Source organism: Haemaphysalis longicornis, unplaced genomic scaffold (genome assembly GCF_048455015.1).
Source record: "Haemaphysalis longicornis isolate Haplotype H1 unplaced genomic scaffold, Haemaphysalis longicornis Haplotype H1 scaffold_3, whole genome shotgun sequence".
NCBI classification, from domain to species: Eukaryota; Metazoa; Arthropoda; class Arachnida; order Ixodida; family Ixodidae; genus Haemaphysalis; species Haemaphysalis longicornis.
Window position 1 is genome coordinate 187,386,684 of NW_027526335.1, and position 144,179 is coordinate 187,530,862.

At 46.5% G+C, this 144,179-nt stretch overlaps 1 protein-coding gene across 1 annotated transcript; it reads left to right on the forward strand.

Moving 5' to 3' along the window:
• Positions 1-41,956: 41,956 nt before the first annotated feature.
• Positions 41,957-109,085, forward strand: LOC144173618 (uncharacterized). The gene is made up of 3 exons (XM_077701963.1): positions 41,957-42,152; positions 80,543-80,699; positions 108,901-109,085. The coding sequence occupies exons 1-3, from the start codon at positions 42,121-42,123 to the stop codon at positions 109,039-109,041; spliced, it is 330 nt and encodes a 109-aa protein (XP_077558089.1). The 5' UTR covers positions 41,957-42,120; the 3' UTR covers positions 109,042-109,085.
• Positions 109,086-144,179: the final 35,094 nt, after the last annotated feature.

Sequence of the window (144,179 nt, forward strand, 5' to 3'; positions counted from 1 at the left end):
ACTAAGACAGGAATATTTAAACATAATAAAGCATCCTATAAACGATACAATATTGAGTGCAGTCAGCCTATATACACACATTGCAGTTGTATAAATGCAATGCGTAGGTGTGCAAAAAAAGATAAAAAAACACTACACTAGGAGACATGTTAAAAGTCTATGTGATGGTTCGTCAAAAAGGATCAGAGGGAACGTCTAAAGGTTGATGGAAGTACTTGTGTTTTAACCGTATAAGGTAGCTGGTTCCATATTTTGATTGAAGTAAAAGGGAATGTCTGTTTACCGTAGTTCGCGCGTACCTTTGGAAGTAAAAAGTTATTTTTCAAGAAAAAACGGGTTTGGTTAGTGTTTTCTAGTTTAGTGCTACCAATAATATAGAGAAGGTCGGGTTCATTGAAAAGGCGAAAGGCAGTTGTGGCAACGTTAAATGCGGTGGTGTCAGTAATCGGAAGAAGTTTAAGATCAAGTAAAAGGGGTGCAACGGGAGCATCAAAACGACTACAGGTGATTATACGTAGTACACGGTTTTGAATTTGCGGTATTGGTGCTATGTGGGAGTTGTAAGTCACACCCCAAGACCCAATACAATAGCTTATGTGACTGTGGAAAAAAGCATAGTATAAGGTGATTAGAATCCGTTTCTCAAAGTAATGGCGCGCTTTTATTAGTACTGGAACACCATATGCAACTTTCTTCCTGATTAGGGTAATGTGTGCATCAAATTTCAGAAAACGGTCAAGTTCAATTCCTAAGAATGTGCAGTCATCAGTCGGTATGATGGCGTGATAATTGATGTACACAGGGTTGAGATAGTCACGAGGCTTTGTGGGCGTTCTAAAAACCACACATTTTGTCTTAGATGGGTTAATTAACAACTGATTATTGTGACACCAGTAAGAAATGTTGGCGAGGTCATGGTTCAGCTGTGAAATAACACTGGAAAGTTTTTCCTGGGATGGGAAAATGGTGGTGTCGTCGGCGTACAAAATGCAGTCGGTTCCGGATGTCAGACAATTCGGCAGGTCGTTAATATAAATCGGAAATAATAAGGGGCCAAGAATGGATCTTTGGGGCGCACCTTTGTTTACAGTTTTTGTGTGGGAGAGGACCCCTGATATGTTATTTATTTGAGTACGGTTATGTAAGTAATTGCGGACGAGATGTAGTGCGGGACCATTTATGCGTAATGATGCCAGTTTAAAAAAAGTATGTCGTGGTTAATATTGTCAAATGCCTTAGTAAAGTCAATAAAAACGGACCCAACATATTTTCCTTTATCTATTTCGGTTTTTAATTTACCTGTTAATGCTGTTAGGGCAAGGTTAGTCGACAGACCACGGTGGAATCCGAATTGTCTTGGTGTCAAGACGCGAAATTTCTGCAGGTAGTTCGAAAGCCGCTGTTCGATTAGCGTTTCTACCACTTTGCTTAGGAATGGAAGGATCAAAATTTGTCGATATTTACTAATAATTGCCTTATTTCTTTTCTTAAATACCGGAGTTATTTTACTATGCTTTAGTTCGTGAGGAAATTTGCGAACATAAGGTTGCTGATGTAAGCAAAGGTATGTGAAATAAAATCGGCAATTCCTTTGATACAAGACGCGTGAATGTTATCGAGTCCTGGAAGTGATTTCGAGATTAGCTATCGTCGTACGAACTTCACTCGGTGTCGTAGGATAAAAAAAGAATGACTGGGATGCATGATGCAAACTATCGTCGGAACTCGTGGCTGGTTAGCTTGGTGAATAGATAAAGTAAGCACCCCAGTGCTTACTGTGGAAGCACCACAGTGAGCTCGTGTGTGCTTGTCCAAAGTAATTTTTACGGCTGCATGATTGTACGTAATGTTAAACATTTGAGCCTGTCATGGCTATCAGTTTGCAACCTCAGGAAGTGCCATGTTTCTTACCTGAGACTGTCGCAGCCGCAAGAACTTTAAATTGCCATGGCGTTCGCACCTTGTGTCAGTCGTAGGAGGAGTTACTCATTATTGTGGTTCATAAACTTGAAACATTTACTTCAGCTGTAATGTTCGGGAGAATAATAAATAATAAAACAACTTCTGGTAACCAGAATAGGTTTATAAAATATGCGAAAAACAAAACAATACAAAAAACTGACACAAACCAAAAGATAAACAGTAGAAGCGTGAAAGAAAACAACACAGTTCGAACAAATGGGAAGGAGCCAAAGTTGGAAAATGAAGGAAAATAATTTCTTTTACTCAATAGAGTACGTGTGTGCTGTTTGCACTGGGAGCCCCATTTCTCGTGTCAGAGGCACAGTCGCGGCCTTGGAGCGTTGAGAAAGCCAGGTGACGCGTCGAGGCCGCGGTGGTAAACGCGCTCTGAGCGGCCGCCGCAGAGTTCCGGACGCTGCTTTCTCTGGGCGTGGCTGTCGTTTACATATATCCGGCTACCCGACTTGCCTTCGGAGGAGAGGTCTTTGAGGACAATTTTGTGCATGAGTATCTGGGGCACATCACGGGTCCCAACGGCGCGTTGGGCTAGTTCGTAAAGTTGCGCTTCAAAGTCTTCAAAAAGCGAAACACTGAAAACCTGACACAAAAGGAACAACAGGACGAGCGCTTAGTCTCAGCTGATGTTTACTCAAGAAAAAGGAAGAACCCATAAAAATAAAGAACCCAGTGGCCAAATAACGCAGGCGTCGTAGAAACAGATGAGCAAAACCTAAAAAAACAGAAAACATAAAAACAAACAAAAAAACAAACAAAAATACAAGCCGAAAACATTACATCAAACGAAAGATGTGCACTCACTAGCTGCAATATGCAATCTCCTTTGCGTCTAAGCAAAGAGAAGCCTGGCTGACAACTGTCGTCTGGCTTATCTTCAACTCTTCAGCTAGCTATCCGGTCAGATGGTGCACATGCTTGAACAGAATTTTTGCATCACAGAAAGTCAGCCTCTAACCAACAGGGTACTGGCACGAGCGGCAATGCTCCGCGAGATGAGACGATAAAGCTCCGTTTAGGGCAATTCATGTTCTCTGTGGCGCGCGTTCACACGTCTCCGGTTTTACTTACGTACTCCCTCCCGCAATAAAATGGAAGCACATACACACATCCCCGTATTGCATTCGACAAGCTTCGTTTCTTGTTTCATGTGGGAGGCATTCCTGTCCCCGTGATGGTCACCGTACTAGTTCCTTTAAACGAAGGAATGCACCCTGCCAGTCTTGTTTCTTGCTGTAGACAGAACTTTCCCATTGTACTTTGTCCCCAATTTTTGCAGCAAAGTTATAAACCACACGCCCTAAGGGTTTTATAGCCGAGGGCAAAAACGACCTACCTGAGAAATCCTCCCCGAGGCTAAAGCTTACGACGCCGAGCGAAAGATGTGCTGGTCAAATCAAGGGTGACCTCGTAGGTTACAATCAAATCTCGATATAGCGAATCACGCTGCACTGCGCAAAATCATTCGTGATTTTGAAACATTGTTGCGTTAAAAACGTTCGGTTATAAGCCAGTGCTCAAATCTGGGAGGTGCAATGACGGATCCCAGGGAGGTATACGCCGGGGCTGACAAGGAAACTGCCAAATCAAAATGTTGTACTCACTTCAACGCAGTTTTATTTTGAAAATCGGGTATTTTCTTCTGGCAAGTACAGTACGCAGGATGGATTCCACTCGCGCAATACCTCATCAGGGAGATCATTGCACCGCGCGATGAATGTGTGGACTTCCTTCATGTGCACCGATACATCAATTTACGACGCTATCTCGTCTCCGGTGTGCTGGGCCCACAGACGTCTTAGTTCGCGCAGGGACAATGACTGCTTTCGTTTCTTGACTGCATCGCTAGCGGAAGTCTTCATTTAATCTTGTACAATCTTTCCAGCAAGATAACACACAGCAAAAAAATCCTGGCCCAGACACGTTAATAGCGCGAACAAAAGCCCACCCACCTGCCAGCCACCGAATCACGCCCAAAGCAACGAGAGAGAAAAGGGGAAAGGCGGCTAGGCTGGCTTGGCTACTGCACAATAAACTGCAGTTTTATGGTTTCGCCAGGTATTGGCCCTAAAAATGGTGATGATGACAGCTTCAGTTTTTTGAGGCAACACACACAGAAACGGCAGTTTGTTTCCCGCCAGAGTTGCGTAGCTGTTAACGTACCCGCATTTCTAATAGTGATCCTGCACTATAAAGTAGACAAGGATTACGTGCGTTATTCGGAAATATGCACTATACTGAAAGTTTTAATTATGAAACATTTTTATCAACATACTGAAGGCCATGCGGGGCCTATGCAGGAGTGGTTACAATGAATTCAAGTTTTCATCTTAAGGGTAACAAAGGTATTCAAAAGCCAAGAAACAAGAAAACATAGAAGACACATGGACAGAACCATGATATACAGTGTAAACGTCTAGTCCACAAAAAGAAATTATATAAACATTATATATACAATTTTTTACTTTTATCATGCGTTAAAATAATAGATAACTAATGGCTCTTAGAAAACAGTCAGAGATGTGCTGTAGACGGCGTCCACCAGTAAATTGTTCCACAGTCGGATGGCTGATGGAAATAAAGAGTACTTGTGTGTTTATGTTGCTATTAGGAGTTCTGATAGTCTTATTATGATTTGTGGGCCAAGAATGCCTCAATAGAGCTTGGAGGTAGTTAGTTGAGGGTATTTTATAAGGTCGTGGAACAAACTAAATAAATAGGCAATGTGGGGGGTATTTTTAACGCGTTCGCAAATTTGAGAACTGTGTTAATGTTGCGTTCGTAGTAACTAGATTGGACTGTACTTGTTGGCCTTTGGCGAAATGCTTTAGCTTCATGTGCATAGATACTCTCTGGGTGCGCTATTGATAAATTCTATTGTTTCCCACATCCGGGAATAGGCGGTGGAATTAGTAAGCCCTTCGGCAGCAGCCGCCACAAACCAGCCACGAACGTCGGCAGGGCGGACTCACGGCATCCGTGATCACAGCAGCAAATCAATTAGGAGAGGGGCACCAAAAGAAAATCTGGCCAAGTTGCCAGACGGGCGAGAAACGTACAGCCAACAGCGAAGGATTCCGTGACGGGCAGGGATCCGATGTACGTACAGCGTGGAGAAACCGTCCCCGGTAACCAGCAGCACCACTCCGCACGGCTAGCCACCCGTGCTTCTGCCAAGTGCGCTCGCATACGCACGAAGGCTTGGCGTGCCCGGAAGTAATACGCGGCGTGTAGAAGCAATGGGTGGATTTTCTTCTCCACCTGTAACCTGCAGCAGTTAGAAGTGCGGGCTTAGAAGGTTAGTTGCACCTTGCGCAGCAGCCCTTGCTGCCAATGTGGCGGGCGAACTTTCGATGATCAGTGTGGTAGCTTGCAGGGAAACTTAGTGACAATGACGCCATCTTAGAGCGATGAATATTTGAAGATAAGCACTCCCATGACCTTGCTGATCAGCGGCTTCAACAAAAAACTTCCAGAGAAAGCTGCGGGCGTCGCCCCATCGTGCTGCCTGCTACAACAAAAGTGTGGGCTAGGAGCGTTGAACATAGGCTGCCGCCGCTGCCGCCGGTCACGAGGATATAGAAAGCTCCTGACGACAGCGAGCGAGCGAAAAGAACTCCCGACAGTGCAATCCAGAGACCGAACTAGGTGGCGAGGGGTGCCGCAGGAATGCTCAATTACATATCATCAGGAGTTCTACTGAAGGGTCCACTAGGCTTTGTACTTTATCCTCTTACATATTGCTCTCTTACAAGCATCTCATAAAGAATCTCACTCTCACAAGCATCCCACAAAACGTTTAAGCATTGGTTTACTTGATACATTGGAAGATACTGCGAATGGAAGGTGTTTACCATTTATGCAATAACTTCTTTTTTAGCTGTGCTACAGTTTTCTTTATAAATAAGCATCCCCCCTTGATGGGGGAAGCACGTAATAAAATTACTGAAAGTTCAAATGTGTAAAAAATATTTTATTAAAACCATCAACGTAGGGTACTTAGATGTGACAAATAGCGAATCATAATCCTGTGACCCGTACAGTGAAACCGGTACCTCCTCCCGCTGTCTTTGTCTTGCAGGCTATGACGAAAACCCGCTCGGCACCAGCGAAATGCAGATGCATTCAAGTGAGTAGCTTGTTACGGTATCGCAAGATCACAAAACGGACTCTCGTAGAGATTACTAGCAACAAATAAAGGTTTGACCTGTACTCTTTGCAGCGTTCAGGTATTTTGATATTTTGTGTTGAACTAAATCCTTTATCCGTCGTCATCTAATCACATACCCCTCTGAAATACCTTAAAACCCAGCATCTATTAACAGCTCTAATTTTATGTCGGTTTTGTGTCCTTTCAAGTTTTTACAAGGTTCAAACAGAAGACAGTGACGACGCCGATAGTTTTTGCGGAGACAAATTACAACTGCCAATGCGGTAGAGAATGGTGCTGGCTGTTATATTGCGATAAATATTTTTAGAACGGAGCTTTTTAAGCTTGTGTTCGGTATAGTGGCGTGAGCAAAAAAATACCAAGAAAGGGACTCCTCTGGAGCGTGGCATGTGGCGCGACATTTAAGCTGCTCCGTAGACAGAGCAAAGCCTTGCTAGCTAATACATCAATGAGCAACTGAAATGTGCGAGAAAAAAAACCTCGCCGAGCGATGACCTCATCTCATCCGCCGGCACCGTTCGACCTCTGAGAACACACTGCCCAGCGTTCTTGGCTGATCACTCAAATGCTCTTCCCCTCGCTAGTCACGTGCGTTCGTGGCGGAAGTGGGAGACATATAAAAGCTTACTCTAGAGACGCCGAAAGAGAGAAAGAATTTTTATTGTTGCCCGGTAAGGTGTTGGGAATAGAAGAGGTGGGACTACCCCCCCATTCCCCCTCAGCCCTCAGCCAGGAGTCATTGGTCCTTGGCGGCGGCTTCGGCCATTCGGACTATTTGTAGCTGTATGTAAGCTTCCGGGCTGAGCAAGGCTGCCTCCCTCTTCTCGGGTGTGTTTATGATGAGCGTCCACTGATCCGGTTTTTGTGTTTTGGAGCAGGACCAGACGATGTGTTCTAAATCGGCTCTCTCCTTGCAGTGTTTGCGGCACTTGTATTGTATTCCTGGGTAGTAATGTCTATGTAAGTCTGGGATTGCGTACATACCAGTTCGAATCCATCTCCAAGCTGTGGCCTGCTCCTTGTTGAGTGTTTTATGTGCTTCCGGGTAATAAAGTCTGCCTTTTCCGTAATATTAAAGTATTGATCTATACGTTATCATGCGATACCTTCCTGCTCTGTGGAGAGTGGGTGGCTAGGTGGTTTCATTGGTGTTAGTCTGGTCAACGAGTCGTCTGGCTAGCTGGTGAGCGTTCCCTTTTCCCGGTTGGCCGGAGGGTGCTGGGGCACAAACTACTTGAATGTTTCTGACATTTGTAGTGCCGTATCTGTTGAGTATTTTTCCAGCAACAATGATGGAGTGAATACTTCAAGCAACAATGATAACGTAAAGGTCATTGAGACAGCGAAGTAGAAAATCAGTTGAATCGTGGAATGAAACCATTGGGAGTGTAGTGAAGGTTGCGTACAGCATCGTTACCTCCAATTCTTACGCGTAAGTGTAAGCTCCCTCCATACTTAGTAAACGTCAACGGACGAAGCTATAAATAAATAAATGCAAGTGAATTATAAGCGCTAGGCAAATGCAATTGGTGGGTAGTTCCTGTGGAATATCTGTAGGTAGATAGGAGAAGCGCGCAGATATTCATCTATGACACTAATACTTTGTCTTAATAAGTGGGGGCGTGTGGGAACTGATCAGCCGCAATATTGCAAATTACCATGCTGGTCACTGCTATATTTCTAAAGCAATCTCTTTATGAGTCTTCAGAATACATGTTTTTCAGATGTCACCTGAAAGGCTTACTAAGACCAAACGGTTATTCCTTGTTCAAAATTTGTGGAATTATCGGAATGAAATGAACCAAAGTTTTCCAAGTATAACGTGGGAATAAGGCCCAGCTTATTGGTAATGTAGAATTCCCAGAATACATCGCTTTTGGTTGGCTTTTTGTACCTCGCTTTTGACTCGCAAAGTCTTTCAAAGTCTTTTTCACTCATGGGCGCAATGTTTTGGACACGGAACTAACGCCCGTCTGCAGGACAGACGTTCCATTATACTCAAGCGCTGTGCGCCTGTTTCAGCTTTTACAGAAGAGCCGTAAGTAGAGCATCTATATTTACGTTGCTCCGAAAAAAGCGTTTACGCAAGCAGTAAAACTTCAGCAGGACATGTAGCGAAGGAGAGCATTTGTATTGACGATGAGAGAAAAAATACAGTACTCCGCGAGTGTTTAGCTCTAATGTGTTTCGCCGCGTATCCGGTGCACAAAACAGGCGTTGTACAATTGCATTTTTAGCTTTGCAAACGACTTGCGCAGCAAGAAACGGGTGAGACTTTTATGAACTGGATGGGTGTCAAGGTGTTGACTGTACCCGTCTGGTCATCCATGTCACAGCCGCTAGATCCCGCTACATTCGGTGCCACCGGCAATGTCTACGCGTTGGGTTGGATCAGTGTCGACGTGTCGACGACCGTTTAATCCCGCACTATCGCTGTCATCCCACTCTTATGCTGGCTAACCAATTGGCTTACTTGACACGCAGGGCAATGTGTAGTATGCAGTCCGTAAAAAAACTCTCTAGCAGGCATAACTGCAAGAAACTTTTAATGACCCATGTGGCAGTGTTCGGTCTCATGGGCAATTCCTCGAGAGGGTATGCACCAGAATCCCTTGAAATGAGAATGAAGAAAATACACTAAAACTGCGTGGCGAAATGATACCAATTCGAGAGTGCCGTGACGAAAACCAGAATGTGCATAAGGAAGTCCCGGAAGGAGAAGGCAGAGGAGAAAAATGGAAGCAGTAGTTCGAAGGAGCACGTCATCATCCAGGAACAAGCCAGAACGGTGTGGCGAAGTCTCAGATATTGCCGACAGTCCTGTGCAGGAGCGGGCCGAAATCACAGCGGCTGCGGCGTCCTAGTCGAAACACCAATTTGCATATTGATGGCACCAGCGGTCAGTTTCAGACACCTGCTGTAAGCGCCCACGCCCCATGAACCTTCGGTTCCACTGCCCCACAAAGCTACGTTCCGAATTCTCTTAGGTACCTCCGGAAGCAGGGGTTACACGAGGGGTAGCCACAGAAGAACCACTTCTCGATGCGCGGTGCCAACGCCGTACTATGCCGGCACCACCACGAGGTGATTATAGCTCCCACCGTGTCGCTGTCGCGACACGCGTACTCCACATCAGCGCTGACGACCGCGATAGCCTAGTGCAATAGACACACATTTCGTAGGAAACAAACTGACCTGTTGGTATAGAAACAGTATCTAGGACGTGATGATTATATAGTTATATATATGTTTAGGTGGTTTTGGATTTTACGGCGTAGAAATTGCATTGAATGACGTATGGTTTGATTCGCGATTGTCTTTAGTGCTTTTTCAGTCGGTGGTTCAGGGACTCTCGTGTGTCTGTAATAAATGTACTTTTGCGTAACCAACAAACGGCTCTCTGACGCCAATCAGTATCAGCTGATCCAGCCGGTTGATAGCCGCCTAGCCACGATGAGGCAGCTTGCCTAATTAGCGCACATTTCAACAGAATCGTACTGTTGCTTAATCAAAAACGTGGTAGCATTTTGATGCACGTTTTTCGATGTGAACGAGCATGACATAGTCGATTGTGGTATGAATGAAATTGCTGCCGAACCACTAAATTTCCTCTTCTGCTAGGACTGTATGGCAGTCAACTCCATTTTGTCATAGTGCCGGCGTGTCAATCAAGTGGAAAGTCGTCAAAATACTCCAGAATTTATGCACCTTCATAAGAGTGCCACGACGCCTTCGTTGAGGCTGCGTGGTTTCTACCGCGCCCACCACGAACTGGGAACACTTCAGAAGCAGTGACCCGATCTGCAATCTACGAGACTGAGGCTACACCTCCCGCCGCGGCCGAACCTCCTTAGCTGATGTCCAGGTCACTCTCGACATAAAAACCGTTATACGTGAAAAAGAATCTATCATGGGCCTCCACCCACCCTGCCAAACGAACCATCTTGTAGGCCGTCATGCTCCTGCTAGGGCATGCTCTTCAAATAATTGCCATTGTTAGCCCACTCCCACTTTCCACACGCAGCAGAGACGATTGTGGCTTCTTTGAGAACGCCTCATCAGCGAATACATCTACCTACAGGTTCATGGACCCTGTTGCAGGGTACTGCCAGGACGGCTGGTTTTCTTCCTCTCGAAACTATTCCAATAACCAAGCCACGGACTGCTTTCCTTCCAGGTGCCTTCAAGACAATGCAGACTACGACACGTTGCCAGCTTTACCGTTTTGCCGCTGCCCTTGTACCCACTGCTGACAGCCTCGCTCCCTAATTTTCTGCTGGGATTTTCTTGCCGGCCAGCTAAGAAATCCCCCGTGGGGAAGCTACAAAGCGTAGCTTCCAAACCCAATATTACACTCCCAACCACGGCCGAAAATCCAATAATTATGCTACCAACTAGAGATAACATTGCTCAACGCGGCAGGTTACTGCGGGCTCGTTAGTGCATTAATTGACAGCGGCACGCATACGTCATTCAACAGTACTAGTTTTAAGACCCAGGTGCGCAAAGTTATGAATCGCTCGCAAGTGCACTTGTCGCATCACAATCAGCGGCCAGAACAGCACGGTTGTCTTGTTTATTTGGGAAAAATACCGTGTTTGATTTATCGCTGGCCACTATTTCATGACGGAGCATGTTGCACCCATTGATTGCTGTACCTTGTTGTTTTGGTGACCGACTTCTACCCCTCATGCAAGCCCGCTGCGGCTGTGCTTCTCCGAAGGCATTTCCTTCCAATGTCAACCGGCCCGTTTTATTACCCTGCATAGCTCTGCCACAATGTCTGACAGCGACAAACGTGAAGCTTCCTTAAAGTAGTGTCTGCTGACGAACAATGTGGCCCAACTAAACACTGTTGTTACCATTAGCCAATCCGCGTTAGCTGTGTCAAAACTTTCTGGTTTTGCATTTCACCCTTACACAATCCAATGATGTGGTTCTACTCGGTCCTCTACCTACCTAATGAGATAAACGGGCACGCTTCATAAGCCCAGACATATCCACAGCTGCAGCAAGCCAACTCCGCCTTTGCGTGTTATCATTTGCGGATTTTTTTGCGAAAGGTTTTTAGAAGAAAAACCTTTAGGAAAATGCCCGACCCAACCAACGGTGGTCGTACCAGGTTTCCCATCCAGACCGAGGTGTCAGAGTATGAGGCTTATACTGTGCTTTCCATGGACTATAATAAAGCCTCGTTTACTCCCCCTTCGCCCATCGTGTTTGCGAAAAAAACGGCAGTTTGTGCTTCTGCAGAGAAGAACCTTAACTTCCGCAACAGGCACCAAAAACCAAAAAATATCACCTCTTCAAAAAATGGGCGATGCCATAACTTGCCGAAGCGTGTCACGTATATCTCTCCAATCACCCTTTGCACAGCATAGTGCCAGACTTTAGTCGGTGAGTATGACCGAGGAAAGGGCGCATTCACCACGACGAACCACTTCGGCCAGTATAAATTTACACTTTTCGGTCTGTGCAATGCGCCTGCTACCCCTGAGTGCAAGATAAACTCACACCTTCGATTATTTATATGGTCATAAATATTCATTGTCTTTTCGCCTCCATTCGAGACTCATCGCCATCAGCTGTTTAAATTCCTTGCTCCTTTCGACAGCCTAGCCTGCACCTTAATTCGATGAGTTGCCATTTCTAAACGCACGACCTAAACATCCTGCGTCACCTCGTCAACGATCATGAAGTGACGGTCGACCCTGATATGGTTAAAGCCATTCCAAGTGCCCCAAACCTTCCAAGCCGTACAAAGCTTTGTGGACCTCCGCTCGTCTTTCAGTCGCTTTTTGAAGAGTTTTTGTGATATCACCCGCGCTTTCACCAAACTTTCAAATCCTACACCGTCTTTTTCTGGCTTCGTTCACTTTAGGCTATTTGATTCTTCCTCCAAAACCAAAGTCCGTACTAATAATAGTGGCCGCAGCATTGGAGCCATCTGGGCTCCACGCCAATCATGCCACAGTGTCCTGAGTACCTATCCCAGTCAGCTCCTTTCCGCGGCTGAAATTACTTATTCCGTGTGAGTCGGGGACTGTCCCTTTCTTGAGTAAAATCAGACGTAAACTCCGCCCATATCTGCATGGCTTACCGTTCTCTATCATGACGGATCATAACTGACGATGCTGGCGTGGATCCCTCAAAAACCTACGCGAAACCTGTGAACTTGAACTGCCCGCCTGCAGAAGAACTCTTATTGCCTGTCTAGATATCCTGACGCCTGCATTGCGACACCAATTGAGTTTCATTCTCCCCAATCAGGCCACCTGAACTTACTTATTCTGAAACAGGTGTTCCATTATTGCCCCTTCATTCTTTTCAGCAACATCGGGAGGAGGAGCGCCAAGATTGTTCCAACTGAATGATGGTCTGCTTTATCTTCAGGTTGTACTCCCAGATCGTACTAACCTGCTCGCCGCCGTATTTAAGCCCCTTCGCCGATACGCACTCAAGCATTGCCTTAATCTGCAAATAGCTGGCTGTCTAGGGATTTTCCGAAAGTAGGACTATCTGACGGCGTTTCTTCTGACGAACATTTTATCACCCCCTTCGGCGGTACGTCTGCGCTAACAGTATGTGCCAAATTAAGAAAGAGCAAAACGCGCTATTTGCGGCCCCTCTGCGCCCTAGATATAGAGTCCGCACAAGCCGGAAGGTGAATTCTTCCTGTTGGCGCGCCCCTAATTGCGCCACATTGGTGCTCTCATTGTCTTACAACTCTCAGTCGAGTTCTGGTGACAGTTTTTTCGCAATGAAGCTGCTCCGGCTCCCTGCGTGTATTACGATACGTACATACTCCAACAACTTTTGCGCTACCACTTAAGTGACAGTGGTTGCAGACATGCTTGTTTGAGACGTGTCTTCTCGAAATTTACATGCGGAGGGGCACCTTTACAAGGAACAGACCAGCAAGCGCCGTATACTGTGTCAACGAAACTCCGCTGATGTTTTAAGACGTCGTACGGTCGTGTGCAGCGGAAACATCTTTGAAAGGCTTGACGTATTTTTTTACTTCCAGAGGAAGGCAAGCCCAGCAATGCTTTGTGAGGTTACCGGAAAAATAAAAAGAATCCAGTGCCCTCTAGGAATATTTGAACGTTATTGCCGTGAGCAAATCTATTACGGCGCGATTTATTCGTAGTTTGATTTAGGTGACGGCAACAAAGGCGTGCCATCTATCGCGGTGACCTTTGTTGATTTGACACTGACTCTTGGATTACCGCGAGGCGCGATGCAATGTTTATAGTGTTCCCGGATTTCATTTTAATGTGTAAAACTTACAGCAATCAAGCCAAACTCGTTCTTTTGTCTTTGTTTCGCTCATTTTCTTGGCTAGAGATCTACGAAGGTTTCTGAACGGGAGACGTAGGATGGTCTACAATTCGTGCACAACGTCATGTATTAACCAGCGCAAGAATATCTGGCACCGCCGGCAGTAGTACCTTTCTTTTTGCACTCGAAGTAATCATAAACCGCGCACGTGAGAGACGAGACCCCGCAGGTCTGATCTAGCTCTAACGTCTGCGAGGTCTATGTTACCCTACATCTTTTAAGAAATGAGTTTAAATCAGGGTGTCGAACCGAAAAAAATACCGGTTCGGTTACGGTTCGGGTTCGGGTGAAATAATTTCGTTCCGGTTCAGTTCCGGTTCGACAAAATCACGTGCCGAACCGGTTCGCGAACCGGTTCGGGAGCTTGAACCGGTTCGCGAACCGGTTCGATGATTTGAATTGTCACTGAAATTAGAAAAAAAAACATTTAGTAGTTTAAAGCGACAGTAAAGTCAAAACACAAACAAAAATTCAAAATGCTGCTGTTCCCCAAGGGCAGTGGCGCAATTGCAAAGCAAACTTTAAAAAATCACGAGATATTAGAAAAACAGATGGAGTGGTGACGATTTACTACCTACTTTCTCGTCCAGACTTTATGTTGTCCTAGCGACTATTCATAAAGCCACCGCCAAGAAATATGACGGTGGGATATATATTCTGCCCTTTCATTTTTTGGTGAAATCGCAATCGTCGCTATGGAATCGCCTATCACGCTTACCTTGAAGCCTTAAATTTAGGTCTGCGTACTGGCGTGTTGAAATATCAGCGCTTAATACCAATGGCGCACATTTTTTTTATATTTGTAACAAAACAGAAAAACCCTACTACAGGCACATAAATACTACCAATGAATTAGATCATTTGGTCACCCTGAATAATTTCTTAGCTGTCACCCTATCGAATGTGTTAGCCACACTTTTGTTAAAAGTAAGCTTTAGTTAACGCTCAGTCACTGCATTATTGCTCTGACCACTGCAATTCCTTTTGCGAAATCTATACTGGATGTGTGCATTACAATCAGTATGTCATCGTACCGCCTGACCCCCGGCCATCATTCCGTGTGCTACATTGCGTAATCTTATAACAGATTATGCTGTTACAAAATGAAAGGGAAATTTTACGCGCGGAGCATGAGAAGAACTTTTTTGGGTAGGCGCTGTTTAATTCGTCCACAGCAGTACTCCCCTCTGACCTGCCTCGGTGGCTCAGTGGCTAAGGCACTGCTGAGCGCGAGGTCGCGGGTTCGATTCCCGGCCGAAGCGGCCGCTTTTCTGATGGAGGCGAAAAGCAAAAACGCCCGTGTGTACAAAATTTCGGCGCATGTTAAAGATCCCCAGGTGGTCAAAATTAATTCGAAGCCCTCCACTACGGCGCGCCTCATCGCCTGTGCTGGGTCGGCGCGTTAAACCCCACAATCAAATCAAATCAGTACTCCCCTCCGGATCGAGTAGCAGTAGAAGTAATGTAGCGAGTTGGGCAGTCAGTACAAGTGCACCTTCGAAAAAAAAACAGATCTGAAAGAGAAAAAACTGCAGAACAAGCAGAAAAGATGATCGCTCGGCGAATGGGACAGTGTGAGGTACCGGCCGTCCTTTCTGCACGTGTCATCTGCTTTATTACTGTTGCTGCTTCCAAGACAAGGTCGAGGACTGCAGTTTCTTGCCAAGAGATTAAGTGCGCACCTTAACAGTTTTCCCTGACATATCTGTTGTTATTTGTACTTGTAAAAAACGGAGCTTGTCCACGGTACTGTCCTCAAAAATGGTCGTGGGTAAGGGACATCGAAGCCACTTTTGGTCAGCATCAAGCGGTTTAGCCACTGAGCAGCTCCTGCGGTCAAATTTGTCAAATATTACAATTTGCAAGTGTCGGACCTTTTAAAGAAATTATGAAATGGAAAAGGTTTGCACACATCGGGCTTTCGCTGCTGCACACTGGAGCACTCCTGCAGCCATTAAAGTTGCAGCTAGGGAAGGGCAAAATCGTTTTATATCCCCTGCAAGCTGCGGAGAATGACATTTCCTTTGGTCAGCTTCCACTACGCTCGCGCTTCCAGCAGCAACAGACCATTGCTACATTGGTGCTCATTCATTTCCCTTGTTGTTACATAGAGCGTGATAGTGTTCAATTGTCTGGAGGGGGAAGTGAGCGAGCAGGTACGAAGTTGATGGTACGTGAAAGAAAAAAAAAGCCTGAATTGCATTGACTGTGCAATGTCAACAACAGAGGGTCGAACCGTTTCGGCATGAACCGGTAACCGTTATTTCTTTTTTCGGTTCAGTTCCGGTTCGGGTTCAGCGTGATCAAAAAATAACGGTTCGGGTTCGGGTTCAGTTCCGGCAAAAATACCGGTTCAGTTCCGGTTTTCGGTTCGGTTCGGTTCCGGTTCGACACCCTGGTTTAAATGTCCCGGAGCGGTGCTGGGGAAAGCATTGAAAGTCGTTGCAGTAGCTACTTGGGTTAGGAAACTCCGCGATTGCCGCATCAACATTCACGGGTAACGCCAAACGCAGATAACTTAACGCGTCGTGGTCGGTCAGACCGTCGATGTTATGACCGAGTTGTTCAAAATGTTTCCAGAGGGAAACCAGTAGAAAAGGGCACATTCAAACTTGATGACCTAGCTAACAAATTGGACCAAGAACGTCATTGGGTGCCTTTCCTACCCTTAGGGTGTTGTCGATGGTGTTTTTGAATGCGGTTCCACTGCAGCGTAAACCACCAAAAGCAGGTAGTTTACTGTGGCCACGTCCATGCCGGCTCGATCATTCGATCTTACGTTGGTCTCGTAGCGCACTAACGGGACATACAAGATACGTCCCGTAAGTCCAAGGCGCAATGAAGGAAGCGAGAAGTCGTTGTTCGTCACACCGACGGAATTCGGCAACACACGAAGAAATACCTGAAGCAGGGCGTGCATGTCGTACCGTGTCTGGAGCCATTTTATCGAACCAACAAAACGTGAAGGTTGGAGTGAGGGCTTATACGCGTCAGCATGGCCGTGCATCATGGAGAGACCGCATGGCTTCATCGGCTTTTGCTACAGGCGTCCGCACGTTTTGCCGTAACCGTAACAAGAGGGGGCCTATTTGCATTTTGCTCTAGTTTCTCTCATAATCTCAATCGTTCTAAGACTGCTATTATTATCTACCTGGGAAAAAATAACCCGTGCTCTAGCATCACGTGCTAAATTTTGACTAGTTTGTCTATTTGTTTTGTGAGAGCAAGTTTGTCTTCGTTTTTATTCTATCCCTTCAAATAACACCAATCAAAGCAAACTCATTGCATGCACATATTTTCGGTTGCTTTTGCACGTCTTTAGTGTCGCTCATTCCAAAAGTGCGTCTGCATGTCCAAAGAAAATTTTGTAGAAGAAAGCTTTCTGATTAGACGAATTTCGTGAATGGATGAAGTTTGATGTCGGTAAAGAATGCAAGACAAAATGTCGTATATCAATGTACCACCCACAAAACGTTAAAATTCATTTGTCTAATGATGATATAAAATATACCGAGACTATAACAAACACGAAGGACGCTCATAGTTTTGAAAGAATGGGAATTCGAAAGCCTAGTTTTACTTTGTTTATATGCGGCTAAACTTTGCGGTTGTGCCAGTCGCCATTTTACCAGAACCCCTCAAACTCGTTCTGCTAGCTCGATCTTGTCAGGAGCTCCTGTTCCCGCCGGTCGGGAGGTACATCCCCCAAAGCGGCTCATAATTTCCGAAGCAGCTGCGGCATAGCCTCCTTCCCCTTTGTTGTTTCCTTTTCCGTGCCCGCCATGGCCGGCTTGGGCTGATATTTTGTGTGCCATGCGAATTTCTGCAACTCACAAGCCGCTTTCTTGAAAAATAGACTGCTCTGTTACCTTAAAACCGCTGAACGCGCAATTACGGAACAACAGTTTTAAAGTTTCACTACTTTCGCCCAGCGGTTTTGCCGCGGATCCACAAGTTCAACTTTTGACTGAAGACCCACCCCTAAACAGACATTTGTTACATAGTCGCGATAAAGTTGTCATATTTAGAAGGAGCCTTGCGCTTATAACTGCCCCAGTGGAACCGATACCTTCGCAAACGATTCTCGATTTTATTAGTGTCCAGGACAGGACAAAGGTACACCAGATTTTCTTGAACAAAAATTCGCCATGTTCACAGATATATCAAACAGCGTCAAACAGTATCAAACTGTAAATTATCCGTGGCACTTCGTTAAAGGAGCAGCAAATAATGCATTAAAAATATGTACCCCTTAAACGAAAAAAAAACAATATAACCCAAGCCCCTTGATGACGCGCGAGATACTACAAACTTTGAATAAAATGCATTTCACGCACCACTTCTCAAACCTAGTCTAAAAGACTACATCACTTCTCCACGAACTAAGCTCGCAAATAAAGACTTCGAGGTTCAAGTTTTAAATGTCAAAATGCGTTATTTTCCTATAAACTACTCCAAAAGATTTGTATACACATCCCACTTAAAGAGTCCTGTCTCTAGAATAAAGAGACGGTACAGAAGTTGCTAATTCCAACAGGATAGTACCAGCTTTCAACGATGTTTTCGTCTGTTTATCTACACAGCAAGGGGAAATCTTGTCGGCCCTAATTAATTTAGGCACCAAGAAGTGTGCGGGACCCGATAAAATCCCATATGATTTTCTTTTTCGGTACGCGGAATGGGGCATCAAATTTGTTTTTTGAACATTTAGTGGTCGTTTTGGCCGAACCGAAATACCGGACGTCCGGAAGACAGGAAAGGCTACACCCATCCATACATCTGGTGACAAACTTTCCCTATCCAATCACAGACATATTTCTTTGCTATAGACTTGTAGCAAACAACTGAAACACTTAATTTCAGCCACGTAAGCTGATTTTTAGAGACTCACCTTTTTTTTTACAGTAAGCATTGGTTCCGGCATTGACTATGAACGACGACTCGACTGATTCGAATAACTAATGAAATCATCACTTCAATCAATACCGTCGGGCAGATTGGCATTATTTTTTTTATTTCCGCGAGGCCTACAATCACGTTTCTCTTGTCTATCTAAAAACTAGTCTGCGTCAAATATTAGCAACACAAAAATAACCCAGTGGTTAGATTGCTATTTTTTTTTAACAGCACCAATGTGTCAGCATAAGCAACTCCTTTTCCCCTTCGACGGCAGGCCTCCCGTGCCGCAGGGTTGTGTCCTTGGGCCGCTTATATTTCTCATTTATTAAAAGACTTATCGTTATATTTCCTGTGCGGTACCGCTTTTTTTCGGACGACTTCTTCATGTACCATAATGTGCAATAACCTTCGGTTCACGAACTGAAAGATAGGTATCGTCTGGCGGATGAACGCTACTGCGATCGTTGTGGAGTGACCCTAAACCGTACAAAATGCACTGGAAGTACCATAACCCTAAAAAAACTGGTTACGGCATGTCTAACAAAAATAAATGACAACCCAATCAAACAAGTTACCTGTGCAAATATCTAGGCCTTGTTATACCATCTAATCTATCTTGGCATGCCTACATCACGAACCGAGTTTCGTTGTCGTAGCGGCGGTTATAGGTCATAAAACAGCTAATAAAGCATAGAACTAGCACGACAAAATGTTTGCCAACACACACCTGAGACCGGCACCCAAAAAGTTCACCGCTTGTATTGAGGGTGTTCATAACAAATCGCTAAGGCTTATATATCACGCATACGGAAGGCACGTTTACATCACTGAATTGCGGAACCGGTTGAAGCTCCCAACACTGGAATCACGCAGAAAAGTTCGTTGCCTCAAAATCCTGTTAAACATTGCCAACGGACACGCTAGACTATCATGACTATATACAATATACCACAGCGTGTAAGACGCGAAGGAAGCCTGACAAGTCAGTCGTCGTTCCCCGAAGTAAAACAAACGTCCACCTTTTGTCTTTTTCGAAGGACAATAACAGGAACATTCTTTCGTACGACACGGTAAATGTAGCATCCTTGGATTCTTTGTTGTCGGCGCTCGGTTTAAATCTTTGAACTCCATCTGCATTTATGGCAATCCCAAGAACTTATGCGCTCCAGATTCGTACATCTGAAGGTCGTTGAACCATTCGCTGGTATGAACTCAGACGTGCTGGCTGTTGCCTCTGCGGTATTGACGGCTCCTGTGTTAGCTGTGTTCGTGTATTTTTTCTGTTGACGCAAATGGGAGCGGGTACGGCCTAGATAAAATTTTATTGTCGTTTTTGTCTTGATGGCTGAAACTTGTGTGATGTGGGTCGTACTTTTTTTGCAGCCTGCATTTTGCGTTTCACCCGCGAAATCATACCATCACGAATTTGGCCCTCACACATTACGGAATTCAGTAATAGTTTTTTTTTTCTTTTTTCGTCGCGGTTCCGTGAACATGATATACATTTCATCCCTTGTTCCCCCTCTGTGCTCGCGGTTTGTAACGTGCTCTATTTCAGTGCTCTGTACACTCCGGCCTTGGCAGCCAAACGGCAGCTGGCAGTATTAGATCAAATAAATAGGAACATATTAGCACTCCAAATTTCTTATTTAGGATGAACATCAGTAAGGCAAAGTGTTTTTTAGCTATTGCGAACATCACACAGCTGCTACTGCAGCCTGATGTATTTAAATAATTTATGAGTCCGGCATTCGGATGTAACTAAATAGGACAGAGTACTCACCTGCCGTGGTTTGTTATTGTAGGTTGGTAATGTTTTGTAGTGTTTCGTGCACTACAGCTGCATTTTTGAAATCACCACTTTGCAGGGGTGCAGGCGACACCTTAATTGTCGCAGGTTACTTCATGATTTGTCTTACCCTGTTGGGGATCATCCTTGGAACTGTGTTTTACCTAAACGTTACAGGTGAGTGCAAGATTTTGCATCTACTTTGGGGCAAAAGTGCACAGTGAAGTTCGTATGATTCCAGTTTGCGGGAACAAGCATGACAGGCAGACACCGACAGTGGCCTTTTATACCTGCGCTTGCTGTTCCAGAGAGAAAGACGTAGAAATTCGAGCTGTTTTATTCCCTGGTTCCAAAGCCGGTGACTTTTTTATTCGTTATAGATGAGCTCTATTTTGGAAGTGTCAGTATTTCTTGTGTAAGCGAGACAAATTCTGGCCTTGACATAGGATCAATTATAACAAAAGAGTTTGAGGGAGCAATATGGATAGTAATAGTTGATGCGGAATACATTAAGCGGTGCTTATTTTTGAAACAACAACGCCGGAAGGTCGTATGCCAGCAATGTCATCAGTTCTCACTAGGCCAGCGTAAAAGCCGTGTGCTCGTGGACATATGTATTTGCGTACAAAGAATGGTTGGAATAGCCAGGTACATTAGAGAATCTTACAAAGTTTGACGTTTGTATAAAGGCTCCTACGCGGCGCAGTGATGCCATTCTGCCGCCGCTCCCGTGCTCTGTATACTTTTGTGCGCGCCTGTACATACGTCACAAGTACGCTTAACTTTCCCAAAAAGATCCTGTCAACTTCAGCTGAATCATGCAATGTGTACCAAAGGTATCACACGTTACGATATAGACATTTGCAATGACTGAATAACGTTGATCTCTATATTATTAGCCTGTGCATTTGTTCTATACATATTATCGCTTGCCATCCACCTTCTGTAAAAGAAAATGCCAGTGTATTGTTCACTTTGCTAACATTGATAGGTCATAGTGCGAACCTGGAGGCATTGTTAGCGGTTTGAAGCCGTCGTTGTGAAATAAAAGTTGTAAAACATATTTTAAAATAAATGGTAGTTGTAAACTTTTAAAAGCCCATTAAGTTTGGGCAGAGGGTATGCGCCAAGATGGTAAACGGAGTTGAGGAGTTGTCGCCGCTGCCTATTTCATTAGGCAGGAACTCGGACCAGACGAAAGAGGGTACTGAACATTAATCACCTAAACGTAGATATGTCCCACTGCCACATGCACGGACTCCCACAGAACTAATCACGTCATATGCACTTCGCGCAATTTTTCTTCAATATACACAACGTGAGCTATAAATCAATGAAACCAAAGAAGAGTTCGGAAGCCCGTACTCCACCACAAAAGTGGTTTCATGCAAAGCTCTTTTCTAATTCTTATACTGTAGATAGGCCCAGACTGAAAGTAAAGGTCTTTAAATTATTTCATGAGTAATTATTTCATTCCGTGCTATCGGGGGCCTCACGAAAAGCAAGAGCACAGGATAGGATTTTTTATCAACAGAAAAATAGCAGGAAACGTGGAAGAACTCTTCTGCGTTAACGAAAGAGTCGGAGTAGTTGGGATCAAGCTTACCAAGCGTACAGGTTAAAGATAATACAAGCGTATGCGCCAACCGCTAGCTACGAGGACGAGGCCGTAGAAAGTTTGTTACGAAGAGGTCGAGTTAGCAATGAATAAGGGAACCACGCAGTTTACAATTGTAATGGGGGACTTTAACACAAAAGTAGGTGCAAGGAGAGTAGGAGAAATATCAGTGGGGAATTTGGGAATAGGCAATCGCAACTCTCGAGGTAACACACTGGTTGGATTTGCAGAGAGAAATAACCTGAAACTACTGAACACATTCTTCCGGAAACACAAGAGTAGGAAATGGATTAGGGAAAGTCCTGACGGGATTACAAAAAAAACGCAATTCAATTCATTCTCAGTGATAACGAGTGATAACCCAGGTATTGTGCAAGACGTTAAGGTACTAAGCAAGATTCGATGCAGTGATCATAGGATGGTCAGGTGCTAAGTAAGCAAGATTCGGTGCAGTGATCATGGGATGGTCAGGTGCAAAGTAAGCCTAAATCTCGAAAAAGAAAGAAGGAAACCCGTAAAAAGTAACAACCCAACGTCAGGTCAGTAAGAGAAAGGAGGCATAATCCTTCAGAACAGGTTCGCACTTCTAGACGGTCAGAACGAGGACAGTGTGTACACTCTAAATGATAACCTAACAAGAGCAATCACGCAGTCAGCACCAGCTACTGGAGAAGCAGCATGTAGGAAGCAAACTAGAAAGCTAACTAGGCAAACAAAGGAAATTATGTCGCGGCGCCAGAAGATGATATTGACGAGTACGGTGGATCAAACTGAACTAGCGGAGCTCTCAAAATTAATAAACAAAAGTAAAACAAATAACATTCGTGCGTACAATACGGCGACCATCGAGAAAATGTTAGAGAGAGGAGGACGCTTGAAGGCAACAAGGAGGAAGCTGGCTATTGGCAGAGACAGAATGTACGCACTTAGAGATGAACAGGGCAACGTTACGCACAATATGGAAGAGATAATAAAAATCGCAGAACGTTTCTACACCAGGCTATACGCCAGCGATGCTGGAGCGAGACAAAGTACCGAGCCTACAAGCGTTCCTTGCGATGTTCCACCAGTAACGAAAGAAGAAGTTGAAAAGGCAATTAAGGGCGTGAAAAAAGGGAAAGCTTCAGGTGATGGTGGCAAAACCATAGAGCTTTTAAAAGAGGGTGGAGGTGTAATTTTCGAAAAGCTTGCTGAACTCTTCTCCGTATGTTTAAGGACTTTAAAAGTACCAAAAGCCTGGCAAAACGCCAACATACTTTTAATTCATAAGGAGGGAAATAACAAAGATCTTAAGAACTACAGACCCATCAGCCTTCTCTAGGGTGTATACAAGCTATTTACTAAGATAATAATTAGCGGCATAACCACGTGCAAAGACTTCCAACAACCCATGGGACAGGCTGGGTTCAGACAAGTATACTCCACAGTCGATCACATTCATGTCATCAACCAAGTTATAGAAAAATGCGCAGAGTATATTAAACCACTTTACATGATATTTATGAACTATGAAAAAGCGTTCCATTCAGTTACCACCACCGCAGTGATGGACGCCTGAAAGGTCCAAGGAATAGAGAAGACCTGCCTACGACTCCTAGACGACATATGTGAGAATGCACCAGCTGAATTACACTTCACAAGCAAAGTGATAAATTCCCGACCCGAAGGGGAGTACGACAAGGAGATACCATCTCACCAAAATTGTTCACAGCATGTCTGGAAAGTCTATTCAGGAGGCGTGACTGAGAAAACTTAGGCTTGTCGATAAAAGGCGGATATTTGAGCCATTTAAGGTTTTCAGATGACATAGTCTTGCTCAGTGAATCTGCAGAGCAACTCCAAAACATGATTGAGGAAATAAATCACAGAGCTTCGATGTGGGGCTTAAGATAAACATGAATAAAACTAAAGTGATGATAAATAAACATGCTGAAAGCGTCTTTTTTAGACTAGGAGGCGAAACGCTGGAACAAGTACAAGAGTATATCTAGCTTGGCCAGAGGGTCAGTGCGGACCCAAACTACAAGAAAGAAATCAGGCGCAGAATAGGACCGGGACGGGGTGCATTCGGCAAGCACTCGCAAATACTGAAAATTAAGATGCATCTATTCCTAAAAAGAAAGGTATTCAACCAATGCGTCTTGCCAGTGAGGATATGCGGAGCGCAATCTTGGCAACTTACTGAACAATTAAAAAGCAAGCTTAGGTCCACTCAACGTGCCATGGAGACAATTATTTTAGGAGTAACTCTTAGGGACAGAAAACGAGGTCCCTGGATTAGGGAGGAAACTCGGATAGATGATATCATAGTCCACATTAATGAAAAAAAATGGACTTGGGCTGGCCATGTGGTACGACGAACGGACAACAGGTGGACTACAAGAACAACAGAATGGGCAACGCGAGGCGGGACTAGAAGAGGAAGGGCATTAACTCGATGGAGAGATGAAATAAGAAAATTCGGAGGCAAGGACTGGACACGGGCAGCACAGGCCAGAAATGCGTGGAGGTCAATGGGGAAGGCCTTCGTCCTGCAGTGGGCCCAAATAGGCTGTTGATGATGATGATGATGAGTAATGCGACATTACTTGTATAATGTGAAGCAAAGTTTCTGCTATATTCCCTATTTTTTACGTCATGACTGTGGGGTACATTTTTTGTATAGATTTTTGGTTTCCAACCCGTGCAAATATGCTGTGGGTGCGTTTTGCCACACCAGAGTAATTTTTCCATTTGTGCAAATCTCAGCGAAGTGGCACTAACACCCTTTAAAACCACCCGCCGACAAATTTCTTGACGGAGGTTAAACAACACAGTGGTTTATCACTTACTGTAGTTTAAACCTACGTATGCCTCTGTTCCTGCGAAATTTATGTCGTTGAGTCTTGCATAAAACGTTTCTACCGTAACCCCTTATCAACTCCTTGTGTTTCTTCGACAGTGGTGAGTCCAGGATACAGCAAAACACCCATTCGAGGTCTCAGAACTTTTTGAAAAAGTAGCGCATTCTTCCCTATGACGACAATGTCCCTATCAAGCGAGCTTCGAAGTCACAACTTTGGAAGAAGAGTGAATGCGCCTGAAAACGCACAAAGCGTAAACGCGAACTTGAATAATGGTAGTATGAAATGCCTGTGCTTATTAAGCAAAAAGGATGTTTTATTCGATATTGGTTGCTGTGTATACACCGAGCACAAAAACGACATGGACGGTGTCGACATAATCAAAGAGAACTGTTTAGCGATTGTGTCCCTCTTGGGTCTTACTGCGGTAGTAGAAGATAGGTCACGTTTCTTAGTTGCTTTTCTGTTGGCTGCTTCGAAAGTTACCTCGACATTTGTTCATTTTTGTACCACGTGCTCTGGGTTCAAGAGCAGAGCAGCGGTTGAGAACCAGGATAGGGAGGCGGCGGAAAAGCCGAAGGAGTACCCCGGTTCGAGTTGGCGCTGAGAAGACCTGAATAGTTACGCACATTGCTCTTGAAAAATTTCTAGTGAAATTAATTAAGAAGTAATCGTCGAGACGCCGATGACAACAGGGGAACAAATATTAAAGCAGAAGCCCCACAAGAATAAAGCAGAAGAATAAAGGGCAACAAGAAGTCGTGTAAATGACGAGGCCAGAGGAAATTACAGAGGGAAGGGGCTTCGAAGTTTGCAATACAACGCAGAAAAGTCAGTGTTTTCCGAAGGTGAAGTCACCTTTATTACACAAAGGTAGTTAGGGCGTAGTGGATAAAATGGTTATCGGCAATGGATACACTTCCTGCAGGAAGGTGGTTACAGTCTCGGGATGTACGGGGCATAAAATCATTGCGAAAAGCTTTTGCTATACCATGTGTCAAAACCTACTTTATTAGCTCTGTAAATGCGATGGGAGCAATATGAGGGTGAGGGAATTAATTAATCGCGGAGTGAATATGATGGAACAGTTTCTAGAATAAGCTAAGGCGACAGATTTCACAACTCTGTAATAAAGCCAAGTCGCCGCCGCACTGCGTTGTAGCGTTGCTTCCTGAGCGCTTTTATTGGGAAAGAATAAAGCGGGCAATGTTGTTCCGAATGATTTCAAGGCGGTGCAGTCTCCATAACTTGGGTCCCATTATTAATCAGGCTTACTCTAATTTAAAGCCCAGTAATGGTTTACACAACAGTAGGTTTAACGAAGAGGACCCGTAATGGAAACTGTGACACCAGCCTTCTGTTACCATTATTGGCGATTTATTCCCGGTAAGGATCCGAAGGTACGTTAGCCGCAAATTTGACAATTAATATTTGGAGGAGTCGACGGGTTGTAAACATACGTAAGGAGGTAGTAAAAACATCTAGTAACGGACATCGTAAAAGCGCATGACCTTACATTTATTTATATTTAGTTCGAAGAGTCGGGTATTACACAATTCGAAATAGCAGCGCAATTCGTTCTCACTGCAGTCATCATCGGAAGGATGCAAATTAGAAGTTACGGTATCATGAAGGTCGTTAGTATAGATAAAAAAGTAATAGGCCAAGAAAGAATCCTGGGGGTACACTAGCTTCAACGTTACTTAGTTGGGAGTGATGGCCTTTAGCTGAAACTAATTAGGTGCGATTACTGAGAAAATACTCAATAAACATGATAAAATTCTCGTTTATGAGTACGGCACCGCTGAGCACGAGGCCGCGGCTTCGATTCCGGGCCGCAGCGGCCGCTTTTCTGTTGGAGCCGAAAAGCAATAACACCTCTGTTTTCGAGATTTCGGCTCACGTGAAAGAACAAGTTGGTCAAAATTAATCCGGAGCCCTTCGCTACGGCGCCCCTCATCGTCTGCGTTGCGTCGGTTGGTTAAACCCCACAATCAATCAAATCAACCGTTTATGAGTATTTTCGAGGTTATAGAATATGGGCTAGTAGTTCATGTGATACCTTAACAGCAGCTTCGAAAAATTCCAGGCAAATACTGTCAGCCTGTGATGAGCGATCTAGGATGCCATTCAGTTTTTGCGGTGGCAGTCCAAGTTGAGTTTCACAGGAATGTTTTTTTGCGAAATCTATGTTGTGCCGACAAAACAAAGTTTGGTTTTACCAAGTTTATTCAACTAGAATAGGTGCCGTGTTCTTGTAGCTCACAATTAACTAAAGAAAAATGGGAGGGCAGGTCGGTGGATTAATTCGTTTTCGACCAGGGAACTGAAACGAAATTTTCATTTTTTCATGGTGGGAGAGTCAGAAAGGATTTAACGATTTTTTCGAATAGAAAATATTTTCTTCTCAATTAGTTCATGAACTTTACCCGCGAAGGTGCCCTGATTCTGGTGGACCAAACGATTACCAAAAGTCAGAAAGAAAACTTCAGTGAACTGTGGCACGGCACCATTTATGGCTGTGAGGTGATCTCTATTCTTGTAGTGTACACTTTTTCCCACTTGTATTGTTTTTAATATGGGCGCGTGAATATAAACAGTGAGACGGCAATGGTCGCTCAACACCAGGAAAAGTATGTGGTAGGATAAGGGAATTCCGGGCGAATGGGAAAGATAAATTCGAAGGCATTTGCACTGTTTTGTGCTATTCTAGCCGGCGCACTAACTAGTTGTCGGAAAGACAACTCTGAACACAGCTAAACGAAGTCGCTGTGGATTCGTGATAAAACAATGTAAAGTGAAGCTGCTCGGCGTACCAATCTATGATAGCGAAAGTATAATCGCCGAAAGAAAAAAACAGGTGATGGAAGTAAACGATTTCGAATTTTGTTAATTGCATCACTAAGGTGGTTAGTTACAATCAGTAGTAAGGAATGAAATCTGTAGAAATTTCCAGTTACAACATTTTAATAATTTATAGTGACTAGAGATCAAACCATCCACATTGTGGTCTTAATGACCGCGCTAAATGTCAGATCTTTAAAGTGGCTAACATTGCGCTACCGCCTCGTTCAATTGTTCCATCTCAGTGATAACTGAAAACATCAGAGGCATTGTAACAGGTTTCGAAGTCCCGGATGCTAATTGAGGCCAAGTGTTGGTTCCGGGGTCCATAATGCCCCTGCAGTTTCCGATGACTCGTAAACAGTGTGCTGTGCGTGTTAGCAGTCTCGAACGTTACCAAACAAACTGGGGCCTTACTTTCATCAGCAAAGCCCAATCTTTGTACGGGACCTCTCGGCCCTCTCCGCTGGAGGACGGCTCGCTGCACCCGCAAGGGCCGAGATTTCTGCCGTAAGCATGCTTACCATTTCTCTTAGCTCTCCGGTTTACAGCTCTAACCTCTTGGATCTCGCCTAATAGTTGCACTTAAAACCGACCATCCAGCCCAAAGCGCCGCTTAGGCGCCGATCTGTTCCAAGACCATCCGCCAGAGCGGCTGCGAGATGGTCTTCGTGGTCCCCGTGATCTTAGTCTGGAACGTTGGTGTCCTTGCTCCTCTCACTGCCCAGCCTTTAGCGTCCTCCCCAGCGCCGGAAACTGGCTTTCGGTGCAACTGAATACACCCTGCTCATCATCCTGAGCCTTCATATTCGCCATATCCCGCTTAGAATCCCGGCGCCGGAACACATATGGAGTACGGAACCGCAACTTGCAATATTTGGCTGGCTTGAAATGGTCACCTCAACACAACTACCAACGACTTCTTCCCGTAATGCGCATACTCCAACTCTCCACACACATTACAAACATCGACCTGCTTGCGACAAAACCTGCGCGCATTCAGTGCGTTACCATACCAGCCATTGTTGGGTGCCTTGCACCCATCGAGCCAAGCCAATGACGACCGCGCCCGTTTGTTAACGAGGACCAGGGGACTACGCGGGTTAAAAATATTACGACGGAGCGCTTGAACTCCCTCAATGAGAGGAACGTCTCTTATTACACTCTTCCATGTTTTATGCGGCTCCGCACGATATGCTGCAGCATTATGCCGGTGCCCGGCGATGTATAAATCCTTGATCCTCTCGCACTTCGTAGATATTTCTTGTTACGGCGTGCTAACATACATATTACACGGCTAAAATTGGCACATGTCGTGTCCGCAGCCGCGATTGCATCAACCACCGTGGCCACAACAACTTCAGCAACGTTCAGACCTCCCATGATCCGGACAACATTGTTAATATCATTCCTGGGTAGTTGAGTTATTTACCTCTTCGGATGATACCCTCCCTGACATCAGCAAAAAAAGATTGTAATCACTTTGCCGTTCATTGGTCTCAGCCCACCCTTAAGGTTTGCGGCGTTGTCGCCGTATGGTAGCCTTGTCTTCCCTGTAGAATTCCTCTGGCTGCTAATTATTCAGCCAGCATCGTAGGAAACGTATTACGGAGCAATATAGTCACCCCAAACTGCATATTTTATAGTGACAAGACGTTTAGGCGGCCGGGAAGCCAGCGCGGCCCACGAGTACGGCTGGCCCGGCGGTTAGTCTGGACACCTTCCGAGGCGTGGTCGAGGCAAAAAAGGCCATAAAATCACGTAAAGTGCACTCACCGAAATACGTCTGGTATCCCGCTGTGGCTTGTAACATTACGGATTCATTTACAAGAAACCTAAGCACCAAAGAGGAAAATATCCAGTCAAAACTGCCCATAAAGGCAGGACCGCCGCGTACACGTCCTGTGTGTCTTGTGCCCCCTGGCGGCCCTTGGGCACGTAGGAAGGCCATCACTTACTATAGACAGAACACACCACTTTCTCCGCGATTAACGATGTTCACAACCTATCATTGTGAGGCTGAGCGTCTTTAAGAAACCACAAAATACGCAGAAAGGAATTTAAAATGTGCGGCGAAAATAGCAAAGAGTTGACAACCACACGTTTCCAGCTATGTCTGTGGCACCAGCGAACCACACTAGGACTAAGGTTACCCATAGTCGGCAAGTGCTCCACATGAAGATTCTCATATTTTCAAAGCGGTCAAAATCTTTTGGTACGCATGTGCTCCGTAGGGCAAAGTGGAGTTTTGTGCGTCTTACTGACATCCCTAAACACTTACACAGGCACGCACAGAGTCTATATGCGAATACGGCAAACAAAATGACCACAACACATTGCCTGGGCCTATTCAGTGCAACGAGGAACACCCTGAACTATCAGGCAAATGCATGTGCACACCCCTTAAAAATGCGTCCAGTTTCCCACACAACGCGAACATATTCGTGCAGCACAAAATGTACCTGGAAATAGTCTCTACGTGACAGGTAAGGGACGTTTTCCAGCGCTCGCTTTTTGGCTCCTAAAGCTGAGGGTTGCTCGGAGCACGTATAAGCCTTCACCTACAGGCGCAGGCAACATTGCATACACTATCATACCCCACTTACATATCACCTCACTTACACTCATACTCCACTTACTCGACAAAGCACGATGCAAACCCTTTCCAGAATTGGGTGAAAACATATTCTACTACTCGAATCCATAGCTTTAGCTTAACCCCACATAATTTCTCTCACCGCACTTCTGAGTTTCTAACCCCTATCAAATTCTTTCACCTGATTTATTAACTCGTACAGTCACAACCTCACCCTCTAAACCAGCCATCTTCTTTGTCTTTTATTAGTTTTACTTTTAGTCATGCTGACCGATTTTAGTATTTACGTGTGCATCTATTTCTATCTTCAGATGTTGGCCTTGCGCAAATAAAAAGCCAACGATATTAATCAGCAACGGTACTAGTGTATCAGAAGTCCCTATACAGAAGCTGGACCGTGCAGCCTTGGTGTGGGTGCAAGGTAACCTAAGTTGCTTCACCAGCAGCTTTGCCGGTGGACAATTGAATCGAAGTTTCTTACGTAAAAAGTGGTATAATTCATCGCCATAGTTGACTTGCTTTTTGAGTACAGCGATTAGGGGGGACAACGGAGTGCATCTCGTAGCAACATTGGATGCAGTGCCCCGCTCGCAGTTGTTGATAGAAGTATTGTGTTTCGTAACGCAGGTATCAAGTGATCAAGCGATGCTTCAAAAATTACCTTGATATGCGGGCTCTAAGAAAAAAGTAAAACATTTTGCTCTCACCAGTGTATTCGGACAGTGTGCTGAAATCGGGCAGGACACAAAGGCAAAAAGGGAAAAATTATGTTGCGACATAGCTCGAACTGTCCAAGACAATAAGAGAGCAAAGCCGCGATAGAGACGCCAGGTGTGTGTACCGGCTCGCGTGGCTCGGAATACGGCAGCGCCCTTACAAGCCACTTCAGATAGGCCTGTATGGCTCCGCAGGGTGGTGTTGAAAGTGCTAATGATGCGCCTTACCAGGCAACAATTGCAGTGGCTTTAAAGGCGGTTGTGCGCCATGTAAATGAAATGGCCACTAGGCAGTGCACGTTGATGTCTCGATGGGTTACAGCCTCTCGCTCCCCGTCCCCATCCGCGGTTTAAAAGGGAAATCTTTGGCAAGAAGGTCGTGGCTTTTTTAAGGCCTAGCATTCTTTGCCCAGTATATCCCGCATCCACGATCGTGTAACGCCCTACATTGCCACAAAAACGCAAATTTTAAAAAAGTACCACCTTACGTAGTTACGACAGCGGAAAGGAAGATAGGTGGTCGGGGAAAATTTAAAGAATACCGAACATTGTCGAAACAAAATTATCACAAATATTATGTGGCAAAATTAAGATATGCATGAATTACATGCCCCCACACCGCCAAAAAGTAAACAACAAACGTCCGCAAAGAACGCTTAAATTAGTAATACAAATACCAAAAATGACCAAATTGAGTAAATCACTCCGTGTCTACAAAAGTGCACATTTAGATAAAGTAACGCATTTAGTCTATATAATAGCATAAACGGGTATCGTTGGTCCGAAGAAAATTTTGAAACAAAAAATTAGGAAACAGCACAAAAGAAATTTTGCAAAAACGTTTCTGACAAAATAAAAGTATCCTTATAGTACATCTCTCTGAAAAAATACAAAAAACATGGAAAATTGGAGAAATAACCAAAAATCCCTGCAGAATTACGTTCAAAATTTTAACGAAAACGAGAGAAAATGCTCGAACCCTTCAATGCCCTGCCACGTAAGTGTGAATTTCGCGGAATTGACACCTTTCATTATTTAAATGTATAGAAAGAAGGAATTCTTAAGACAGAACTCACAAACACGGAAAATTAAGAAAAGTAGAAAAAAAACAAATTTTTGCCAAAAAATAACTGATATAACAAAAATATGCATCTCATGCATCTCCCAAAATACCGAAGACTAAAAAGACGAAGACGACATTTCCTCCTACCGTTGCAAATGTCGTCAGAAGACGATAGTCTTTGTGGACATTTGCCAAGGAAATCCTCCCTTTGCTTTCCCGCTCACCTTTCATGCTTTTCGTGTACCGTAGGGCTCATCCCAAGGTAAACACACCAAAGGTTTGATTAGGCGATTTGAATTTACCGCATTCCACTGCTACAAGCCGGGTTCCTCGATGACAGCGCTGCAGTACGGCGCGTGAATCGAGGCGGGCGACTTTCAAGGTTTATAAAATCGCGTGGCCGTGCTCCACGTGCGTTCCAAGCAGAACGTCAAACCTAGCTAGGAACCTTTCCTTGCTGTTGCGGCGTGATTTTTCATATCCCACCAAGAGGTGGCGCGGGAAACAGCAGGCGACGGTTTTCTGCAGTAGATGTATACATGATTTGCTATCAAAAAATCAATCATCCATGATTTTTTTCATAAAGGAACACTGTAAATATGCATTGTGTACTAATTTCCTTTCTCATATTTGCGTAATGTCTTGTTCTTGTTCAACAGAGTTGACAAGTATGAACATATAAACCGGGCTTAAATGTAACTTTTGATGAGAGTATATAAGACGGTTGTGCAATATCTATTTTACTTTGGCCGGGTGGCTGAATCGAGTCACAGACAGACCGACAGACAGACCAAAGTTTTTCGGTTTAAGTAGCCCAAGAAAGACTATCATCTTTAATAAACAAACTCCCCTAAAGAACGCTAGAAATACGAATAAAAAAGGCCATAAACGGCCATCTGCGATTATCTTGCATCTTTGAAAAAACAATAGCAAAGTAAACATACTTCATCAGTTTATTGCTACAAATTGGCACATCTGGCAAAAAATTTACTCCAATCCACGCTGTGAAGGTGGTGCGAAAGCAAAGGTGTAAACGGCACCCACAACAACTGCCCGTGCGACGTCACTTCATATCACACACGTGGCTCTACAAAGAGTGAAACCAGAGTCTGCCCGCCGTTGCCTAGAATTCGCTGGGGCGGCTTCGGACACGAACAGGCTAGAGCGGCAGACGCCGCCTCCGTAGCCAGGACGTTCGTTGGCCCAAAGGAAACGGCTAGGAGCATTACTCGAAGGGTGAGACAGCGGAATAGAGCACTGCACGGGCCTGATTTTTAAGGCCCTAGCCCCGCCCGGGCCCACCTTGTGCAGCCCGGGCCCGGCCCGGGCCCGAGCATTTATAAGTGAGCCTGGCCCGAGCCCGGCCCGGGCCCATCATGTCAGGCCCAGGCCCAGCCCCTGCCCGGTCATTTATTTTTGAGCCTAGGGAGGGCCCGCGTGTGTGTGACCAGGCAAGTATAGTTTACCGTGGATTTGTTTAATATATTTGGTTGAGTGTCTTCGTAGCGGGCAATCAGACGGAGCATCTAGGCTGTACAAGGACGTCGTGAACTGAAACACAAAAAATAAGGGTTTAAAAGTGCACGAGGTTTAGCTTGCACCGTCGGCAGTTCACGCCGCATCGGCGTAATAATAGCTCGCATTCTTACACGAGAGACACCACCACCTTTGATGACCAGCCTGTCGGAAACTTCACGTGGTTGTCTCGGCCACAAGTTGGTACTGCTGAAATTTTTTGCTCCGCATTTGAATCCACGAGTATGTACGTGCGTTGAACTGTTTTACCTGCGGTGGTTGTTAAGCGGTGGGGTTTCTCTAGAGCACGCGAGTTGATTTCCGGCAACGGCACCCGCATTTCGATTGGTGCGACATCTAAAACACACATGTACATAGACATAGGTGCACAGCTCCAGATTGTCCGAATTAATTCCTTCCCCGTTGGGGCATGCCCTCTAACCGCACCTTTGGTATGTTGTACACCAAAATATAAAATCTTGATGCAGTACAATAACTGTTGTGAAAATTACAGTATAAGCACTATGAGACCCAGGAAAACACGTTTTTAAAACAAAGCGTACAACTAACACCAAGAAGCGCGTAAAAATAAACTCAGAATGTTCATTTTAGTCCTCTTTCCTACACTTCATCTCGGAACTGTTAACGGGCGGGCCCATGAATTCAAGCCCGATATTCTGCTGTTCCCTACACTTAAAAAGGGCGGGCCCATGAATTCAAGCCCGAGGCCAGCCTGGGCCCACGGCGTCGAGCCCGAGACCAGCCCGGGCCCGCGGCATTGAGCCCGGGCCGGCCCGGGCCAGTGGATAATCGTCTTTGGGCGGCCCGGACCGGCCCGGGCTCATGCAGTGCTCTACAGCGGAACCTAGAAATCTTGATGTGCTAGCTCGGGGCTACAATACCATGCGACAGAAGCGCGGACATTGAAACAATTTGCATGTCAGCTTTGTGATTCCCATTTATACCGATTTATACTAGTTAAAGATTTAGAATTGAGAAAAGCTCAGGGAACGTCTATATTCGTAATTATTTATAAGAACCAGTTGCTTCTTTCTCCTTTTGTAGTACCTAGTAAAACCGAACCGCATTGGTATTCACCAATCTAGAAAACGGAGTTCTATTCGTGGCAAGCAGGGCGCAAAAAGTAGCATTAGTTTATGGGCGAGAGTCCCATTTGTGGCAAGCAGTGTGCAAAAGGTAGCATGTGTTTAGGGACAAGATATCTGTATGTGGTCTGTACATTTTATTTTTGAGCCTTGCAAACGAATATTTAACGTATCTTTGCCGTACAACCACTTAATTATGCCGCGTCCAGGTTACCGAGGAGGTGCTGTCCCACAATTTATACAAGCCCTGCGTAGGAAGCGCGTAATGGACGGCGCGCGCCGAATGGACGGCGTGCAATCGGCGCCCGCAGGCGTGAGCGTGCGGGAACGCTGGGTAAATTTGTCGCGCCACCTACACTGTGTTGCGTGACTGAAAACCGCGCTTACCTCCGCAGACGTGTTGGGAGGTTCTTGTCAAACACGCCAGGAAAGAACTGTTGGCTGGCAGAGGTAGAGGGCTTTGCGTTAAAAGAAACAAAAGGAAAGTTGAAAGAAACCAAATTTCCCAAGGTTGTTTGTTGTCGTGGCCATATTAAGGAACTCACAGGATAAACAACAAGCCGCATAATAATGTTGCACATTCTTAGACTGATCTCTGAAATTCTGGAGATTTTATTCCAGGGAGTCAGAACGGGGAACGTCATTATTTTTAAACTCACCGAATCTTTTTTTTTGGCAGTTTGATACAGAGCGCACGTTTTCCCACACAGACTCGGTTAAAAAAACACAATTTTGCGCTCTTGGTGGTGTCTTGTGGAGCGTACCACAATCCTTTCTTCGGAAATATTTTTTCTTTATAATTGGGGTGTCCCGTTCTTCATTTCTGGCGTTTTTCTGGCTTGCACGTATAATCCGTCGGGGAAAGAGTGACGCGGTCTTCACGTAACCAGATTTCTGTGAAATTGTCGGCAATGTTCCCGGACCGATTACACGTTTCATGAAATGTGTGCTTCTTCAGTGAACCCACGAAGAACAAACGCTAGCGATTTCCACTGCAAGTTCTCCTGCTTAAGTGCTTCCCGGACATTTATTCCGAAGAGCCGCGATTAGGGTGCACTAATTTACTCAAATAAGGTTCATGTATTCAGTTCGATTCAGTTAAATTCCCTGAGTAATCGCAACAATAAAATAGGCTCTTTAAGACATGTAGGGTGAAGGGGCCTTGCTGTAAGTGATGCTACTACGTTACGATGACTTCAGTGCATCTCGTAAAGTCCTATTTGAGGGGGTAGCGAAGGTTATGTGCGCGTGAATTCATTTCGAAGGTTACTTTTGCTGTATTAACTAAATATCTGCGGCCATTGTGGCTGTAATTTGAAGCGTTATAGGAAGGGCGCACAGCTTTTGATATGGCTTTAGAAGGCTTAGTAGACTGCAGGCAAACTTTACAGAAAATCTGACTATAGTATTGGTGACGGAAGTTCTCCTAATCAGAGAAACGCTAGCTACCATTACTGTTATTTAGTGATCAATTTGAACGAATAAAATCATTCAGAAATTGCGTGGAGTCCATGACGAATTAACACGCTGTGTTGCTAAAAGGAGGTGTGGGACTGGTCATCAGTTGACAGGCTTCTTTCTGGCTGTGGCTGTTTTTTTCTGTTAGAGGTATAAGCCAAAAGAGGTATCTATACATTTTATCGCATCCGATAGATGCGAACGTGGGTTTTGTGATGCAGCAGGTGGCCCGCGTAGTTGTCAGTGGTACGTCCACCCGCAAAGAAAGTGTTCCCGGGTTAGTGAAAGAATTGTCATGGGGCAAGAACGTTCACTTGCAGTGAATGCTTACTCACATTGAACAAATACAACGGGCTTTCCAAAGTGGACACTCCCTTGTGCTTGGGAGAGTCGGGCAGCTTCTAGATATAGAACATGCCATATCTTCTGTGCTGGAACTTGAGTGGTGATGGTTTAGGGACGTCTCTGAAGTTTTTTACCCCCGTCGTCTAATTTGCAGTCGTTTGTCTTTTGTTCTAATACCAGACGTAGCAATTGTCGTTATGGATAAAGCTTATACGTCTCCAGCAAAAATCTGTCGCAGATAAGAATTCTATAGCAGCATTAGGGGAGTATCATCCCTTCTGTTTGCATTTTTTGTTGAAGGTCATAAACGCGCAATACTCGTTTATTGGCGTTGAAAAGCCAACTTCAAGAAGCAAATATTTTCACTGCGCAGGGAACGGTTTCAGCACCGAGACATCAGAGAATGGTGGAGGACTTGAAGGTTTATCTGGAATTGCAGTACCCACAGGTAAAGCCGGCGGACGAGGACATACAGGAGGAGTGGCAGGAGGATTTCCCACAGGACGAGCCACCGGAGGGGACGGAATAGGAGCTGGAGTGTCATCTAAACCACCCCTGGAGACGACGCGCATGCCTTTCCAGGAGCCAAACACCCCACCGCCCCTCCAAACCGGTCCCACGCTGTCAGTGCACCCCATAGCCCCACCGACAATCAAGCTGCCAGTCCTACCACCAGTAACGCTCACGGCCCCAGCAACAGTTAAGACTCTGGTCCCACCGACGGTCAAGGCCACTGTGCCTGCCACAGTTATGCCTCCGGTCCAACCAACAGTCGAGACCCAGGTCCCACCGACAGTCAAGGCCACGGTCCCTGCGACAGTTATTCCTCCGGGCCAACCAACAGTTAAGACCACGGTACCGCCAGCAGTTAAGACCCAGCCCACACCTCCACCGATCCAGCCCACGCCACCTACAAAGGCCACGCCAAATCCTAAACAAGGTGTCTGCTTTTGCACCATCCTGATGCAACAAGCACACCGCGATTTTCTATGCAAGAAAAATATATTCATAGCGGTTTTTACAATGGCACCTATAGTGAGATAACGCAAAGATGTGGTAGTAAATAGCCGGCAGAGTCACGCTAGCCCGCTTCTCTTGGAGGGAACAAAATATCTACCTAGGAAGTAAACAAGGTCAGACGAACATTTTTAGAAGTTAGCGAAACCCCAAACCAGTTGTCGTGGTGCGCTGATGTTTGAACAAAGAAGATGGGTTATATGAGCGTAACTTTGGTTGTGAGAGAACGTCAGATGAAATTTTAATTTGTTGTGCGTAAGCACCCTTCGGCTAGGTCATAACGGCCGAAACTATGTAATACGCGGTGTATATTAAAAATTAGCAGAACGGGACAAATCTCACATTTAATTGCCATACACGATATCTGGAAATAATTTACTGCACAAGGTTTAATAGTTCAAATACAATAACAAAATTGACAATATCAACTGTGTACACCACCCTCAAAGAAGAGCAAAATCAAAGGCCTATAACCGGAAACCGCAACAGAAATAATAGATTATAAAAACCGAATACCGTGAAGCGACTCCGTCGTCGCATTCTAATGGTGAACGTAATTTAACGCAAAGAATTTTTAAATGCGACAAAATTGCGAAACCAGTTTATAAAATAAGCGGTTTCTACTCTCTTCTTTTGTTCTCCTCTGTATGCACGCTGTTGACACCTTCTGAGATGTTTTATCAACGTTCCCACCAAGTGCCGCTCGTGGTGTGACGAAAGAAGCCTTGACGACGGCGCGAAAATGAAGAACCCTCGTAAGGCACAAAAAAACATGTATAAAAGATCACAAATGCATACACCGCGTATAAGTGACCATTTGCAACTAACATGACCAAATGGCAAGGTGGGGAAATTTAATAGGTCTAATAAAGTAATGTAGATAACTGTCCAAAGCACTTAAAAAAAGAAAGTATTCCGTTCTTCGCCTCGCACGTTTTGGTTTTGCTTTTCTACATGGACTATTGACCCATTTAGGAAGTTTACAAAGTGGCCCAACAAGCGATCTTTGTGGTGTAACGAGGTGAAAAAATGTATACCTTCAATAACACCATCACACTGGGAAGAAGAAAATAAACATTCTGCAAAAGGAAAGGAAACCACGAAACAACAGTTAGAATTCACCAGCCATGTAAAACCCTGCAAAACCCTGCATGTGTACAAAAATGACAATATGCTTTAATCACTGCGAGAATGCAAATCGGGATAGTTATTACAAGAAAATAAAAAAAATGCAATTTAATATTGTCACGTAGCCAAGACGATGAAGCTGTCTTTAAGGAAAAGCGAGTGGATAGAAGCGAACTTGTGTTCCCCTAACAACTAAAAAAATGCACGGGTAGCCAAACAGCAGTAAACTAACTGACTTGCGGAGGCAAGAGTACGCAAATTGAATATCGTGGCGGATGCCGTGGGACTATTTATCTGTCATGGTGATTGCTTCTCAAAACTTCGAATCAGAACGATACACTGGAGAATGAAAGATTATTATTTTAGGCTAGTGACGTCAGGGCCGAACAGTCCCTGTTAAAATAAGAAAGCCCGTACGGTATTCAAAAGAAAGTAAAGGAGGATACATGTCCTTACCTTGAAACCCTGATAACCAAGCTGGGCACCGCCGGATGGTAATTGCATTGATTGATTGATTAATTGTTTGATTAATTGATTGATTGAATGAATGAATGAATGAATGAATGAATGAATGAATGATTGATTGATTGATTGATTGATTGATTGATTGATTGATTGATTAATTGATTGATTGAATGAATGAATGAATGAATGAATGAATGATTGATTGATTGATTGATTGATTGATTGATTGATTGATTGATTGATTGATTGATTGATTGATTGATTGATTGATTAAATATAAGGAAAACCGACGTTTCACAGGCGATGAGGCAGACCGTAGTGGAGAGCTCCCGATTCGTTATGACCGCCTGAGGATCTTTAACGTGCACCGAAATCGAGAACACACTGGCGTGTTTGCTTTTCGCCTCCACCAGCAAAGCTGCCGCCGCGGAAACAAACCGACCCCGGATGGTAAAACACAAGACAGAGGTATACAAACAGAACGCATGGTTTGCAAGAATATGTTAACTTCTTAAAAAATGGAATCGAAACAAAAATGCGTACCATATGTGTTGCCTCTACACAACAAGGACAAAAGTGACGTAGCGCCTAAAAAACAAGCTGCACAGAATACACAAAATAAGAAACATTAACCGTTTAGGTGCTAATGCCTAAAACTGCATTATTGGCATTGGTAACCATTTTAATTATAACAATTTCTATAGGCATAACTCATCATCACCATCATGAACTACTCACGTGGACTCCAACATGAGGGACGCTCCCGTTGACCTCGAGCCACTCCGATCCTGCACTCCTCGAGCCCACAGTTTACCCCAGAATTTTTATTTCATCCTCCCATCGCTTAATTGCCTTTCCCCTTCTTCTAGACGCATCTCTTGGTATCCACTCGGTTACCCTAATTGTCCACCGGTTGCACATTCGTCTCAAAACATGACCAGCTCAAATCCATTTCTTTTTCTTTATTTGAATTATGATATCATCTACTCTAGTTTCCTTTCTGATCCAGGTTGCTCGTCTTTTGTCTCTGAGTGTTACTCCTAGCAATAATCGTTCCATGGCCCGTTGGGCCCACCTGAGTTTGCTTTCTACTTGTTTAGTAGGGCTACAGGTTTAGCTCCGTATTTCATCACCGGCATTATGCACTGGTTGTATATTTTTCTTTGAAGTGATACGTGTAGCTTACTTTTTATTATTTGGAAGTCCTTTACGAGTGCTGCCTTACCATACCTATTCAGCGCCGTATTTCTCTCGTGTGATTGGAGTAACCCCTAACCGTCTATGCGAGCTAAATACAAGGTTTTACTATTTCTAGATTTTCGTTTTCTAAGCTGAACCGGACGCTCTTGGCATGCTCATTCCTGATTACTTTAGATTTATTCATATGTATTTTTTGCCCCATGGTGATGCTATACAAGGACTTCTTGAGCTTCTCCAACAATCTTTGGCACAGCCCAAGCCAATAATTTCTCCCATTTTTTTTCAAAAGCCGAACCCCCTGGTTGGGTCGGCCAGGCCCGCGTCCAATGTGGCCCATCCACATCGCGCCTCGATGAGCGCTGTCACTATTTCGCCTTTCCTTGTTTTTATGTGCCTGCTTCATTCACCGGTAGCTTTTTTTCACCTGTTTTTCAACTGTTAAGACGCCCGACCGGATGAAGTACTTGCGTATTCACCCTTGTTTCACCTGTGGCTTCATCGATTGCAGCTGCGGTGACTGTGGTTTATTTACATTTAACCTTTTGGCTATACTGTTACCACAAATGGCCGCAGTGAGCTGATTTATCTTGCTGAACTATCGAAACAGCCCTGGGATAACCGCAGTGTAGCTTTTAGGGGCCACCCTGTCACGCAAGTTAGCTAGGTTTCTTTTACTGGCCTTCACACCTATCTGGACCTGGTCACCTGGACGCCAAAAAAACAGAACTTTCTATCTTCTCTTTCCTTTTGACATCGCTAGAATTGAAAACGAAAGCATTGAAACCAAAACAGTCCAGAACAAAAGCTAAATATGAATACATGAAATCAAAATTGTCTCTTGTGCGCCTTGCTCAAACAAATACGCTGGAAATCAGAAGCACCGAAATGCAATTTGGCAGGGAGCAAAACGAAAGTTCGTGAGAAACCACCAAGCAGAGTTCAACCGCCGTGAAATGTGGAATTGCTAAAATAGAGCAGTTACTCGTTATTTACGCAAACTCTTACCGCATGTGTGGATTATAAATTACGAAAACTAAAATGATACTAAACACTGCGGGATGACTCAATATTTCTGTGGATTTGGTTCACTGCTTCGCAGAAATAGTTAAGTGTATTTCCTCTTTAGTTCTTGCTGCTTGTAGTTTAGCCTTCTCCATTTTTTATTTCCTTCCATTCTTATGGAGCCACTCGGTAGACAGCGCTTTCTGTGTTGTCCCCACTCGTGGTGCTGCGAATGTCAAAATTACTCCATCAAAGCTTCGCCGTAGTATGATGTGGCCCCACTGTGAAGATACTTGACGCAGGGCTGCATGGTAGCACACGGACATGAAAAGAGAAGAGGTTTGGACGCATAGACTTCGCTCGGTGAATGACGGGAGATAACGTGACCAGCTGCATTACGATTACGGGGACAAAGAGAAGGGTATAATTCGGCCAGAAACACCCTGCTTTGTGCGTTTTGGAGGGTAAAGGCGGTCTCCCTGTTAACGGCAATATGCGAAGCGAGGTTAATCGATTCTCAGCCGGAATGTTAGCAAAACAATCCAAAATAGAAGACTGGGGTGAAGACGACGAAATCGGACGTGAGATCGCTGTGCGGCGTACCCTATGTCATTCAATAAGGGAAGAGTTTTCTCTGCAGTAGGGAGGAGCCAATCAAATTTGTTGTCGGGGCCATTGCCTAAAATGCGGCCGCACACATTCCTGCACGTACACTGAAAATGTCAGGACAGTCTGGGTTTCACGAATTCTTGGTCACGCGGAAAAACACATGGTCAAAAATCTATCGCAATATTGACTGGGGGCGGGCGCCCATTTGCTTGTATGCACGATAACTTTCCTTCCCTCTCCGCTGCTCGCAGAAATCTACCAGCTCGTGTGCACCATTGGCACACCGGCCGTACAAGGGCTCACGTACCCACCGGATGGGCTTTGTCACTATTTATATTACGCACACCTGAACGAGACGGCCAATACAATCAAAGACCCCAGTTTCCTCCTCTTCAAGCAACAAGCCCCTTCTTTCCGAATGACCCGCTTTGGCATTTCCTTTGACATGCGGTGAGTGAGGCCAATATGTTCGATCTCTTAAGCAGTGCGAGAAAAAAATGCTTTTATTTTAGGACGTAAAGCCATATAAAGTGTACGCTTTGCCGAGTGATTAGTCTACGAATTACGTGGGCAAGGTTTGTACTTCAATTTGAATTGTCTGACGAGTGGTGAAAAGAATTGATAAGTCCTAATACATATTGGAGCCGGTTATTCCCCCCGTGAAAGCTGTACGTCACCGAATTAACCCAACCGATCCTCGTCACTGGGAAGTCACTGGCGCATTGCAACAGCCATCGCTAGACACGCTTATTCTTTACGATAGATAAATCAATTCAACGGAATGCCTAGTTCGTAAATGCAAGGTCGGGGTTGCGGCCGGTTCCAAACAGCTACATTAGGTTTAAGGGGGCCTGACTGGTATTACGTATAGGATTGTGGTAGACATTAGTAGCCAAGTCAGAAGGGTCTATTGACATGTTGGAGTGCTTGGAAAAAATCACACTAATAAATATTGTGCACATGCGCGCACAAGAGAAGCTGAACATGGAATTAAAATACGTGTAAAAGGAATAGTGCTACGAAAAGCAAATTGTCTAAGAACGCTCCACCAGCTAGCTCACAGAGTGTAACAATATTATTAATATTATTTCATACGTTGGACGAAATACAGGTAGTGTGTATGACAGCGAAGGCAGTATTCAGTCATTTTGTAGAAGGGAAATACGCCTGTGAAGCGGGCATCTAGTGCGTGTGTCTTTGGGTAACAGAGGAATTGAGCAGGAATACAGCTTGCAGCTGTGTTTATAAAGGTAAAAATATAAACCAAAGAAATTTCGGTGTTCATGTAAAAGTTTACCACTTTATACCAGGAAACGCCTGTCTTGTCGAAGCGCGAAGAAGACATTACAATATTATGCAGAGCTTTCTTTTATAAAATGGAGCTTTATTGCTCATTTTTATATGTAGTGAGTACAAGAACAGTGAAGGGTACTGATAGGCAAAGCAAAGAAGAAACCTATTTTTAGTCGACTATTCAGATAAGGGGAAAATACACAAAGTGGCGTATGCCTCTGCGAACGAGATAGCCGGGCTTTAGTCCCGGACCAGCAAGAATTTTCTTCAGCTGTGAAGTTTCCAAGGGAGATGTACAGTTTTCTATCGTAGCCGTAGTGCTGCATTTACGTGGACATCCTGTTTCTTCAGGCGACCTAACTTTCCTCCCTTGTTTTGGATTGCAAGATAAATAACATTTGTCTATGTTGGAAAAGCAGGTGCTAAAGACCTCACTGGTGCATTACATGACATGTCTGCGCAACATATTCACAAGTACGATGGGAAACTTTGGTTTAAAAATATATAGGGGAGAAGACTATTCTCAACAGCTATTTAAACGGATCTACTTGCTTCTTCGCCGGAATTGAATTGTTTTTGTTCTCATCATAATTCTTGCTAAGAATTCCAATTATGCTACTGAGATATGTATGCAAGGCGGTTTTTCGCGCTGGTAGCCACTATGCAAGTAAAAAAAAAGGAGGCTGGTGGCATGCGAAGGAGGTTGGGTGTTTTCAATCTTTTGATGCTTAATGGTGTCTCTAACATAACTATAGAATGTTCTGAAGCGTTGCTACACAGCTCCATCGCCATCGAAAGCCACTGGCCTGCGGCTTCGAACCATCTTTACAAACTGAGGCCGGTCTCCTTTGACTGGCATGATCACCATCAATGGATCGCGCTTCACGAGCGCACGCATTGCTTTTTCTTCCCTCTTTCCGCGCGACGTTTCATTAAATGCAGGCTTTGACGGTCGCTTCTCTCCTACTTTGACGATCGAGTCTCGTCCTTGAGGGTCGACGGATCCCACAATATCCATTAAAAAAGAATAGTCTTCAAGCACCCCCTCCTGCAATACGAAAGCAGACTTGTTAATTTCAACACATTGCTTCGTGTTGCACACATATAAATAAAAAAAGCCTTGCCACTTGGACGGACAACATTCGCATAGAACATTTTGGCAAGTATGTCCTGAATCATGTGAGAAAGGGCTTTACTGCAGTTGATCAATACAGACAACCTAGCACATCCTGCTCAATCTTCTAAATACTTTTTTATTTTACTCGTGCTGTGTGCGTGGACTTTCGAAGACAAAATCCTTGTTCTCGTTTTGTTTGTTCGTAATGTTTGTCCCAAAAGTTTCTATGGGCCGTTTTAAAAAGAAGAAATTGGCTGACAGATTGACCTACCAACTGACGAGTGAACAACGCCCAGCAGAACTTCCTCAAGTTACGCTTCTGTATTATCAGGCGAAAATGTCTATGATAGCGTGAGCATTCAGTAAGACTGAGTTTTCGGAAAAAGAATGCCAATGCCATGACATATAGGACTGGTGTATGCTATAATATGCTGCACGGTGAATTCTTTAGAAAGTTTGACAGTTAATCTCTAACCAACCGCTGTGGTATGAATCAGCATTTTGTTATCAATGACGTGTTTCTAAAATTTTCCAAAGGATGTATGAGGAACTCCTATCTGTCGAATTAGTTTTCGATGGTAAATGCTGCTAAAACATATCCGCACACACGAGTTTTAGGAAATTGGGCTAAGAAGCCGAGAAATAGTCATAGTTTTATTTGAAACTTCCCGAAAAATGTCTACGACGTTGTTACAGCTAATCAGTTTCATTGATTCCCTTGAAAACCGCTTTTCAGCATTGTTTTTTTGATACTTGGAAAACGCCATCAAATAAAACACCTTTCAACATTCCCGGTTATTCGTCCGAATATTGCCATCGTTCCGGGGATTCTTACGGTGGTTCTGGTCTGTACATGCATGAAAACATTGCTTACAAACACCGACTTGACTTATCGCTCAACGTGCCGAAATATGAATTCGTTTGGGTATAAGTCGATACTTTCCCATACTGTGGCAGCCATTGTAAAACTGTCTGCGGCAGAATTTATCAATACCCCTCTTCCGAACTATGAGCTTTCTTTGGTGCATATTCCCTCGTTCTTCATAAACTATCTCTCCAAAACAAAAACGTTACAATTTTGGCGACATTAAAATTACCAATCTTTATACGTCCAATTCGATTTGTTCAGAGCACCAGTTCTTTATTAGCTACGGTTGTCAATCGCTACTTTCCGTTCCCACAAGATGTAGTAAAACGGGATTTGAGTCGTCACTTCATCACATCTTCTTACAAGCTTCACTTTCCGTACTGTTGGTGTAATTGAGACTTTGGTTACAGACCATTTCCCGGTATTTTTGTGCTTCTGTGCTTGACCCATAAACATCAACAAACCGGTCTTGAGGTCTTTCCTTGACCGCGAAAAACACTTCGACTTAAATTTCGAATCATGACTGGTCCCCTATTATCAAGTGTTCCGACCCTGAACTTGCCTTAAACCGGTTTTTCACTGTCATTAATTGCCCACTACCGTAAATCACTCCAATCAAAAATACCCTAGAGTCCGTGCGCACAAAGGCTTACAATTTCTCTCGTGTTCCCTGGGTCCGAAGAATAACCTATTAGAAGGATAACGTTTTGACAAAAACTTAAAAACCGTCTGAATAATTTTGCTAACATCCTCTGCTTGTAGTCAAAAGAGCTGAAGGTTACAATTACAAAAAATAGCCTTCAGCAGTGTGGCAATGCCGTAATGAAAAAATGAAAAATACCCAATTAATTTTTAAATAAGGTCCAACAACCCGCCCGAGTAATTACTCTACGTAAAGATGTATCCGTAATCACCGACGCCACACAAATTCCAAATGCTTTTTGTGAATATTTTTTCCGTAATGTTCATATCGCCACGGCTAGACATTACGCGCCGATTTGTAATCGATATTTGCCATTTTTTTCTTTAACCCCAACTGTCCACTGCAAGTTGAGTACATTCTTAACACACTTAGCGGAACATGCCCTGGCTCAGAGATTATTCATGGCAATCATGTTGGCATCGTTAGTAAACTTACATAGCACGTACTGAGCGAAATTTTAAACTGTGTATTCAGGGCCGGAATTTTTCCACAGCCTCGAAATGGGGCGAAGTTTCTTGCTGTATTGAAAAAGGTGATCCTACAAACCCGGACACCTATAGGCCAATTTCATTTTTTTTTTCGTCTACATTCTTCAGAAACAAATAGAGGTGAGGTCTTGTGGGATTTCAAAAAGTTTAATATTCCCACTTCCAACCGATCCGGATTCTGAAATCGAAACCCGAATGACACTTTCAATGCTACTTTAAATGGATGGAGTAACCCTCAAAGTAATCCTTGATGACGGCAATCTTTCATCGATGAAGGTAACACCTAGGGAGTGTACTTAATAGATTTCTCTAAAACGTTGGACACCATTGATCACAGCATCTTGCTTAAAAAAATGGAATATTATGGCATAACGCGTCCAGGTTTAACTATTATAAACAGTTTTATTTAAAACGGGTCTCAAATTGTTTCCATCCACAGTCACAATTCCGCAAGGGTAATAACAACCAGGGGTGTTCCACAAGGCTCTATCCTAGGACCCATTTTATTTTTAACATATATTAATGATCTTCCTTTGCGCCTCTTCTATTACACCTTTAAACATTAGGCCCACGACACCACTATTTTATCACACCATCATGATATCGATTCTCTTATCAATAATTTCCAATCGGACCTCTTCTCTCTAGAGCAGTGATGTCATGCAAATAAATTTCCAGCAACGTCTTGAAAAACTGTTTCGTACCCTTCTATGCCACTCACAGCAAATTGCCGGCCACCTCATCCTTGGGCATCAATTCTCAACCGATTGCGTTACATGAAAAAAAAAACTCCTTTCCTGGGTATCATTAGAGACATGCAACTAAAATTCCATTTTCATGTCGTCTCTACCTGCAAAAAAATGCATATGTAGTGCGGGCACTTTTAAGGGCAAGGCATTTCTTTAACGGGCGAACTCTCACTTTTCTGCATTTACGTTATTCCACAGTGACTTGTACTTTTGCACTTCATCGTGGGGAAGTACATGCAATGTTCATATTAGCCCGTTAAATAGATTCAAAAACAAGTCCTGCGCATCGTTACTTTATCGCCACACCTATCACCGCCGTTACCTCTATTTTTTTTTCAATTGAATATTCTTCCCATTCTAAATTTTATCCAAATAGCCTTGCCACGGTGTTATTCCGTGCAATAAAGAATGACCTTGTATTCGACACGTTCCCTTCTAATTTAGTGTCCAACCGTAATAATACAGATTTTGAGTCTCAAAATAACCTGTTATTAACCAAAGTCCAATCAAGTTATGGAAATCAAACAATCGTATTTTCCGTAATAAGCTTTTGGAACACTTTAAGCATTGACTTGAGAAACTATAAACTCCTTTTCTTCTTTAAAAATAATTTACGCATGTATTTTTTGGAATAAAAGGAACTACGCTGTGCCATTATGACTGGTTTTGGCTGGGAAAACACTTGTGTCTTCTTGTTTTTTTTTTTGCTTGCGTGTACACAAGTATAATAATATTTCTAATGAAAATGTATTCTTATTAAATTTTCTCCATTCCTCTCTTTTTGTTGAATGGTTTGCTCTCAGTTGGTCTGCGTAGTATATACATATTTCAGCCATATTCTATGCACACTGTGCTGTTGTTTGCTTTTGTGGTGTTTCTGTATCGCCACTAAATTTTTTTACCGTTACGTGCTAATGGATTGCTAACTTCCAACTATCTTTCTGCATGATCGCTATTTATGGTGTAGAAGCATATTAGGTCCCACTCGCGGTTGGTTACTTTGGGACCTCGTCTTGTACACTTACATTGTTTAAAGAAATACTATTGTATTTTTAAAATAAACTTTGAAATTTTAAAGAGCTATAATTGATTCCCAGCTAAACTACACATTCAAGAGACTTGAAATTTTGGGAGCACAGTCCGATTAAGTTGTTAATGGTGAATTTAACTCAAATATTCATTGTAATGCCGGTTTACTGTGTTGATAGCGTATAGTAGAAAAACAGCTCTGAGGAGTGGAAAATGGATCACTGGTCCAGCAAGCGGAATATATCGCACCCTCCCCGAGCTTCACGCCGACGGCTATGCCGCTGTAGTGGCTCGCCCTGTTGCTTGGCCTCATCTGCACAATCACAGGGGACACTCTCCGTAGGTCGGTTTACGCCACTTCTGTCGGGATCACCGATTCCAATCATAAGGCCAATGCTGATCGCTGTTGTGGCCGTGTAGTTTACCCGTTGTTCAATAGTGCTCGCATGGTTGCTTCGCGCGACTTGCTCGCCTTTCGCACTACAACTACCCCCTCCCTCCCCGCGAAGGGAGCCGACCTGGCGACCAAGGGCCCATGTAAGGGATCCAGGTGCCAGCGACGCGGAATGTGTCGAACGCGGAGGGAGCGGCAGGCCCGGGAAGTGGGAATTAATGAATGGCTTTATGGCAGCCAGCTCGTTAAGAGCAAGCGGTCTCTGGGTCATGCCGTTCGCGGAACGGCACATTGTCTGGGGTCGCAGCTGCGCTGTCGCGCTGTTTTGGCCGAAGTGCGTGGTGTAGCCTTGGGAAAACATTGGTAGCCTGGCGACTCAAATGGCACCCCGGGGGCATGGCGGCCGCTGGCTCGGGGCTCACCGCGGTTTCCATTAGCAGGTTGTAAAACTATTTAGTCCGTCGAGCGGCTGGAGACGGGGAGCGTGGAGATGTCAACTGTGGTTAGACAGTGGCCGATTTACGGCGATAGCTTTCCTTTTGTTGGCCAGTGCGCGCTCGGAGCGGAGGCGGGCGAGGGAGCGCGCGTTGCGGCCCGGGATGGGCGCGGCAGAGGCGACGCCTGAGCCGGCCGCCGCGTCCTTTTGTCCCTACGTTCTGTTTCTGGCCCACGGTCCAATTAACGGGGCATCGCCTGTCAACGGTGGAGAATCTTGGGGATGCGCCGGGTCGTTAAGACGGATGTTTATGGGTTTCAGCTGGCTTGAGTAGCTGTCCGGTCTCGGACGAGATGCGTGGGAACAGGCGATGCAGACCAGCGTTCGTGGAAGCGTGTCCCTGGCGCTTGCACGTGTTTTCGCGGGTGTTTGAGTGTTTATCCTGTTTGTTTGGTTTGCTTTTGATCTTTTCCTTTTTTTCTGGAGAGAGAGAGAGTGACCAGTGTTTGAGGGTTACGGGGGGCGTTGCCCACCGCAATTTAGGCCCGGATTTGGTGATACATCCAATCAGGTGCCCAGGAGATACCGATTGGGCACCTGATTGGATGTATCACCAAATCCGGGCCTAAATTGCGGTGGGCAACGCCCCCCGTAACCCTCAAACACTGGTCACTCTCTCTCTCTCTCCAGAAAAAAAGGAAAAGATCAAAAGCAAACCAAACAAACAGGATAAACACTCAAACACCCGCGGAAACACGTGCAAGCGCCAGGGACACGCTTCCACGAACGCTGGTCTGCATCGCCTGTTCCCACGCATCTCGTCCGAGACCGGACAGCTACTCAAGCCAGCTGAAACCCATAAACATCCGTCTTAACGACCCGGCGCATCCCCAAGATTCTCCACCGTTGACAGGCGATGCCCCGTTAATTGGACCGTGGGCCAGAAACAGAACGTAGGGACAAAAGGACGCGGCGGCCGGCTCAGGCGTCGCCTCTGCCGCGCCCATCCCGGGCCGCAACGCGCGCTCCCTCGCCCGCCTCCGCTCCGAGCGCGCACTGGCCAACAAAAGGAAAGCTATCGCCGTAAATCGGCCACTGTCTAACCACAGTTGACATCTCCACGCTCCCCGTCTCCAGCCGCTCGACGGACTAAATAGTTTTACAACCTGCTAATGGAAACCGCGGTGAGCCCCGAGCCAGCGGCCGCCATGCCCCCGGGGTGCCATTTGAGTCGCCAGGCTACCAATGTTTTCCCAAGGCTACACCACGCACTTCGGCTAAAATAGCGCGACAGCGCAGCTGCGACCCCAGACAATGTGCCCTTCCGCGAACGGCATGACCCAGAGACCGCTTGCTCTTAACGAGCTGGCTGCCATAAAGCCATTCATTAATTCCCACTTCCCGGGCCTGCCGCTCCCTCCGCGTTCGACACATTCCGCGTCGCTGGCACCTGGATCCCTTACAGCCCATCACTAGGGATGGATCGCAGAACGGCTTGACGATATGTACATGTTCCGGTTCGCGGCCGCGGCAGCGCAGGTCCGACGATGGGGTGAGCGGCTCCACAACGTAATTGGGGAGAGTAATGATTGTTGTGGTTCGTTTCCCCGAAGTCCTGGCAGTGATCAGGAACCCAACCGCACGGGCTCCGGTTGATTTGACAGGAGGCTGGCAGGGCGATGATGTTGAAGTTCTTGGAGATGGCGGTCGGATTGACGAACTCAAGGCGTTTGTAGTTGAAGGAAAACGAAGAGTTTATATACAGCTATTTACAGTAGGATAACTGGGTACATAAGTAATAAAATGAAAGACTTCAAACTTCAGCTAGACGCTAGCTCCAAGTACGCACAAATCACTTGAGCTTCTCACCATCGTCTAACTCTCCTATCCTCGGTGCGTACACAAACCGCTCGAGAAACGACGGCCGAGACTCTGTCTCGCCGCAAGATCCGTCTAGCTCCCCGGTATGGCGCTGTAGCCTAAACATCTGACGCGATTTAAACCTCTATCAAGGGGGCTCACAAATCCCAACCTAGCTTTTGCGGCCCCACCGGGGAGTGCCCAGCTCAGCGCTCAGACAAGAGCGATTTGTAACGGCCAAGTTCGGCCTTATAACACCTCGAGCTTACGCTCTCTCGGGAACCCCCCTGTAGCCTTCGTACACGCGGAAGGGAGTGCCCAAATTCACGTAGACAGCTGTCACTCAATGCGCTACGGAATATTCAATGAGGCGCCACCATCTTTGGGTCAACGGGCCCGCTCGCGGACGAGCAAGCGCGCGCGACCCCGCGGGGATGAGGGCGAAAGGCGGCGACAGTGCACTATGCCGAAGGAGCGCGTTGACAATGGAGGCTCGCACGACGCACGCCCCGACGTCGGAAATTACACCTCCCCGGCGCTTCTCGGAACCCGGCAGCGGCATCTGCGTTTTCAATGGGGGTCATCCCCGTGGTAATAGGTCGGCCAGACAATCCGTCTCCCGTGCGCGCCGTGACAAATTGCGACGGCTGCCGCGTAGAGTCCGCAGTGTTGAGCCACCAGGCAGAGTGGCGGGTTCTCACGCGCAGCCTGCGCGCCTGGCCACTGGCCTCATAAGTGGACCTTACAACTCCCCTCTTTAGTTGGTTTACTGGACCTCTTGGTTCAGCCAATCCGAAAAGAATTCAAAAGGGCCACTCGTTTCATCTCTCATTCAGCAATAACAGCGGAACAAAAAAAAAACACGTGGAAGGGGCTAGGTATAACCACAAATGAGCCCCCTTCCGTTTCTGCAGCTGATCCGAACCCTTTCTCACCAAAACTACAAACACAACCTATTCACTAGCCGTTCAACAGGGACGGAATACTCTAGCAAACCGTAAACACACAAAAAAAATAGCGCGTAAACGACACGTAAACGCCGGGCGCGTAAACGCCACGAACAACGAGACAACTCAACCTATAGCACTGATGCGCGCTATAACTGCAAACACGCACACACATTCCGGCACTCGACAACAAGAACAAAAGGAATAAGGACTGGCAAACACAACACGGGCAATTTCGCAGTCAACGAAAATAAAACTTCAAGAAAGTTTGCATTGTCACTATGCGCACGCGCGCAAATGTCCTCCTTGACGGCGTAGACTGATAACGTTCCTTCAAGAAAGTTCGGCTGCTCTTTCGCTCACTTGCGGTGCACACAAAGTTCGGTTCGGTGCGCGGATCGATCAGTTCGGTGCACGGATCGAGCACCCAAGGCATCTCGTCACGCACAACCACGGCACACACACACACACACACCACCAACGAAAAATACGGGTGAACGAGAACGTTCACGTCCGTCGTGGGGTTGTTAAGGCTGGGAGGCAATTCAATAATAGACTTCCCAAGCAACATTCTGAAAACAGGGTTGTGCATTCGAGTATTTCCAACCCCTCTGCAGATGATCCGGACCGTATAGCGTCGCAATGTCAACGCAAGTCTCGACAATTTAGCCCCATGAGGCGAACACAACTTCGGGGTAGACGGAGTGGTATCGCAAAATGCGACTTCGCTTCCTGTCCCACAGGCCAAGTGGCCATGCCTCTCCAATGCCCCAACGTAAGGAAATGCTGCGTGCTGGCAGCGTGGGGAAAGGGCTGATGCTGGAGCGGTATGGCGGCCCGCGAACGCGATGACCTTCTCGGGATCATTCTTTTCCTTACGCACAGAATGCCCCACATCAACAACCTCACAAACATCTGTTATTACCAAACACCGCTCGTGCGCGCTATTGGCATTCTGAGCGGCGGCCTGACCAAGACAGTTTTTCATGCCATCCCAGTACGCACTCATCCTGCCAGAACTCAGAACTCGGGCCTGTGACACACGTCCAGGTCACCTAACTTAGTGCGTCAACCCTTCCAGCGTGCCTCCCGACTAAATCTCGGTAATAGCCGCAACCGATACCAAAGCTACGAAGCTCTCAGACACCAGTTTCGCGAGATCGCCGATTGCGTCTCGTTCCTCTTTTTCAACTGTAGCTGCATCCTCACACGATCTTTCCCTCTCCTTCCAAACCTCCTCAGAAGCTCTCATTCTTGATTTCGCCGTCTCCACGCATGCGATTTGGTTTTCTTCCTCAGCCCAGCCTCCTCGGTTATACTCTCACCATCAAGCGACATCTCCGTATCATTCCTACCCTCGTCAAATGCTCTCAGCTCCTTGGCCTCCGCCTTCTCGCGTTCTCCCACACTTTCTCTTCTCTTTTCTGCATGTTCAACTCAGTCTAGTTTCTCAGCTCCCTTATCCGCCCTTAACTACTGCTTTTCCTCAGCCTGATTGTCAACTCCGTCTCTTTTTCGCTCCATCTCGTCACATGCTTTCTCGTCTTCTCGCTCCCTTCTCTTCTGGGCGAGCGGCTGAACGCCCGACATGGAGTTCACCTTCTCGTGCAACTTTCGAGAGGAATTCGGAGCGCGGTGGGCCCCGAGACTTTCCTGTGCGACGCGAATCTCCTCCGGCCCACCGACTGGAGTTTGGGTACTGCCCGTGCTAGCAAGTTTAGCATGCATTAGCTCAGTGTCTGGTGCAAAGGTAACTGGAGGCCCCACACTCGCGACCACGGGGCTACCCCTTGACTCTGCTCTTACACCGGACGCGCTCGCTAGAACACTCCGCATGCTCGCCTCCCTTTCCATGCAGCTGTTCTCGGCGGAGCCGCTCGCCACCTGTGCGCAGCCATGGACGCTTATCTCGTTCTCGCGCGGCTACAAGTTGAAAAACAGGCTGCCCCCATTAAACTTTTCTGTCAGTGCATAACTGGGCCTGCTCGAAGGGTTGTGCTTTATGCGCTGCAGCTCGATCCAGAAATTTAGCCAGCGAGGCTGCTCGTCATGTTCGAGCATCGCTTCATTATACCGCTCTACGGTATCACTGGACGCGCTTACCTCGTCGCTCCTTATCCCAATGTCCGTCTCCACGCGTTCGACATCGGCGGAAATGCTAGCCTTGTGTAGGGAGTCACGACTGCTTACCTTGTCATCGCAATGTTCAACTACCAAACACTGGCCGGAACCATTCAACTTCGCTGTCGCTATACAACTTGCTGGGTCTGTGCCCCATTGCTTCTGCTCGCTAATGTCCGAGCGTAAGGGCGTCTGCCTTCTCCGCTCCAGCTCACACTCATACCTTCGCAAGCGCTCTTCCGATTCGGGCCGAAGTTTTTGTATACGCTCCTTTCATTCTCGCGCCTCTCTTCTCTCCGTCTCCTCCGCTTCGCGCGCTTCTTTTCTCTCTCGCTCCGCCGCCTCTCGCGCTCTTTCCTCCTGGCGCTCCGCCGCTACGCGCGCTTCTTTTCTCCCTCGCTCATCCGCCCCGAGCTTCGCTTTTTGAAACTCTAACTCCATTCGTTTAAGAATTGTTGTTTCAGACTCCGCTTGCACCACCCCTCCTGCCACCGTTCCTCCTTGAGGTGGCGCCTGATGTGTCTGACCATTTCCGTCTCCTTCCGCCATGTTCGCCTGCATGCTCCGCGTGACTACCATGCAACCCCAAACTCAGCCTACACCGCCATGGCGAAGCGCAAGATATCCCACTCACCCGCACCTCCGGTGGTCGGCAGCCGCGTCGTTGGTCGGCTGCCGCGTCTGCCGCTCCACTCCGCGCGGAGCTCGGCTGCTGCCGATGAGGGCGGGCTTGCGTCCCCTTGCGGCCCCTGGCTGTGGCCTGGTGATTTCTTCTGCCAAATCCTGTCGGCTGCGCCAGTAACGATTGTTGTGGTTCGTTTCCCCGAAGTCCGGTAGCAATCAGGAACCCAACCGCCCGGACTCCGGTTGATTTAGCAGGAGGTTGCCAGGGCGATGCTGTTGATGTTCTTGGAGATGGCGGTCGAATTGACGAACTCAAGGCGTTTGTAGTTGGAGAAGGGAAGCGAAGAGTTTATATACAGCTATTTACAGTAGGATAACTGGGTACATGAGTAATAAAAGGAAAGACTTCAAACTCCAGCTAGACGCTAGCTCCAAGTGCGCACAAATCACTTGAGCTTCTCAACTTCGTCTAACTCTCCTATCCTCGGAGCGCACACAAACCGCTCGAAAAACGATGGCCGAGACTCTGTATCGCCGCAAGATCCGTCTAGGTGCCCGGTACGGTGCTGTACCCTACACTTCCTACGCGATCTTGACCTCTAGCCTAGGGGGCTCACAAATCCCAACCTAGCTTTAACGGTCGAGACTCCTTGTCCCGCCGGAAACTGCCCAGCTCAGCGCTCAGACAATAACGATTTGTAACGGCCAAGTTCGGCCTTATAACACCTCCAGCTAACGCTCTCTCGGGAACGACCCTGTAGCATTCGTACACGCGGAAGGGAGTGCCCAAATTCACGTAGACAGCTGTCACTCAGTGCGCTACGGAATATTCAATGAGGCGCCACCATCTTTGGTTCAACGGGCCCGCTCGCGGACGAGCAAGCGGGCGTGACCCCGCATGGTGAGGGCGAAAGGCGGTGACAGTGCATTAAGCCGAAGGAGCGCGTTAACAATGGAGGCTCGCACGGCGAACGCCCCGACGTCGGCAATTACACCTCCCCGGAGCTTCTCGGAACCCGGCCGCGCCATCTGCGTTTTCAATGGGGGATTATCCCCGTGGTATTCGGTCGGCCAGACAATCAGTCTGCCGTGCGTGCCGCGACGAATTGGCGACGGCTGCCGCATAGAGTCCACAGTGTTGGGCCACCAGATATAGTGGCGGGTTCTCACGCGCAGCCTGCGCGCCTGCCCACTGACCTCATAAGTGGACCTTACAGGGAGGTTCCTTCGAGTCCCTGGTATGGGCCTTAGAACTTAGACAGGACCTTGCTAGAAAGCCCAGGAGTAGTTTCTTGTACACAAGGCCATCCGAGAAAACCTGAAGAAAAAGTCACGTGTGGGCTGTGACCATCACGCCGATGTTTTTGGTTAAATTACTCTTCGGAGGTAAAATTTCGCGAAATCTGAGGACAGTATTCAGCGGAGCTGCAGAGCCGAGAAACAGTCGCGTACTCGGAATCATCGCGCCGTAAGGAAGAATGGTGTCCGTAGAGCAGGATGCTTCACGACCATAAAGGAGGAAGTACGGCAAGAACCCTGGTAGTCTACGTTGCGGTGTTCTAGGTGTATGTCACAAAAGGAAGCATCATTCAATCCAGAGTGGTAAAAAAACACACACTGCTGGAACATGTCGGTAAGGGTGTGGGTAAATATCTCCGTCAACCCATTATTCTGGGGATGATAAGTTGTAGTGCAGCAGTCGATGAAGTTACATTATACGCGGAAAGCCTCGACCACTTCTGGCTAAAATACACGGCCCGTGTCACTTAAAAGTTCCTGAGGCGCTCGGTTACACAGTATGAAATGTTTCAAAATGAAAGTCCCAATCTCGCGCGCTGTTGCACGCGGTAGCGCAGCTTTTTTAGCGTAACGAGCGAGATGATCGACGGCACTGATAATCCAAGGGTTGGCGTCAGCATTCAGTGGCAGTGGGCCGCATCAGTCTACCCCGACCCGGTAGAGACGGAGCGTTGGGCATGGGAAATGCTGCAACGATGCGGTTTGTGGCGGAGGCGGAGAATTGCGACGTTGGCCTTCAGGGTATGACCTTATGAACGTAGTCACAAAGTATTACATCCCTCGCCAGAAGCAGTGCAGCCGAAACCTATGGTAGGTCTTAAAGGGACGGACAACCGATTTTTGTCGCGTATATATTATCTAGCTCATATGAAAGCCAGCATTTATATAGCCCCGTAACCACAAGCAATTTCTAAACAAATTGGTGAAAATAATTTTAATTTGGCAGCAAACTTTCTGAAATTGGAGCGTGGTGGTTCGTAGTGTCAAAACTTTACACTACAATATGTGTCCCTGTCACGTGACCTGCAAATCTAGCAGCTACTGTAACTGCTGAAACGTTTGTTTACACAATGAAAACCTTTTAACACAAGTATTTGTACAAGGTTAAATTGTATATGTATTTCTAAACATTACTTTGAAAATTATAAAGACACGTCGCCCGCCGCCGCTCGGTTGCTCTCAGTGTGGCTAACTGAGCCACCATGCCCAGAAGCAACGGCAGCGTTCAGTAAACAGACCCAGTGAAGGCGCCTTGATGATTCTCCCTGTGTCAGGAGCGTTTGTCCTGCCAAAATATTAATTTCAGTTTTCAAATACGCCAACGGCAGCTCAAAAAAAAGTCGCGACTGGGGAAAATCGAACTACCCACCTCCACAATGAAAAGCCAGGTTCTACCTATCGTCTATCCCAACAGATGGCGCATTCGTGCAAAATAGAGCGTTGCATTAAAATAACCAAAGGAACAGGGAAGCCTGCGATTCAACCTTTTTTAGCTGGGGACACGTTTTTAAATATCGTTTTTAATTCCGTATAGAGACATAAGTATGTTGCCGAGCTACTCTATGTCATTGTTGCCAGCATTATTTTTGGGATGGACACATACGGCTTGTAGATCTAAAAACTTCGATTTAAAAAGTTCCAGGGCGTTATCAACAAAACCGTTTCTCGTCATGGTGCTTTCAGTGATGCCCTTTCATTTGGGAACCAGAATATATACACGACAAAAATCGTTTGTCTCTTTAACGCCTCCTGCATGGGGGAATTGCGCATCTGTGTGGAAACTAGCACAGAGGGTATAACGTAAGTGGCGAGGGATAAACAACCATTTACGGCCTTCGGGCAGCTCATTCCGGCGATACAGATGCTCTTCACGAATGTACAAATGCACGGTCTGACGTCACAGTGCCTGCGAGGTGCTACATTCCGTAGGGTTATAAATAAGGTCAGACATTAAAGATATCCAGTGGCCTTTGCGTTCCTGTCCTGCCGTGTCCATGGTTCAGATGCGTGTCTGCAATCAATGGCTGTAATCTCGGCCGAATGATGAACGAGACAAAGCATGTGCGTCACTGTGCTTGCGTCGAGAGCGGTATAACACTCGTATGTCATATTCTTGAAGGCGGAGGGACAAGCGGGCAAGACGACTGGAGAGATCCTTCAGCGACGAGAGTCAACAAAGGTTTTGATGATCTCTGACCACATCAAAGGTTCAAAGAGTGGGCATGGGAGCTGCCTTCGTGGCAGTATGGCTTATACGCATCTTTTCTACGCTCCTCAGGCCCTGATGATCCTGGCAACGACTTATCTGCTGGCCACTCCACCCCCCTACTTGCACCCGGCTTCCTGTGGCCCATGTGGCATCGGCCTGCCTGACGCCAATGACCCAGCACGCGGAATACTTCCCGTACCGGCTATCTGCAACTACACAGATCTGCTTATCAAGACGACAGCAGCGACATCTTCTCAACCGATGCATATAAAACCCCGGCTGTTCGATGGAATCTTCAGTGGGCATGGGAGCTGCCTTCGTGGCATTATGGCTTATACGCATCTTTTCTACGCTCCTCAGGCCCTGATGACCCTGGCAACGACTTATCTGCTGGCCACTCCACCCCCCTACTTGCACCCGGCTTCCTGTGGCGCACGTGGCTTCGGCCTGCCTGACGCCAATGACCCAGCACGCGGAATACTTCCCGTACCGGCTATCTGCAACTACACAGATCTGCTTATCAAGACGACAGCAGCGACATTTTCTCAACCGATGCATATAAAACCCCGGCTGTTCGATGGAATCTTCGGTGGGCATGGGAGCTGCCTTCGTGGCAGTATAGCTTATACGCATCTTTTCTACGCTCCACAGGTGTCTAGACGCTCCTCCCTTTTCTAAAAAAAAAAAAAAACAATCGATTCCTATTTTTGCTCCCATGCCCACACGCGCTTTTCGTGATTGCTTGCGAGTGCTATGACATGTTTTTTTTTGCTATTTTGTTCGGGGATATTGAATAAAAACCGGGCCCGACACTTCGCTCCCATAATACGCAAACAGAACCAGACAATTCTGGAAAGGTGCTCGAACTATTAGAAGCCATTGACCCGCGCACTACGGAGCTTAGCACTGACATTAAAGCAATAAAATCCAGCCAGATCGCTATGGAAACCAAGCTTGTAGATATATTTGCCCGACTTGAATCACTTGAAACTGCAAATAACGACCTTGGTGCAATGCAACAAGAACTTGAAATTGTAATGGACACTGCCCAGCGCTTGACAACCCAGAACGATGCCGTAATTTCTCGACTACAAGACCTTGAAGACAGGTCTAGACGAAACAACGTTCTCTATGGCATTCCAGATGAGCGAGAAACATGGGATGAGACCAAAAAAAAAGCAGTATCTGTGTTGTCAGCAGCGCTCGGCAGTGAGCTGTCCCCGAATGAAATAGAGCGTGCGCACCATATCGGCTCTTTTTCTCCTTGAAAATGCCGCCCCGTCATCATTAGGTTCCTGTCGTTTCAAGTAAAGAACCAGATGTTCGCTCTGCGTCCAAAACTAAAAGAAAGCGACATTGGCATATCAGAAGGCTACTCACCGGCTACTCGCGAAGTAAGGCGGAAGCTTCTGGATTTCACAAAGAACTTGCCAAATTCTCCGGAGTTTTATTTGCGACATGACAAACTGTTCGTTGGTAAAAATGCTACGTGTACAATCCGCGAAATGAAGCCATAAGAGAATCTGCGCGTGCAGTCTCTGAAGCACGTTCATCTAACATACCTCACGAAACCGAAAGCGCGGCACAAAGCTCGAAATCTCAGGCCACATAGGGAAACGCGAGGGGACGTGGGGCATTAACACCCGTTACCGTACTACTTGCGAATGTTAGAAGTATTCTTAATAAACGAGAGTCATTTAACTCTTTAGTTGACACGTGTAATGCTGATATTATTGCAATAACAAAAACTTGGTTGAACTCAAACGTGCATGACGCTGAACTATATAACAATCCATCTCGGTTTAACACTTACCGCTGTGACCGTACTTTGCGACAAGGCGGTGGTGTTCTTCTAGCCATAAACAAATCCATCATATCTTATCCGATTAACTTACGCACTCAACTAGAAACTGTATGGGCATACTTAGAACTTGGGCACCAAAAAATTGTTGTCGGGGTGTGTTATCGCCCCCCTAACTACCCACCCAATTTCGTTGACGAGCTTCACGACGTGCTAAACATCATTGTCACGCGGCACCCTGCTGCTACAGTTTTTCTGATGGGCGACTTTAATTTTTCAAAAATAAACTGGGTCCCCACTGGACCATCCGTTATGCCATTTTCATCCCAGAGCGCGGAATTTGTTAGCCTCTGCTCGCTTTTTTCGCTTACACAGCTTGTAACTGAACCAACTCGAATAGCGAACGACTCCGCTAATGTTCTCGATTTGATACTACCTTCCCACCCAGATACTGTATCAGTCAGATCTTACTTACCATCCCTGAGCGACCATTTATCACTTAGTTATGACATTCTGATGCCTGTACTAAAAACCGATAAGAGAACAAAACATATTCGAGCTTATAACAAAGCGGATTTTGAAACAATTAACCAAGAACTCTCAATTTTCCTCGACCCTTTCTTCCAGGATTTTGACAGCCGTACAACAGAAACTAACTGGTTTATGTTTAAAGAAAAAGTGAGCGCCTTAATAAACAAATACGTCCCTTTGCGCATTATCTCATCCCATTCCCGAGCCCCGTGGTACACGAGATACTTAAAGCGCCTCTCGAACAAGAAGAAACGCCTGTACCGTGCTGCAAAACAGTCTTCTTGTGCTGCCAAATGGGATACTTACAAGGCGGCTAATCTTGAATACGTTTCAAAAGTAAAAGAAGCGAAAAAACATTTCTTCCAAAACACTTTACCTAACATGCTCTTAAATGATCCTAAAACGTTCTGGCGAGTAATTAACCCCAACACTTGTGATTCAATCAACCTACTTGATGAGGATGGCTTGGTCATTCCTGACAGACTATGCCCAGTGATTTTAAACGCTGTCTTTTGAAGTAATTTTGTTACTTCTGGTCCCAACATTGTTATTCCAAACATACCGACTCATGAATTCCTACAAATGGATCCAATAATTATCGAACCCAAAGGAAATTGAAAAAATATTTCAAGAGCTAAAAGTTTCCTCTAGCCCTGGTCTTGATTTAAATAACCCCAAATTTTTAAAAGGTACTAAATTGTATTGTTCTCTTATTTTGTCAAAGATTTTCCAGCAATCTATTGACACCTGCACTCTTCCTGAGGACTGGAAGGTCGGGAAGGTGGTGGACATTCATAAGTCAGGTAGTAAAAATTCACCTTTCAACTTACGTCCAATCTCTTTAACTAGCATCCCTTGCAAAATACTGGAGCACAATCTTTACTCAAGCATTGTAAAATTTCTCGAAACTAACTAATTTTTTACCAGCGCCCAACATGGCTTTCGCAGAACCTTCTCTTGTGAAACCCAACTTATTTCCTTTACTCATAAACTTAACATCATCCTCGATCGTTGTTCACTGGCAGACTGTATTTTTCTAGATTTTTCGAAAGCGTTTGAAAGGGTATCACACAAGCTATTACTTCTTAAGCTAAGCAAATTAAATCTTGGTCACGATCTTTTAACATGGCTGGAGCACTTTCTTTGCAACAGAACGCAGTTTGTTTCTGCTAACAATTTTAACTCTCCTTTTAGTACTGTTCATTCCGGCGTCCCTCAGGGTTCAGTGTTAGGTCCGCTTTTGTTCTTAATATATATTAACGACCTTCCCTCTTGTGCTTTTTCTAACATTCACTTATTCGCGGACGACTGTGTAATATTTCGATAGATTAATGATATAAATGACGTTCACAATCTGCAGACTGAAATGAACGCAATTTCAAACTGGTGTGACACGTGGCTAATGGACCTTAACACTACCAAATGTAAAGCAATGCGAATTTCTCGCTCCTTATCTAATCGTGTTACGTACTATCTTAACACTTCCCCTCTCGAGTCAGTCACTTCTTACCCCTATCTTGGTGTTCATATTACTTCCTGCCTTACCTGGTCACTTCATATTAACACGATTATCAACAGTGCTAACAGAACGTTAGGGTATCTTCGCCGTAATTTCTCCTCCGCACCTATGTGTTTAAAACTAACGTTATATAAAACATTAGTCCGTAGTAAATTAGAATACGCCTCTTCCATATGGGATCCCAGTGCTGAATACTTAATCAGCTCCTTAGAGCTAGTACAGAATAACTCCGCTCGTTTTATACTGTATAACTACAACCGTGCCGCTAGCATAACGTCATTGAAAAACACATTGCACCTTCCTTCCCTTGCACCCCGTCGTCAATTTTCTCGCCTATGCCAATTTCATAAAATATTCAATCACAGTTCTCATTTGCCACCGAACTCATACTTCCACCAATGTACATATCCCCACGAGTCGATCACGTTCACAAATTTGGAATCCAGCCCTGCCGAACAAGAGCTTGCCTTCAGTCCTTCATACCCCGCACTTCAAAAGAATGGAACCACCTTCCCGGACCAACAGCCACCATTGTCGATCACCAACGTTTTCGTAGCGCACTAGCTAAAATTGTTTACCCAGGAACCTAACAAGCCTGTACTCATCCAATGAATTTTGTATTTGACCTGTATCTTTGTATCCACTCCCCTCTTTAATGCCTCTGGCCTTGAGGGTAAATAGAAATAAATAAATAAATAAACCGTACAGGAACGGAGGTCACAGGTGTACAAGAGCCCACAAGATTGCGAAACATCCTTTCTCGACAGAGTGATTAGATTCAGCCTTTTTAAGAGTGCGGCTGGCGTATGCGCAAAGTACTCGTCGACTCCTGCCTTCTTTTGGGCAAGCACTACTCCCAGCCCAACACCGCTGGCATCGGTATGGGTGTCAGTGGGCGTGGAAGGAATCGAAATGGTGCAAAATGGGAGATGACAGAAGCAAGAGGTGTAGCGCGACAAAGGCTTCATCGCATGCAGGGGACCAGTTAGGCAAGTCGGGACTTCCACCGGGCAGCTCCGTTAGAGGCGCAATGATGGCGCAGTTTGGCACGAAGCGTCTGAGTTAGGGACACATTGTTTATATCTACTACAACTGTATCTGACGCTTGAGGGTGGCAGCCAGCACCACTCTGACTACACGGCGATAAGGGGCCTTCTTTTCAACCCACGGTCGTGAATGGAACGTCAGCAGCCTTATTCTCTTATGCTACCTTGCCATCAAGACTGGCAGAAGCGAGGCCCTCGCTAGGCTTTCGAAGAATAATGTGGTTAGACAATGAGCGGCTCCTTTAGGAAATACAGAAAGAAGCCCACACCTTCTGATTTGATCTCGGATTCCTTACCTTTCTTTCCTTCTTCATTGCTTACGTATATTTAAAAATGTTAACTTGACTAACCGTAGTAAAGAAAAAAAGCTTAACCATTCCTCTATGCCTCCTTTGACCTTGTGGACTGCCGGCATTTCTTTCTGTATGTCCTCTCTCAGCCACTCATTTTCTAAACATATTATTCTACGAAGGCCCAGCGCGGGCCTCGGTTCTGGCAGCCTTGATGCCAAAGTAGCATAAGCGGGCTTCCCGCCATTCGATCAGTCATGACAGGCTGTAGACGTTCGAGCCACGCCCCGGGGGTGGAAACGTTGGTCCCCGCCTTTCCGTGCAGTAAGGGTGGCGCTGGCTAGAACCCTCAAGCATCAGATACAGCTGTAGTAAATATAAATACCTAAGGAAGTGAAGGTGAACACAGTCGCCCAGATGACCGAATTGGTAAGGCATCTGAGATCAAATAGGAAGACGTGGTTTAGGTCCCTACTCTGGACGCCTGTTTTTTCTTTTTTTCTTCCTTATGTAAATTTGAAAATGTTAACTTGACTAAGCGTAGTAAAGAAAAAAACTAACATTCCTCTATGCGTTGTTCGGCGTTGTGTACTGCAAGCATTTCTTTCTGTATTTCCTCAACGAGCCCCTCATTTTTTAGTGCAATAATTGCAAACAGCAGGGAAGTTTTTCGTGTATAACTCGTAATGGTAACAGATTAAAGGACGCTTGTTTCAACTCGCTTTCACTAAAAGAAATTTGCCTGGAGAGAAGAATTGTTTTATAGAGCAAAAGTTGATTAGAGGAACAAACTGAGTCAACACATTGATATGAGATAGCGGGTGTATTTGTAAGAAAATTCAAAGCAGCATTAATAAATCGGACAAGGATTGACGGAACAGTAGCAGGAGAACAACCAAGAAACAAGGACCACAGCGCCCAGTGTGGTCGTTCGTTGGGCTGTCTATTAGAAGTGTTCTCAATTCCATTAGGTTTGACTAGTGGGTGGCCTGCGTCGCAAATTTGGTGGCAACAATAGCGGCCGCGTCAACACGTGAAGCGAGAACTTCCTTCTTAGACCTACCTAGCGCTCGGTTTCCGGGCTGGTCATTGGTGACTGAAGGAAAAGGCAGCCATGTATGGAGTGGGGGACTGTCGCATGAAAACCACAAGGAGGGAGCAACGAACAAGTAGGTGGGGAGAACAGGTTGTGATTAACGGGATAAAGTTCTGGCCGGCGTGGGTTTTAGGAAACTAAGGGTTCGAGTACATCGCTAGTTACATACTTTTGATAAGCTCTGAGTGTGCGCTTGAACTTTTACGGTGTGCGAGGCGGTAATGATCGGTGATGTCGTGGAGCATTGTCAGTCAAATTCCGGCGTATATTATCCTGCATGGGGTTCGGGCGGATTGTGCATCCTCAAACGAAGTCGTAGGCTACACATGCAAACGGATTTTAAATAGCTGTTTTAAAAAATAAACGAGATGTGCTATAAGCGGTAATCACGCCTGTTATGAGCGACAATCAGGCTGTTCAAATGAATATTACGAAGTGCTGCCGGCAATAAGGGCTGTGGCCAGATCTTAAGAAGGCAAACGATAACATAACGAAAATAGTGCATCCTTATAAATATTTCATTAGATTTAACGTCTCTGCTAAGGGACAATTGGTTTCTAGCTCTGAAATTTCTCCAAACAAAACATCTAGACCATCGTTATTGCTGCCTACAATATTTGTGAGTATCTACATTGCGGATTGCAATAAACCATACTTTACAGTGAAAATCAACTGGCTCACCAAACGAAGCCACAAGATATGTGAGTTTGGGCACAGTCAAGATACAAAACAATGCAGAGAAGATAAAAGTTCGTAAGTAGTCTAATCGGCCGTTGAAAAAGCTAAGCGCCAAATTTCTGTGGATTCGAATGTCCAATTCATCAGATAAAAAACAACTTCTGAAGTACATGAAACAGACTAAAATGGCGGTATCTATATGCTTGCCATTAATACCAGCCAAGTGCTTGTTCTGGATGCCACAGTCCAGAGCCTGGAGGAGGCGGTAAACCACATCGACGCGCCGTACTTTACCGAAGGACTAACCGCTGCCTGCGAGGACAAGCCTCTTTACCGTCTAGTCCTCGGCAATATCCCTGGTGTCTGTGCGCCTCGGAATCAAAATCCGTGCCGGGACGTGAGCGACACCGGATTAAACACGGCAGGGAAAGCTAAGGCTACCCAGCAATCCGCGTCTAAGACAACCCCGTCTTAGTTTCGGCCGTCGCCAAAGCGAAGACCTACCTTGCGCATTCAAGATTAACTGAACTATGATGCTCCGACATCTCAAAGGATCAACTCGCAGAGAAACAGTGCAAGCATCGCACCCTGAAATCTTGTATAAGAAATATGAACACACTTTTCCTCGTGGAACGGCAGTCGCCGGACGTTTTTTCAAGACGGCGACATTGTGTACCGGCTATATGCATTCACGTTCTTCAGCGGATGGCAACCGCTGGACTGCCTTTGATGACGCCAACGTTTTGCACCCGCAACAGGACGAACGGTCCAACAACTAGTTGTCCCTAAACCTTACCAGGATGTCATCCTCGTGTGGCTCGCGAGAACATCAGACACGGTCATTAAGGTGTCCGAAAAACAAGATACCATGTTCTGGAAAACCCGGTCTACGAGGCGATGCAAAACGCTTTCTCAGGTCTTGGGAGGGTTGCGCACACATCAGAACCGATGAGAAAAATTTAGAGAGCCCTTTGACAAGTAGGATGCCATGACCCCCTATACGTTTCTCACGCTAGCCCCAGTTTCACCTAGAAGGTGCAGACACTGTACCCATCAGTGAAACTGATTGATTGTAGGGTTTAACGCACCGACGCAAGCAGGCGATGAGGCGCGCCGTAGTGGAGGGCTCGGGATTAATTTTGACCAACTGAAGATCTTTAACGTGCGCCGAAATCTCGTACACATGGGCGTTATTGCTTTTAGTCTCCATCAGAAAAGCGGCCGCCGCAGCCGGGAATCGAACCCGCGACCTCGTGCTCAGCAGCGCAACGCCTTAGCCACTGAGACACCGCGGCGGGTATGAGTGAAACTGTCCAGATTTAGTGAGCTAAAGCGTTTCGATAACTTTGCAGTGAGCTTGAATATATATGTTCCTATGAGTTTCCTGTGGAGCTTAGGAAAATGACAGCGCAGGGTGCTGCCAGTCAAGTTAATCGAGTTTAGGCTGCTAACCTTTCAACACGCCTGTGGAAGAAAACGTTTCTTTTTGTGTGTTGCGCTTTTTCAGCTCTTTAGTGATAGAGTTCACGAGTGTATGCCCCGTGACTTCCTCAATTAAAAGACTTCTGTGGAGGACATTACTGTTGTTGCTATTTTAATGCTCCCTCATCTTCGAAATCATCGACCCGCTTCGGGGATGTGTCGTGGGAGTAAATAGGTCTCCATGTCAAAACTTCCAAAACATGGAAGTCATGGCGATGATGGGGCCCAAAGGTGAAGAGTTGGAAACACCCAAGCAGCAAGAACCCCGGGAAATCCCCACTTGGGTATGTGAAGGAAAGCTGGACGAGAAAGAAGACTGGTTTCGGCCTGGGGTTGGCATTATCAGGGCCGGCTCTTTTATCAATTGGGGCTTCAGAAACTGGATATGGCCGCCGGGATGTTTGTTCTGCCCTTCTGCGCTTCATAGAAAATTCCAAAAGATTCACAAACTAATTCGTATCTTATTCTGGCAACTGACCAGAGCCCCCCAAAAGCATCCATTTCTTAATATTTTTTCTTCTTCTTCTCCCCTCCTCTTTCTTCTTCTTCTTCTTCTTCTTCTTCTTCTTCTTCTTTATTTTGCTATTTATTTATTTATTTGTCTTTTTTTGTTTCAATATTCACTAGTTTCCAAACTCGATTCCTCAAACACAAGAAAAAAAAGCTTCCAAATTTTTCTAATTTTCTTGGAGTCATCCACCCAGGCAGTAATCTCATTCGAATTAACGACTGATGTTTGCCCGATCCTCTGATTGGGTATGCGGCAATAATGTTAAGGAACAACAACAACACCAACAGTCGGATTAGGTGTTCTGGAACGGGTGTGGGCGTAAGCAGTCCCATCAGGGAAGACGGCAGTGCCGGGCGAGATGACCGTTTCGGGTCATGGAACTACAGGCTCGGCATCCCGCTCGACGTCAAGTGTGGGCGTGGGCCTCAGTTAGACGTTGCTGGCGCCTGGGGGTCCTCGCATCTCCGGCGCCGCAGCCGGTGTACGGGCACGCATCACTACCGCCGGCGATGGCGAAAACGAGAAACCGTTCTATTAACGGCGTGGCCACGCCGCCATGGCGATAGTCCCCGGCCGCATCGCAAGTGCCATATACGACGTTTTGTCTTTCCATTTGTATTTAGCCATAGTTTTCGAGGACCCATCCGTACTGTATTATTGTCCTTTTCATGGTTTATCTCTACGTCCAGGTCGGTCCGTTTTGTGTTACAATATAATCGCCTGTGTTGACTCATTCACGACCTCTGGGAAACCTAATGTGGTCCACCCCTTCACAGTCCTTAAAACGAGTTATTTTGGAAGAAGCACCACTAGCAGCAGAATACCAAGGCTGACTTCTATGTACTAAGACAATACACCATGAGAAGCCGTAAAACTATTACACCCATACTCCTCACCAAGAATCTTCATTATTGCCTTTCCCGCATCGCGTTGCCATGGGAGAAAACTCTCTCAAGCAACACTGGCCGAACAGAACAAATGCTACCCACTTAATCATCCACAATAGATTGCGCGAATGAGGAACCTTGACGTAGTCAACTTATGCTAGAAATTACTGAATGTTTATCCAAAAATCAGGCATTATACCCGGCTTTGGGTTCGGAAGCATTGAAACAGCTCGATGCGTACGTGTCAGTGAAAGCGTCTATGACAGAAGGAGCTTTACAGAGCGAGCTTGTAATCGGTAGTAACGATATGTTACCGAGGACACCGGTACAACGCAGGTAAAAATGAAAATCCGAAGAATTCTGCCAAACTACAAACAACTTAGCATGCAGGTAGAGAAATTGACGTTCATTAACTCACCAATTAAACCGCAGCAGCAACATGTAGCGGCAGTACACGTAAGCAATATTTCACCGGAATTTCGAAGCTTTAAAGCGCAATCCGATTGTGAAGAAAAGACTTTCAGATGGCAAGACGACAAATCCATCGGTTAATTCAAGGTGGTAGTAATTCACGTAATGGTATCGTTTTAAGTTTACACTGTTCACATGTACAAAATATAGTGTTTTATTTATTCTCAAATTTTGTGATACGATGGAGTGTTCAAGGGCTTAATTTCAATTTTTCTGGAAGGTGTGCGTTTATCACAACACTGCAGAATCTCCGTTTTCTTAAGATACCATGAAGAACAACCCCGTTTACATATATTGTTCCCTGCAAAGCTGCTCATTTGAGGTGCAGATTTCTTTCTGCGGTCCTTGTCCCTTTTTTTGTTTGACTGCTTAAGAAGCTATTTAGCATCATTTTGCACAAGCCCAAAAAATTTCTCTCATCTCTATTGCAGTGGGGGGTCCGAATACCCGGCCGAGGTTCGTAAAAACCAGACGGAGACCCTGTAAACGCACACTTTCACTAGCAGAGAGGAAGAGAAAAACTGATATATATATATATATATATATATATATATATATATATATAGTCAGGTAAAAGGTAAGGACAACATTGCGGTTAACTTGTTTATTATAAATTAGTCCGACAGTTTCGGAAGTGGAACTTCCTTCCTCAGGGACAATCCCACAATGAACACCGAATCCTTATGCACACTGCATGCGAGGGAGAGTCTCTCCTCCTCTCCCTCATGAGGAGGGGAATACGCCAGAGAACGTAAAAAATCGGGTAACAACAGGGCACTTGCTGAGTGGAGAGGATTTAAATTAAAAAAAGAAAGAAAAAGAGGAAAGGCGGCGGTTTTAGTGAGAAAACGGCTCTGGTGGGGGAAGGGAGCGGGACCAAAGGTTTCTGTCGGCCCGCTGCGGCTGGGATGAAAGAGAACTGACAAACAAAATACAGACAACGCATGAGCACAGATGGGAAGAGCGGGGCGGTGGTGTAGTAACTAAGGACGCGGTCTTGGCCCGGCATTTGTTTCGTGGGTTCACCTAGAACAGACCGTTAAACGGAGAATCATTGCTTTTACCAAGAAACCGGTGGTAAGTCTACTTTGTTTGCCCTTTGAAGGGCCGCGACATGGCGACAGAGAAAGTCACTAGCGGCAGCCAGCGGCGAGCCGCATAGCGGTCGGACCGCGCGGAAGACAGGGATCAAGTTACACAGGGGCGCGGCGAGTTCGGAGAAGGCGACGAGTACCCCGTCCGTCCTTGGCCGCAGCGTAGAGTAATGTAAAGGCACACATACGACGCGACAAGCGTGAAGTTCAATGGAGGGCCGACACAGAAAACCACTGAATTACGACACCGCTATGTCTCAACAGAACACGGCAATCTCAAGGTACGGCCAGATTGGCACTGCCGTTCAACGTCACCTCCCTCTCTCTTCTTACTCTTCCTAGTTGTCCCAATGGGGACAGCATTTATCGCGCAGCACGTGCAGTGCGGGGCTTAGGCGGCTTTTTTGGGCGGCGCTCCCTCTCGGTATGCGCCCGTTGTCTGCTGAGCTAATGGCGGGTGGTCCTGAATGAATTAAAAAAAAAAACTTTTATGCTAGGAGAAAGGGGGTGGAACAATGTGCATCCACTTCCTGTTGTCAACCAACGTCCGTGGTCCTCCGGAGGCACGACATGCTGCCAGCGCTCTCGTTGATACCATGAGTCAGCGTTTTGAACTTATAAATAAGGTACGATTCATTCTGTTCGCGCTCCCGTTTAGTGTGAAAACCGGTTTCTAGCAGAGTGACTTTAATTTGGTCGAATGAATGTCCTGGGAGGCTGACATGTCTTGAAATGGGCAAGTTCGGTTGTGTTTTAGCGTGAGAACGGTGGTTGTTAAAGCGTTTACGGAAGGCGGTTTCTGTTTGTCCGATGTACTGCATGCCACAGATGTCACAGTGAAGCATGTAGACGACATTTTGGCTGTCACAGTTTAGATGCACATTTATTTTGAATACGTAATCTGAGGAGCTGGCTTTAGCAGTAGTGGTGGTAGTCATGTGTGAACAAACCTTACAACGTGTTTTCTTGCATGGCTGGCATCCCCGTTGAGTGCCCTCAATGGCAGTCGTCTTGGCTCTGACTAACATATCTTTCAGGTTTTTTCCGCGGCGATAAACAACTCGGGGGGGCTTTTGGAAAATTGAAGATAGCCGGCTACTTTGTTGCAGTATATTAAAATGTCTCGAAAGAATGTTATTAAGTTTGGGCAACGCAGATGAGTGGGTGAGGACCAGATTTGTATGGCTTCCTTCATTCCTGGGATTCCCTCCATGTAGAATTTCCTCGCGGTTTAGGTTACGAGCTCTGTTGATGGAGTCATCGACCACTGCTGCTGGGTACTTTTGACGAATGAGGGCATTTTTTAGTTGTTGGGAGTTGTGGTCAAAGTCGGCGTTGTCAGAGCAAATTCTGCGGTATCTGTGGGCCTGGGAATAGGGAATGCTCATCTTGCAATGCCGTGGATGGTCACTTTCAAAGTGCAGATACTGCTGGCGATCTGTGGGTTTTCTATATAGGGCTGTGATCGTGGTCGTGCCCTCTACCTGAATGGTGACGTCGAGAAAGTTCACCGATGTCCTTGAGATATTATGCGTAAAAGATATAGAAGGGTGGACCAAGTTGAAATCCGAAATGAACTTATGCAAGCCTGCCTCGTCATGCGGCCAGACAAAAAAGATGTCATCCAGGAATCGCTTGTATATGAGCGGGCGAACGGGTTGAGCTTCCAAGAAGGGTCCCTCGAGTGCCGCCATGAACAAGTTCGCGTAATTAGGTGCCATTTTTGTGCCCATAGCTGTGCCGCTAATTTGAAGGTAATGTTTGTTTTCGAATTGGAAATAATTGTAACGAAGCACCAGGTCAAGTAGGGTAGTAAGGGCGTGCTCATTAATCTCTAGTGCCATATCAGCGTTTTGACATGCCTCCACGGTATACCTGATGCCGTCTGAATGGGGGATATTGGTGTAAAGCGATGAGACATCCATTGTAACCAGGAAGCTGCCAGGGGGGATTACCAGTCCAGACATCTCTCTCAAAAAATGGTTTGTGTCCTTGATATAGGCCGGAATTTTGGGAACTGCGTTTTTCAAAATAAAATCAAGAAAGCTGGAAATTGATTCTGTTGGAGTGCCATTGCAAGATACAATAGGGCGGCCTGGATTGCCAGGTTTGTGAATTTTAGGGAGTAGGTAAAAGCGTCCCGGTGCTGATTGGGTGGGCGTCATTGCTTTAAACATGTCTTTAGTTATATCGCCATTTTCAAGAAGCCTTGTGAGTTCAAGGGTGATTTTCGATACGAACTGCTGTGTTGGGTCCGCAGGAAGTTCCTCATAAAACTTCTCATCACTCAGTTGTCGGAGTCCTTCCCTAATGTAGTCGGTTTTGTTAATTACGACTATTGCTCCGCCCTTGTCCGCCGGCTTTATAACAATGTCATCCCGTTGGCGGAGAGAGAAAAGGGCCTTGCGCTCATCAGTTGATAGGTTGTTGCGGACAGGGTTTGTTTTCTTTAATGCATTCAACACGTCTTTTTGAACGGCCGAAATGTACATATCGAGATGTTTGTCCCGACCATCGCTCGGTGTCCAACATTTGTCTGATGCTCCCGGAATTTTTTTGTCTGGGTTCGTTTCCCGGTGGTAGAAGTATTCACGAAGGCGTAAGTTCCTCGCAAAATTGTCTAAGTCCTGGTACAGCTGAAATTCATTAAATTTACCCGTAGAGGGACAGAATGTGAGACCTTTTGACAGCAGTTTAAGTTCAGATTCTATGAGCGGTACGTCCGATAGGTTGACAACGTTGGATTCTGGATGCGCCGAACTTTCAGATGGGGTTTGACTCACAGGACATACGCTTTTCTCCTCACCCAAGGGTACAGCAGCTGGATTATCCGGAATGGAAGAATTCTCAGTTCTGGTTTGGCTTCCTGAGCATCCAACTCCCTGCTCCCTAAAGGAGTGATCTGGAATGGGGATATTGTCTCTCCGCATCTTTTTAAATTTTTGGTTCATCACACCTCCTTCTTTTTGAGATTCGTATCTCTTGAGTTCCATTCTTTCCATTTCGGATATCTCCGGGCTGCTCCGAAGGGAAGTTTCCAACTTCTCTAATTTTAATGTCTTTCTTTCTCCGTGTCCTATTATTACCTGCATTAGCTGCAAGGATGCGTCCTCAAGAATATTGTTCCACCGCGCCATTTCATCTGCATTAAGATCGGTCATTGCCGGTGTCAGCCTTAGCCGCAGTCCTTTAGGTATTTTACGTGCTGTTGCATATGATTTTAAAGTAGCACTGTGCAAGTTGTAGCGCACTCGCTTATCTATGCTTTTGCGAAGAGAGAGGAAGGCGCGCGACCAGGGTCGTGTCGTTCGGGCCGTACCTTTACTTGGGCGGAGTCAGTCGTTGCGAACCCCCGCGTCAGTCGTCTCAGGGGGGGTCTGGCGTGTCCTGTTGGGCCGGCGTGGCGAAGTCTTCGGGGTCACAGCTGTGGTGGGAGAGACCTCCGGAGAAGGGGGAGCCCGCTGACGTTCCCGCTGTGCCGGCGTTGCACCTGGTGTTGGGTTGTTCGGTGCCCGGGGTTTAAAGGGTCTCCGCTGCCAGCCGAGCGCCCTGAACGAGAGAGCGTTGCGGAAGTGCTCCGCCAGCAGCGCAACGCCCTCAAAACTCGCGTGGAGCCCGTCAGCAGCAAAGACCCTCCGCGCCGGTAGTTCCTGGAAGGCGTGATCGATGTAGCGCACGTCTGCTCCTAACTCCTTCCGCTGGCACAGGCGGCGGACCTCGCGCACAAAATGGGAGGCTTCGCAGTTGAATGATCTGACAAACCGCCAGTCTCCCCCTCGTCGGCGCCGGTTCAGGGTGCGGGGAAGGGGCAGGCTCAAACATATCCTTTTCAAGGCCGGACGGTGGAGGCGAACCCCGTCTAAACTTCTCCAGGGATGAGGACGATCCGCTTTCTGCTATATCAGCAGTTCCGACGTGAAGCACCAGTGTCTCCACGGTTGGGGGTAGATATTCCAGGGCGGCGGTGACGTCCTCAAACTTCATGCCACCGTATGAGATAAATCCGGGAGCACCTCTCTCACTCGGGTTGAAATGGCCGTGGACATGGCGGATGAGAGAGTCCCCCACAATAGCGCTCCGGATGGTGTGCCTTGGAAAAAGGCACGTCAACCGCTCCGTTGTATGGTGTCTGGCAGCCATTGATGGTCAAGATTTCGATGAGTTTTGCAACGGGCCAGAAGAAACGGTCAGGTAAAAGGTAAGAACAACTTTGCGGTTAACTTGTTTATTATAAATTAGTCCGACAGTTTCGGAAGTGGAACTTCCTTCCTCAGGGACAATCCCACAATGAACACCGAATCCTTATGCACACTGCATGCGAGGGAGAGTCTCTCCTCCTCTCCCTCATGAGGAGGGGAATACGCCAGAGAACGTAAAAAATCGGGTAACAACAGGGCACTTGCTGAGTGGAGAGGATTTAAATTAAAAAAAGAAAGAAAAAGAGGAAAGGCGGTGGTTTTAGTGAGAAAACGGCTCTGGTGGGGGAAGGGAGCGGCACCAAAGGTTTCTGTCGGCCCGCTGCGGCTGGGATGAAAGAGAACTGACAAACAAAATACAGACAACGCATGAGCACAGATGGGAAGAGCGGGGCGGTGGTGTAGTAACTAAGGACGCGGTCTTGGCCCGGCATTTGTTTCGTGGGTTCACCTAGAACAGACCGTTAAACGGAGAATCATTGCTTTTACCAAGAAACCGGTGATAAGTCTACTTTGTTTGCCCTTTGAAGGGCCGCGACATGGCGACAGAGAAAGTCACTAGCGGCAGCCAGCGGCGAGCCGCATAGCGGTCGGACCGCGCGGAAGACAGGGATCAAGTTACACAGGGGCGCCCACAGATCGCCAGCAGTATCTGCACTTTGAAAGTGACCATCCACGGCATTGCAAGATGAGCATTCCCTATTCCCAGGCCCACAGATACCGCAGAATTTGCTCTGACAACGCCGACTTTGACCACAACTCCCAACAACTAAACAATGCCCTCATTCGTCAAAAGTACCCAGCAGCAGTGGTCGATGACTCCATCAACAGAGCTCGTAACCTAAACCGCGAGGAAATTCTACATGGAGGGAATCCCAGGAATGAAGGAAGCCATACAAATCTTGTCCTCACCCACTCATCTGCGTTGCCCAAACTTAATAACATTCTTTCGAGACATTTTAATATACTGCAACAAAGTAGCCGGCTATCTTCAATTTTCCAAAAGCCAACCCCGAGTTGTTTATCGCCGCGGAAAAAACCTGAAAGATATGTTAGTCAGAGCCAAGACGACTGCCATTGAGGGCACTCAACGGGGATGCCAGCCATGCAAGAAAACACGTTGTAAGGTTTGTTCACACATGACTACCACCACTACTGCTAAAGCCAGCTCCTCAGATTACGTATTCAAAATAAATGCGCATCTAAACTGTGACAGCCAAAATGTCGTCTACATGCTTCACTGTGACATCTGTGGCATGCAGTACATCGGACAAACAGAAACCGCCTTCCGCAAACGCTTTAACAACCACCGTTCTCACGCTCAAACACAACCGAACTTGCCCATTTCAAGACATGTCAGCCTCCCAGGACATTCATTCGACCAAATTAAAGTCACTCTGCTTGAGACCGGTTTTCACACTAAACGGGAGCGCGAACAGAAGGAATCGTACCTTATTTATAAGTTCAAAACGCTGACTCATGGTATCAACGAGAGCGCTGGCAGCATGTCGTGCCTCCGGAGGACCACGGACGTTGATTGACAACAGGAAGTGGATGCACATTGTTCCACCCCTTTTCTCCTAGCATAAAAGTTTTTTTTTTTTTAATTCATTCAGGACCACCCGCCATTAGCTCAGCAGACAACGGGCGCATACCGAGAGGGAGCGCCGCCCAAAAAAGCCGCCTAAGCCCCGCACTGCACGTGCTGCGCGATAAATGCTGTCCACATTGGGACAACTAGGAAGAGTAAGAAGAGAGAGGGAGGTGACGTTGAACGGCAGTGCCAATCTGGCCGTACCTTGAGATTGCCGTGTTCTGTTGAGACATAGCGGTGTCGTAATTCAGTGATTTTCTGTGTCGGCCCTCCATTGAACTTCACGCTTGTCGCGTCGTATGTGTGCCTTTACATTACTCTACGCTGCGGCCAAGGACGGACGGGGTACTCGTCGCCTTCTCCGAACTCGCCGCGCCCCTGTGTAACTTGATCCCTGTCTTCCGCGCGGTCCGACCGCTATGCGGCTCGCCGCTGGCTGCCGCTAGTGACTTTCTCTGTCGCCATGTCGCGGCCCTTCAAAGGGCAAACAAAGTAGACTTATCACCGGTTTCTTTGTAAAAGCAATGATTCTCCGTTTAACGGTCTGTTCTAGGTGAACCCACGAAACAAATGCCGGGCCAAGACCGCGTCCTTAGTTACTACACCACCGCCCCGCTCTTCCCATCTGTGCTCATGCGTTGTCTGTATTTTGTTTGTCAGTTCTCTTTCATCCCAGCCGCAGCGGGCCGACAGAAACCTTTGGTCCCGCTCCCTTCCCCCACCAGAGCCGTTTTCTCACTAAAACCACCGCCTTTCCTCTTTTTCTTTCTTTTTTTAATTTAAATCCTCTCCACTCAGCAAGTGCCCTGTTGTTACCCGATTTTTTACGTTCTCTGGCGTATTCCCCTCCTCATGAGGGAGAGGAGGAGAGACTCTCCCTCGCATGCAGTGTGTATAAGGATTCGGTGTTCATTGTGGGATTGTCCCTGAGGAAGGAAGTTCCACTTCCGAAACTGTCGGACTAATTTATAATAAACAAGTTAACCGCAAAGTTGTTCTTACCTTTTACCTGACCGTTTCTTCTGGCCCGTTGCAAAACTCATCTATATATATATATATATATATATATATATATATATATATATATATATATATATATATATATATATACAGTCGTGAAGTAGAGTCCTTAGTTGCTGCAGGAATACGCACAAAGTAGAAATACGCTCTTCGGACACTTTATTTCCAACGTTTCGACCTGAGACAGCTCTTCCTCAGGAATGAAAGCTTTGGGTAAAATCGTACAGACTCAGACGGGGGGGGGGGGCGCCCCGAAACACAGGCCACATGGGAAACAAACACACAAACGACCACACACACCTAACAGAGCTTATTCTGCCAAAGGCAGGCGAGAAAGAGCCTCACAAAAAAAAGAAAAAGAAAAAAAAAAGAAAATAAAAAGGAGGAAAGGAAGAGGGAGGAACAAGTTGGCAAGGAGGAGGCAAGAAAGAGGCAAGGAGGAACACACTGCATGAACGCGAGTGGTGGGGATAACAGGAAATGCGACGAGTTCCCGGGTGGCGAAAGGCCCAAAAACATCCGGTGTCTCCTAGAGGGAAAAACTACAAAGCACACGCCGCCACGAGCAGTGAGTTTACATGCGCGCCACCGGTAACAAGGATTAACTACAGACCGTCTTCAGCGGCATGGTCAAGAATGCAAGCGGGGCCCTTTACTGTATCAGAAGCGCAGGCAGCCTCCGCGACTTTGGAGGGTCCCACAAAAGCCAATGGGGGAGCCCATTTGAGGCGTCCCCTTCCCCGCCTACGCCTCCCTTTGTACACGGCGTCGCGTCGTGTCGCGCCAGGTCAATGGACAGCCTGTTAACTGTTAGTACTCGGCCTGTCGCCGGCACGCGTGGACCCCTGGTCCCAATCTACGAAAATATGGCGGAGCGCGGCAATTTTTAAAAAACATGAAAACAAGAAGAGAGAGCCGACCGCCGGTATGTGCCGTTGCCTCCGGGGCAACCAAAAAAATAGAAAAAAAAAAATAAAAGAAAAAGAGGGAAACAATGAAAAAGAGAAGCAAAGCAAAACATGAGTGGAAAGACAGGAAGGACGCGAGCACTCCGTGAACACCAGCATTGGGGATCACAATGTGATTACAAGACACCCGAGGCATAAGCCACAACAGACACCAAAATAAAATACTTCTTACACGCTCGGTTTGAATAAAAAGCTTCAACATTCCATTTCACATTTCTCAAGGATAAAATTGGTATGACATATGGTGACATTAACAGGCAATGGGTACCATCTGGTTATTAATGAGGCGTGTTATGCTTGCTGAGCGTTGAGACAAGGAAATGAGAGGGAAAAAAATAAAAAATAGCGGGGGCGGGAAGGGAAGTGTTTCTAGGCGGCCGGGAGCGGACGAGATAGTTGTAGTGACCGCGGAACATAACGGTATGTTGTTGGTGTTACATTGTACAACCTCACACCTGGAGCAACAGGCTGCCTGTAAACCTCAGACCGTGCAATGCCCTGCCCGGGAAAGGCCGATGCACATGAAGGGCTTAATGTTATCATAGCAAAAGGACAACAAAACTACAAGGTCCCGTATGTCCCGGGGTCACAATGGTTCAATGGTCATGCAGCGTACGAATTACAGTCATAGTTCCAGGGCTCTCATTAAGACCCTCCTTCAGCGTATTAAATTTGTAGATTAAGTAAGACTCACATTGTTCTCGCTCCCTACAGATAGAAAAACTGCTCTGTAGAAGCGTGACTTTAATGTCATCGAAAGAGTGATTTTGCACCGCTAGGTGTCTGGACAAGGGAAGGTTTGGGGGTGCCTTGGTGTGATAGCGGCGATTGTTAAACCGCATTCGAAAAGGTCCATCCGTCTGTCCTATGTACTGCATAATACATCCGCCACACTCCAATAGGTAAACCAAATCGGACGGATGGACCTTTTCGAATGCTGTTTAACAATCAACGCGTGCCGGCGACAGGCCGAGTACTAACAGTTAACAGGCTGTCCATTGACCTGGCTTGACACGACGCGATGCCGTGTACAAAGGGAGGCGTAGGCGGGGAAGGGGACGCCTCAAATGGGCTCCCCCATTGGCTTTTGTGGGACCCTCCAAAGTCGCGGAGGCTGCCTGCGCTTCTGATACAGTAATGGGCCCCGCTTGCATTCTTGACCGTGCCGCTGAAGACGGTCGTAGTTATTCCTTGTTACCGGTGACGCGCATGTAAACTCACTGCTCTGGCGGCGTGTGCTTTGTAGTTTTTCCCTCTCGGAGACACCGGATGTTTTTGGGCCTTTCGCCACCCGTGAACTCGTCGCATTTCCTGTTATCCCCACCACTCACGGTCATGCAGTGTGTTCCTCCTTGCCTCTTTCTTGCCTCCTCCTTGCCACCTTGTTCCTCCCTCTTCCTTTCCTCCTTTTTTCTTTCTTTTTTTCTTTATCTTTTTTTTTTGTGAGGCTCTTTCTCGCCTGCCTTTGGCAGAATAAGCTCTGTATGGTGTGTGTGGTCGGTGTGTGTGATTCCTGAGGAAGACCTGTCTCAGGTCGAAACGTTGGAAATAAAGTCTCCGAAGAGCGTACTTCTACTTTGTATATATATATATATATATATATATATATATATATATATATATATATATATATATATATATATATATATATATATATATATACATAGTTAACAAATGAGGGCGTCGTTGAGAGAGAGAGAGAGAAAAAAATTTTATTTCTCCAGCAGAGGCTGATGTGTGGGCGTCGCCCCGTGGAAGGCGTCCCTAGTCCGGGATGCCTTGACTTCGGCTGGCCGTCCGTGCTCGGGTCACCAACTTAAGCTGGATATCCGGGTCCGGGCTGGCCAGGGAAGCCCTCCACTGCTCGAAGGTTGGGTTGGAAAGGGGGGGCAAGTCTGGAGTTCGTTGGCACTCCCATATGATGTGGTAGAGGGTGCCAGGCTGGGGACAGTAAGCGCAGAGGGAAGGTTGTTGGGTGGGGAAGATGAGGTGGAGGCGAGTGGAAAGAAAGATAGGTCGGCAGTCTACAACGCCTTAGGAGGCATAGGTGTGTTGTTAGGCTCTTTTTTTACAACTGTTAGTGTAGTTAACATTTTTTAAACATACGTAAGCAAGAAAGAAAGAGAGAAAGAAGCAAAGAACAAAAGAAAAATAGAAAGAAAGAAAGAAAGAAAAACACGCTGCTTTAGTGGGGACTGAAGCCAAGCCTCTAGATTTGATCTCGAATGCCTTAACAATTCGGTATTCTGGGCGACTTTGTTCTCCCATACATTCTGGGGTATTTATATTTCGTAGAACTGTATCTGCCCCTTGAGGGCGGTATCCAGCGCCACTTTCACTACACGGGGAGAATGGATATCTTCTTTTCAACTCCGTGTGCCTCATTTTAATGTCTACAGAATGTCATCAGTCGCTAACTGGTGGGGAGCCCTCTTATGCTACCTTGGCATCAAGGCTGTCAGATCCGTGACGTCTTCAAGAAGCTTCGTCATGTACGCCGCCAGAATTGCCTTTGTGGGGTGCGTTAGTAGTGGTGTGTATGGTTGCGCAGTTCCATAGGATGTGGTCTCGATCCAGTGTAACGTTACATGTAGAGCACCCTAGGGTGTGGTGTAGCAGGATCTCACTATATCTTGTGTAGTCTAGCTGGAGTGTCGAACGTGTACGTTCGAGCTTGCCTTATTAGTCCCATACCCGAGGTTCTAAACTGAGCAGCTACCGCCATGCTACTGCAGTTCCCGCTTGCCGTAAGGTCCTAACCCAGCTCGTGTCCCGGTCCCCATCGTCGTGAAATGTTACAGCTGGTACGCTCATCTCACAAATCGCAGTAAATTTTGCGAGTTAACTGCCAGGCTGTATGTATTTTCATACACATCATTGTTTTAATGTGCAATTTGGCGAATCCTGTGAATCTTCGACAATGCCAACTTCGACGTGGTAATAATTACTGCCTGCAGGTGTTTTGTTCTTGAGATTTGTGTGTAAAATAACGGCAATAGTTCTGTGAGTACAGCAGGTTGTCGGTTCTAGTCGATACTGCGCACGTCACGGCCCCTTTGTACTCCTCTTGCTTTTTCGCGCCGCTTTTTCTACCTATAAGTTGTTCTGGGAGAATCTCTGAATGTGATGACATTGCTGTTTTTTTGCTTAAAGGGGTAATTTCATGCGGGCAGAGGTCATGCGTGCGTTAACGTTCTTATAGAAATCAATAAAAGGCTTGAATAATTCCGCATTCAATCTATTCATTCATAGAATCATTGATTGATTGAATTTTATAGTGTTGATCTTACTGTATCAAGATTTCTTACTGCACGGTAAAGCCGGAGATGAAATGGCGCAAAGTACAGTAGAGGAATATTTAGGATGACTCTATTAGCGTGTCTATGAAGCCTAGTATTGATACATATGCCTGCTAGAGTAGTGGCGCTTTTTCTCTTCTTTTTGACATTTTCTTTTCTCACAAAGTGCGAATTGCTTCTGTTTATTCAGTCGCGCCGTATTGCATCCGAACAATTTCAGGTACGTCTTACAAGGCACTTTCGGCCATTCAGGAGATAAAAAGACATTACAGACATGGAAAGAACTCAACAACATCAGGGACTATGGTGTACTGAATGCGTTTGCACAGCTGGGACAGATCTGGAAATACCATGAACAACTGAAGCTGTATTTCGAGGTGAGATCCCCAAGCAAATCTAAGGCTCAGCATAATCGCCCCTTGCCAAACAACTGTGTGCTTTAGGACGTATAAAGCAGCTTTAGAACAAGCAGTTAACCTTGCGATAGCGGACCGCTAAAGCTACTTTGAGAAAAAAACGTTCTCTATCCAGGCGATGGTTTACCCAAAGTGTAATTCATAGCATTTTGCCGCGAATCATGTATGGGTTTGTTTTATTAATTTGTTTTTAGTGCCCGGCCTCGCGCAGCTCTGTTATCTATGTCGCAAGCGAAGCGCGTATTCCATTCTTTATTTTTATGCCGCACGGGCTATCTCATTCAGATAAGCAGACTGTTTCGTCTTAACGTCACTAGCCCAGAATAATCTCTGATATACAATGTTCTGGATGTAAATCGACTGTTCTAGAAACACTCGCACCGAAAGATAACAGCCTGCAGAACAGACGCCGCGGCATTCGAATCGACACTCGGCTTCGTACGTCCCTTTGTTGACTGCTGCTTCGCCGCCTGTAATATTTGAGTTGTTAGGGGAGCACAAGTTCGCTGCAATAAACTTAATTTCCTTAAAGACAACTGCGTTGTCTTTGGCCACGTGACATGTGGTGGTGGTGCTGGGTAAATGCACCCTACGCCCCCGTCAAGCCAACAAGCAAGTCCCACTCGTGCAAGCCGCCAACAGCAAGGTCTTTAGCCGGAATTTGGACTGCTTCCGGACGAAGTGAAGAAAGAAGACGTCGTGACCACCACCATGATCAACGCAAGCACCATGACCAGCACTACCAATCCTGCCCTCGTTTTTGAACAGTCACGGGAACCACCATCGTTCCGCGGATCCCCCTGAGAAGACCCTGAGGTCTGGTTGGAGAAAGTGGAGCGCGTCCGCATCTCTAACAGGTGGGATGACGAAGAAACTTTCCGCGATGTTTTCTTCTATTTAGGAGATACGGCCCGAACCTGGTTTGAAAACCATGAAAGCTCCCTAACCGACTGGACTCTCTTTAAGAGATAGTTCCTCAAAACATTCGCCACCGTCGTGCGGAAAGAACGAGCCACCCTTTTGTTGGAAAAGTGCACGCAACACCCCAACGAAGGGGTGGTGATCTTCGTTGAGGAAATGAAGCAACTATTTCGCCGCGCCAACCCCGAAATGACATAAAGAACGCTTTTTGTTGCGCTGTGTGAAGGAGGAGCTGTTTGTTTGACTTGTCCGCAACATGCCAAAAACCATCGCCGAATTCGTGACCGGAGCCAGCACGATTGAGAAGGCCCTCGAAATGCGTGCTAAGCAGTATGACTGCAACTTTGTTGGTTCGGCCAATGCGAACTACGTCGACAACATGCGGCTTCTGGCTAATAAACTACGCGATACCATCCGCGCAGTAGTGAGAAAGGAGCTGCGGAAACTTCTCCCCACGCCGCTGCAGCCCCTCGTCGCTGCCCTTACCGACGTGATTAGGGAAGAAGTGCAACAAGCGTTGGGGACTTCTATGCCATCCGAAGTACCCCGCGAGCCACAAGCTATGTGCTACTCCGCGGCAGTTCGCCGACCCCGCCCTGCTCCAACACGTCGTCAACAGGACCTGCCGTACCGCCGCCCACTGTCGCCCGCCCGAAGCCCAGTAGCCCGAAACCAGACACCGAGGAAGACGGACGTATTCCGAACTCCCGATAATCGTCCGCAGTGCTACCACTGCAGAGAGGCCGACCACATCTATCGTCGCTGTCTCTATAAGAGGGTCGGTTTGCGGTTGTCTCTCTAATACCTCGGTAGTCGCTCTAATACCCGCCGTCCCACCTGCAGTTAGGGAGCGTGGAAGTGGCGTCATCATTATGTGAGCCTTTCTCTCTCGATAAGACAGGGAGACGTCGTAGCGACCCAGAGCCCACCCAATTGTCCTGGCACTATTCGGCGTACTTTTAGCCAGGTATGCGTGGGGATTGTGGTCGGAGAAGACATGTACGTTAGCCCCAAATACCCAATTTTGTAAGCGCCTAAGCCACAGGGACCTACGGCTAGGAAGTTCCCCTTCCCTATCGTAGCATTCCGAGCCTGTGCAGGAGCAAATTTGTGGTTGGCGAACGCGCTCAGCATCTCTTTTTGTGATCGGTGATCTGTACCAAGCAGGCACCGCTCGCGATGACAGAAACATCGGTTAGGAGCCAGTATTGTCTGTAAGAACGGAGAGTGGCCAGATGCGTTGCTCTACTCGAGGAGTCATTTAAAGATTAGAATGCAGCCTCCTCTTCCCGCCCAAAGGAACCTGGATTCCTTTAGCTATGAGACGCGTCAACGATTTCGCCACTGTCACAATGTTTGGGATATATTCACGGTAGTGGCTACACAGCCCAAGCATACTTCGCACCATCCTCTTTGTGGTTTTCTGGATAAAGTCCGGCATCGCGCCTAGCTTCTTGAATAAGTTGCATGAGTGCGTCATCCGAGACGTGGCCGATGTATTTAATCGTTATTTATTTATTTATTTATTTATTTAGGTACCCTCAGGGCCAGAGGCATTAGAGAGGGGAGTGGGTTACAATAGTTATAAACATATTATAAAACAGAGCAGAAAAAAACAATAAACAGAACAAAAACCAGGAAAATACAATGTACTTCAATGCTTCCGATTATACAATGTTAGCTAAAGCAGTTTTAAAAAGTTGGTGGTCAGAAATTGTTGCCGTCAGTGCGGGTAGGTGGTTCCATTCTTGTGATGTACGCGGTATGAATGACTGGGAAAAGGAGTTAGTTCTGCAGGACGGCAAGCCGACTTTATGGACATGATTTATGCGAGCTGAAATGTACCGAGGAGGCAGAATGAGTTCGTCGCGTAGATGGCTGTGATGAAAAAGCTTATGAAAAAGACAAAGGCGAAGGATTTTTCTACGAGATGATAAAGAAGGTAACCTGAGGCTGGATTTCATAGTGCTTATACTAGCAGTCCGGTTGTAGTTAGAAAGTATAAAACGAACAGAGTTATTTTGGACCATTTCAAGTGAGTGTGTTAGATTTTCTAGGTTAGGATCCCAAACTGATGCAGCATATTCCAGTTTGGAACGTATAAGCGTTTTGTAAAGAGTCAGTTTTAGTGTAGAGGGAGCCTGTGAGAAATTTCGACGTACGTAGCCGAGCATGCGATTAGCGTTATTAATTACGTACGCTGTATGTAAAGACCAAGTGAGGTCGTTAGTAATATGTATTCCGAGATATTTGTAAGTGCTGACAGATTCCAAAGGAGCATCGTTCAGATAGTAAGTGGGCAATAAATGGTTAGTTCTAGATACGCGAAGAAACTTGCATTTGCTAGTGTTAAGTTCCATTACCCATGTTTTGCACCACACTGAAATAGCGTTAAGATCGGATTGAAGGGCTAATAGGTCATTGTCATTAGATATTTCACGAAAGAGGACGCAATCATCGGCAAACAAGTGAATGTGAGATGTAACAGACAAAGGTAAGTCGTTAATGTAAATAAGAAATAGCAGGGGAGCCAGGACAGATCCTTGAGGGACTCCAGAAAAGACGTTCGTTCGGGGTGAGACGTTATCATTGGCTAAAACAAACTGAGAGCGGTTAAAAAGAAAACATTCAAGCCAAAATAAAAGTTTGCGATCAAGATTAAGATTTTGTAGTTTGTGAAGTAACAACTTGTGACATACTTTATCAAACGCTTTCGAAAAGTCTAAAAAAATGCAATCAGCGATAGATGAACGATCAAGAATGGTGTGTAGTCCATGGGTGAAAGATGCAAGCTGAGTTTCGCATGAATAATTTTTCCTAAAACCGTGTTGGCACTTAGAAAAAAACGAGTTAGATTCAAGAAAACCTGCCAGGTTGGAATATATTATGTGTTCTAATATTTTACAGGGTATGCTGGTTAGCGAGATGGGCCGGTAGTTAGATGGTGAATGTTTGTTACCCGTTTTAAACAGTGCAGTTATCTTTCCAATCTTAAAGTCGATGGGGAGACAGCCTTCATGAAGCGATTGTTCGAATATCTTTGTTAGTATGATTGAACAATAAGAGCTTGTGTTTTTCAAAAATTTCGGACTAATCGTATCACACCCAGGAGACGAGGAAGGCTTTAAAGACTTGATTATACTCTCTACACCAACGTAGTCAATAGTAATAGGAAACATGGGAGGGTAGTTAGAATGGGGGGCAGTCGGAACAGGAACATCTGTTGTTACAGAAAAATTTCTGGAAAAGGCATCATTTAGGGCTTCAGCACACAGATGAGGGGGAATGGTGTTTCCAGTACTGTCAGTCAAGGTTATCGTATCGCTATCTTTGGGGTTAATAATGCGCCAAAATTTCTTAGGATCAGTTAGCAACATTGTCGGTAGCGTGGTGTTAAGATAGCAATATTTCGCATTTTTTATGGCGATGATGCACTCTTGCGACGCTTTTTTGTAGTCGTCCCATCGAGCGATGCTAGAGGATTTTTTTGCAGCCCTATAAATACGACGCTTTTTGTTTAAGAGGCGCTTAATCTGTACGTTGAACCATGGTGCATTGCGGCCGGATGTGATAGTGCGAACAGGAATGTATTTATTTGTTAGTTGTTTCACCTTATCTACAAAAACGTCCCAGTTAGTTTGAACACTACGACTATCAAAAGTGGAGAGGAAACTATCAAGAAATGTGCAGAGTTCATTATTAATGGAGCTAAAATCGGCTTTACCGTAGTCATGAATTGTTTTAACCGTTTTTACATGCTTGGGACAGGATGCATTGATGTTGAACGATAGCAGAGAATGATCGCTTAATCCTGGCAGATGAGTAATGTTCGAAACAAAGTCGGAGTGGGACGTAAGCACAAGATCTAGTGTGTTAGCTACCGACGCCGTTGTTCTGGTAGGTTGCTTTACTAATTGCGACAATGAAAAAATAGAGCACAGATTTAAGAAATCATTTGCGAATGTGGAAAAGGGGCTGATGGTAGGTGGTTCAGTTGCCCACGTAATGTTTGGAATGTTAAAGTCACCTATTAGAAGCAAAGGAATTGACGGATGGCGAGTCTTAACAAAGTTAACAGCGTCATGTAGTTCGTTAATAAAGGACGAGGATGATGCAGGAGGACGATAGCATACACCGACAACAACTTTCCTATGGGAGAGTTGGATAATAGCCCAAACTATCTCCAGATCTGACGGAACGTGAACATACTGTGATTGTATGGTTTTCGAAACAGCCAGCAATACGCCGCCCCCTTGGCGGGCTGTTCGATCACATCGGTAAAAATAAAAAGAATGAGCACAGTCGAGTAGTTCGCGGTCAAGAATATCTGGATGCAGCCACGTCTCTGTTAATGCTATGATATCGGCATTAGTTGTAGTAACGGCAGAATGAAGATTATCGCGTTTTTTAAGAATGCTACGAATGTTGGTGTAAAGAAATGATACGCGATTTAGTTTTCTTCCACTGCCCCTCAATTTTCCCTAGCTTTCATTGTTCGGCACGGTTTGGTGTTCGGGGCTGTGGGGCATTACGCGCTGTACGAGCTCTGTTACGCGATTAGCTGCTGGGTCGTAGACGTATTGTTTTTTGTTCATGATTAGCTTGTTGTACCGGAGTTGAAAGGGTGCTTCATTTGACAGACTTTTCGCGAAGGCCGCAAGTTGGTTTCGAGCATGGCGTGTCGCCGGCGAAAAGTCCTCGTTCACAGAAATGTCTTTTTCTTTAAGATTTTTGCGTGCGGAAAGGATTTTGTCCTTTGTTTTGAAGTTGGCGAATTTCACGATAATGGGGCGAATTTTACCATGGCAAAATGCTCCCAATCGGTGAGCCCGCTCGATGTCGTTAGGGGATAACGGATTGATTACACCAGTCAAAACTTCTCTGATGCGGGCCTCAGATTCATCCCAAGTTTCTTTGCAGTCAGGAATACCGTGAAACAGTAGATTATTGCGGCGCGACCGGTCATCTTGTTCGTCAATACGTGATTGCAAGGAGTCAAGATTAGCTGTTATCGTGCCGACAGTAGAAGTAATAGTTGCCACGTCAGCGCTGTGATCGTCAAGAGTTTTGATTTTACTTTCAACAGCTTCCAATCTACTCTGCAGAATTCCAATTTTGCCTTCTATGCTCTTTTGACTGCTTTTGATGATTTTTATATCCGCCACTAACTCCTCTTGACTCTTTGCTGATTCAACAGAGCGGGCATGAACATCTTTTAGGAGATGAAAAATGGCATTCAACTGCTCGGAGGGTTCATCAGGCAAGTTATCAAGTTGCAACAGAGCATGAGAGCGCGTCTGGGGACCCGGGTTAGTCTCGACATCGCCGGATTGCAGTAACAAAAACATCGTCGAAAAGCAGTCGCAAACAATTTCAGATATCACTTGTGGGTGCGGGAGCAGAAAAAGAAAAGGATTGTCGCTTTTTTTAGCGTACAAAGGCAATGGTTTACACACCTGCGATGGGCAGAAGCGACGTGCGTTAGGCATGCTGTCTGCGCTGCTCTCGCACCCACTGAAGAAATGGCCACGCGTGCAGCAATTTAAACTGTCCGCAGGCACAGATAGCGTGGTTGACGAGGCCGGTGCGCAGAAGGTTGTGCGCGTCGACGAAGGCAGATGGTAGATGGAACCGTGTTGTGGAAGGGGCTGGTTCGCGTGCATTTTCACCAGAGGCAGCTTGATCCCGACGCTTTCCGTGGACGACGACGATGGCGACGACCACAGCACCAGGAACGCAAGTAAAACCTGCGATGGGCAGAAGCGACGTGCGTTAGGCATGCTGTCTGCGCTGCTCTCGCACCCACTGAAGAAATGGCCACGCGTGCAGCAATTTAAACTGTCCGCAGGCACAGATAGCGTGGTTGACGAGGCCGGTGCGCAGAAGGTTGTGCGCGTCGACGAAGGCAGATGGTAGATGGAACCGTGTTGTGGAAGGGGCTGGTTCGCGTGCATTTTCACCAGAGGCAGCTTGATCCCGACGCTTTCCGTGGACGACGACGATGGCGACGACCACAGCACCAGGAACGCAAGTAAAACCTGCGATGGGCAGAAGCGACGTGCGTTAGGCATGCTGTCTGCGCTGCTCTCGCACCCAGATGTTAAAGGGGCACTGACACAAAATTTTGAAGGCGAGATAACTTCGGAGATAGATTGGTGGGAACACATATACATCATCTGCAAAATATCAGCGGTGAATACAGCCTAGAACATATTTAAAATCAATTTTGAAGTGTGCGAAACGCAACCGAGCGGCCAGCATAGGACCACGCGCAAGTGTAAATAAACAACATCCAAACACGTCACGAGTTTGTGTTTGCCGCTTCCGCACTGCCGGCTCGCCGCTCCAATCGGAGGGCCGGAGGGCGGAGCTTCTGCTCTCGAGAACGAACGACCCGATCGTTGGCGGCGGAGGCACCGTGATTTCGTCAGCTCATCGGGCAGCTGGCCGCGACCAAAGTTCTGCAGCGATTCCAGGGACTCTGTTTCTATTACTGTTTATTACCATTGGATGCGGAAACGCGCCGGAGGCACGAAAAGCCCACTGAGCAAGCCGCACGGTCGCTGTGCAGGCGGCGGCCACGGCCGCGAAGTGGCCCACGCCGGCGCAGGTAGCTCGAGTGATAGCTTGTTACCGCTGCACGAAATTGTCCCCAAGTCCCGACCATGGTGGCTTACATGAGAAAGGAGTTAATGATGCCATGGCGGGTTGCATTAAAAATTGTCATCTGCACCGCTTACGAGAGCAGCACTCGAATATCCGCCGCAGTGCTAAGCCGAACACATCTGTAGGCGGACCTGTAGGCAGACCGGCCGGCTGCTCCCAGCGCGCGTCTTGCCACCCACCGTCTCGAGCGTCGCGCGTCGTTCTTTAGCCGCGGTAGCATTTGCACTCGCAGCGCCTACGTCACATCCACGGTCGCTTTTTAATTAGGCGCCTCACGAGATCAGTACGGGGGGGCATTCGCAGAAACTGCCGTCGATGCGGATTCGACAGTGCTACGGCGGCTCTGCTCTGTAACTGTGATATCCCTCCGACGGTCACGTGGTCAGCTTTGTTCACACAAAATCCACAAAATCCATCGTTTCGCGGCACTCGCTGAAACCGAAACTGCGACTGGCCGCATTGAAAATGCCTCTAATTAAACAACCGTCGCACGCTGAAGCAAATGAGGTTTCTACAGGTTATAAGTAGGTCACTAGCTACTTATCGCAACAAAAAAAAACAAGATGCAAAATTTTTGTGCCAGTGCCCCTTTAACAAATGTTAGCGGCCCTTATTATGCCTGCCTTACTGAGAAGACCTAACACCGTGCCCACGTGCTCGTAGTGGCCTTCCGACGTCATCGAAAACATAGCGATGTACGGGGAAGCCCACAGGTTGTCGCGGTGGTTGTGGAAGAGGGCATTCATCACTCGTTGGAAGGTGGCGGCTGAGTGTTTAAGGTTGAATGACATTACCTTCCGGCATGTTGCTCTTTCTGGGTGACAAAAGCTGTGTTTTTCTGGCTGAATTTGGCCACCGGCACATACCGGTCGTAACTTATAAGCCAAAAAGGCTCTTAAAATTCCCGCGACCCAGCAGAACCCCAGTTCGTCGGGTAGAGCTGCAGAAAACGCATCGAACATGGTGACGTCGCTGAGGCTGTGATAGTTAACTGCCATCCTCACACTACTGTCTTTCTTATCCATTTGTACCCCGCGTTTGGCATGATCGCTTTCCATGGGAGTATATCAGCCCTAGTGGGACGTTGCGTAGCCTGCTGCTAACTCCGAAGTGTAGCACCCCTTGGATCCAAATCCTGTGTGGCGGTGTTATCGAGCCTCCCTCCTGGAGGGTGGTGAGGTATTTGCCTACGTGTGCTACTCTGATTTCTTGCAAGAGACACCCGGGAACTGGACCAGTAGCCACCTTGTTCGGGGCGTCATTTCAGACCCTAGGGGGTCCAGGGAGTGCCCGAATTCCCCATGATGCTTCACGATGGACTTTTAACCCGGCACCCACCACGTGCCGCTATGCCTGCGCGTTGTATAGGACTGAGACGTCTCAAACTACTTGCCCTGATATGTCACCACAACTTGATCCACTCCACCAAAAAACTGTTTCAGCCTGTTCGCATGCCTCCGCTTGGCATGTTCGCAGTCTACATGGTATGGGTGGTCGCGCTCCTTGTTCTTAACTGTGAAAGGACACCCCACCTTGAATGTATCTTACTAGGGGTTCCTGTCTCGAACGCGGCTACCTGCTTTCCAAGGTGAAAATGCTTGGAGTCTGCTTTGTTGTTGTAATAGGCAGCGCACTTACTTTGCTCGGACCAGTAGCGGGCTTAGCGTCTGCTGCTTCCTTGCGCAAGTTCCCTCACAACTCTTTCAAAAATGTCCCTACACTTTGGCGTGGCGTTTTCAGAACGCCCACGTGTTCCGTCCAGATATCCCTAAGTATTGCCCGTGGTCCTCAAGGCATCCGCCAGTAGAAGAGCCATAAAAGCAAAACGTCGTTAGTGTCTAGTGGGACGTTGTGGTACGCCCTTAGCAGGAACAGTACAAGGCTGCCCCACTATCTCGACCGCAACGGGATAATGTGCTGCTGCTGGATAATGTCTCTACCGCTGCTGGAAAACCTGGTTCCAGCTCTCCAAGAAGTCGTTACTCTCCAGAATGTCAGGCGTGGAGAAACGCGGGGAACAGCCCAACCCAACAAAAAGCTCTCGCGCTAAGGCTGCGGTAAAGTGCGTACCGTGGTCACAGCAAACGCGTTCCGGAACGTCCTTTCAGCTGATTATGAGCAGCAGGGCATCGCAAGTCGCCCTCGTCATCGCTCGTAGGTACGCTAATACTTGGCAATGGGTGGAGAGGTCCATCACGCACGGGACGTATTAATGCCCTCAGTTGATGCTGGCTCTATGGGCCAAATAATGACCGTGTCGACGCACACGAACGGCCACTGCGGCTGTATCAGTGGTGTGGTAGGCACGCGGCGAGTGACGGGCTCGTCGGCTTGAAGCTGGCAACGTTGGCAGGATGCGCAGTGATTCTTTGCCTCGGGCTCCATGGTGGGCCATTACAAGCTATACTTAGTACTGGCCGCCATCCTCCGGACGCCTAAATGGCCGCCCCTGGGGATTCATGTGCGAGCAGAAAACTCCCCGCCTGTCGTGTGGCAAGTCGAGATGCGTCACCCAACGTCCCCCGTACCACAGTTGATGCCTCTGAAAAAAAAGCCGTCTTCCAAGAACATTAACCCTTCCATTGGCGCAACCGCAAATGCTTAGAATATTGTCGGGTCATTACTCTGCGCCGCCCCCAGCTTCCTCACCGTGTTTGTGCCGTTTTTGCAACGTGGCTTCGGTCAAGTCCTCGCCCACATCTCCGCCTATTGAATGTACGTTTTCCTCCTAGGTTGCCTGCTCCGATCCGACTCCTAGGGCCCTGCTTCCACGTCTCGGCAACAGGGGACAAACGTGGGCGTGGCAACAGCTATCGCAGCGGCACAGTCATCTATCTCTGCTGCTACCATCTCTCCAACCCCGATGCGCTGCGTCTGTTCACATATCGCCTGAGCTTCCTCAGCGCCCCCGCTGCCCACGGCGGGCGTCTTCTCCGAGGCCGGTGGCTGCTTCGCCGTGGCCTGAAGCAGCTGCGAAGCCTCCGAGGACAGTTGCCCATTGGTGCGGGCTACCAGTTCGCCCGCGAAGGCCCACAAAACCTGGGCATTTTTCTTCATGCCCGCCACTACCCTTCTTCTCCACAGTTAGCGAATTCAATGAACCCCTCCCTTATCCTTGACGTGACACAACGGTCGTTTCGTATAAAACAAATAACTTCAGGTTATTGACTGTTGTTCACTCGGTTTCCATTTTGTAGCCATAAACACATAGTGAGATTCTGTCCCAGTCGTCGCACTTCTGTACTGTAATTGAACAAAACCGGTAAACACGTCCTTTTGTCAAGCCAAATTAACAGAACTTTTATAGTAAAAAAAATTCAAAATAAAACAGATAAACGTGTGCAATGATAAAATTCTGGCATTTAAGCAACCAGTCCACAATAAGTCTACTCCTACGGCTGAATCTTCTCACTTTTGAAGTGCTGAAGCATGAGTTATAGCCGTCCTTAAATCAACAACTTGCAGCTTCAAAGGCTCGGCATAATAGCACACTAGTACCGTGAATGTTCCGTGAATGTTTATTTAGAAAAACTATAGAGGCGAAATGGAGAAACAGGTTTTTGGTATTAAACCGGCAAATCCTGTAGAAGTTGGAGTTGTTCCTGTGGCTGGACATTGAATTTATAGACTGCCTTGCTACAGAACACGCTAGGCTTGCTCATCTCTCAACCTATCAGTGGTTTTGACATCTAAATAAGCTGTGGCGACGAGCCATAACAGTTTTCACGAAGAGGATACTCCCGAAGAAATAGCTCGGAATGTGGTAGACTTCAACCCAGACCTGATCATCCTGACGGTCAAACGACTCGGAAGCACAGATGCCGTTCTAATCTTATTCGTTGGATACAAGGTTGTTTTGGATTTGATACGACTACACCACGTACCGCTGCACAGCATTCCGGCGCAAAGCAGAAGCTAGCACGCAGTGCTGGCAGCAAGACCACAGACCAGACTGCCCTAATCCCAACGACCAGGTGCCCCATGTGCGGCATCACCAACCCCAATGAGGGACACCCTTGCAAGCTTAAGTGCCTCGTGTGAGCAGGAGCCCACCTCACGGGGTCCGCCGAGTGCCCACAGAGCTTTAAGCCACGTCGCCCCCTGCCGCCGCCGGAAACAACGAAGCACGGGAAAGAAAAAGACGCCCCGCTGAACGTTCGAAACAAGCAAGATTTGCCCGCCCTACCTGGCCGCGAATCCCCCAGCACACAGACCCTGGAAAGAGGAAGAGCACCGTCAAGATCGCTATCCACACACAAGGCAAGATCTCCATCGGCCGGCTGCTCCAAAGCCTACTACAAAAGGTGGGCCAACCCTCCGTCGACACCACACAAGACGGCCAAAAACAAAAAGTTGGTAAGCTTCGATGGCGGGGCATCTCACCCCAGTACCTCCTCCAAGCCCCTCTAAACTTCCATAAACAGCTAATAGATGATATAACCAACATCAGAGCAGAAATGGCAGCATTATGAAAGGAAATCATAACTTGAAACAGTCTCTCCTCAGTGTCCGCCTCCAAAACGCAGCAATGTCGCGGCTAAATTCCACTGACCAAGAACCTGCCTCCCCCGCATGCAAAAAACAAGCGATTGCAGCAGCCTCCGTACAAATGTCCAACCCGGTAAAAGAGTCCCCGCAGCAACAGAATCTTGACCGTAAAATAATCGCTCTTAGGAGAAGCAGCGCTCAAATGCACGAGCACATTACCACCGTGAAGAATAGTGTGGAATCATTCCGACCCGAAGTGAACTTGTACAGATTGGAACTGCACAGCTTCATGCAAGATATAATGAATAGGCTCGGTATGGCTCCCAATCTGATGCCCCAACCCGAAAGAGACAATGGATCGCAGTAACACTAAAAATGACAACCCTATTAAGGTCTGGCAGTGGAGTTGCCCAGGGTACAAGAGCAAAAAGCATAATTTATACATGTACCTAAAATAAACTGACTAGACGTCCTCCCGATTTTGGCGAGACACGTCCTGTTTTTGCGGCTGTGGTCCCGCTGCCCCGCAGCCTGCTTGTGGGGCCGTGTTTTGTCCCGCTTTTGGCAAGAAATATGGAAAATGGGTATCAAGCCCAGTGTCACTAATGAAAAGCTGGAGGAATGAAAGAGGCTTAAGAAACCGTTTGAGGAACTTTAAGAAAAGAGTGCACACTATGGAATTAAGCAAGATAGTGTTGTGTGTCCATCGCTTAGTGCGAGTGTCTGCGCTGTTTTGTTTAAGTTACAGTGTACAAACAATCCGTTCAGCACACCCTTCTGCGTTTGACGAACGCTGGGTGGACGTGGTTCAGGACTTCCTTACTTATTCAGCAAAAACGCATCATTGCTGTTCGAAGAAAAGCTGAGAGAACTACGAAACATATTATCTTCGAGTTAAAACAAAATTTCACTGAGCCTTTGTCTCCCTTCAAGCTATGGGCCACATTCTTCCTTACATCTCCCCCCCACCCGTCCCGCATTGGGGTCCGAGGAATATGGTAACCTTAATCTAAAAAGCCAAGACTCCCTCCAGAAATTATTGCACTACAGGAAAAAAAAAACGTCGTTGTCAAATTGCCCGCTTACAGAGCCTTTCAAAGTGCGACGGACCTGAAAACGGCGGTCCTCGTACAGAGGTGTATACCGGCCTATAGGAGTCAATTCGACAGCGTTGCCATCCCCCATGACTTCGTTACTGTCCTCCCACGCAAAAAGGGAGCAGAAATGCTTTATATTCTAAACGTCTATAGCGCCCCTAAATTTGAGACAGACCGATTCCACGACCTATTCTCGCTCACGAGGAAGGAGGTGGCCCACACGCACTGCTCATGGTTGGAGACTTTAATGCTCCTCACACGGCCTGGGGATACTCAACCTGTGAGTCAAAGGGCGAGACCTCTGGAAGCGAATACAGACAAATCAATTTAAGTTACAGAATAACATTCACACTCCTACAGGAATCGGAAACAGCGCGCAACGCGACACCACCGCGGATCTCACTCCCTCACTTCACACAAACAGGGTAACATGGGGAGTCACGGAACAAACACTGGTAAGCGCCCACTTCATTATCGAGATAGTGATTATACCTAAACACATAATCACTCAAACCCTCAGAAAAAAAAACTATGACTGACTGCGACGAGTTCAGAACGATCCGAGAATCTAATAGCAACCATGCGGATGAGTGCGCAAGCCGAGAATATATTGGGACATTAACGAATGGACACAACAGCTACTTGCAGAAATAAAAGCAGTCACCAAGGACCTAGATCCCCACATTTCATCCGATATCGTAGACACTCGTCTCAATGACCTTTGGGAGGCGTACCGAGGAATCCAAAAACGATGGCACAGAAATAAAAGCAATCGCAAGATGCGGCTAAAACTGTCCCGACTGCAGACGGAGATTGATGCGCACGCGGCCACCCTCTCGCACACCCAATGGGACCAGATCTGCGACCAGATGCAAAGAAACTTTGGAATGAAGACGACGTGGTGGATTCTTAGACACCTCCGCCAGCCTGACGGGAACAAGACAGAACAAAAAGACAGCATAACCAAAATCATCCACACATATTCAGGCTCTGACGACGAACGTACAGCACAAATCAGAGACATGTACCTTTCGGTAGGACCCAAGATAGAACTACCCCCGCACTTGGATCACCCCAACAGCGAGATGTACAGGGACATTACTGACGCCAAGGTACGATTGGCATTTGCAAGCTTAGGTCGAATTCAGCCCCACGTCCTGACCACATTTCGAACCGGGGGCTACGAAACTTGGACGATTTCTCAATCACCGCAATCACTGCTTTTCTCAGCACATGCTGGAGAACGTGGCGAATTCCGGAATCGCGGAAGCATGACAGGGTTATTTTAATCCCAAAGCCTAACCAACCACTCACAATCGAACACCTCCGCCCCATTTTCCTCAGGTCGTGCTTAGCAAAACTCATGGAACATATCATCCTAGCCCTGCTCACAACACACATGAACGAGAGGGAACAATTCCCCCACACAATGACTGGCTTAAGACCTGGTCCCTCAAATCAAGATATACTCATACAGCTACCCGAACAAATTATCAAACCACCCACCGGCCTAGCCACATCGGTGATACTGGCCCTGGACCTGACAACAGCATTTGACAACGTCTAGCACGGGGCCATAATGCCGGGTATGGGATCGGTCCATCTGGGGGAGAGAACCTACAATTACATTACGGAATTTTGTCAAACCGGACAGCCTCCATACACCTAGATAGCCTTGTCTCAGACACATTCCCGCTAGGCAGTCGTGGCACTCTGCAAGGAGCCGTACTGTCACCATTACTCTTTAACCTTGCAATCATACACATCCCGAAGAAATTAGCACGGATCTCTAACCTCTGCCACAGCCTCTACGCTGACGATATCACCATCTGGATGAACCTGGGGAGTGATGAGGATATCGACAAATCTCTGTAACAGGCATAGAAGTGGTGGTGGAGGCTAAAAGGGCGGGTTTGGCCTGCTGTGCGGCCAAGTCTGAGCTACCTCTCATTCTTCAAAACCAGAAAAAGCGGCTACAATCCTGCATCAAACTTTACATTGAAGGTAGAGAGATCCCAGATGTCCCGACCCTCGAAGTCCTGAGGCTTCACATAAAATCCACAAGACTAAATCACAGATTTCTCCAAACAATAGCATGGCACATAAACCAAATCATTGGTCTGCTCAAGAAGGTCACCAATAGAGACTCAGGTTTGACCTAGCAGTACAGGATTCGCCTAATACAAGCCTACGTCGTGAGCAGAATACTTTGCTCGAATCTATACCAACAGCTTCTGAAACCACCAAAACTGACGTCCTGATTATGCGTGCCTACAAGGCAGCACTACGTCTTCCCCCCGGCTGGTGCACTGCCAAACTGGAAGGGTTAGGCCTTCACAGGAAGGCCAGCGAACTACTTGAAGCTCACCTAATGGGACAATATGAACGCCTCGTTCGCACACCCACTGGGAGACACATACTCAGGAAACTAGGAATAGGATACCACACACTATATCAGAACGCGAAAACTGTTCCCCCTGCTTTTCACTCTGATATCATAGCAAGACCACTTCCCCGCAACATGCGCCCCATGTACCACCCCGAGCGCAGGAACCACTGCACTGCCCGCGCACGGCACAAGAAGTACAAAAATGATTCTCAAGTCGTGTGCGTCGATGAAGCAGAGTACAGACACAAGGAGGCTTCCACCGCTACAGCCGTTAAAAATTACCCACACACCAGCATGTTCGATTACCTAACAGTCCGAACACCCATCCCAGAACCGGCGGAAGAGGAAGCAAGAGGGCTCGCCATTTCACTCACCTCCACACCCGCAACGATCATTACAAATTCTAAAACTGCTATCCAGAATTTTGCTGCTGGACGCATGTCCCCAGCGGCGCTAAAGATTTTGCTCCGAAATCCACCGCAATCACCAGTACAACTGATCTGGACCCCCGCGCATTCTGAGCTCGACAGAAACGAGGTGGCCCAAGACCTAGCCCGAGGATTTACAGTCAGGATCAATTTAAAGGTTATAGCGGGAGCACCGGCGAAGCAAAATGACAGCGCTGTTCCGTGGCACTTTTTTTTATTGGCGAAGGCGAGACAATGCTACCCTCCCTCACCCCTTGGTTGTTGCATAGAATTCGCTCACCCCCTTCTGCAGGGGCCGACTGCCACATTCTTTTTCTTCATTCCTTTTTGCGGCACTGCGCCATTGCGGAAGCAAAATACAATTTTTTTATACTAGAATGCTCCGGCATGCCAGCATAGTTGCCCTGAGAAGGCTGCGTATCAGTTGGAAGTATATCAATGACGCGAGGAACGAATAAAGAAAAAGGAAAGAGCGTGGCCGTTACCGCTTCTGATGGTAGTGCGCGCACTGCATGGAACAGCCAAGGGAGAAGCAAACGTAGCATGATCTCCTTGTGGGTTATGCTAAAAAGTGTCAGGTAGCGGCACTGTCGTCTCCGTCGGTCGGCGCTCCCGCGATAACCTTCAAATTGATCCCGACTGTACTATCCGGGCTGGGCCGAACCCGTATCCTTACCATAGAGCCCGGTACGCGCAGGACCGTCTGATTGGTTTTCAAGATATTCCGACCTACTTCCTTCTCTCCCGCCGGGTCTATCCCCGGGCGGACAATCCGGCAACCATGACCCATGTCCATCCCAGCCTTTATCCAACCTTGCCGTGCCCCTTATGTGGCGCCAATGTCAACCTCGCGCACATTATGTGGGCATGCCCCCAGGACCCTTTCCCCGTAATCCCCTCGGAGGAGAAATAGGAGCCCTCGCTTCACAGCCCCGACCCGGAACTACAGGTCCTCCTGGCCAAGATGGCGGAAGAGGTCGCCCGAAGTCACCAGCCAACGGCTACTACAGGACCTTAACCTATGTCAAGAACTGTCCAGGAGGGGGCGGGCCTTCAGCCCGTTACTTGCCACCACCATTCGGACTTCGAATCTCCTCTAGACTCTTTCTCAAAATAAAGTTTATCTCTCTCTCTCTCTCTCTCTCTCTCTCTCTCTCTCTCTCTCTCTCTCTCTCTCTCTCTCTCTCTCTCTCTCTCTCTCTCTCTCTCTCTCAGGAGCCTGGAACTCCTCTGCAACTGGTGAGAAGGGCCGCGTGATTGCGTATCCTCAAGTGTAAAGTGTAGCAACTGCTACCCGCTGGTTGCCAAAACGTGCGTTACAAAAAGCCCAACTAGGTAAAAAACAACGGGAAAAACAGTTCATGAGGAATACTATTGCAAGAAGACCAGCGAGCGTTCTACTGAGTACTTTACTTCGTCGTTGGAACCGGTGACAAAGCGTAACATACCGCTTTACTGAATGACACTGAACGGTGACCCGAACCGAAACGCCGTCAAATGAGATTTATTCGGCCGCTTCGATGACGTTTGCAAGTTGGCAAGGCACAACGCATCGCTTTACTGAACAGCCCGTGCCAGGCTAAATGGAGCGTCGTCGAAATGCGGTATTTGGGTCACTTCGACGTCATGGCGGCGTGAACCTTATTGGTCCTAGAGTTCGGTAAGAACACCTGGTGTATTTCAGCTGGCAAAGCGGGGTACAACGCGGAGACCCCAGGGTGAAATTGTCGTTGGTATAGGACGTGTTCACGGGGTACTAAGCCGGCGAGGATCCACAAGACGCTTCGCCGCATGTTCGACGCAATGATTTTTTATTACTGTATTTCGCCGCACGAATTCAGAGGTACAGAAAGATACATGCTCAAGTTGACGTGTACTCAGGAAAACGGAGAAGCAGAATAGGGTGAACAGGAACGGAATGGAGGCCGCTTTATGCACACCACAATACTGTGTAAGCCAGTATCACGTAAAATTTCAAAAGTTGCCTGTAGCGAGCTGCATGCGTCTAGCGATAAATATTAGAAGCGCATAATGGGCGATGTCCTGTGGCTACAATGTCCGGCGTTCCGGCTGGTTTGAGTCATGAACATGTCCGCAGGAGGTAGACTTTTGTCGCTTCCACAGAGAAAGCAGTCCAGTAGGTGCACGTTGAATAAGTCACGGTAGGACTGAAGTCCATGGTGCACGCACACAAGGCGTCAGTACAACGCTCCTAGCGAATGTTGCGGAGCACGGCCTCATCATTGCCATGGGGATGGTTTAAAATATTGGATTGTTTCTCGAGTCAGCTATGTAGAACAAATGGGAAGATGTGTGAATGTAAGACAAAAGGAACACGAAAGTGCCTTCAATAAAAAAGGCAGCTTTTTACACCTGGCTACCCATTGTGATAACTGCAAATACATGGCAAAGTTTGGCGCTACCACTTGCTCGCACAAACATAGAGATAAAGAGCCAGAGAAATACTTGAAGCCCACGTGCTCGGAAAACCCTGTGACAAGTGTATCATCCAGCCGTCCATACGGCTGCCACAGCAAGCAGTAGCGCCTTTAGATAAGAATATGAATAAGATAAGGATGAAAGGGATAGTGGAGGGTAGGGAGATGGCTTTAGGGGTGTCTTACCTGTGGACGGGTAAGGATAGCAAAGAACAAAACGAAAAACTGGTGGCGTGTCTAAAAAAGGACATCGAAGATTTGAAACGTTCCGGGGAGGTACTATTGGTGGGGACATGAACGCCCACATTGAAGATCTAGACGGGTACACCGACTTCAACGGAAATCTAATGCTAGATATGTGTGAGTACCAGAAGCTGATCATAGTAAATAGGGAACAAAAATGCGAGGGTCAAATAACGTGGGAGTGTGGTAGGAGGCAGTCGAGTATTGACTACTGCCTTATTTCAGAGGGACTTTATGAATGGTTGGATGGCATGACCATAGATGAGGAAGGGGGCCACAGTCTGGGCAGTGACCACAAGCGCATAAACCTGAGTTTTGGGAAACTGGGGGGCGAAAAAACGGGTCGACCGGGGCAGCGCACAAAGTTAAACAGCAAACAAATTGCGGATATAGCCAAAAGCATAGAGGCCGACATAGAAAGAAATCCTGGAGAAGAGTGGGAATATGACAGGCTCATCAAGACTATGCAGGAAAAAATAGTCAAGGCAGAGGGGGCCAATCGATGGAGAGGGAAAAAAACATCCAAAAGCTGGTGGAACAAAGAAATAAAGGCGGCGATAGAGAGGCGTAAACAGGCGTCTAGAGAGCACAGGCAGGCCAAGAGGATGGGGAGACATCAGGAGGAGGTGGACCTAAAATGGGAGCAGTATAAGCAAATGAAACAGGAAGTGCAGCAATTAGTGCAGGCGAAAATAAAGGGGGACAGCGAGCGATGGGTAGCGCAAATACGAGGAAGGGGTAGAGACGCGCCGAAAAGGTTTTGGAACCATGTACAGGCATTAGGGAAACGTACGAGTTCCACAGAAGGTGGTACTATAGAAAACGAGCAGGGGCAGATGCTCAAGGGAGAGGAAGCATTAGCATACCTGCACGAAATCATCACGGAGAAGTTCGGTAAGGTGGATGAAGAGGCCCCGCAGCGACACAGAGATGTCGCGGCGGGAAGGCCGAAAGGTCTGGAGATAGATGGGGACAAGCTGAAATGGAAAAGAGCTGAGGAAAAAGTCCCCAAGAACACCGCAGCAGGCACGGATGGGATACCGATGGAGTTGATTAACCAGTTAGGACCGAAGAGCAAGGGAAAGCTACTGCAAGCCATCAGAACAAGGATAGAAGAAAAGGCAATACCGGCCGCGTGGCAAATGAGCAGGATGAACTTAGTGTACAAGGGCAAAGGAGTCAGGACAAACCCAAGCTCGTATAGGCCAGTAACCGTCACGTCAGTGCTGTACAGGTTAGCAATGCAGGCAGTGAAGTTCGAACTAGAGCAGTGGGTGGAAGAAAATAGGATATTAGGGGAGCTTCAAAATGGGTTTCGAAAGGACAGAAGACTAGACGACAACTTATTCGTGGTAAGCCAATGCATAGAGGTGGCGAAGATGCAAAACCGACCTTTGTGGTTAGCCTTTCTGGACATTAAAGCGGCGTATGATAATGTAGACAGAGAGCGGCTTTGGAGTATCCTGGAGGACGAGGGAGTTGGGGCAGAATTCATTAGCTTACTCAGGGAGCTATACCGGGAGAACCAAGTGCAAATAGTGTGGGAGGGGGTAACATACAATAGGCCTGTATACACCTACAAGGGTCTGAAACAAGGATGTCCTCTCTCTCCGCTGCTGTTCATGATCTACATGACGGGGTTAGAAAGGAAGCTAGAAGTCAGCACGATGGGGTTCGACTTATCCTACATGAAAAACGGGCAGGTGGTGGAACAACGGGTTCCGGGACTAATGTATGCAGACGACATACTGTTGATGGCGGACAACCGTATAAGTATGCAGGGCTTGATGGATATATGCGGTGAAGAAGCGACGCACCTAGGGCTATCCTTTAGCAGAGAAAAATCGGGGATCTTGGTCTTTAATGACGGCGAGGAGCACAAAACAGTATCAGTGCAGCAAGTAGAAATACCATTGGTGAAAGAGTATAAATATTTAGGAGTATGGCTGAACAACAGCGAAGATTACACGCAGGCGCATGAGGCTCACCTTAAGACGAAAGGAAGACGGAACGCGGCTATAATGAAGCATAGAGCCCTCTGGGGATACAGCAAATACGAGGTGGTAAGGGGAGTCTGGAAAGGGGTCATGGTACCAGGATTAACTTTCGCTAATTCGGTTCTGTGCATGAAGTCAGAGACCCAAGCGGGCCTGGAAGTAAATCAGAGGGCGGTAGGCAGATTGGCCCTAGGGGCCCACAGTAAAACTACAAATGAAGCGGTACAAGGGGATATGGGCTGGTCGTCTTTCGAGGCGAGGGAGGCGCAGAGCAAGATAAAGTTTGAGGAGCGACTTCGTGATATGGAGGACGAAAAATGGGCCGCGAGGGTGTTTAAGTACCTGTATTTGAGGAGCGTGGACACGCGGTGGAGACGGAGGACCAGACAGCTGACTAAGCGGTACGGAAAGTCGGTAGGGGACAGCGGGGTTTACACAACAGTTAAAAAGCAGGTAAAGGCAGCAGAGACGACGAAGTGGGCAGAGAGAATGGAAGCAAAAAAAACCCTGGAGACTTATAGGGCAGAGAAACGGGAAATTAAGAAGGAGGGATTCTATGGCAATACGAGAGGCAGTGCGTTGCTCTTCGAGGCACGGGCAGGGTGCCTGAGAACCCGGGCATACACGGGTAGCTACAGGCAGCAGGATGAAACGTGTGCATGCTGCGGCAGTGATCGGGAAACTATAGACCATATTGTCAGGAGCTGCACAGAGATACGGCCACCGCGGGGTGAGGGGGAAACGACGCTGGCGGAGGCTTTGGGATTTGGGGCGAGGGGGAACCTCAACTTCAAGGCCATAGAGGTGACGAAGAGGCGACTGGAGTGGTGGTGGAGGAAAAGTAGGGAAGGGATGGGTACGAAGGCGGCGTAATCATGCGGACGAGAATTTAGAACAGCGAGGTGAGAAAAAAGGGGGGTGGGGGCGATGACTTTAAAACAGAAAAGAGGGAGAGATGGGAGGGAGGAAGCAAATCTATAGGTTAGCTGGGAGTAGGGCAAGTAAACGTAATAAAACCGGCAAGTCGGTTGCTGACAACCGACGCCCCGATTCAAAGGGAAAGCCACTAGTCATCATCATCATCATCATCATGTGGTGAAGTTTGTAGCATAAATGTGGGACATGCACCAGTGGCAGATTCAAGCGGAGGAGGTGGTGCCCCCTCCACCCCCCCCCCCCCCCCAAAAAATACTAGCTTTTCTACCCCACCACCTTTCACTACCCTCGTCTCGCATCTTCCGGCACGTGTAATTTTTTTAAACCACAGCGTGGACCATAATCGTCCACGACGAGCAAAGCATATATGTGCATATATGTTTGTTGTATTCAAAGTAAATCTCAGTTGTGAGTTGTGGCCTGTTTGTGTTTACCTCTGTCTCTTCGTCTGTCGTTCTGTGCCAGTGAACACGAATTTAGAACTCACCCAGTTATGTGTTTTGGTGCATTTTAACATGCATGCTACGGTCGTCAATTGTCGACACCTGGTTACAAGCACAACATAACGTCTTTTGATGTCGCATATTGCAGCGGTCGAGCTTATTCCCCAGCTTGATCACTGAAACCGAGGAAAAAGACATGCATGGAGTTGTGAAAGCACGCAAATGCGCACTGCATTAGCTTTACAGCAGACATACGCCATTGGAGACGATGCAGCATGGCAGTCTTGTCAGCGTTCACGTGGAGTAATATTCTGAAGTCAGTTTGGAGTTATGTGATTTTGAAGTCGTATTTAAGGCTGTGCCACAGAAGCTCTAAACATGGGCAGTAAGATGTACTGCACAGTGCTATGAATTTGTTGATACCATGAGGTGTTCTTCGACATGGGATAAAAGATGCGGTTTTGTACAGTAATGATTGAGCTAGCACACGCAGTAACTAGTAGCAAAAAATGTATTCACATGCTGGCAATAACTACCAACGGACACCCTTCTAACCCTTTCACTTCCACTCCCAAGATTATTCGGGCAAACGCACACGTCCACCTATGTGTACCTACATTGCCTCTTTGCCTAAATGCCTACGACTTCTAGACAACTCGCTTAAAAAACATTGAGGGCATGCCGTGCCGTGCATTGATATGCTAAAAAGTGCATACATTCTGTCAGGTACATTTTAGACAACAAATCACCCGGTTTACCTTGTCTTATCTCAGTGGCATGGCCGGGCTGGCTGTGGCAAGTAAGATACGACCAAAACACAAAAGGGATCCCAGCTGGCAGCTCATACACCGATAGGAAGGCTCCAGCCTTGCTATCTATGTGTTAGGTGCCAGCTGCCGCTTAGTGTGATCCATTGTTTTAAACAATATTACACATAAAGGTTTTCCAAACATCTTGGCATTCTAATCAACAGGTAACTTGTAACTTCTGTAACTAGTGAAGTGTAACCTTGAATAAATTGTTTACATGTTTTGCAAACAATCATACTGCATCACAAGAGTAACATTTTTCATAATTTACAAGCAGTAAGAAAACCACGGCAGTGAAAGGGTTAAGTGTCTTTTCTAATATGAGGAACTGCTGACAAAAGTTTACATTCCACGAAAGCCTATAGTGAGCAACGTCGATGCAGTGCTCGGCGATTGCTTGACACATAAGCGGCCCCTTCATGCTCACATATCTGTGAAACCGATGGCTTCCGCTACGCGAACTGCTGCGTTGAAGGATCCCTGCTGGGTATCGCTTTAAGAACGACACACCTAGGAGCACACTGCAGTTAGAGCGAAACGGCCGCGCTGAACTCGTGCATTGTTGAGTTATTGCAGAGTGTCACCGCAGGAAGGGCTTGTGTATCAGTTAGTACATTTTTTAAACAACCAATGTTTGAGAACTTCATAGCTGAGAGCCTTGATTAGGTATGCCTTATTCACCCAATAGTGCTATAGCAAACCTGACACGCAGTCGATCGGTATCACTAGCCTTCATTAACGACTGCGGTGTGCTAGTAGAGGTTCCTCCATTGCATTGCTTGTCTTATTAAGTTCAATAATTCGCTATACATTTTGCTTCGAGTGAGCGCCTACAGTATTCCTCGTTAGTGTCTGTGTGGCCTGGGGTTTTCGAATAATGGTACCTTGCAAACTCGCTTTACTTTCTGCACTAGTTTACAACGACACAGGTGCCTCTAAAAACAAGCCCCACACTCCCCGAAAGCTACTTCTGCTGGAATCAAGTGTAATGTTTTCGCAAATATTTCTGGGGCAACTCCTGTTCAAGCTATTTCTAGGTCTACCGCGGTAATTCACCCGGGTGTAGTGGCCACAGCGTTGAGGAGCACATGCTAAATTTCGACTTCAATCCGCAGCCACAGAAAATTCTGGATAGACAGCCTACACATACATGCCCCGGTGTTAACAAGCATACCGTGATGTCAAATGAAGAATCGACCTGTACTACAGCACCATTATCGTAGCCAAGGCCCACCTTCAGCAAGACTTGATGCTGACTGTCGCGGAAACTGAAGTGGTAAATCCAGCCGGCTCAGTGGGGTCACCTAAGCCTTCAGAGAAAATGAGGGGGGGGGGGGGGTATAGTGAACTACTGATCCATAAATAACCAAAATACTCTAAACAAGTACGCACAATAAAAAAACACGTACTTACCCAACTATAGACGGCATTTCCAACGCCAAATATTTCTCTACTGCAGTCTTAAGCTTTTGAACAGCCCACTTGGTTCGGATGCGTCACTTTGAAGCGTGCAGCAGACGGCGACGACCGTTCTACCTGCGTCACACCCATCCCGTGTGTCCAACGTACGCTTGGGTCGGAAGAGCACACATAACCTTATGAAATTTCTATAAACATAGTTTAATATAAAAAAGAAGGTACAAAACTGAAGAAGACGCGCCAACAACAGACAGCGCACATACCTACAAAAAACAAAGTGAGAGGTAGTTGCCGGACTGCAATAATAACAGCGCTATTTTTAACGAACGTCTTGTTCGTACCATAAACTTGGTAGTTATCGTTCTGTTTTTAACACATATTGTAGGTTTAAATCTGACAATTGAGATTTTTACATTCAAAACGAATACACACATGAAATTACACTGACAAATTTCCGCTGATGTTAAGGAAGTTATGACTTTTTGGAATTTGCCTTGAGATTGATTTCTAACTGGTTTTGTTTGTGTCCAAAATCTGCTTCATAGATCTTGTAGAAGCAAGCCAAAAGTAGTTAGGATATTAGCTCCAGCTAATAAAAGGTATTACCCCGACGAGACAAAACTATTGGTTGGCTCGGCGGATTGCGATGATGTAGAAGTCCGACCTTGTCCGAGGCGAGGCACTCATTTCATGGTTGGCCTAGAGTTCCTGTATATGCTCCCTACGGGAGCAGAGTTCGCATAGGTCCGCCATCTTGACCGCCGAGCATCCAAAGCAGCGTGGGAAAGCCAACCGTCGGGCTTGAACGAGTCGTGCGCACCGCGCGAGGGGAGCGTGAGCGCGCCCCGACGTCGCTGCTTTTTTTTTTTTTTTTTTGTAACGCGGGCTTTGCTTTATTATTAGGGGTGTTTTCCTATAACGCATATCCGAATATCGGGAAGATATGGCTGTGCAAAATGTTCCGAAATATCCCTCCAGCTCTTAACAAACATATATGGGTTACTATAAATTTAACGAAGACGTGACTCGTTTTGCTCAATAAACCTCCATACTGGTTAGATGCCTGGTATAGAATCAGCACGCGCGTATATACCCACTGGATTATTTGGAACTCAACCTACAGTTTTTGCAGTCTATAGTGCATGTCGGCAAACTTTCATGCCTTGACAACGTAAAGTGATGTGACAAAACGCGTTCGAACGTTCGGCAAGGTTGAAAAAACTGTTTTACCTGACATATGATTACCGGGAATCGTGATGCCTTCTGCCAAAGCCGACAGCCCTGAAGGCCTAGAATTTGTTTTGGTCTTCCATTTTCGCTGTTGTCGGTTATTAGCAGCTGACTGTTCCTTTTGTTCGAATGCTTACATGAGAAGCTGACGCCTAGCTCTTCGCGCTGACTCACATGAACGCGTACTGAAGTTGTGCAAAAAAGATACTCTTCATGTACTAGCGTGTTGCGGCTTGTCGCTCTCGCGCTACGAACTACGAATGTGACATGGCAGCGGCGCAAAATGTACGAAAGACGCCGACACCAGAGGGCAGCAGCGGCGTTGCAGCCGCATCGCCGGCTTATCATAATAATAGGCTTAAAATCGCATACACTAGTTCATGGTGTCAATTAAAGTATAGTTTTGGATACCGCTACGGGAGAAACATTGCCGGCGCCACCCCATTCCTTGCGAAGCCGGTCCTGTGCGGAGCGCGAAGACCAAGTAGCTCTTCATTGCTTTTCAACCCCTCCAGGCGCAAAGAACAAATCCTATTCTTCTCGGGATGGCGTTCTATGATTTGAAGAAAATTACTTTTACTCTATTGTCCTGAACTGAGGACCCGGACCACTAACCAGATCGATTTAATTGTTAAACAAAGTTTTCCCCTCCTCTCCTTACCCCTCCTCCTCCTCTTGAGTGCAGTTTTTCTATAACGCATATCCGAATATCGGGAAGATATGGCTGTGCAAAATAGAGCTAGGCGTCAGCTTCTCATGTAAGCATTCGAACAAAAGGAAGAGTCAGCTGCTAATAACCGACAACAGCGAAAACGGAAGACCAAAACAAATTCTAGGCCTTCAGGGCTGTCAGCTTGACCGCTTACTGAAGTTGTGCAAAAAAGATACTCTTCATGTACTAGCGTGTTGCGGCTTGTCGCTCTCGCGCTTCGAACTACGAATGCGACATGGCAGCGGCGCAAAATGTATGAAGGACGCCGACAGCAGAGGGCAGCGCGGCATTGCAGCCGCATCGCCGGCTTCTCTGCGGTGCGTGGATGCTTTTTGGGCACGTGACGGCGATCATTGAATAGCGTCGTGAGCGGCGAATGGAAATCAAAGGCGCAACTCTTGCTCCCGTAGGGAGCATATACAGGAATTCTAGGTTGGCCGCCGGAATTCGCTTCTATGTCCGAACCCGCGAAACGACGTGTGTTCGATTCCCGGCCATGGAAGCAGAAAGCAAAAACACCAGTGTGTCGAGATCTCGTCCCAAGCTAAACATCCGGAGGTGGTCTAAATTATTCCAGAGATTACCTCTATGGCGAGCCTGGTAACCCACGTGTAGCTGCGGCGCATGAATTAACGAAAATTTATATTTTTTGATCTTCTGCTGGGAACACATTTTAGTGTGATGGCGTAAGTTGCGGTCACGGCTGGCGACCAAGTCTGCCGGGCATGTTACCACCTACTGAGCACATAACCAACTTCACCGCGCAGGAGGGGGGACCTGCCGAAAACGCGTGTCGTTTCTTTCGTCGCCGCTGTAGTATCATCGTCCTTTTTTTCATACTTCAGTTGCCTCTTATTCCAGATTCAGGCAAGCCGTTCAATCTTGCTGCCGAAGTCGTAGGTTCCGGTTGGCAGCGATGAAGTTTTTGAGTGAACGCCTGATGATCACGTCTGATAGCGGACGGCAAGGAGCCACGCCAAAATCGAAAAATGAGCCTAATAGCTCTATCTAGTTAAACCCAAAACACAGGATGTATAGCGCCTAAACGGCATTGTTAGGCACTAGAAAGCTCATACATTCACGAACCCTAATATAGCTCCTAAAGACACAATAAAGTATTGCTTAAAGTGTATTCTTTTCCTGGTCTATGCTCATAGGTCACACAGGCTTCATACAGATTCAAGTTCCCGTCTCTAGGGTTCAAATACTGGGAAGCATGAAGACGTGATTGGATAGAAGGGTTGGGCGGTTTCTCGGCAAGAAATGTTTGTGGTAGGGAAGGCGCAAGCTAAATGGCTTACTAAGCTTTGAATGGCATGCCCGGAGTAGTTTTACGAGCAACCCGGCATTGATGGATTTGGTGTGGTGACGGCAAAAGCTTGTTATGAAGCGTTGTGCTAACGGGCCTAAATTCGCGGTTTCGATTCCGACCTCAGTGGATACTGACAACAGGAGGACGCGAAAAGTAAATACGCCCGTATGTGGATAATTCGGAGAGCCTAGATATTGCCACGTATTGGAAATACTCCAGAGCCTGCCGCATTGTGGACGCGAAGTGATTGGGCAGGGCATTTTCTATACTGGTGAGACGTTCCAGCAATTTCCCACCAATAACAACACCACAGCTTACAGGTTGGTAACATCTACTACACCGAACTGAAACATTGAATAGTGCATTTGTCTGGCTTGGCCGCCCGAATCAATCTTGCTCTTTCAAAATGCACATCAGTTTTCCGTAATTGTGTGTAGTCTCGCAATCCGAATTCTATGCTTCAAATAATAAAGCTTACCGCGTGCTTTCAACTTCTTTTATTTAATGTGAAAACATTCTAGAGTTATTTCTGCACGCAAATTCGCCCGAAGATAATTTAGCCCTTGTTTTGTGTGTCATAAACTCTTCAAAATCAATGATAATTTCTAGAAGTTCGCTTTTGTGTCCTACGCAGGACATGCAGAAATTTCAAGAGACCTTTACGAAGCCAGGCGACGAGAAAGCAAAGAGAATGTTGGCCATCGGCTTGTACAGGTACACGGGCAGGAACGTCTTCGAAAACTACACGGAATGGTTTGCAAAGGCTACAACGTAAGTATAAATGTATGGTGGCGTTGTCCGAACATAGCTGTGACATCAGCCGTGGGGACCGTGATTGTGGGGCTAGATGATGGTGTCACTCTTTTATTTTTAAATGCCACTTCTACTTTTAGCGCTTCCATTCTGCCCCGATGAGGTAAAATCATTGTCTCCTTTTGTTTCGAACTAGGTACAGACGCTAGGAAAAATCGCGGGGCACGCTCAACGTTTTAATGCAGAAACCGCGGTGTCATTCGCCGACGGCTTCTGTACAGCTTTTGTAAGACGGCTTTTGTACGGCTGCGGCGCTAGTAGTTGTCCGATGTTGCCAGACGATGAAGTGTTCGGCGACTGAAGGTGGCGAATCCGGTTCGGCTTGAATTTATTCGTTCTTGTCGGCGATCAGAAGTGGCGGCTTGTTGGGGAGGTAAGCAGAAGGTAATCAGGGAGGACTTTCGGGCAGCCGGAAAACGCAGGATGTAGTCGAGATGAGCCCGAGTAGAACAGCCTGCATTAAGAAGGGCATTTTCATGATCGCGTTCGATGCGGCGGCATACCCCAACTGGCCCTCCGGGCATTGGGGCATGTGAACGTGAATTGGGGGAATGGGAGAATTTTAAGGAATAGTTTATGGTGCGTATATGTGCCCATTTTTCAATGGGGGCTTTGGGAGCCGGTTTTGTCTGTATGGATATGTATGGGTATTCTAGCACCTTCAAGTGCGTTTTTGTGTTTATATGCCTTTCTTGGTTTTTCTCAGTCAATGGTCAGCAAGGACTCTTCTCGCTTCAGAATAATTCAACGGGGTGGTTTTCGCACCTCGTTCGTAACAAAGAAGCCCTAGACATTCCAAACAAGCCGAGAAATGCAAACTGTGGACGAGCCACCGCCACCTCAAGCGCTACATCAGCCGAGCCGCCAGAAAGACGTGCGCAGCGATACTGCATCTAATCTTCCCGACGTCACTGCTGTCCACGCGAGCTGTTTTGTTATGTATCTTTCTCACGAGCCGTTTCCCCAGACCAACGGCGAAAACTTTCGCTCATGTGCCCTATACATGCTCTAGCAATAAAACAGAAAACAAATAAAGAAAATGAACATGACAGAGCCGCACACACGCCACTCAAGTTCAAAGGCGCTCCAAGGTGCAAACCACCTGTAAATCTGACACCCCAAGGTTTTAAGGAGACGGCACGTACACGTGAATAGTCATCCGCAGATCACGGCTACACCGCTGGACGGAAAGAGGCAGCATGAGTAGCATAAGGAAAAACGAGAAATGGACCTTTCAGGAACTAGCGTTTCGGCGTGTTTCAATTACTCACGTCGTGACCGCCATCGTTTGCCGTGCCGGGTAATTTTCAAGGGTATTTGGAAAGCTGCAGATAATGGAATTAGTTGTAAATAAACTTGTATGCTATGAAATGTTGATAATCGGTATATAGTGGATAGTTTATGAATGATCCGCTGGTCGTCCGCGCCTGTCGTAACGAATAGCTCAGTACTTCGTGTGATGTTCGTGCACTTTCCTGTACTATCCATTGGAGTCATTATTCTTGCGAGCAGCTGAGGAGGATGTCCTGCTCTGCCAGCGAATAAAAACCGGCACTAAAGATCCTTCGTCCAGACGCAGTTGTCTCATCAAGCACAAGTTACCGACTGTGCATCATTCAATAGAGTCGGTTTCTACCCCCTTGAAAAACTAGTCAAGTGCGAAACACTACTACAAAAACACATTCCTGTAGTACTAACATCTTTCCAGTCGACAAAAGCGTCGTAGCCTAAAATTTTTACACCACAGCCGACTTTAACCGGACTTGCAAAATTCGCATGATTATTTCACACTCTACTAGAAAAAAGTTCCGCAGCTGATAGCTTGGCCACCGCACTTACAGAATGCTGAGATCATTTCGAAAGCCTTGGACAGATCCGGCGCCATTCCAGTGGAACCGGTGGCTGCCAGAGCTATTTCTGTAGGCATTCTGCCATTCTGTATGGCATATATTTCCCGAAAAAACGATCTAAAAAACTGCCGCAGATTCTGAGCAACAAACTTTGTTATTTCAGCTTGAATCAGGTCAAGGAGCGTCCAGAAGTATAAGCACGCACACGTACCTTGAGTGGACTCTGAAGGTAGTTTTTTCATCTGCAATTGTCTACAAGCAACTTCGAGCGGAAATCGTTAATATGGGTCTGGTTTGTGATGGCTCTTAAGCCTTTCTTGTTTTGGAATCACCATGCATTTCAAGTTAATATGCTAAAATAGGTACTGTTGTGTAGCTTATTTTTTTTCCTTAAAAATAAAAATACTTTTCGACGGCAGAAGAGTTGCCCCGTGTTTTTAGTGCAGTCAAAAATTTTCGTAAATTACTCCACTCAAGTAACTAAGAATTGCCCCTAAATATCCCAAAACGAGTATATGTGTGGCCCAAATTTGCCTATGTCACGTGAACGGATGGTGGGGTGGTCTTTACCAGCTCGGAGCAATGGACACGGGGAAGCCGTTGACGTGTTTAACAACATACATTTAATGCACAAACAAAACCCTTAGGCAAAGCACTCAATATTTAAACTACACACAACCGATAAACACTCAAACCTCTACAATCCCAAAAAATACAACTCACATACAAACCCCTAACTTAACAGGTCAATATCCAATTCAAACCAAAACCCAAAAATCTACCATAAAGTCCTACACTATCAGTTCAAATACACTCCTTAATCAAGTTCTAGTTCATTTCTCTCGTATCAAGCTCCCTAGTTATGTCCCTTACCACTACGTCCCCACTGGACTGGCCTACCCCGCTGTCGTGGGCGCTGACGAGTCGCACCCGTTGCGTGGCCGCGACCCGGTGGTAGCCGTCCTCCTCTCGCTTCGGTGCCGGCGTTCAATGCGCGCGGTCACTACGTGGACGGCGTGGGCTTTGCGCGTCCTGACGTTCCTCTGCGGCTACTTCCTGGTAGCCGCTCCCGCTGGATGTCCTTGATGCCGGCGTTCGATGCGCGCGGTCATCCCTTCGGCGGCGCGCTTCCTCGGTGGCTACCCCCTGGTAGCCGCTGCCGCTGGAGGTCTCAGGTAGGCTTGGCACGAACGTCGCCTTTCCGGGCCGTCGAGACGAACGTCGACGGAGCGTGGACGCTGGCCGCTGGTGCCCGACCGATGCCGCTGGGGCCACGAAGACACAGGTTCGTGGTGCACCGAGGATGACGGTGCCGATGCGCAGTCGGCCCGCTCCCGCCCAGGCTCAGATGGCGTGGTCGATGGCCTGGCCGCGTCCCCCTGGCTCGTTCGTTGAAGCGCACGTGCTCCGGCCGCCTCCTGGTTGTCTTCTGTTTCTTGCCTCCGCCCTCTTCTTTGTGCGCCCCGCTTTTATACCTTCTGGGCTCTCCCGTGGCGCACTCCCATTGGCTTGTCGCCTCTGCTATGTCCTTATATGGCGATCTCGCCACTTGTCCCCTGCGTGGCCTCCCCTGATTGGCCGAACAGTGTGCTGCCACCTTTTCCCAGGATTCCTTGGTGCGCCGGCGCTGGCGCTTGCTGATTGGCGCGTTAATGGCGCGCACTTCAAAATTTCCGTTCTTTTGTTCTTCCCTTCTATTTTTCGGGGGGTTTTGATGCATCCCTCTTAGGGGGTGCCCTTGATACATGACAATTACCCCCCGCTTTAAGAGTTTTTTCCCAAAAAAACTGCTTTATCTTGGCCGCCGAGATATCTTCTGATCACCACCACTACTCACTACTCACACACCGCACACCTTATTACGCACCACCGTTCACTTGTTCATCACTGTACAGTTCGAGTCTTTCTACACATCATAATACACATTTCGTCCGCACAACCTTCATCACGTTACAAACCCCCAAGTAAGCATGTCTCACAAAAATCTACTCACGCAGTCCGCTGTTCACCACCCCTGCTCACTTCTTTATTCGTACGTTTCACTACGCTTCACACTTCACCACACCATCACTTTCTCAACTCTTCTCTATAGTTCACTCATGTATACAGAACACACACATCGGCGCACGTCCCGTTCAAGTTCTAACACCAATGCATCACTTTCTCTAACACCGAAATACTCAAACTCATCTCTAACACATCATAAAAATCAAACACCTCAATGATCTCGTATTCAACAACCCTTTTTCTCAATACACATCAAAAACGTCTTTCCTCCTCCTGCTCCTCAATCGGCACTTTGCAACTACTTCTCTTATACCTCCAATTCAAGCACGTACACCAAAGATTTGCTCCCACATCACTAAAATTAAACACTTCGATGATTCAATATTCAACAGCACTATTTTTCAATCTGAAATTCATCACTACCTCATTGATACCTCCAACCTTGCTTTCTCACTATACTACAATATTTACGCTGTACCACAACAGACAACTTATTCAACACCGTTATAGGTCCTATTCCTTTCCATGTCAACTCCATGCTTTCCATCCGGTTTCTTGACCTATAGCTTCATCTTCACCTTTTCCGCCGCAACCATTCAGCACCCTTTGCTACCCCGTCGGCTCGGCTTTGACAGCCAACTTCGCTAATATTACTCGCGCGCCTCGGGGACGTAGCCTGGCTAACTTTTTGCTGTAGGCCCCCAGGCCTTGCAAGATCACCTCCTACTATGTAACCGGGCGCATCTCTTTGACTCCTAGCTCGCAAGCCTCTTAGCGCCTGACCTCTTCTCTGCTCCGAGATGCCTGGCCTTCCTTGCTCACTGTGGGCGTTTTTCGCACGCTGTCTCATCTTTGCGCTCCGTCTGCTCATTCTCCCGTCTCCGAGCCTTGTCTGAGCAATTTTTTGAGACAGACCGCCTTTCGATCGGGTATTTCTCTCGTATTTTGCACCCGGCCTACTGCAGAACGACTGTGCTTTCTTGCACCGCTTTCTCTTTTGCTTATTCGAAGCTCCCAGCGTCTTTTTGCCAGAGATCACTCGCCACTGCACTGCATTACGGCCACACTGTTCAAGCTGTAGCTCTTCATCACCGTCACAGAGCTCGGGCTGATGGCGATGTTCTAGTTGGTCTACGCCCACTGTACTCGACTGCGCCCTAATGGCTGCATTGACAACCGCAGACGCTGAGTTTCCCGCTTCACTGGCTAACATCTTCGCAGTGGCCTTTTCGGGGATTAAGGTATACTCACTACACATAGGCGTTTACAAAGGACTAGAGCCACCTTGCCGGCCTCCATTCGTACCCGCGGGCGGAGCGGCAGGTGCCTCAGTCTCAATCAATTATGGTTCATTATCCTTGAAATCAACGGAGTCAGAGCTACTAGGCTGCAGCAAGCTGTCCTCACCTGGCGCGTTCTCATTGCGCTCATTTTCAAGTGCCTGGCCTGCGGTTAAGCCACGCCCGGCTATTTCACTGTGTCGCGCTTCGAACGCGCCTTTTTGCTCAGCGGGCTGTCCAAACAAACAATCGTTTTCTTTGCGTTCCTGTTCATTTGCGGCCTCATCAAGATCTGAGAGAGAGAGAAAATGACATTTATTGAAAATTTCCGGCGGGGAGGCGGGTCAGGCCACTGCAACCTGCGTTCTATCTGTCTCACGTGCCTGATCTCGGTCGGCGTTCCTCGTGCTTTCGATCTCACGTGCGGCACGTTCACCGCTCTCATTGCATCTTTCTTCCTGCAAGCTCTGTCGCGAACGCACCTTTTGTATTTCTATTCTTTTGCTTTCGGCATCATCGCTGTGGGCTAGGCGTGTGCATTTACTGTCAGGTGAGCTAGGTTCAATGCTCCCTCCTTGCTCGCACAAACTATTTTTCACAAAGTGCCGCCTCGATGCTTTTAGTTCTACCTTCTTTCGCAGTTCTTCTATCTCTGCATCAAATTTCTCACGCAGTTCTTCTGCCTCCGCATTAAATTTCTCATGCACTTTGCGGCTCTCTTCATCTAACAATTCGAAAAACTGCGTTTTGTTCAAACCTCGCGATTGAACTATCGTCAACAACCTTTCCAAATCCATTCTCCAAGCTGGTTAGACACGTGACTGGGCCCGATGGAAATACCCTGAGTAAGGATAAATCAATCCTGGCGGGCTCGCCAATTATTTGTCACGTGAACGGATGGTGGGGTGGTCTTTACCAGCTCGGAGCAATGGACACGGGGAAGCCGTTGACGTGTTTAACAACATAATTTAATGCACACACAAAACCCTTAGGCAAAGCACTCAATATTTAAACTACACACAACCGATAAACACTCAAACCTCTACAATCTCAAAAAATACAACTCACATACAAACCCCTAACTTAACAGGTCAATATCCAATTCAAATCAAAACCCAAAAATCTACCATAAAGTCCTACACTATCAGTTCAAATACACTCCTTAATCAAGTTCTAGTTCATTTCTCTCGTATCAAGCTCCCTAGTTATGTCCCTTACCACTACGTCCCTACTGGACTGGCCTACCCCGCTGTCGTGGGCGCTGACGAGTCGCACCCGTTGCGTGGCCGCGACCCGGTGGTAGCCGTCCTCCTCTCGCTTCGGTGCCGGCGTTCAATGCGCGCGGTCACTACGTGGACGGCGTGGGCTCTGCGCGTCCTGACGTTCCTCTGCGGCTACTTCCTCGTAGCCGCTCCCGATGGATGTCCTTGATGCCGGCGTTCGATGCGCGCGGTCATCCCTTCGGCGGCGCGCTTCCTCGGTGGCTACCCCCTGGTAGCCGCTGCCGCTGGAGGTCTCAGGTAGGCTTGGCACGAACGTCGCCTTTCCGGGCCGTCGAGACGAACGTCGACGGAGCGTGGACGCTGGCCGCTGGTGCCCGACCGATGCCGCTGGGGCCACGAAGACACAGGTTCGTGGTGCACCTAGGATGACGGTGCCGATGCGCAGTCGGCCCGCTCCCGCCCAGGCTCAGATGGCGTGGTCGATGGCCTGGCCGCGTCCCCCTGGCTCGTTCGTTGAAGCGCACGTGCTCCGGTCGCCTCCTGGTTGTCTTCTGTTTCTTGCCTCCGCCCTCTTCTTTGTGCGCCCCGCTTTTATACCTTCTGGGCTCTCCCGTGGCGCACTCCCATTGGCTTCTCGCCTCTGCTATGTCCTTATATGGCGATCTCGCCACTTGTCCCCTGCGTGGCCTCCCCTGATTGGCCGAACAGTGTGCTGCCACCTTTTCCCAGGATTCCTTGGTGCGTCGGCGCTGGCGCTTGCTGATTGGCGCGTTCATGGCGCGCACTTCAAAATTTTCGTTCTTTTGTTCTTCCCTTCTATTTTTCGGGGGGTTTTGATGCATCCCTCTTAGGGGGTGCCCTTGATACATGACAGCCTAAATCGCACTTTTCAATGGTATTACACGTGCGAAGGTTAATTTGTTGATTTTTTGTGCCGAACGTTTCTGTCTGTACTCATCGTTGTACGTAGAGTTAGTGGTATCATGAGGTATTCTAAGGTCAACAACCTGATAATCGCCTCTTCGAGAGTCCATTTGGAGCTCGGTGTGGTGAGGCATGGATGCAGGGCTCGCTCGAAGTTTGTCGTCTCCCTTTCGGCCGACGTGCCTAGACGATGAGAATCACAAAAATGGCAGCTTTCAAAATAATTACTTACTTCCTGTATAGATTTTATGCCACTGGGGACCATACCGGTAACGTTGACATCGCAGTACTGCGTAGTGCCACAGGTACCACCACCACTGCAAGTTAGGCTTGCAATAGACTGGATCCCCGATCGCCCACACTACGAGCGAATAAGGGTCCAAAATTGACGTTTGTGTTTTTCCCAGGTTATCAAAAGAAAGAACATACACACAATCACTGTAATTGCTAACGTAACGCCAAATAACTATGGTTCATTGGCCAACGCACGAACAACCAACTGAAGAACAAAAAGAATTGAGCATCTAACAGCCTAGCACGCCGTTTGCGGAGGTCGCTTCCTATAAGTTGCTGGCATGTCGTCAAGAAAAGCAAAATGGAGGCGTCCACGTCTAGAGGGAAAAGTGCTGTATATTTTTTTTACTAGTGAGAACTGTGGGAGCAAGCACTTATAGTTATGTGCAGTAACACATATGCAGACCAATTTAGATTTCAACGCAATTCCCTCGAATCCGCATTCCCCTCCTGTAATTATTCCCGCTGTGAGACTAAGAAGAATGCCGCAACCCCGCCACCATAAACCAATTCTTTTCTTAGCCGGCCGCCTAGCCACCAAGGTCGAAAAGCGGATACCTACAACCGTGATTTTAGCACTTCGAAAACAAATATCTGTGGCATCACAAGAAATACGTGATGCTTTCTTCTTGTTTTTCAACGAGCAAAACTCACGCTGATGTGGAGTGCTGGCTGATTCAGAAATGGCCATCAGCCCGTACACCTACGAGGATACACAGATAGTTTCTACCACACTAGGAAGGCTCACACACAGCGGTACCTCACCAGAGGAGGATCTGGCCACCCTAATGTAGTAATGCCCCACCTCCCATGTCTGACCAACTAATCTCTCCGACATTGGTTCCTAGCAGCTGCAGAGGGCGCAACCGCACCGGCCGTCAGGCCAGCGATACAGAAGTATGTGCTATGAATCTATGGGTAGGAACAGACCACAGTTAGGACTTGAACCTGGCCACGTTTATCGCACGTTCCCTGTGTACTGCTATGACTCACTGGCGCCATGTTTCCGCGGGTCAGTCGTCCGCCGGTCAACCACCCCACCGCTTGTCGACGGAAACGAAAGGAGGCCGAAAGACGCGGCGGCGGCCATTGATTGACAGCGGCTTTTGAGCGGTGTTGAGTGTTGTTGCCCCAAAGGGATTAAGGAGCCGCCGCTCTTCCCCCTGCCTAAACGACTGAACGCGTGTGCGCGTGAAAGCCCAGACGGCGACGACCGGACAATGGGACCCAGTGGGGGCGGGAGCACAGCGAAGAAGGCAGTGGCAATGGTCAAGCCATTAACTCTTCCCGGAGTATTCCACAAACCTTGATAATCTGTGCTGTTAGGCTCCCTGGGAAGTACGTGCGAGAAGAACCCCACCGTGGGAACGCAGCGCGCGGCGGACACCAAAAGGGTACGCGGCACCCACGCGTCTTCCGTTCTTCCCCTCTACTACAGGCTCCTGACGAGTGGCAAGTGTGTGTGCTACGCATCTATCGACATACATGAAAGCGTGTCCCTACCCAAGGGCGGTGCTTCACAGCGAGGAACTTGCACATCACCATTGGTCCGAATTGTTTTGTATGGGGATCCCCAACCTTGGGAACTAGGGATCGGGGGTGAACAAAAAGGGCGTGCTGCGGTCCGCCAAGTTCTGTCTTCATCTAGACAACTCACTGTAAAAATGTAAATAAACCCATTGAGTTTTCTCTAAGCTCTCCCCTAATCCTGGCTCGACGGAGCGAGGGCGACCGGCCCCGCTACCAGCAGCCTGCGGTCGCTACAACTCGCTACAGTACCGAGGGAAGATAAGCTGTAGTATTAGTGAAGCTCTCAGACTTTAAGTCGAATATTATGTGATGTAGCGAGGTTAAAAAAATGGTAAATCTTCGTGGAGATGACTAACGGGTATATAATTGTGCTACCTAAGTGCTCCACGAAAGAAAGACACACGAAGGGATTTTTAATGCTCAATTCTCTAGCAAAAAGCAAAAAGCTAGGAGGATTTCTTCAGTACATTGAAAGATTCGCTGTAGTTGTAATCAACGTAAACAAGCGTTTGGTTTAAAGGTATTTTAAGATTATGCGCCAACAGGTAGCTTCGATGATGAAGCTATAGCCACTTTCTACGACTACGTTTAGTTATCAATGGAGAAGGAAGCAACAGAATTCACGATTGTGATTGGGGATTTCAACTCAAAACTAGGTGAGAAGCAAACCTGCCAAAACTCGGCACAAACTTTGGTACACGCCATCGCAACACTTGAGGAGTAAGGTTGAGGGATTCGCAGAGAAAAACAACCTGAGGACAATGAGCACATTTTAATACAAACAAAAATTGAGAAATGTCCATGAAGAAGCGTAAGAATAAGACAGGGAATGAACCCCAACCGTACAAAAAATGGAATCAACTTTATTTTCAGGTACAACCCAGGTATTATGCAGAGCATAGAGGTGTAGGCGCAATTCTTAGCGGCGACCATAAGATCATTAGGTGAAACGTATGAAAAAACTTGTGAAAAGTGAGAAACCCACCAAGGAGTCAGTCTGAGATAGAACGCAGGAATACAAAATAACCCTTGGAAACAAATCCTCCTCCTAACCGACGAGAAATTGTAGAATGGCAAAATGACGACCTAACAGCAATCCCAGAATAAGCAGCCGCGGTCGGAAAAGTAGCAGGTATCTAGCGAACTTAAGAATTAACCCATCAAAAATAATGCTGACCGTAAGAACATAGTTTCGTGTGTTGCTGATGAAATATAACTGACAAAGCTTTCGAACTTGGCAAAGGTAACATCAAAGACATTCGTGTGTCCATTATGGAAATTATTGAGGAAACTATGGACATAGCACGAAGCCAAACAGGACAAGAATAACGAGAATATAGCAAGAATCAGTGAAGTCTACTGAAGAGCTTTAGAGAAAAAACTAAAAGCGCTACAGACAGGTGTATTAGGGAGAGTTACTTTTGCAGGACCTTCGATGGGTAATTACAGCGGTAATTTAAATTGTTTACAGGGTCGGCATATGCATGTTGCATTCGGAATAATTAAGCAATAATTGACAAAATAACAATAAAACAAGGAACCGTTTTGTCTTTTAGTAATGAATAAATGAGGACACGGAAATAATTAAGCTACCGCAGGCAGTAAACTATTTTAAAATTGATATTGCAGATGAAGCACTAGTTACCCGTTAAAAACTTGTTAACCAAGAACACGTCATAAGGCTGCAATCAGTCTTAAGTGCTAGATGGAGAATGGTTGGTGTTGGTTAAGCAAGTGGCTTGATTTTCAGTACGTTGTGCTTACAAAATATGACAATGTGTTTCCACACGCCAAGAACGCGGAGGTGTACGTTGTGCTTACAAAATATGACAATGTGTTTCCACACGCCAAGAACGCGGAGGTGAAATGGCGATGATTTAGAGAAAAAAAGAGAACAGATTATCATGGGAAAAATACCGATGATCTTTATTTAAGGCCAAATACCACATATTTTGTCCCGGTGTACTACCCCCAAACGAACGGACTATCGGAATAACTGCACAGGACGATCAAGGATATAGCGTCTCGTAGAACACACTGTTGGGCAGGTTGGTGGATATTTCGGTAAATTTAGAGGGCAACTCAAGAATGACAACAGAAATACAACAAACGCATGCAGCCTTTGGGTCTTGTCTCTGTGTTTGTCGCTTTTGCTTCTCTTTCTGTTGTCCTTATTGAGTCATACTGGAAGTTTTAGCAGAACGAGTGTCTAGGTAAATCATGCTGACCATCACACATTCGACGAAGTTCTTTTGCGACGTTTGTGTATGACAGAAACTATGCTAAAGACGCCAATCAAAATTCTCCGCGCAAGACAGCGTACGAGAATGTTTTAGGGCATGCTGCGGCACGTAGTTTATTAACTCAACACCCGATTCTAAAGGCGCCTTCAGTGTGTGGCCTAATGCCACCAGCTGAATCGGGTTCGTACAACGGCACCCCAACACGTGAATGCCGGACGCTACAATTATCGACATTGAGACGGCGAGGATCACCCGGGGTATCTTTTATGAGTTTCTACCCCTATCCGATGAAGCAGCCGCAGAGATAATCTCCTGCGACTATAGATGAGACGCTACCGTCTTCAACGAAGCATTCGTGTACTTATCTACGAGGTTTTGGAATCGGGACGATTCCAATCACCCGAGGTCATCCACAATTGTTGCCTCTCTAATCACTATGAGATATTGTCTTTGTAATGTGTTGATGAAAGTTTCATTTTGTTGTCGCGTCGACGCACTGTTAGAGGGTGTAGTGCACGAAACATGCCTTCGTTTTTTGTTTTTTATTTGTGCGTTGTCTTTGCAGCATCCGACCACGTCCTTCTGTCCTGAAGCAAAACGCAGCTTCCTTCGGTTTCTTTTGCATGTCCCGCAGTCCATCTGATTTGTTCAGGGAGTGTTTCGCGCTTGGCTTCACCTACGCCAACTTTTAAAAGAAAGCTGTAGTTTATTTCCGGGCGTAAATGCAATGCTATCAAAGCTATTATATGGCATTTTCTAGATATGAGCTCAAGAAAATTTATGGGCACATGTTTTAAACATTATGCCTGCAGTTTGAGCAGTATTGGACAATGAGCTTGGATATACCTTATATTGAATTGAAACACCCAAGTTGATGTGGCATTCTCATTAAAACTTTCTGTAAATTGACTTTCAAGAATGGTCAGATGGAGTCTAGGGGAAAAGCCTTTAACATCGGCAGAAAGTCTTCAAGGACAACACAACTATACATGAAGAGAAAGTGAATTATCTTAGAACCATTACCAGCTCTTTTCAAATAATTGAGTAGTATAACTTTCTCGAGCACAGCTGAAGACACTGACAATTTAAGCAAGCTCCTCAGTGCCTTGCCATGAACTTCCAAAGCGCTTTCCAAGAACGCTACTCTGATCTTCCTCTTCACCTTAATAAAGTTGGTCGTACCCACAGGGTGTGGGGGGATTTGCCAGGTATTTTAAGCGGTAGCCATTCAGTTAAGTACTAAATACGTAAATATGGCAGTAAGAAATAAATATATTAGAGTTCCTCCATATGGACAAGCAGAAGAGATAAAATAATGGTTTCACATCTCTCAGCTTTATTTTGTTCACTTGGTCGTCCACGGCTATCGATAGAACTTTGGCCGCTCTCCTAACTGTAGTCCGAATTTATGATAAGCCAGTTTCAAAAACCCAAAACACTTGTTAAAACACCCAAGAAACAGTACAACAAGTATTGCAAAAAGCAAATCCCCATTGGGGGAATGAATCTGACTTATTTTGATCCGTGCAACAGCAGTGTGTGGCACCTCTTTGATACAAACTACGATCTGCACACATGTTTAAGGGACGTTATCTGACCCATTTTCTTGCCAGCCTTTTTTGTTGCAAAGATGTCGAATTTTCTTGTCAGTGCAGCCTTATTTGAATTAGTTTTGGTTCTTGGATCTGCGTCATTTCGAAAAAAATGCCTCGTATGCTTTCTGGCAAACGCTAGGGCATTCCTTGTGACGACGATAAGCTATACACATCATTGTGTTGATTAGTTCTTCGACGACACTGTATTGTTCAATTATATTGCGGAGCAAACGTTTTTTACTCGATTGAGACTGCATCATTTCTGGCCTGTGGAAACTGAGTTTTTTGAAGACAAATGTGGAGATAAGTTCAAGTGCAGAAGTTGTGCCGAGTGCGCAGCCTCCTCGAGCTCTGTGGTCTTGGCCGTGACAGTGTATAGGGTGACATCGTTCACATCTTTCTTTCTTCATTCTATTTCTTCTTATGCCATGTATCACGTTTTAATGGAGGTTCCAATGTTCATCTCCACCCTGGCCTCCAGATTTTCTCAGTGTCGTCTTCTGAACATCGCTCCAAGTCTCTTGGGTCGTGTCGGACCAGCCAAGCGCAGCTGTGCCATGGAAGTGACAATCGCCTAGACCAGATCCGCATTTACTAAACCTCCAAGACAGGGTGATATGATAAGGCGCGACCTCACCTAATGCCGAGGATGTTTTCCGACGAAATCTCCAGCGTGCCTCACAGGAATTTGGATGTTCCTTTATGCGGTCAGCGGACATTCGTTTTTCGCATCCGGCGCTGCAAATGACATTCATCCTAATGTATGGATGCAAGGGCTCCTCCACCTTTACTCACATCTAGCATCTTTAAAAGAGCCGTACATTTAATACAAACATGACCAATATGGTCGCTCTTTATCAAGAGAATTCTGTAACGAAAAAAGACCACTTGGTCCAAAGTTCGGTAAACGCGCTGCGGATGGGCGCCCAGTCTGCCCGAGCTCTGTCATGGCCGACCCGTTTATATTATAAAAAAATCCATCATAAGTTTCATCTGCCCTGAAACCACACAAAAATATAGCTCCACAATTTCGCCCACCGTTTGATGAAGTCTTTTCCTTAGCGTGTAAATATGACCGAGCGTATCAGACACCGTCATCTTTTGCAAACAGATAAACTTGAATAGGCTAGATAACAAAATCAGCGCCGTCAAATGGAACAGTGTACAAATATGTGGCACCAGGAAGCGCAAACCGAGTCTTCCACTTCGGACATTTGTCGTTGAACGAGATGAGGAGCAACACTGGGGGTCAGACGGCTCTTGCTTAGACGTTTAGTGGTTTGAGAGATGAACACCTGTTTCCTAAAAAAAGTGTCTTGAAGTAGTCTCCTTTTAATCGTCTGCTTAGCCCATTTCAAGCTCGTTTCGGCGGACATCAAAGTCTTGTTTTGGGCCGAGCAGTACTATCAGCTGTTGTTCGCTGTCAGGCAATGCATAGATGAGAACGGCTTGCTGGACTTCCAAAACACCGCAGCAATGCCCTAGAAAACTTTACGATGCTGCTCGGCTTTGTGGTTTATGCCTGTACAAGAGTTTAAGTGGTACCTTTTCACTCAGAATCAAGGCGTATCTCTTAGCTCTTGTGTCCCCCAATCTTGGTAACATATTTCTTTTATGCTTTCAATGAGCAACGAAGAAACGCCACACGAAGACATGGTGAAAATATTTGTACAGAAAAGCTGCGAATATCTTAAGCGGCTGGGCAGTTTTGTTTTTTGCCACTACAAACCTCGCGATCAAAAGCACCTCGCGACAATCCCAACTCCATCTTAAATGCTCATCAGGAAATGGTTGTGAACTTTGTCTCACCAAACCCCCCGAATCCCCAGAAAATTACATACACAGGGCCGCCAAAACACCACATTAATATTTCCAGTTTTATCGACTTCTTATTCATTCATTTATTTATTTCTTAGAATACTCTCAAAGTCCAAAGGTGTTACAGAGGGGAGCGGTTAACGATTGATGTAGTATTAGATACAGGCATTTTGAGTGATGTAGGCTTGGAATTCTGGCGATGGAGGCGGGGAGGTGGTTCCAGTCCTCGTAGGTCTTGGGAGTGAACGATTAAGAGTAGGTGTTTCCGCGACAGTTAGGAACCCCAAACTTGAACCTGTTATCATTATGTGCGGAGTTGCAGGATGGAGCACAATGAGAGCCCGTTTTAGAATGGGGTTAGTAAAGTAAATCTTCTGAAAAAGGCACAAGTCCGCAATTTTTCTTCTAGCAGCAAGGTGTCACGCGTCTCACGGAGCAAAGAAATGAGGCTGGGGTTGAGGCATTCGATGGCCACACAATATATTTACAAAACCATGCCTCAAACACACAGGATCATAGCAAATAAACATGCACACCACACTACACAAAAAACAAGCATGACCTCACACTATCAAAATTATAGTCCCAAGGTCACTATAATACAATTATTCGCTATGCCAATGTGAAACAGGTCATACCGCCCGTAGCACGACGAACCCGTTGCGATGCCGATGACGTGGCCCGGTGCTTTGGCTGGCTTGCGCGTCGACGCACGTAGCAGCACGTCGCGAAGGCCCGTGCTGGTCGTCAGTGGTGTGGATGACCGTGGTGTGTTGCCACAGGTCCCTTGAGGAGCACCACTCACCAGGAGACCAGCAGTCCAACGCCGCTCGTAATAAATGGTTCCGAGCTGCCTGCTGCCAACGGTGCCATGCCGCTGGTGCGTTCTGGGGCACGGCCCGACAGGTCGCCGGTGGTGTGATGCCGCCGTTGCACTCTCAATAAAAGCCGCTTTCAGGGCTCAGGGGGCTCAATACCGGTCCGCCAGCTCTCGTCCCGGGCGTGGCACAAAAACCTTGAAGCCCCGATGCTCGACACGAACTTGCCACCATTCCTCCCAAGACCTCGTTCCGCCCTCCCTCCTCCAAATTCGTCATCCTCCTCTTCACCTCGCATTATACCGTGTGAGGCTCCCATTTGCTAGTCCAGCTAACCTCCTCCTCCTCATCGATCACCCTGTGTGTCTTCTTCATTGGTCCCTTTCAAATCCTTCTCGCCATCCCATACGCTGATCCTTCTTTCATTCTTCTTCCTTTCTTCTTCCTTTCTTCCATTCTTCTTTCATTCTTCATCCTTCTTTCTCTTCTTCCATCATCTTCTTCTTGGGCTAATCCCCCTATGGTTATGGGCTCGTCTTTCTTCTCTCGCCCCACACCTTCTTACCACACGACACAAGGTCACTGAGTTTAAGAGAACATTTAATAGGCGTGGTGCTCGCGGTTTGTGAGTAGTTTGTGACAATCGATCGAGTAGTCCAGTTCTGAATGGCTTCCAAGGATGAAGACAACACCACATATGAAGGTCCCAAACCGACGCTGCGTACACCAATTTTGATTTAACAAGGGTTTTATATAGTAAGAGCTTTACAGACACTCGAGGAAAAGCGAAATTACGGCGTAAGAAGCCAAGATGCGATTAGCATGACTAGTAACATCATGATATGTTCACGCCTCCATTGCAGATCAGTGCAGATGTGGACGCCAATGTACTCATAAGAAGAGACAGAAGATAAATGTACATTGTGAAGTTCGTACAGTAACAGGGCAGACGGGTTATATTGCTTGACGCCAGAAGAAACTGTCATAATTTTACATTTGTTATCGTTAAGTTTCATCGGCCAGTTATTGCACCAAGAAGATACGGTATTAATGTCGAATTGGAGAGAGACGGAATCTTCCGGGTTTGTTATTTCCCGATAAATCAGGGAATCGTCAGCGAAAAGTCTCATTGGAAAGAAATGTTGTTAGGAAGGTCATTATTATAAATCAGGAAGAGTAAGGGACCTAGCACAGACCCTTGCAGTATTCCAGATGTTACGTGCTGCAACGGTGAGTTACTATTCTTAGCACTTACATGTTACACCAAAAACACTCTATTTCAGTAAGCTGCTGTTGATGTTCAGAGCACTTATTTTGAACTAAACAAGCTGAAGGGAAACTGAATCGAACGCTTTTTAAAAATCTAGAAAAATGCAATTGGCCATGGCAACCCGGTCTGTTGTGGAAAATAAATCATTAGTGAAAACTAAAATTGCGTTTCCCATGAGAAAATAGTTTTTAAAACCATGCTGGTGGTTATCAAAAAGTTTGTTGTCTTCGAGGAAAGTTATCAAATTGGAATGAATTACGTGCTCAATCAGTTTGCAAGGGATACTTGCGAGTGTAATGGTCCCATAGTTGAATGGGTTGGAGGTTGGAGGCATCACCTTGCTTCGGAACTGGCACCGCCCTTCCCACCTTCCAGTAGCTCGGCAGCACAGAAAACTGCGAAGACTGTGAGAAGAGCTTTGACAATATTAGCGACAAGTATCAAGAACTGCGCAGTGATATCTTCAGCCCCGGGGGAGGATACCTTTAGGTTTTGAGTTATTTTCCTAATGCCAACCCAATTAAAACAAGTGTGTACATAGGTTAGAAACGCACATTATCAAGATTGGGTAACAAAGTAGAAACACGATTACAAAAAGAAAGAACAAAGGCATTTTGCAAGGCAATGCAACACTTATCCGGTGGTATCACACCACCGTCATGATCTGACAACGGGATCGTTTCCTTTTTAGGACCATTCACTGTTGACTAGAATTTACAAAGGTTAGTATGCAGCAAAGAGGGCAATTTTTTAGCAAAAAAAGTCATGTTTTGTTGTAAGGATCGCATGCTTTTATATTCAAGGTTTTTATTTCGACAGGCTGACCACGTTTCGCTATTATTATATAACTGCGCTATGGTACCGCCGTTTCTTTTTGTTGCACTGCTGGTTAAGCGAGGAGATGAACCATGGAGAGCGGAAAAATGATGGGATTGTGAGCAGGGGAATAAATCTATTAATTATGAATTCAACAACATTTTGAGATGCTCTCCGGGTTTCTTCCACAGTGCGCAAAGAAAAGGTACGCAGGGAGGACTCAGTAAAACTTTCAATTGCGCATTGATTACGGCCAAGTCTGCGCATTCATAATCTGTTCTGGTTTTATCAGAAGCTACTTGTTTGGCGGCTGTGACATCATAATTAAAATTATGAATGCTGTGATCGCTTAACCTAAGAAGATAATAAATAGAAGAAATTTTATCAGGGGTTGTGGTAAGTATCAGGACCACGAAACTCGAGGATGTAAGAGTGACACGTGTAGGTTCCTTCACTTATTTGTGAAGAGAAAGTCATTACAAAGATTAAAAAACAAATTTCCTGCACATGTGCGAGAGGTATCATGGTTATCACTCCCGATCCAAGAGATATCATCAAAATTTTAATCCCTAATAAAAAAATAGCGTTTAAAGCATTGTACACCGCATCACAAAAATCTGATGACGAGTTCGGTGAACGGTAACAGACACACAAAAGAACATCATTATGCCCGAAACGTGCGTAAGCGCAAAAAAAAATTATAAAGAAGACCCTATCGGAAGAAGGTGTGAGTGGAAATGAACAGAAACACCAATCAGAACACCTCCTCCACTTCTGGCGTTACGGTCAAACCTGTAAAGCTTATATTCACCGCAAGTGTGGAACACTTCATTATAACAAATCTTGCTGGATAACCACGCTTCCGTGAGAACGACTATTTTATCCTTACAGTCGTCGATTACTCAACACAGTTCATCACGTTTGCTTATTACGCTCTGTACGTTAGTAAGACGGAAAGAATCTTTACGATCTACTGTACTGTGATTGCCACTGCAGGATTGCAATGACATACGTGCGCATGAGTTGGTTTGATTAGCATGGTTATTGATCGGCGACACAGGTTCAGTCCTGGGGTTGATTTCCCAGACGCTGTCAATTTGTGTGCAAAAACACAGCATTTATTACCAGTAACTTATTATAACGTAAGTAGTACTGTTGCCCACTGGCTTCTCCCAATTCGAGAAAATTTTTCTGGTGTTTGTAGTTGCCTTACAGAAATCCTCACGGATAATAATTCCCGTCGATTTTTGTTTTCCTTTCTGCGTAAAAATGGTGTCCTTTAGTTTGAACGACGAGAGGTTTACTACTATTGGTCTTGATTTATCCCGCACAAAAGTTCCAAGACGATGTGCCCTTTAGATTCCATCCTATGCGATTTGAACACCTATATCACAGGCAGCAAGCGTGCGTACTAGCTCCTCCGACTGCGACCATGATTCTTTTGCGTTGTCAGCCACACATAAAGTAATAAATGGTCAAGGCGAGCTCTATCTTCAAAATCTTCAAGGCGGCAACGAAGCTCTGCATTTCCGAGCAAACTGCATTAACTGCGGCTTCTAACCCTGTGTTGCTACTCGGATGAAGGGCGTTAACACGGGCTTCAACAGCAACTATCCTTTAGTTGATGCCGGACACCGTGTGCTCGAGTGCTTCTTTGGTCAACTTAACTTCATCATGAATCTTAAGACGTCCGTCATGGCAGGAGTCTACATGAGCAGTAATTGCTTTGACAACGTTCGATAGCTCACCAGGCAGATTGTTAGTAACATCATCAATCATCAGGGTGATGATTAAACTCGACATCGCCGCAAATCGACAATGTTTTCACAAGATACAAGCATTTGCAAGTCATGGTAAAAATAACACTGGGGCACGAGAAGAGCAGCAGGACAGCAGTGTTCGACTTTTTAAAATGACAGTAGGAGTATCTATTACTAACCTGAACAAAAAGAGAAAACGGATTGTCAGTCGGCTGCAGTACTGCCGCTCTCCCGTGGCTAATGGAGGCGGTGATGTCAAACCAGGCGGTTAAGTACTCCGGTGGTAGTGATGACATTGTCGATGGGTAGGACAGGATAAAAGCAGGCGCCACAACTGGCGTGCTGAGCGAAGGTGGTGCTTCAGCAGGTAATTGTGTGGTTGATCCGATTGTGTCTCGTGGCGACGAGCCCAGTATTGCCTCCGAAGAATTGAGCGTGGACAGGAACCGTAACATACTAAATTTTTTTCTTTACACACATGCTCCTAAAAGATGTTTTACTACATCCCCACATGCACACAGATGTCTCTACTTCAACATGGGTAATTTAATATATTTCTTTCATTTATTCAATCTTTAGGGTTTTAAGACATTGCTAAGGGGGGGACATCAAAATTGGAAGTTTCACAACAAGGTAAGCGTATGAAGTTGCACACTGATCACAAGAATGAAGAAGGATGGCAATTGAATGAATGAGCAAAATTGCAAAAAAGAACAATTGCCTGTAGCGCGGTAGGTATCCAATGTCATCCCGAAAATGGAGGGCATTTTAAAGGATCCTTTTTATTTTCAAATTGAGAGTTCCGCTGCTTTTCGCAGATGTTTTTTTTTTTGTTTCTACACTTAACTCCTCATGCAAAGGAGATGTTTGGGTTGGTTGGTTTTCATTCATGATTTAACAGCGCAGGAATTGAGAAGAGGAACAGAAAGACAGGGTACCAGCGCTAGGAACTGAATCTTTATCAGGACAGAAAAACAGAGAGCACACACAGCGTCGCGCCACCATAAAAAGGAAAGAAGGAAGTGCAAAGTTGCCATTATCAAGTTGTCTCCAAAAAATTAACCTCAGATTGAATCAACAGCACAATCAAGAACAAGTTTGCCGGACGGAGGGAACCTGTTACCTCAATGAGCGACTTTTTTGAATGTCTTAAGCTACTGTCTTCTGATAAGGAGGGGTTCTTTGTGGTATTACATGAGGACCAGTTTGACGCATTGCCATGCAATCCGATAGCTAAGAATTTTGCCCCTGCAGTGCTTAATCGCGCGCAGGTCAAGAAGGAAGACATAGCACTCCAAAAGTACTTGAATTTGGGGCGCTTCTCTTCAGCCGTTGCCAGGGCAAACGGGGCCTTGTTAAGACCATTTTGTTTGGGCAAAAGCGCACAGGCCTGACATACCTTTATGGGCTATAGTAACGGAATGCCCCACATCGTATTATGAAGTGTCCAGTTTCCTTAAAAAACACCAGGGTTCCATTTTTCCGAGTGACCCATCTATAATCAGTGGCTCAAGCACCGTTGTGGAATTTTTCAGCACCACAAATTCCAGCGAGTGCCCGGCTTTCAGCGTTGAGGCTGTGCATCTCTTTTATTCCATTCCTCATGAGCGTTTGTTGCCATCTGTTGAGGCCTCTCTGCACAACATAATGATGAATTGGCGTTCATTACAGCTGTGGCCTCAGCGTTGGAAGTTTTCTTGAGTTTCCCGGCTTTTACTTATTGTTGACATTGTTTGGATGGGATGATAAGGTTTACATACAGCGATCTGGAATTTGCATTATGTACTGGGTGGCCTCCGTGCTAAGCGACATTTTCTTGATCAATGTGTACATGGCTTTGAGTGCTGATTTTGATGGAATGGTTATGAGGGTATTCCGTTACATCTATGACTATTTGATTGTGTTAAAAAGAAGTGATTATACGGGTATCACGATTCATATCTTGAAATGCTTGAGGAAAACCAGAGAGGGGTTTGATTTCACTTGCCAAGTTCCTGTGACCGGACAAATCCAGTTTTTGGATTTGTCCGTTTCCTCCCTTTTGTACGTGTGTTGGGATTTGTCTCCCCGGTAAAAGAAAACATTGTTTGGGTTTTCTTTGGGTCATTCGAAAAATGTAAAGTCAGGCATCGCAGTCAACATACCTTTTTCTGAAATAGCAAACGCATGTGTGCACAAGATGGCCTCCAGCTTTGATTCTGAAGTACAACGTGTCAAAATTGTGGGTTCCCATTGGCGCCATCGTCTCCGCCTCCCAAAAAGTTTTCAACACGTTGGTTCACGCAAAACAAGCCCATAAAAATGGGAAGAGTAAGAGGCTGGAAGTCATACCGTGCCTCCATGTTATCTCCCACCAGTTTGTTCCGTGTAAAACCAAAGTGGTGTACTACATTCTGCTGTCGTGCGGCAACGTGTGTGTGTGGGGAGACGGGGCGCTGCCTCAATGCTCGTGTGCGCGAGAATAAACGCTTGTTCAAAGGAGTGCCTTGTACACATGTGTCATCCAATTCGTCAACTTTTCAACCAATTTATCAATACATTTGTGCGGCGGAATTCCGGCTGCAATCCGGAATTTCGTCGCACGAACGTCAAGTTTTTGCACAGTGATTCTAGCACAAGAGAAATTGGCGAAGGCCCCGCAATCCATATCACTACTGACGCATGCGTGAGTGCGCCGTCACTTGGGCTGCTTGACTGTGAGATCAATTTTTATCAAGAACTAGATAAAGCGTGGTTTCCACGTCCTTCTTTGCTTTTTTTCTTTTTATAAAATGGTTAAGGTAGCAGGCACTTGTCTCTTTTCGGTTTTTCAGTCCTAACAAGCATTCTGGTGTTAGTCAGCGCTCATCCAGTGTTTTTCTGCTCCTCGTCTCATTCTCCGCGCTCTGAAATCATCACTTATCTCCTTATTTTGTTAGGCCCATAGGCGATTGACCGGATTCGGTACACCTCGCTTCTTTTTGCTTTCGCGACGGTTCCACAGTTGGCTGGTAGCGCAGGTGGCGGCTTCCTCCTCTGGTCTTTCTTTTCGCTTGCCTCGCGTTCTTTCCTGGGATCGGATACGCAGATTTTTCGCCGCCATTGCAACGTCGTATTTCATTTCGTTTTGTTTCTTCCTCTTCGGTCACGTGATTTCTCCGCCAGGGGCTGTGGTGGCAGTCACAACGAACGTTCTTCTTAACAGCAAAGGACGGGTTATGCGACCTGTGCTAAGCGATTGCGCATTGAGTAAGTACAAAACCATACAAGCCTGCCGAAGTTTTGCGTATTTCCGAAGATGACGCTGACTCGAAGTAGTCTAAATGGGGTCAAGTATATTTCAAAATTCGGCGCAAGAATGACTGCGCTATGATAAACAGCATTGCACAAGCAGCTCGACATAGTTCTCAATTTATAGAGCTTCGCTGGTCTTTTGTCCTCACGGTAGCTGGAAGGGCTGTACCTTTTTGCAGGTTTCTTTTATGCACGCCTAAAATTTTTCCAGATTTTGTTTGTAGTTTTGATAAAAACCGCAGTTGAGAGGCACGACTCTTTCTACACTGTTTTATTCATATTCAGATCATTTGACGAACAATTATTTTTCACTCATCAGTTAGCTAACGAAGAGCACTTACAATTTTTGGAGTTCAGCACCATCTTTTTTCTCCCACAACCATATCGGCTCGTCGTACAATCCTAGAGAACAAACGCAATTACCTTGTCAATCGGCTGACTCAAACACCGGAACAAAGCGATAACGTTGTCACGCGGAAAAACTACACCTTAAAAATCTTTTCCGTGCCACCAAAAAAGGGTCAACGTTTAAAATTGTCAACGTAAAGAATCTTCAATTTCCAATTTATTGCACGGTATTTTGCCAGTGGAATAAACTCTTCTCGAAAAGTCGAAGAGCACAAACGGCCGGATTGCAAAACCCAGGACAAAATAGTAACGGGGCGTGGCTTTGCGTCTATCCAGAAAGGTGCCGGCATGTTGAAAGAAATTTTCCCGCCTGTGCGACGTACCAGTGGTGTTTCCAGCACTACGAAACCTCGCCCAGATATGCACGCAAACTTTGGCTAAGTAATACAGGAATAAGGTGTGGAAAAAGGAGCATGCAACCCTCAAACCAGACCGGATTCCGCCTACTGGGTGGGAGGCATATGTACGCGAACCTTCCAGATGCTTCAACTTCTATGCCAGGGAACATGGCCTCAAAATAAAAAAATAGCATTGATCCCATTAGGCTGCGCACTGTAGTATTTCCAGAAGGCAGCCAGCGTTTCTAGAGATGAAGGTTACGTTTAAAAAGCCGAAATACAGTGAGTGCAAAATCATGCAATCATAGCAGGTATAAAAAGAAAATTGATTCTTGTGTCACCGACACATTTCTGCCTTTACATAAAAGTGAGGCTGAGTTCTAGATGATGGTATATATTTAACTCGATGTCTTCTCCTAAACACACCTTTTTTTAATGAGTGCTTGTCCGTCTATTCTTCTTCAATGTTGTGTCTGATCGACGAAAAATGGGCTCTGTTTAAAATGATAATAAAGTATCTAGGCCAAGACCAATTCTTATTTACAAGCACTTATTGTTTGTGTGTGCAACACAAATGTTCGCCATTCATAATGAACTTTTTCTTCGAAAGCACGAATATCGAAAGACGCTGATTGCATTTCTGGGCATCAAAACAAGCATAACCTTGTGGTGACGCAGTTAGAATCATTGGTATGACATCGTCGTGCTGTGACAAGACTTGGCAAGTCAGACAGGAGCTTATCAGGATGGAGTATGTCTCACGTCTTTGCCCAAGATTGTCACATACAGTTCTTACAAAAATTTTTGCAATTATTCAGTTCTTCAATGATTCTAGGATGTAAGGCCCCTTACAGCGGTCTAATGTTATTGGAAAAATATTGACTCACCCTGCCATCATCTTCTGACACATCCACGTACCTTTATATAACGCTGAACTGTTCTGTGGTTATTGAAGCGACAGTAATTACAAGGGTTTTTGCACAGGTGGGAATTCTAGGGAACGACATTTCAAATGTATCCTTCTATTTTCTATGCACACAGTCTGAACCTGGACACAGTGATTGCCATCAGCTCCACCACTGAATATAGCATAGTCCACCATTGCGACGCTGCTCCTCCGGACGTCCTTCTCGGCACCGACTTTCATTTCCCTGAAATTGTACGTACTTTTCTGCGTGCGTATTTGTTAGTAGTACCTGTACTAATTTGTTGCGGTAAATATAAAAAATAACGGGAACCTCGCACAGAACACAGGTATAGTTGTGCAACTGATTGGCTGGGTAGCGTTCTGTGGGACCCTTCCAACTGACACCTGACACGTTCAGTGAGGCACCTAACTCGAGCCATTTTATTGGGCACATCACCAAACCTCTTCGCTACCGCAGTCGCTCAAATTAGTTGCCCGATATTCTCGATGCACCTTGCTTCATTGACTGTTCGCAGAACGGCAACCATCTCGCCCCTACACGTAGCCGATCGAGGTGCACTTCTTCTTGGACGCTTTGCACCGGGTTTCACTAGCCACCAAAAGAGTCTGAAGTATTTACCATGCATTCAATGCAGCAGTATGAACTACCTGTATCTGTATACTGCAAAATGTTTTCTTTTTGACGAAACGTACACTGAACAAACAGTGAACTACTGTCAATCGTATACAGTAACATACGCAGCCTCTTAACAAAACGCGATTCACTTTGCAACCTCACCAACATGACCGAATGCAACATCCTTCTGGTAACCGAAACTTAGCTTAATTCTTACATTTCTAATTCTGAATCAGCTCCCTGTTTTCCCCACTTCACCATTTTTCGGCGTGATCGTCATGATGAACGGGGTGATGGAATACTCCATGCCACTCAGGCCAGTTTAAATAGTACTGAGGTAGCTGTTCAATCGCCCATTAAAATAATGTTCGTCAACTGCAAAAATTTATACTTGATTCATGAATTCATGTCACTGGAGTATGTAATCGCACTCCCGAAGCTGAATCTTGATTTGTTGATAACTTCCGCGATGTACTTCATCTCTTGCATACCTCCTATCCCAATATCCCGGTTATTTTTACAGGCTACTACAACTTTGCTTGTATAACCTGGACCGACATCCCACTAACACTTTCGAAACACAATATTGCTGGTGACTTTTCTACCACATGCTTAACAGTTGGTTTGTCCAAACTTGGATCCTTTCTAACACAAGTTACAGAGCGTTCTGCAAACATCCTTGTCCTTGTCCTGACGTCACATTCCGCGAAATTTGCATCTTTGATTCCGCTCCCAGAGATCAGCGATCACGTTGTACTGCATGCGACATTTTCAAATGAACTACCACTGTAAAAGATTTCAAAGGCAACTACACTTAAAATTAAGGAAACCTACGCTGCTAATAAGAATGAAATATCCTTATCCAGTGATTGGTATCTATTTAGTTTTTTTCAACGCCCCCTTGAAACTAACTGGTCCTTGTTCAAGAGTAAAATGCATGAGCTCAATAATACGTACATTCCCAATACCGCAAGTAAAGGTACCAAGAAGTTGGGCTGGGCTGTTGGTACATTTTTAAATGGAATAAAACCATCGGAAATCAAAGGACACAGAAGAAAACGACGGAACAAGCTGGCTCCCTATCATTGCTAGACAAATACCCACCGTGCTCTCTATCATTGCTAGACAAAAATGGTACCACGTTACTTAACATACTGCCCCCATGTACTAAATTCCGTCTTCTGCTCTGTCGGTACTTCTCATTGAAATAATACGCTTCCAGACTGCCCTCCTTTTGATTATCCAGTTATGCCGGATCTTAGATACTAACGATATCACATAATTAATGCATGCGTCGAACCTTAGTTCAACCGCCGGCACGATGGTATCAATTGTAAACGTTTAAAAAACACTAAGTTTTTAACCACGGTTACTCTTTCACACATAATTCACCAGTCACTTTCTTGCGGGGGGGTGCAAGAAGAGTGGTAACTCGGCAAGATCATTCCTGTTCCAAAGAAAGGTCCAGCCTCTTCTGTGAGTAATTATCGTGCCATTTGGATCACTACTGTATGCTCTAAATTAATGAAGCATATCGTACGGTGTCAGGCCATACAATTTCTACATTCGGTTAATTTCTTTCACCCTAGCCAACACGGTTTTGAAAAAGGTTTATCACGTTAAGCTGCACTTGTTTCGTCATTAACGACCTTTGTTCCCGCATCTACGTTATTATTTCCATAGATGCAATTTTCTGTGATTTGAGAAGGCTTTTGATAAAGTTTCACATAAAAGGCTATTTCTCAAGTTCTACCGCATTAACGTCAATATCTTGGTATTTATTGGATATGTGAGTTCTTAACTAACCGCCAACAGTTAGTTTATGCTAATAAACGTTGTTCCTGTCGTTCCGCTCTTTCTGCAGGCATACATCAAGGTACTATTCTTGGCCCGCTGCCTTTTGTAATCTACATTGACGAAATTCCTAATAATATATCTTCTTACATCCGCCTTTTCGCCGAAGAGTGTGTAATTTACCTTCCTATCCGCAGTACTAAAGACTTCGTCACCTAACAATCTGATATTTCTCTGGTTCAATTTCGGTGCAAAAAATGTCTCTAATATTAGGAAAAATATCTTTTAATATTCAGTAAACATGTGTTCTATCTATTCACCCTCAATGGGCTTCTGACCCGCTAAATACTCAATTTTGAAATCTGAAACTACAACAGTTCATTCATGTAAATACGTTGGCATTACCACAACTTCAGATGTCACCTGGGCATCTCATGTTGTGAATATTAGCAATACCGCTAACCGTGTACTTGGCTATATTCGAAGAACCTTGTCAGTGTCCCCGCCTTCTGTTAAACTTTTTTATTTATGTAACACTTGTCCACCCAAGGCTAGAATCCACATGTACCGCTTGGAATCTCCATCCAGTCACTCTTACTAACACATTTGAATCGATCCAAAACCATGCAGCCAGATTGATGCATTCAGATTACTCCTATCTAACCAGCGTACCAGAACTAAATTCTCAAGTTAATCTTATTGACCTAGCGTCACTGCGCAAAATTCACGGACAACGCATTTTTCATTGTTTGTATCATTATATGGAGCTAAACCAGGTTTTCATTCCTGCTCATCGTCTTTCGTGTCGACTAACCCATCCCAAAGCTGCTTATCCCGCTCGTACACATACTGCGGCCTACCATACTTCATTTTTTCTTCAAACACCTAGGAACTAAAATGATCTGACCTCTGACGCCGGGCACCTCTCCTGCATCACCCATTTCAAAGAAACCATCGCACAAATCATCCTTCAGTGACTGGTTTATCCCTTCATGTAATGCTCCTAGCGGTCATTTTGAGGTTAATAAATAAATAAATAAATAAATAAATAAATAAAATATGACTAAATAAATAAATAAATGAATAATAAATAAATAAATAAATAAATAAATAAATAAATAAATGCTCGCTGTCGAGATCGTATACCAGTCGTAGCATTCTGTTTTCTTATGCCTATCGGAGCAAGTATAAAGCTTGCAAATAACATGTGGGCGATGGAAGGATTTGTATTGAGGATAGTTGTACACGCTTATCATAATATGAGCACACCTAGTCGGCGTATTCATGCTTTAAGGCAGCACCCCAACATATATTTTTGTTTTGTTTCGTTACTTCGTGCATTTTCGCTCGAGTCCTTCAGATTTTTCTAAACCTTCCCATGACCCTTATTGAAACGCCAGTTGGAGCACGCGGTCCGTACGGGTATGACCAAGAAAGTGTCTAGAAAAAGAACTAGTGGAACTATGCTCCCCCACAGGACGCTTTGTAGAGTAGCATTTTGAGACCCCTTCTTCTACCCTTCTTTCAGGAGGAGGGCGATCAGAATTCCTATCGCACATAACTTTGCTTATATACTTTCAATAAAAATTTACTATCAGCCCGCCGCGGTTCTTATCGGAGCCTTCGTCTGCACGGCATCGCGTTTTTCCTTGCTTCATTTTCTTTTCCTCCCCTCTCGACGCAAACTACGTTGAAAGCTATTAACGCGATCTAACGGCCAGTACCGCTTTCAAGATACATCGCCACTAATAATCCTCCAAAGATTGTTCTTTTTTGTCTTTCTCTCTCTCGTCTGGTGGAATGGCAACAATTTACGCCACAATTTCCAAGGGTAGAGCTGTGTGTAGATGCCGTGAACATTCTGTTCTTAGGGTCCACACCGCTCACATGCCCGCAATTCGACGACACCACGGCATGCATGAGACGAACTTTGTTCCACCACTGCTAGCAAGCCGACGTAGCGCAGTGATGGCGCATGGTGCTCCAATTCGGGAATTGGGGTTCAGTTTTCTTACGACTTCAACTACGGTTTCAAAAGTCGCACCTGGTGCAAAAGGCACCCTCTATGAGAAATGGCGGACGTTTTTGGTTGTGCTCACGCCGGGATTCAGCAACTCACAGCAACCTAATGGATTTTTTTGGTCATCGGCGCCTTTGCTTGTCATGCGCCTACAGCAGCTAACTACCAGAGCTGTCTATTGATGCATTATTCCACCACGTGCTGAGATTTGGCTTCCTGTTATTGCGAGGGCTTAATAAAAGACTGTTTCATTCTTTGCTCCCTGAAGTTGTGGAGGTTTGCAGTGATCCTTTACAACTGTCTACGGTGGCTCCATACAGTGGCATGTCGCTCTAGTTGGTGATGGCGCGCATATTCACCGTCTTGCCGCGTACCTTCAACGACTACGAGCTGCGCCCTGCACGTATCTGCACAAATCCACTAGGGCGGAATGCTTCGCAGAAAAAATCTGCCATTCATTTCTGCGAACGGCTATTGCAAAACCGTTTTACGTACCTCCATCATGTCCAGGAGCGCAACCTGCGGAACCATTGAAACATTTTACCTTCCACTCCTATCGCATCTTCCTAGGTAGCCGTGACAATCTCGCCACATCAAAAACCGCGTGATTTGAATGAGATGGCAACAGGAGTAGCTGATTCTTATGGGGCCCCGCCTCGTCTTGGGACTCTACAATTTAGGTGCTCACAACCAGACTACTCCTTTTCCTTAATTCACACTGTATCTCCCTAAATAAAAGTTTTTATTATATATTTTGGTCATGCCTGTTGGACCTCCCTCTTACAAACCGGCAAGATTTATTGGTAGCAAGGTTGATGGTCCATCGGAGAGCTTGGTGTACATAATAAACTGCAATGGAGCATACTGGAAGCTACGCTGGAAGGGGCTGTACCGTGGCACACATGCTGGAGTGATTGGAAGCTTGACTGCGAAAATATTGATGGAGAGAAATTTACCGAAAAAACGTGGTATCACGGTAAAATTTATTCGATAACAAAGCTGTTCTGATAACAGGCACATAGCGGTGCAGAGAACGTTTCAACAAAATTACAAAAGCTACCTTTGTGAAAAGGTGGTGCCAAAAAACTTCGCATATTGTAGACAAACTGCTTTGTCAGCGCTTATTGGTTTTGGCCCAGAAAGTGGAGAGATTCTATCGAACTTCATGCCCTTTATTGGATGTATTTTTGTGTTTGGAGGGAGAAGTGGCGAGCACCGTGACCAAAACGTAGGCAGCGTTTTTCGACTGTGACATGAAAAATACCGAGATCATTTTTTTTGCTTCTATTTGTTGCACTCGAGCTTAATCCGCGGACATAACCGCCCATGGCGTAGCCTATATTGTGTGCGACAAGGACTACGTGTCCTGCACTTCGCTGATCATCCTTAGTGGTAATCAGCTGCCTTGCAGCAAATTTAACCACGGTATCATTACAAAATACAATTTTCCTTCCAGTGGCGCATGGAATTCCATTCGTAGCTACTTCGGCTCTTGTCGGTAAAACGGAGATGTGCGATATCTGCTTTAGGTTGAGGTGCCTAGATAAACGGCATGAAGTGCATGTCGTTTTGAAGATAGGTTCGCGAAATATAAGAGGTATTACTTGCAGAACGTGTGACAGGCAAGAAAGAGTAAACATGACTGACAATATGTTCCTAGATGTTGACGGCCCGATTTCAGGCACGTAATCAATACCATCTTTCGGCTACGATTCCACGTTTCCGATGGTAATGCAGTGGTTATGCACGGTTTTTTCATTGCCAAGGTTAGTGGTTCGATTTTCGCTTCGTTGGTTTTTTTCTCGCCGACGGTATTCCTTTTTATTTAACCAGTGAATCAGCCTCTTTGCTGTTGTTTTGAATCACAACTGATTTTCCTAAGCGAGTCCGCAGGTTTATTTTCAGAACGTGATCACACAGGTGAAAGTACAGCAAACTATACTCATTGCTGGATATGGAACTTAGCCACTCTATGAATAATGCTTTATTCATCTGTTTTCAAGCCAGAATTCCTTTCGCCGCATTTTGTTAGGCTTGCGTATATTTGCATGAACTTCGGTGCTAAACAGAGGCATAACTTAAACCTCCCTTGCATGAGGGAGGCTCCACCGAATCTTCCTTGGTGATTGCTACGACCATCGCTTCCAATATCCGCTCGCTGACGAGCTGATTCGTAGCGCACGCTTGTCGACTGGATCCCTGCATCTGGGGCGCCGACTTCGGATTGCGCACCTGACGTCTCTACAACAAGTTTATACCTTTTTCTTAAACCTCACTGTATCTTAGTGAATCACAGTGTCTGATAGATATTCCTGTCTAGATACATCTACTAGCGAAAGCCAAAACCTTCAGTCTAGGCGCGACTCTTCAAAATCAACACAATAAAACAATGCCACTGCTGCCGTATTATTCGAACTGATCGAAACCCCGCAACCGCAGCCTCTCACACCAACGTCTTAAGTCACAAAGTATAAATGTCCTCTCATGCATCTGCCTAAACAAAAAAAAACGTTGCGGCTGGTGTTGCTCCCTTCACTGACTTTTGTGCTTCGACATGCACCAAATCTGTACGAAACACTGCACCCACGTCAAGGTAAACCTGTCCACTTCTACACTCAAGTTCCAATTTAATGTGTCACCTGCAACTGTTTTCTATCACTTTGCTCCCCAATTGGTGATATAGGAAAATTGATGCGACCAAAGGTAATAGCTGTAGGGCTTCTGTGAACAAACGGGAGAAGAGGCTTGATGTACAAAATAGTAGGTCAGTAGTAAAGTCACGAATACATTAAAAGTGGGCGGGCTGAAGACGATAATACAGTGAAGGTTTGGGGCCTTGACAATGGGGGAGGGCAACGGGAGTAACACACCGCATCCACAAAGTCCTCCCAATGACCAGACGTTGGGGCATATACTTACCTACCTGTCACTGCAGCTCATCTACCGCTCCCAGCGGGCGAAAGCATCCTGCGGTGTTTAATAAACACCGTCTTTAAGTCATGAAAAAAGGTTACGATATTTTCTGCCTTTGGACACAGCAGCTTTGTTTCCGCTCCCTTTCCGGACATTAATAGCAGCTTTAGTTGCTGCAGAGAACTGAAGCATCTCCTTCTCTTCTGAGTGGCACTACTTGAAAAGGTGGCCGTGAAGCGACGGAGAAAAAAATTAGAGAAGTACACTGGCCACAGCAACGCATGGATCAAGTGGTGGTGGCCGAAATTCCACAGCGGTCCTTGCCACGAATGATTCTCATGGTTTGGTGGTAATCAATTCATAACGTGGATTTGGAATACTTCATTCGGGCCGTCGCCACAATCGGCAAGCAGGTTACGAGATTTTCGTTGGATCACGAAGAGCTGCGTGACTTCCATGACGCTGACACGAGATCACATCGGCAACGTAACTGCAAATAACTGCGAAGAAGGCCCACAAAATCTTGTGAACAAAGCTAGGCTAAACCACGCACCCCTGCTTGATTTGTTGAATTTGACACTTTCGAAGAGAAAGGTAGGCTCTTGGTGTGCGCCGGCAGTATTCTCTATGACAGACCCTGCAGGGAATTTGTCAATATTGTTTTCGCTTGCACTGCGAGGACTGCCTCAAAGAAACACACGTTTCATCGTTAATCCGGGTGATAAGGTGGTATTTATTTTATAAATCCTTAACGAAGAAAAACTACTCTGGGCGATTTGTGGCGGCCGCACCAATTAACGGTAGTGATGTCAATACAAAACTCTATATAATTGCACGATGTCTCAGATTAGAATTCTAACCTATTTTGGTTTCGGTTCTGTTATACAACATGTTTGGCATGCGACGTTATTGTTGCATGGACATTCTACATATCTCAATAATCAGCATACCACGCTTCTGCCGTGTTGTCGGTTGTAAAAAGGGCCGCTACGCCCATCACCACGGCATGGAATCGTAACAATCACTAGCCGAGGCGACCGCAGCGCATGAATGGCCTCCGCGTCACCGCAGATGCTCAAATTGCGATGCGTCTTTCCCTCATCATGCTAGCTTGCCTGGCGCGTGCCTGTATTGTAAGAGGCGTGTTCGTACCACGCCAAAGGTTGGCTGTTTCTGCACTGTGCCCGCAAGCAGTCTTTGCTCATGGCAACACCACGCTACCGAGAAATCGCCGCCGTGTCAGTGTCAGTCTGCACGCGTTGTGCGTACTCGCTTTTGGAGCAATGAACGTTACAGCGCACAAGTGGTCGATTCCGCATACAAAACATCACCTAAAAAGAAGTAAATCACCTTCAAAAAACATCAGGGATTCGAACTTACGAATTCCGGATCTGTGTAGTAGTGCTCCTGATCAGTCAACCATTAGTCACCGAAGGAGAAACTGCTCCGTTACAGAAAGGCAACATTTTAAATGAAAAACAGTGATTTAAGAAACCAAGAAGCAATTGTATTGCACCGATCAACTAACCATATAAAATACATGATGCAGCGAGGCAAGATTACAGTTAAATTGTACTTCCTTTTGCGGGAACACAACTTAGAGTACGTCATTTTCGTCAGCATCACATGTTGCCAGCCGCCATCCTCTCAAAAGATGCCTCGGTGAATGGTCTTTGCTCCAAGCTTCTGTTGTTTTATTTTGAAGCGAATGCATACCCAATCGAGACGAGGAGGTGAACGACATTGTCAAATAAACCACGTTTTAACTGGCCCAATCGCAGAAACTAACGATCGATTGGGATATCTCGACGTCGATAGATATGTTTTCACGAAACCAAAGATGACGCAGTTGTCTTCACGGAAAAGAAGTTTATTGCAGCGAACGCGTCCTCCCCTAACAACTCAAAGAATACAGAACCAGCGAAGCAGTAGTCAACGAAGCGACGTGCAGAGGCGACCGTCGGAGAGTCAAAATGCCGCGCCGCCTTCTCTGCGGGAATTTATCTCTCGGCGCGATGGTTTCTAGAACAGTTCGATTGCATCCAGAACACCGTAGGCTGCGGACGTTAGTTCGTCACATTCGAACTATCAAAGGAGATACCGCGTGTGGTATAAAGAATGGAACCTGCCCTACACTTGACCCACGGACAACATAGATACCTTAGCCCGGCACAGCCCGTCGGCAAAAACAAAACAAACAAACCCAATAAATGCTTCAGTTCATTAACCCACCTTTTAAGAGGACAGCAACCCTATGGTAAAATATAAAACACTTCGGTTGAACAACAAAATAAAAACTGTCCGTCGTCTTGCGAAGGTTACACGAGAACCACGTAGATGACCTCAGGTCACGTGCGTCGTCGTTCTGTTCTGGAATCAGCATCTGGTATCACCTGGTAAGTAAGTTGGCCAAAATGTTGTAGAATCCAATGGGTCCGAAGTACCGTCGCAGAAGCTTCTCACTGAGTCCACGTCGTCGGATTGGATACCAAACCGAGACACGATCCCCTGGGCGGTACTCACGGTCTCGGCGTCGAAGGTTGTAGCGTGTGGCATCCACCAGCTGCTAGTCCATCGTGCGAACTCGAGCGAGCTGGCGGGCCTCCTAAGCATGGTGAAGGTATTCTTGGGCGTCGGCTTTGAAGTCGTCTACGTGACGAAGCATGGCGTGAAGGATCGTAGTCGGCTGTCTTCTGTAGACAAGCTCAAACGGTGTCATCTGCGTACTTTCCTAGGCAGCCAGGTTGTACGCAACCTGACATACAAGAGGACTTCGCCCCAAGTCTTATGTTCAACGTCGACGTGTATAGCATATCCGCGATAGTCTGGTTGAGACGTTCCGTTATTCCGTTTGGTTGGGGGTGTTACGCCGTCGCTCTTCGGTGATCCGTATTGTGTAGACTAAGATTTCTTGGATACGCTCCGCAGTGAAGGCCGTTCCGCGGTCCGTGATTACGACTTCAGGGGCACCACGTTCCAGCACATCATAATTTATGAAGCTTGGCGACTGCTTGTGCAGTCCCCCTCGGGAGAGCACGGGTCTCTGCGTAGCGCGTCGTGAAGGTTTTCGCCACTACAATCCACTTGTTCTATGATCGTGACGTACGGAACAGGCCCAGAAGGTCCATTTAAATCGGTTGGAAGGGCCTGGACGGGACGGAGATCAGCTGAAGAAGTCCGGCTGGTCTCGTCAGTGGCTTTTTCGTCGCTGGCAGTCATGGCATCTCCGAACGTAGTGGGTGGCGTCGGATGTCCGGCGGGGCCAGAAGTACTTGTCTTGATGTTTCCAATAGTGCGAGCTGCGAGGAGATTTTTGGAAGACGGGTCGTCGTGGCATGCTTCCAAAATTTCGCCACGAAGGTCCGCGGTGATGACAAGAAGG

What these genes read in the sequence shown, in the direction of transcription:
- LOC144173618 (XM_077701963.1), top strand. Translation starts at nt 42,121, where the DNA reads ATGACCCGCTTTGGCATTTCCTTTGACATGCG. An exon ending in GGCATTTCCTTTGACATGCG is followed by an intron (nt 42,153 to 80,542) that starts GTGAGTGAGGCC and finishes GAACAATTTCAG; the next exon opens with GTACGTCTTACAAGGCACTT. An exon ending in AACTGAAGCTGTATTTCGAG is followed by an intron (nt 80,700 to 108,900) that starts GTGAGATCCCCA and finishes TGTCCTACGCAG; the next exon opens with GACATGCAGAAATTTCAAGA.